The following is a 144,179-nucleotide window of genomic DNA, read 5'->3' on the forward strand; positions in this document are numbered from 1 at the left end:
ATAATGTGAAAAACAACAAAATACCACGCTAAAAAGAGTGTAAACTAGCTGGCAACTCACAATTTTATTCTGTGCTGCTAGTTAACTCTGATTAAAAGTCAACCGACATGTTTCATCACTATTGCTTTTTAGTGATTTCTTCAGGGTTTAGTTGATGGGTCAGCGTTTTGCATGCACCTTTCACGTCTTCCCTTATTGTACCTGTAGTTCACGGTGCGACATGACAGACATACACACACATATTAAAAGTTTCAGCGTATGACACTCAGCCCAGTACTCACTTACAAATGGCAAATCTCAGCTGTATCAATTTACCAGGTGGCCTGTCGAGATGAGCCTACCCGGCCCCCGTGGAAGATTGCGTCACGAGTGTAGTCCCAGTCTACGTACTGGTGATGTCTAGACCGCCAGATGGTCGGTATCTGTTATGAGAGAGTAAGCCCAATGAGAAGTACTGTGTCCACTAGGGCCCGTCTCCGTCGACTCACGGGAACCCAGGGTCCTGTGGAGTCCCTCAGCTCTTACCGATAATGCCCCGCTCCCGCTGGTTAAACCATTGTACCTCCTTACCGCATTGGTGTGCAGCGCCCGTCTATGGCTCACCCTCGTGTGTTGTGAAGACGCCGGCCGGCTGTTTACCAAGCCGGTTTCCGGGTCACGTGGGTTGACGCGACGTGCCGCGTCACGCGTCTTTGGGCGCCATCTTAGACTGGGATCTTTTCCCACGGAGTGCGTTGTGTTGAATGCATTGCCATTTGTTTATAAATCAAGGAGTAGCTACCAAATCAAGCACACTTCATGTGCTATTGTATACCATCCCCTATTTATGTATTTTGGTGTGTATAAACAGCGGAGAATTACGGAAAATTACTGAGGGACACTTTGAAGGCAGGAAACCTTGTGAAAAAAATTTTGTGAAAAAAATTTTGTGAAAAAATTTTTTTGTATTAAAGAAAACTATTTCATTGAGAAAATTTTTCTTTAGGGGGAACATGTTTTGAAGACAGCCAGCTATGGAACAACAAAACTGGGCCCCTATGTGGATAGATATAACAATCCTATATCCGGTGTGGTGATAACCTTGTCTGGGGGATGTTAGTCCGCCTATGGTGTTGCACGGACCCCAGTTACAGTGTTATGCTCATACTGATGTGATGGTGTTTGTATTCCCTGTTACTCTAACACCATAATACCCACTGGGTGCCACTACTCGCGGAGTGATGCAGTTGTACTAAGGTGGAAAAGTACTCTAGGTCGTAGAGACCTTATTCCACTCAATAACATCGTTAAGTCCTTGATCAGCTGTTTGTTCTTCATAAATCCAGCGTGCTTCTTTCTTCGCTAGTCTGTTGCTCATACTATGAATCTCCCCATATACTCTTTCCAATACAGTCCAGCGCAGATCTCTGGGTTGGTGTTGCTGACTGGTAAAATGTTGTACCAGTTTAGTCGAGAGTTTTGCTGCTTTTAGGGTGCTGAGGTGTTCTTGGATCCTCACTTTGATTTTTCTGGTAGTTAGCCCGATGTAGTATAGGCCACAGGGACAGCTTAGTCTGTATATTACGTTGCACGTATTACAGTTACTGAAACTGTTTAGATACCACGTTCTTCCGTTGGTCCTAGTGATGGAGTTGGTTTTCACTGTCAAAGGGCAGACGGTGCATTCCCCACACGGGTAGTGACCTGGTGGGAGGTTAGAATTGGGCTGTCTGACTTGTGGTCTTGTATGGACCAGCCGGTCCTTTAGGCTGGAGGATCGCTTGAAGGCGAACCTGGGTGGAGGCATCTGCATCGAGTTGGTACTGAGAATGTCCCAGTGTTTTCTGACAATTTGCCGGATCTTGGCAGAGTGGGGTCCATAAGTAGTGATAACTGGGATACAATCTGTTTTCACTTTTAGTTGACGTTCAAGTAGAGCTTCTCGTGGTGTGTTAAGGGCTCGTTTCTTGGCCTGATTGATTGTTCTGCGCGGGTATGCTCTGGCCACAAGTTTGTCGGCCAGTTCTTCTGATTGTTCTTTATAGCAATTGGTAGTGGAGCAGTTTCTGCGGTATCTCATGAATTGTCCCACCGGGAGATTGTCCCGTAGGGCCCTGGGGTGGAATGATTTATAATGTAGCAATGAATTTTTATCTGTAGGTTTTTGATGTACAGATGTAACAAGCTTGTTGTTTATAGCATTGATGTCCAGGTCTAGATATGTGGCTTTATACCGATCTATATTCCAGGTGAACCTGAGGCAACCATCCAATGTGTTTAACCACGTGAGAAAGCTATCTAGATCTTCAGATGTGCCCCTCCAGATACATAGGATGTCATCTATGTATCTCTTCCAGAGGACAATGTTCCTCTGGAAGAGATTGGTGGCATGGTAGATATTGTTAGCTTCAAATAGACCGACGTAGATGCACGCCAAACTGGGGGCAAAAGTAGCCCCCATTGAAGTCCCAGACGTCTGCAAGTACAGTTGGTCTTTATATGTAAAGAAATTGCGGGTCAGTGCTAATTCAATACATTGTAGGATTAGGGTCTGTGCTGTGTCATAGAACCACTCCAGCTCCCCCAAGGAGCGGGCTGCTGCCACCAGCGTCGCCTCCTGGGGTATGCTGGTATAAAGGGACTCGATGTCAATCGTCACCATCAGGTTTTCCTCAGGGTTGTATGTGACTGATTGGAGTTGTCTCAGGATATCGGTGGTATCTTGTATGTATGAAGGTTGAGTAATCACACATTCACGTAAAAAGAAATCCGCAAATTGAGAGAGCGGCTCGAGTACAGAGTTAATGCCCGAGACAATGGGCCTGCCAGGTGGTGGGCGTTGTGGCTTATGAATTTTGGGCACGATGTAGAATGCAGGTATTCTGGGGGATGGATTAATCAGAAAATCTGCCTCTTTTGCTGTAATCCATTTCTTTTCTCGAGCATCCGCCACCATTGTGTGAATCATCTTTTGCAAGTCTGGGGTAGGGTCTCTAGCTAGAGGTTGGTAATGTTCCTTGACTCCGAGGAGTCTGCTGCACTCAGCTTCATAATCAGACGTATTCATTACCACCACTGCTCCCCCCTTATCAGCCGGTTTAATGGTGATAAGGTCATTGTTTTGTAATGATTTAACCGCCAGCCAGTCCGCCTTTGACATATTGCTTGGTTTGTTGGGGTGTGATTGTTTTTCTAGGTCCATGATGTCCTGTAGGACTTTCTGTTCAAAAACTGTAACTTCCGGGCCCCCTTGATGATTAAGGGGTGTGAAGTTCGAGGGGCGTCTTAAATCTGTGGAGAAGTTCGCGTTGGTCGTGGTGCTTTCTCTCCCTTCAAAAAATTTGCATAGTTTAATTTTCCTTATGACTCCATTGAGTTCGCCTCTTAACTGGAAACTATCGTGCTTAGGAGTAGGGACGAACCCGAGCCCTTTGTTGAGCACTGTGTTCTCATCCGATGTTAAGTGATAATCCGACAGATTGACCACTATATTATCTTGGGGAGTTATATTGGTGTACGGCCTCTGCTGCGGGTGATCCTCGGGGAGTAGGTTTGTTGGTTTGTGTTGGCCATGTGCCGGGCCCTTCCTCTGCCTCGGCCTCTCGTATTGGTCCCTCTCTGGTTCGACTGGTGCTGTCCTAAAAAAGCTCTGAATAGGGCCCCTAGGTCCTGGTCGGATGTGCCCTGGGGTTGGAACCTCACTCGGGTATTGCCCTGGGGAGGTTGCATTTCCTGGTCATCTTCCTCGCTACTTGTATTGTCGAAAGCCCAGTTCTGTGGTGTTCTCCTTGCTTGTGGTCTGCCTCCCCTCCCTCGTTGAGGTGCTGCGGCTTGGGCTTTGGGTTGTTGATAGTACTCATCCTCTACATATGGGAAAGCCCATTCATGACTGAACCTCTCCAGATTCCGTTTAAGGCCTTTGATCTTTTGGTTCACCATATAAGTTTGGTATTCCCCCAGGTCAGTTTGTATTTTGGCTAGTTGTTCTTTGGCATCAACTATGGTGGTATCGTTTTTTATAGTGGTTTCCATTTCCAAAATTTCCGTGAGTAGCTCCTCGCTGAGGCGTTTCGCTGTATTAATGATTAGAATCAACCAGTCCCGGGTACACTTATTCGCTATGTAGCTCCAGTCTACCCGGAACTGTTTATCCTCGAGGAAGATTTTGGGTTCCAATCTTACTAGTAAACTAGCCGGGGCTGCCCCGGCTCGGAGATACTCAGTCATGAGTGCCCCATGTAGCGCTATTCTTATTTGGCGTTTCCTCAGTGTTGATAATTTTTCCCACTCATCCCTGGCGGTGTTAGTACTACCCAGTGGAGTGTCTGGTAATAGGGATGGTCCCTCGAGGATGTTGGCTATATGGTCCTCGGTAAATGCCAGACAGAATTTTGCCATAATGCTCACGGAACCAGGCGTGAAGTGAAGGCTGAAACAATAAATATTAAAATGCACCCATACAAAGTCCAGGGAACTATTGCCTCGAGACAATGTATTACCTTTATGTGTGCGAGTTTATATTTGTAGGCTCTCACGGCTAGACTGCCGTACTCAACACGCTTACAACAACAGGAGCCAAGGGGGAAACAGAGACAGGCCGCCCCCCACTCAAAAGTCACTATTACAAAAGTGGCCTGCTCCTAAATTGCTCAAAGGCTTAAACAAGTTAAAGAGTTTTATGTAATAGAGCACTTTTTTAGCTTCTATTCATAGGGCTACACTTCGTTGTAGTATTCACTCTGGCACAAGAGCCAGTTTGTGTGTGTGTATGTCAGTGTCACCACTGCGCTTACAGATATGCCCTCCCTTCCCTGTGTGTAAAAAAAGGGGAGGGGAGGTTGACAGTGTCTCACGGAAGCAACACCAAGGGGAGGATTGTATCAGACTGGTACTCGCCTGATTCCTCACTTCTCATCATTGACTACTGTCAACCTTTTAAAAAAATGGGAGAAAAACCAACATAAAGAAAGTGCATATAGGTCCAACAACCCCGTGGTGTTGTGAGTGCTAGAAACCCAATGTGATATCACTGTGCCCCATAATGTGAAAAACAACAAAATACCACGCTAAAAAGAGTGTAAACTAGCTGGCAACTCACAATTTTATTCTGTGCTGCTAGTTAACTCTGATTAAAAGTCAACCGACATGTTTCATCACTATTGCTTTTTAGTGATTTCTTCAGGGTTTAGTTGATGGGTCAGCGTTTTGCATGCACCTTTCACGTCTTCCCTTATTGTACCTGTAGTTCACGGTGCGACATGACAGACATACACACACATATTAAAAGTTTCAGCGTATGACACTCAGCCCAGTACTCACTTACAAATGGCAAATCTCAGCTGTATCAATTTACCAGGTGGCCTGTCGAGATGAGCCTACCCGGCCCCCGTGGAAGATTGCGTCACGAGTGTAGTCCCAGTCTACGTACTGGTGATGTCTAGACCGCCAGATGGTCGGTATCTGTTATGAGAGAGTAAGCCCAATGAGAAGTACTGTGTCCACTAGGGCCCGTCTCCGTCGACTCACGGGAACCCAGGGTCCTGTGGAGTCCCTCAGCTCTTACCGATAATGCCCCGCTCCCGCTGGTTAAACCATTGTACCTCCTTACCGCATTGGTGTGCAGCGCCCGTCTATGGCTCACCCTCGTGTGTTGTGAAGACGCCGGCCGGCTGTTTACCAAGCCGGTTTCCGGGTCACGTGGGTTGACGCGACGTGCCGCGTCACGCGTCTTTGGGCGCCATCTTAGACTGGGATCTTTTCCCACGGAGTGCGTTGTGTTGAATGCATTGCCATTTGTTTATAAATCAAGGAGTAGCTACCAAATCAAGCACACTTCATGTGCTATTGTATACCATCCCCTATTTATGTATTTTGGTGTGTATAAACAGCGGAGAATTACGGAAAATTACTGAGGGACACTTTGAAGGCAGGAAACCTTGTGAAAAAAATTTTGTGAAAAAAATTTTGTGAAAATTTTTTTTTGTATTAAAGAAAACTATTTCATTGAGAACATTTTTCTTTAGGGGGAACATGTTTTGAAGACAGCCAGCTATGGAACAACAAAACTGGGCCCCTATGTGGATAGATATAACAATCCTATATCCGGTGTGGTGATAACCTTGTCTGGGGGATGTTAGTCCGCCTATGGTGTTGCACGGACCCCAGTTACAGTGTTATGCTCATACTGATGTGATGGTGTTTGTATTCCCTGTTACTCTAACACCATAATACCCACTGGGTGCCACTACTCGCGGAGTGATGCAGTTGTACTAAGGTGGAAAAGTACTCTAGGTCGTAGAGACCTTATTCCACTCAATAACATCGTTAAGTCCTTGATCAGCTGTTTGTTCTTCATAAATCCAGCGTGCTTCTTTCTTCGCTAGTCTGTTGCTCATACTATGAATCTCCCCATATACTCTTTCCAATACAGTCCAACAGTAAACAGCCGGCCGGCGTCTTCACAACACACGAGGGTGAGCCATAGACGGGCGCTGCACACCAATGCGGTAAGGAGGTACAATGGTTTAACCAGCGGGAGCGGGGCATTATCGGTAAGAGCTGAGGGACTCCACAGGACCCTGGGTTCCCGTGAGTCGACGGAGACGGGCCCTAGTGGACACAGTACTTCTCATTGGGCTTACTCTCTCATAACAGATACCGACCATCTGGCGGTCTAGACATCACCAGTACGTAGACTGGGACTACACTCGTGACGCAATCTTCCACGGGGGCCGGGTAGGCTCATCTCGACAGGCCACCTGGTAAATTGATACAGCTGAGATTTGCCATTTGTAAGTGAGTACTGGGCTGAGTGTCATACGCTGAAACTTTTAATATGTGTGTGTATGTCTGTCATGTCGCACCGTGAACTACAGGTACAATAAGGGAAGACGTGAAAGGTGCATGCAAAACGCTGACCCATCAACTAAACCCTGAAGAAATCACTAAAAAGCAATAGTGATGAAACATGTCGGTTGACTTTTAATCAGAGTTAACTAGCAGCACAGAATAAAATTGTGAGTTGCCAGCTAGTTTACACTCTTTTTAGCGTGGTATTTTGTTGTTTTTCACATTATGGGGCACAGTGATATCACATTGGGTTTCTAGCACTCACAACACCACGGGGTTGTTGGACCTATATGCACTTTCTTTATGTTGGTTTTTCTCCCATTTTTTTAAAAGGTTGACAGTAGTCAATGATGAGAAGTGAGGAATCAGGCGAGTACCAGTCTGATACAATCCTCCCCTTGGTGTTGCTTCCGTGAGACACTGTCAACCTCCCCTCCCCTTTTTTTACACACAGGGAAGGGAGGGCATATCTGTAAGCGCAGTGGTGACACTGACATACACACACACAAACTGGCTCTTGTGCCAGAGTGAATACTACAACGAAGTGTAGCCCTATGAATAGAAGCTAAAAAAGTGCTCTATTACATAAAACTCTTTAACTTGTTTAAGCCTTTGAGCAATTTAGGAGCAGGCCACTTTTGTAATAGTGACTTTTGAGTGGGGGGCGGCCTGTCTCTGTTTCCCCCTTGGCTCCTGTTGTTGTAAGCGTGTTGAGTACGGCAGTCTAGCCGTGAGAGCCTACAAATATAAACTCGCACACATAAAGGTAATACATTGTCTCGAGGCAATAGTTCCCTGGACTTTGTATGGGTGCATTTTAATATTTATTGTTTCAGCCTTCACTTCACGCCTGGTTCCGTGAGCATTATGGCAAAATTCTGTCTGGCATTTACCGAGGACCATATAGCCAACATCCTCGAGGGACCATCCCTATTACCAGACACTCCACTGGGTAGTACTAACACCGCCAGGGATGAGTGGGAAAAATTATCAACACTGAGGAAACGCCAAATAAGAATAGCGCTACATGGGGCACTCATGACTGAGTATCTCCGAGCCGGGGCAGCCCCGGCTAGTTTACTAGTAAGATTGGAACCCAAAATCTTCCTCGAGGATAAACAGTTCCGGGTAGACTGGAGCTACATAGCGAATAAGTGTACCCGGGACTGGTTGATTCTAATCATTAATACAGCGAAACGCCTCAGCGAGGAGCTACTCACGGAAATTTTGGAAATGGAAACCACTATAAAAAACGATACCACCATAGTTGATGCCAAAGAACAACTAGCCAAAATACAAACTGACCTGGGGGAATACCAAACTTATATGGTGAACCAAAAGATCAAAGGCCTTAAACGGAATCTGGAGAGGTTCAGTCATGAATGGGCTTTCCCATATGTAGAGGATGAGTACTATCAACAACCCAAAGCCCAAGCCGCAGCACCTCAACGAGGGAGGGGAGGCAGACCACAAGCAAGGAGAACACCACAGAACTGGGCTTTCGACAATACAAGTAGCGAGGAAGATGACCAGGAAATGCAACCTCCCCAGGGCAATACCCGAGTGAGGTTCCAACCCCAGGGCACATCCGACCAGGACCTAGGGGCCCTATTCAGAGCTTTTTTAGGACAGCACCAGTCGAACCAGAGAGGGACCAATACGAGAGGCCGAGGCAGAGGAAGGGCCCGGCACATGGCCAACACAAACCAACAAACCTACTCCCCGAGGATCACCCGCAGCAGAGGCCGTACACCAATATAACTCCCCAAGATAATATAGTGGTCAATCTGTCGGATTATCACTTAACATCGGATGAGAACACAGTGCTCAACAAAGGGCTCGGGTTCGTCCCTACTCCTAAGCACGATAGTTTCCAGTTAAGAGGCGAACTCAATGGAGTCATAAGGAAAATTAAACTATGCAAATTTTTTGAAGGGAGAGAAAGCACCACGACCAACGCGAACTTCTCCACAGATTTAAGACGCCCCTCGAACTTCACACCCCTTAATCATCAAGTGGGCCCGGAAGTTACAGTTTTTGAACAGAAAGTCCTACAGGACATCATGGACCTAGAAAAACAATCACACCCCAACAAACCAAGCAATATGTCAAAGGCGGACTGGCTGGCGGTTAAATCATTACAAAACAATGACCTTATCACCATTAAACCGGCTGATAAGGGGGGAGCAGTGGTGGTAATGAATACGTCTGATTATGAAGCTGAGTGCAGCAGACTCCTCGGAGTCAAGGAACATTACCAACCTCTAGCTAGAGACCCTACCCCAGACTTGCAAAAGATGATTCACACAATGGTGGCGGATGCTCGAGAAAAGAAATGGATTACAGCAAAAGAGGCAGATTTTCTGATTAATCCATCCCCCAGAATACCTGCATTCTACATCGTGCCCAAAATTCATAAGCCACAACGCCCACCACCTGGCAGGCCCATTGTCTCGGGCATTAACTCTGTACTCGAGCCGCTCTCTCAATTTGCGGATTTCTTTTTACGTGAATGTGTGATTACTCAACCTTCATACATACAAGATACCACCGATATCCTGAGACAACTCCAATCAGTCACATACAACCCTGAGGAAAACCTGATGGTGACGATTGACATCGAGTCCCTTTATACCAGCATACCCCAGGAGGCGACGCTGGTGGCAGCAGCCCGCTCCTTGGGGGAGCTGGAGTGGTTCTATGACACAGCACAGACCCTAATCCTACAATGTATTGAATTAGCACTGACCCGCAATTTCTTTACATATAAAGACCAACTGTACTTGCAGACGTCTGGGACTTCAATGGGGGCTACTTTTGCCCCCAGTTTGGCGTGCATCTACGTCGGTCTATTTGAAGCTAACAATATCTACCATGCCACCAATCTCTTCCAGAGGAACATTGTCCTCTGGAAGAGATACATAGATGACATCCTATGTATCTGGAGGGGCACATCTGAAGATCTAGATAGCTTTCTCACGTGGTTAAACACATTGGATGGTTGCCTCAGGTTCACCTGGAATATAGATCGGTATAAAGCCACATATCTAGACCTGGACATCAATGCTATAAACAACAAGCTTGTTACATCTGTACATCAAAAACCTACAGATAAAAATTCATTGCTACATTATAAATCATTCCACCCCAGGGCCCTACGGGACAATCTCCCGGTGGGACAATTCATGAGATACCGCAGAAACTGCTCCACTACCAATTGCTATAAAGAACAATCAGAAGAACTGGCCGACAAACTTGTGGCCAGAGCATACCCGCGCAGAACAATCAATCAGGCCAAGAAACGAGCCCTTAACACACCACGAGAAGCTCTACTTGAACGTCAACTAAAAGTGAAAACAGATTGTATCCCAGTTATCACTACTTATGGACCCCACTCTGCCAAGATCCGGCAAATTGTCAGAAAACACTGGGACATTCTCAGTACCAACTCGATGCAGATGCCTCCACCCAGGTTCGCCTTCAAGCGATCCTCCAGCCTAAAGGACCGGCTGGTCCATACAAGACCACAAGTCAGACAGCCCAATTCTAACCTCCCACCAGGTCACTACCCGTGTGGGGAATGCACCGTCTGCCCTTTGACAGTGAAAACCAACTCCATCACTAGGACCAACGGAAGAACGTGGTATCTAAACAGTTTCAGTAACTGTAATACGTGCAACGTAATATACAGACTAAGCTGTCCCTGTGGCCTATACTACATCGGGCTAACTACCAGAAAAATCAAAGTGAGGATCCAAGAACACCTCAGCACCCTAAAAGCAGCAAAACTCTCGACTAAACTGGTACAACATTTTACCAGTCAGCAACACCAACCCAGAGATCTGCGCTGGACTGTATTGGAAAGAGTATATGGGGAGATTCATAGTATGAGCAACAGACTAGCGAAGAAAGAAGCACGCTGGATTTATGAAGAACAAACAGCTGATCAAGGACTTAACGATGTTATTGAGTGGAATAAGGTCTCTACGACCTAGAGTACTTTTCCACCTTAGTACAACTGCATCACTCCGCGAGTAGTGGCACCCAGTGGGTATTATGGTGTTAGAGTAACAGGGAATACAAACACCATCACATCAGTATGAGCATAACACTGTAACTGGGGTCCGTGCAACACCATAGGCGGACTAACATCCCCCAGACAAGGTTATCACCACACCGGATATAGGATTGTTATATCTATCCACATAGGGGCCCAGTTTTGTTGTTCCATAGCTGGCTGTCTTCAAAACATGTTCCCCCTAAAGAAAAATTTTCTCAATGAAATAGTTTTCTTTAATACAAAAATTTTTTTTCACAAAATTTTTTTCACAAAATTTTTTTCACAAGGTTTCCTGCCTTCAAAGTGTCCCTCAGTAATTTTCCGTAATTCTCCGCTGTTTATACACACCAAAATACATAAATAGGGGATGGTATACAATAGCACATGAAGTGTGCTTGATTTGGTAGCTACTCCTTGATTTATAAACAAATGGCAATGCATTCAACACAACGCACTCCGTGGGAAAAGATCCCAGTCTAAGATGGCGCCCAAAGACGCGTGACGCGGCACGTCGCGTCAACCCACGTGACCCGGAAACCGGCTTGGTAAACAGCCGGCCGGCGTCTTCACAACACACGAGGGTGAGCCATAGACGGGCGCTGCACACCAATGCGGTAAGGAGGTACAATGGTTTAACCAGCGGGAGCGGGGCATTATCGGTAAGAGCTGAGGGACTCCACAGGACCCTGGGTTCCCGTGAGTCGACGGAGACGGGCCCTAGTGGACACAGTACTTCTCATTGGGCTTACTCTCTCATAACAGATACCGACCATCTGGCGGTCTAGACATCACCAGTACGTAGACTGGGACTACACTCGTGACGCAATCTTCCACGGGGGCCGGGTAGGCTCATCTCGACAGGCCACCTGGTAAATTGATACAGCTGAGATTTGCCATTTGTAAGTGAGTACTGGGCTGAGTGTCATACGCTGAAACTTTTAATATGTGTGTGTATGTCTGTCATGTCGCACCGTGAACTACAGGTACAATAAGGGAAGACGTGAAAGGTGCATGCAAAACGCTGACCCATCAACTAAACCCTGAAGAAATCACTAAAAAGCAATAGTGATGAAACATGTCGGTTGACTTTTAATCAGAGTTAACTAGCAGCACAGAATAAAATTGTGAGTTGCCAGCTAGTTTACACTCTTTTTAGCGTGGTATTTTGTTGTTTTTCACATTATGGGGCACAGTGATATCACATTGGGTTTCTAGCACTCACAACACCACGGGGTTGTTGGACCTATATGCACTTTCTTTATGTTGGTTTTTCTCCCATTTTTTTAAAAGGTTGACAGTAGTCAATGATGAGAAGTGAGGAATCAGGCGAGTACCAGTCTGATACAATCCTCCCCTTGGTGTTGCTTCCGTGAGACACTGTCAACCTCCCCTCCCCTTTTTTTACACACAGGGAAGGGAGGGCATATCTGTAAGCGCAGTGGTGACACTGACATACACACACACAAACTGGCTCTTGTGCCAGAGTGAATACTACAACGAAGTGTAGCCCTATGAATAGAAGCTAAAAAAGTGCTCTATTACATAAAACTCTTTAACTTGTTTAAGCCTTTGAGCAATTTAGGAGCAGGCCACTTTTGTAATAGTGACTTTTGAGTGGGGGGCGGCCTGTCTCTGTTTCCCCCTTGGCTCCTGTTGTTGTAAGCGCGTCTACACACGGGCCTGCAGAACCCAATGCTCCCTTTTCCAAAGTGTTCGCGATCCTGCGAAACTACACACTAGTTCAACTACCTAGTGCTCTCATTTACTCAAGCCACAATCCTGTGGGTATCGGCACTGGTCTCCCACCCAGTGTTCTCATTAACGCCGCATATCAACGACGACCACATTCCTATGAACACCTATACATATATATATATATATTGGGATATTATCTCAGCTGTCTACTCGGGATGAAACTACAATAATGACTTTGAATATAGTTCCAGATTATATAGTGTACTCCCTGCTCTTGACATCAAAGGTCCACTCACTCCCTATTTATGTGATCACCACTTACCTGATTGGGATTACTCATCCATTCACATACCTAGTACTCACCTAGGAGATACATTTACCTTCAGTGAACAAGAATAGGGGCTACACACCAGTTTGTTATAAACTGGGGGTTGTTTTATTATAACAATATAAACATTTACACATATCTAACAAAGACTATAGGTAGAACACACCGCTTGAAAGAGAAGGATTACACATAACAGGAACACTCCGCTGAAAGGGAAAAGATTAGACATAAAGTGTAAGTGTAGCTAATGTGATGAAAACAATATCACTTGATTAGTGTGAAGTCTTGTTCTAGCTGTCATCTGGGTTCCTCTCTCGTCTGTGCCTTGGCTCATCTCAGACTCTCTCTCTCTCCTGCACTCTTGGGTACACCTCTGCGCTGATCACTCTGTCTCTGGACTCCTCTCCCCCACACGAACTGTCTCTCCACCTTCCGTCTTCAATCTTAATGGTTCCTGCCGCTCTGATCACCGTTCATTCCACTAGCTTATTCACTCTGTCTCTGCGCCAATGTCCAATTAACTCCATCTGCTCCCATAGGTTAGTCCACGAGCTCTCCTCTATCTCTTTTAAAAGGCATTACTTCAGACTCCAGCTATTCACACCTCCTCCTGATAAGCAACTGCTTCTGACTGCTTCCTTCAGTTCCAGCTCACTATTCAACTCAGCTCTTCTCCAGATTGAACCCTCTGTCTCTCTCTGCCAATCCACTCCACTGCTCGCCTCTCTGCTGGACTGACCCTCTGCTTGACTCTCTCCTCGACTCCCTCTCTCCTCGACTGACTAACTCCGCCTCTGCACTTCACAAATATAGAATGCTGTTTCCTCATGGAAAGTTCCAGCCAGCAGCTTCCTCCCACCAATCCCATGCACCAGGCTCCTTGCGCTAGACGCTCCCACAGTGACCAGTCTGCTTGTTTCGTCTAGAGACCTGAGCCCGGGAACAATTCCTGATTAGATTCAGCTCTGGCCGGTTCTCTCCGGTCCGCTTAGGGCGAACAACAGTTATAACTATAAACATTGCTTTTGCCCTGAAAAGCCTCCCTGCTTCCATCAAGATGGAGTCTCTCTAGCTTTAGGCCTGTAGGCCTGAAAGGGGTGAAATGCTCCTTAGCTCTGTCAGAATACCTACATAAACCATACCAAAGTGTCTAATATGTCAAAGCCAATAGGCAATAGACAGGTTAAAGTCAAGAATAAAGGCATATTAAGCAGCTATCCTCTTCTAGGTCTGGAAAAAGGGCTTAAAAGGGCCAACACAGGCTAAGAATACCTATACTAGATGCGAGCAAGACTAATGATCTATATCACTGCTAAATAAAGCCAAAAACTCTGCCATTACATTGCACCCTAGATCCTTATCTTGCGAGCATCTTATAAACAACAACAACCATCTAAACAAACATCAACATAATCTATCCAACATAGGCTAAGAATACCTATCCTAGATGTGAGCAAGATTAAGATCTATATCACTGCTAAATATCTCTGCCATCCACCCTTAGATCCTTATCTTGCGAACATCTTACAAACAATAACATCTAGATAAACAAACATCAACACAATCTATCAACAAATCAAAACCTAAAAAACTCCCTAAAAACAATGACAACTTAAGAAAATTCCACCTGAAACTCAATTGTAGGAAATAGAAACCTAAAAACGAATCAAAGCACCCTTGACTTGAATGCTGAAACATATCTGAGATTGGATCTAATAACAACAGAAACTAACCAAAGCATCCTCAAACTAAATGTGCCTCAACTTCTAATGATAACTGGTGAAATCTAGTGATGTAGGGACTTATGTGTTGAATGAAAACAGCAAGGGGCCTAAATGGGGCCTACTTCGGACAACTTAAGGCTAAATGAGGCCTACCTACTATTGTCAACTTAAGAACTAAATGTGTTTCAACTCCTAATGAGAGAACAAGAAAGGGCCTAAATGAGCCTTACCTACTATAAGCAACTTAAGCTAATGATGACTCATGAAACTATTGGTGTAGGGGCTAATATGTGAGATGAAAATAACAATAGGCCTGAATGAGGCCTACCTGCTGACATTTGTCAATTTAAAGTGAAATCTGAGAAATAAACATGATAAACTGTGTCAAAATTTGGGCAAACATTAATACATAATCATACTAAAAGACACACCACCCAGAACAATCCAAATTTTAAGGTAACCACCCTTTGATCAATCAAGGTGAAAATGTAAGAACAGTAAAAAACTACAACAACAACCCCATTTAAGAACACATGTGGGCACCGCCATTCAAAAAAGTCCTTCATTGAAATCACGCAAAAACTGTTTTGAAGAAAACAGAAAAACTATAATAGGTGACATATTTTTTGCTTTAAAAGTGGGACCTGCTTGTCCAAGGGATCATGCATCACATTCTTTTATAATACTGTTACAAATAAAACATTTTTAATTATTTTTGTTCTTTAAAAGTGGGGCCTGCTCGTAGTGATGTCAAGAGAAAATTGCAGGCCAAGGAATTAAATAACTTAGTCATTGGCAAAAACTGTTTTGAAGAAAACAGAAAAACTATAATAGGTGACATATTGTTTGCTTTAAAAGTGGGGCCTGATTGTCCAAGGGATTATTCAATGTCCAAATTCTTCAGTGTAGGCCACCACCCTGCATCCTCGGTATCCGGACACTTCCTCCAATGCGGCCATCCATTATCCGGTCTGGTCTGGTCTGGTCTGGTCTTGTTCCATCATCCAAAAACAATAAACTAAAATAAAAACATGAAAGTAAAAAGCTAAAACAATAAAAGGAGTGGGAGGGGGGTGGGCAGACGCACGCACGCACCACATCCCAGCAACCTAGGAACAAGAGAACAAGTATCATTATTCTTGTAAAATAAAATTTTCCATTTAAAAAGCACCCCGGGTGCCTTTCATTATTGAAAAGAAAATATCCTAATTAATTAAAAACATTCAAAATTTAACTTTTAATAACATTAGTAGGGCCTAACATACCCTAATCCTTACTAAGCCAGTCCCACCCTTCAGGGCAGGAGCCATGCTACAGTGGGAAGCTACTTTAAACACTGCAATATGATGAGCCTCTCTAAACCAACCCCTCCCTTCAGAGCAGGAGCCAGGCTACAGTGTGAAAAAAAAATTTGGATTACCGCCACATGATGAGCTCACAGCATCAGCAGGGCACTGCAAGCCTCCCAGTTTCCCTGGTCAGAGAAGCCCGCCCAGGCCCGTCACGACTAACTAACTCCAAGGGAAGAGCCAGGTCACCCCGCCCTTAAATAAACAAGCCGTTCGCGGAAGAAAATTGAACTGTAGCCAATCATAACAAACTGGGACGTGATCGAAACTTGCAGAATGAAAAAACTCGTCTGCACAGACCAGCTGGTCTGCCAAGGTCGAAAAACAGATTTCTCATGCCTTATTTTCTAACTAACGGAAGCTAGAATTTAACAAAAAAGAATTCTGTTACAGTGTACTGCCAATTAAAAAAAGCTCCAGTTTTGAAAAAGACTTTTGTCCAACTAATTCAGCTAAAGGCAAGACACTTAAAATATGGGCACTTATTTAAAAAGGGGCAACTACCTTTGGCACACAATATTATACATTCTGCATTTGAGAAAAAAAACGAAGTAACATGGTCCATTTGTCAAAGAGAAATAATTTGTAAAACAACATAAAATGCAGATACATTTCAACATTGCATTTAATTTAACGTTTTGGTGACACATTTATAAAAGCATACATTTTAATTCACATTTGGGAAAATAATAATGTTACATTTTAACATTTTTGTTTGTCTTTCAAAGGCACATGGTTGCATTCCACTAATTAAAAGCACATGTTACCATGCACTGTCGGGCAAGATTCATTATTCTGAATTTATGATCATTGCAACCAGCACATTCCTGTCTAGATGGAAACCCCTCACAGAAATAATTAATGAAAACAGCTCGTAGCATGCATTCTAACGGGCTATCTTTTTAATATTTCACTCATTTTAAAAGAACACAGCTTTCTCCGTAAGCAGACTGGTTGATTTATAACCACATCAGTTCCAAGGTGAACCCACACAAATACGTAGACGCATTTCAAAAGGAATGTGAAATGAACAGAACCCTTCTCAAAACACAAGATGTTACCTTCCCGTCAAGAAACTGACAAAGCACATGGGCAGACCAAGAAATCAAAAAAAGTCAAAATCAAACCATCAAATAATCCACTGACTTTTATAGTCAGGTCAGATAACCATGCATGTTGACAGCATGTAAAAAATAAAGACTGCCATCTCAACTCAAGATATTAACCCTTTGGCAGCTCAAGCAGAATCATTTCCCAACGTCCATGGATACATGGGAAAATCATTAGCACATTTCTTCACGTTTACAAATGACACGTACACATATTTTCAAAACGTTATCCCCAAGCACCCGAGAGAGATCCAGCTCTCTCCTGCCAAACGTAATGATAACATGCCCTGTCCAAGCCATGACCACATGGCGCTATTCACAAGCCATATTTACAAGACAAGCCTTTCACAAACAACATTTCCAAGGCGCAATGCACAAGGAACACAATAGATCAACATGAGAACATGCACCTCACAAGCCACATTAATATGGCGCTATTCACAAGTCATATTTACAAGGAGCTATATTCAAAGAACTCCACAGATCATATTACAATGAACATATTTCACATTGCACAGCATAAGCAGATGCAGCAAGCAATTGAATGGGCAATTTAAAAGCATTTTTTACACACATTTATACAAATGGACCATCACATAGATGTAACTGGCTTCCTCATGTAATGCCATCCTTCAACTCTGACAGTTTAAACACCAAGATGAAAACCATTCCTTCCACCCTGAATAAACCAAATGCCATGATGTAATTTAATCTCCTCACGCTGCAACTGTTCAAGCCAATAGGTCTAACAGGCTACATAAACTGCAACATTACGCCAGATGGAACCGGCGTTCAGGGCACTCCCTCAGAACACATGGGAAACTCTCTAAGCACATGGCCAGGCACACAGGTTTCGTAAACTGTTCGACTACGCCAGATGTTATGGCTGGATTTTCTGAGTAGGTGGGATCAGCCCCCAGGGGCCCCTCCAACCCAGCCAGAACGTACTCACCTTCCCTCCTCAGGACTCCTCTATATCCAGGCACCTGGTACCTACCTGAGGATGGGGAACTCGCAATATACAAGCTCATATTATTGAGAACACCACTAAATCTATAGGGATACTAAGAATACTCACTGATTACTAGGGATATCCATACCCTACACCACACTTATTCACATCAGTTGGTCTCGCGGCCACCCTGACCCAGACCGTTCTACCCTAGGGCAGATATTGCGCACAATCCGGTGCGTCTACACACGGGCCTGCAGAACCCAATGCTCCCTTTTCCAAAGTGTTCGCGATCCTGCGAAACTACACACTAGTTCAACTACCTAGTGCTCTCATTTACTCAAGCCACAATCCTGTGGGTATCGGCACTGGTCTCCCACCCAGTGTTCTCATTAACGCCGCATATCAACGACGACCACATTCCTATGAACACCTATACATATATATATATATATTGGGATATTATCTCAGCTGTCTACTCGGGATGAAACTACAATAATGACTTTGAATATAGTTCCAGATTATATAGTGTACTCCCTGCTCTTGACATCAAAGGTCCACTCACTCCCTATTTATGTGATCACCACTTACCTGATTGGGATTACTCATCCATTCACATACCTAGTACTCACCTAGGAGATACATTTACCTTCAGTGAACAAGAATAGGGGCTACACACCAGTTTGTTATAAACTGGGGGTTGTTTTATTATAACAATATAAACATTTACACATATCTAACAAAGACTATAGGTAGAACACACCGCTTGAAATAGAAGGATTACACATAACAGGAACACTCCGCTGAAAGGGAAAAGATTAGACATAAAGTGTAAGTGTAGCTAATGTGATGAAAACAATATCACCTGATTAGTGTGAAGTCTTGTTCTAGCTGTCATCTGGGTACCTCTCTCGTCTGTGCCTTGGCTCATCTCAGACTCTCTCTCTCTCCTGCACTCTTGGGTACACCTCTGCGCTGATCACTCTGTCTCTGGACTCCTCTCCCCCACACGAACTGTCTCTCCACCTTCCGTCTTCAATCTTAATGGTTCCTGCCGCTCTGATCACCGTTCATTCCACTAGCTTATTCACTCTGTCTCTGCGCCAATGTCCAATTAACTCCATCTGCTCCCATAGGTTAGTCCACGAGCTCTCCTCTATCTCTTTTAAAAGGCATTACTTCAGACTCCAGCTATTCACACCTCCTCCTGATAAGCAACTGCTTCTGACTGCTTCCTTCAGTTCCAGCTCACTATTCAACTCAGCTCTTCTCCAGATTGAACCCTCTGTCTCTCTCTGCCAATCCACTCCACTGCTCGCCTCTCTGCTGGACTGACCCTCTGCTTGACTCTCTCCTCGACTCCCTCTCTCCTCGACTGACTAACTCCGCCTCTGCACTTCACAAATATAGAATGCTGTTTCCTCATGGAAAGTTCCAGCCAGCAGCTTCCTCCCACCAATCCCATGCACCAGGCTCCTTGCGCTAGACGCTCCCACAGTGACCAGTCTGCTTGTTTCGTCTAGAGACCTGAGCCCGGGAACAATTCCTGATTAGATTCAGCTCTGGCCGGTTCTCTCCGGTCCGCTTAGGGCGAACAACAGTTATAACTATAAACATTGCTTTTGCCCTGAAAAGCCTCCCTGCTTCCATCAAGATGGAGTCTCTCTAGCTTTAGGCCTGTAGGCCTGAAAGGGGTGAAATGCTCCTTAGCTCTGTCAGAATACCTACATAAACCATACCAAAGTGTCTAATATGTCAAAGCCAATAGGCAATAGACAGGTTAAAGTCAAGAATAAAGGCATATTAAGCAGCTATCCTCTTCTAGGTCTGGAAAAAGGGCTTAAAAGGGCCAACACAGGCTAAGAATACCTATACTAGATGCGAGCAAGACTAATGATCTATATCACTGCTAAATAAAGCCAAAAACTCTGCCATTACAGGGGGTCAGCATGGTGGGAAGTGTTGCCGCTGTGGAAAGGATAGTGCAGACATTGTGCACGTGTTTTTTGCATGTGCGGTATTGAACACTCTGATAGAATCTATAGAGAGGTTTTTGTCAGAAATAACCGGGGACTGTGTTAAAATTTCTCAGTCTATGATGTTGCTTGGTATTGGGGAAGATTTCCACCAGGGGCAACTACTATATGAACACTGTTATCCTATTATTATGGCCACGGTGTTTGCTCAGTTGCCAATTGCCTCACTTTGGCTACAGCAAGAGGCTCCGCCCTTTGAGATGTAGCAGGCCAAGTTTCTCAATGAGTACCACATGGAATACAGTTTATATCCTGTTAAAGGATATAGAAAAAGGAGATAGGGTTAATGATTTGGGGTGGTGAGGGAGTATATGACGGGGTAATTAGGTCTATTCTGTATCATATAGTTTGTACCTCATGTTACCTTGTTGTCGAGGGCATTGGTTAGGATTGGGGCTTAAAATGGGCAATGAAGGAAATTTTGATGTATGTGTTCGGTTATGTATTATTTATTTTGCTGCTATGGAATTCTAATAAAATTAAAACATAGTCGATCATTCATTTTGACATAAATATCATGTTCTAAATCTGGCAATAATGTTTATGAACAATGTTTAGTACAGAGTATTATATCGTTCAATATTATGGCCATGCTATTCAGGTACAACACCTTCAATAGAATTTGACAAAGGATGACAGATTTATTAAAATAAGTTCTGTTAGCAGGAAAATCAGTAGCGCTCAGACAGGCTGATGTACCGTATGAAAATCCAGTATGTATAGCCACATGTTGACCTTGCACTTGGGGCCGTTCATTGAAGGCAGAGCAGAAAAACTCTATGTACAGTACTGCATTGACACCACCTGCAACTGTGTCATAACATTATGTCAGATGGACCTATATGATAGATTAGGTGCTAGTTCAGCTGTGTCTGCAGCAAGAAGTTATATTTGATTTCACAGAGTTTGAAATTCAGCCATAGCATAGTATTTCTATTTCAATTAAACTGCAAACACTTAACGTAACACTGTATCCATACACATTATTTTTACAATGGCCTTATTAACTAAGTAATTTTAAGTAAGTCAGTTTTATTTGTAAAGTGCATAGTTAATTAAAACCATTGCCCAGATAAAAAAGTAATGAACTATAAAATATGGCATGTTCCGAGCTGTTTTGTTATGTACACACCGGTTTCTCATGTATTTCCATTAAGAATTCTTTAGGAAGGAGTAAAATGCAATGTGCTGATCTTTTTAACTACCATCTCTGATACTATTGTGGGTGCAATATTCAATTATTCCCTTTTAAAAGTTTTAGTAAGGAGTTTCTCTGCTGTTAGCACTCAAAAGACAACAGTTAATGTTTTGTTATCTAGTGTTTGAATGTTATGTTTTTATCATTCCAGGTCCTTTAGTTTGGTGTAGTAGTACTTTAGAGTTGATTGTGATGAATTATTTTATTGATATTAGGGTGTGTCCTGAGGGAGAAAGAAATAGTGTGCCTTAAATGGTCTGCCTGTAGAAAATGAGTGTACTAAACATCATTATGCAATGCACATTAGGGTAAGCATGACACTCTCATACTTTTGTAGGGAAATCTGACACCACCAGCTAAACTATAACCTGCATCTACACTGCACTTCCATACCACACCTTCACTACCTACATCGTACATGAAACCTACATCCCAATGTTTGCTGTTCTACACTCCTGCATCACAAAATACATCAGTTACAACTAGCTATCATATACTTCTTTCCCCATCACATGCAGCCTAGAGTTCAATTAGCACTCTTTAAATCAGGAGTCTCAAACCTTTCCTGAGCTACTGTCTAATATAGGAATTTTATAAATGCACACAGAGACCAAATAACTTAAACACTGCCCCTAGAGTACCCTTAAGTTCTTTATTCCAGATACAGGGAGCATAAAGTATTAATAGAACAGGAGCTGTAACGCAAAGGTTTACAATCGGGTCCCAGAGGATCAGTGTTGTCCCTTTGCTCTTGAAACACCTAAAGAGAGAGAAAGAGAGACGAGTATAAGAGAGGAAGATAAATAAAACAAAAAGAAAGAATGACAAAATAAAGAAAGAAATCAGGAAAGAAAAAGAAAGAAAGGAAGAAAGAAAGAAAGAAAGAAAGAAAGAAAGAAAGAAAGAAAGAAAGAAAGAAAGAAAGAGAAATATAGGAAAAGTAATAACAAAATAAAGGAAAAAAACAACAAGGACAAAATACCCAGAGAAAAGAGTCAAATGCAGGAAATGAAGGAAGAAAGCCATTAAGAGGACATGAAAGACGAAGAAACAAACTAGGAAAGGAATGAATGAAAATACAGGAAGAAAGAAGGCATGGTAAAAAAGAAGTAGGCGAAAGAATGAAGAGCACAACAGAGAAAGAATAAAGGAAGAAGGTGAGAGAAAGAAAAAGACAGCGAGAAAACAATGGAAGGAAAGAAAGAAAAAAATAAGAGAAAAAAAGTAGAAGAAAAAAGAAGGGAGAAGATCAGGTCAGAGGTGGAATTAAGAAAAGATCCTTCTGGATGAAGAAAGGAGAAAAAGAAAGAAACAGAACAATAAGTAATAACACCAAAAGGAGAAATACAGAAAAAGAATAACAGAGGAGGGAAGATGAAGGCAGAGAAAACAGATAAGACTGAAAAAAAGAAGGGAGAGAAGGAAACAATCAGAGAAAGAAAAACATTGAGAAAGATGGAGATAGGACAAAAGAAAAGAAGGATAGAAGGAGGAAAACTAAGTAAGAGTAGAAGAAAGAATAATAAACGAAGAAAAGAGAAAAACAGAAATTGGAGAAAAAAGAAAAAATGAAAGAAGAAAGGAAAGAATTACTGAGAGACACAAGATTGAAAAAGAGAAGAAAGAAATAGTAAGAAAGATAAAATTGAAAATAAAGGTTGAAATGAGAAAAAAAAATATCAAGAAGATTATTAAGCCAATAAGAAAAAAAGAAAGAGAACTGAAAAAGAATGCACAACAAAGGAGGGAAGGAAAGAGATAGTGTAAACAAATAGGGGAAAGTGGGAAAGAAGGAAAAATAAAGAAAGAGGACAGCAAGAAAGAGAGAATAAAATACATTGAGAAATGAAATAGAGACATAAAAGCAAGAAAACAGTAAAGACATGTAAAAAGAGGCTAGAAAGATGTAGAAAAAGAAGAAATTATTTTCAGAAAAGGGTAGTCTGCATCCTCAAGCACTGTCAGCGTTGAGTAAATCATAGGAACGGGAGCTGTATTTTAAATAGCTGTGTTATCAGGTGGGCACCTGTATATTCTCAAGCTTGTTGACAGGCAATTATATGCGAGCTACTCAATGGCAGTCTGCGAGCTACTAGTAACATGTGATTGATTAGTTGGAGACCATTGCTTTTAATCTACCAATAGGAAACATGCCACTGCCTACTCTTTAAGTCTCTCTTACTTCTGTACCTACATTCCTCCTCCTTCGGTGCCCTACACTAACACCTGCACCAGACATCCTATAATTTTTTATTTTTTTTTAAAACATATTTTATTAGGTTTTCATGCAATGCACTAACAATTCACCGATACATGCAACTTCATTACCTTAGTCTCGCAACACTTGACCAATAATTGTATCCCCATCCAGATTTTGCCTCGCCCCGCCAAGTCTGTGTTAGTCCATTCATTTGTTCACATATAGAGTGAGGCCTTTATAATAGCAAGAGTTATATCCCAGTGAACCCGAGACACAGTTCTACAGGGCTAAATTGTGTTGCTCTTAGCCTATTCAGGCACTGTCATCCTCTATGTTTCAGCACGGATAATAATGAACCAAATCCCCACTTCAACTCAAACTCCCCGCCCTCTAACCACCCCCGAAACCTACCACCCACTTCCCCTCAGACATGTTGCTTTCCCTAGCCGCGCATGTAATGCTCATAATGTGTTCTGCATACTCCACCCTAGTCCTATGTCAATAGCCCACATCTCCGCCGGAGGGACACTGCCACTTCCACGCTCGCTTCTCCCATTCTCTCAACTCACTACCTGTTGTTGCAGTCTCATATAATAAAGAGGGCACCCATAGCCGGCGAGGTCAGTCATCATCCTCAGTCGGATTCTTGAGCAAATCCACCAACGCCACCCAGGCTCTCGCCGAGTCCCAGAATTTGTCGTTGTCAGTCCTCCGAGCTAATTGGAGGCGGAGCGTCCCCTCGCAATCCGCCCACTTGGTAAAGTCACGTAGCCAGCGCGCAATGCTAGGGGCTGTGGCCGCCTTCCAATGGCTAGTGATTTCACGCTTGGCTAGAACTAACCCCAGGTCTAGGAACTTACTGATGGTTTTGTTGCGAGAAGTGTGGGGAAACCAGTGCAACAGGCACAACCCTGGAGTATTCTGCAGGTCCCTCTCCGTCACCTCCATCAGTTTGGCCAGTACCTCTCCCCAGAATACCCGAAGCAGCGGACAATCCCAGAACATGTGTATGCATACCGCACCCTCCAGTCTGCATCGTGGGCAGGTAGTGTGGGAGCCAAAACTTTTGTGAGGCATAAGATACGCCCGATGAAACACATAAAATTGAATAAGTTGGAATCTCCATTTTGGGAACATTTCCAGGCCCGTTCCATTAACAATTCCCAAGGTTTCTCCTCTATAGGCGTTCCCAGGTCAGTTTCCCACTTAATACACTGTCCCTCCAGAGGTGTCCTCAAGCCCTGCGTCAACCTCCGATACAAGCACATCACCGCCTTGATCCTACCTACAGAGGTGACCACATACTGGCAGGGAAGGAAGACCCGTGGTTCCTCTAACCCTTTTTTCCAGTGCTTGCGCACAGCAGCTGTTATGCCCGCGTGCAAGAGAAAGTCCTGAGCAGGAAGTTCGTGCCTCTGCATGAGGTCTTGAAATGGTAAAAGTGCACATCTTCATACAGATCTCCAATGGAGGAGATCCCCGATTCCTCCCAGTCATGTAGCCGCTGTCAATCTCCTCCATGGGGGAGCTCCTCACAGTACCACACCGGGATCTCAGGGGCATATGCCGGGCTCCCTTTATTGCGTCGTATAGCCCAATACCAACATTGCCTCAGGACCCATAGATCCCTGGATACCTCACGTTCCCGCATCGGGAGCTGTAGCAAAATCTGACTCAAGTGACGAAGCTCTAGGTCCCTTCTTCTCTGGTTTGTCTCCATTCCCAGCTTCCCTGCCAGCCGTTGTGTGAACCATTGGAACTGGGCCGCATTGTAGTAAGCCTCAAAATCCGGCACTGCAAAGCCTCCCTCCCGACTCGGGCACATCATGGTCGGCAGAGACACTCTTCTTTGTCCCGTTCCCCACAGAAAGCTCGAAACCATGGAGTTGAATTGGGCAAAGCACTTTACAGGTATCCAAATCGGCAGGGTAACAAAGTAATAAAGTAAACGGGGGAGGGTTATCATTTTTAATAATGCCACATGCCCCGCAACCGACAAAGGCAGGGAGGCCCAGAAGTCAAGGTTACTCCTGGTTGAGCGCATAGCCCTTCCGATGTTACCCTCAAATAAATCAACTGCCTCGTGCTAAATTCTAACCCCCAGATCAGACATCCTATAATTTATACCTACATACTGACCAACAACTCCTGCACCACCACTGTCACTCTCAATACCCGCCAAATCTTAAGTCTCACAAACTTTACTCTATACAGCTTATCTAAAACATAAACACAATATCCCACACCGATACCCATAAAAATGCAACAATAAAACCGTCTGCTTTATCTCTGATTCTATTGCAAAATAATGGTATACTTGGTTGTGATTTTTGTAACTATTAGATACATTTTTTGCATATTGTGTTTAGAGGTTTTGAATTATGAATACATCTAACACACCTTATACATTAGAAAAACATTAATCTGGTCAAACGGAAAAAGTCATAAAATCTCAAATGTTATCCACTCTATTTTTGCTGCACATTGACAGTAAAAGAAAGAGAGGTTTATTTCACAACTAACGGCAAAAGAAAGCTATTAATACATAGATCAATTAAAAAGTAAATGAGAATTCATCAAAGTAAATATTTCTTTGTAACAATATGATGCTCAATATATCTCTACGAGAGAATCCGGTGGATTTCAACGTAGGTCTATGATTGTTTCACCTCTTTATATATTTTGCAGAGCCTTTAATAAGACTATAACAAACATTAGGCCCCTGATTTAGAGGTTGGCGTACAGGTTATACCGTTGCAAATATGAGGGAGTACCCTGCCCTCCAAGCTTTTGTCCACCTGCCTTATTTACAGGTGTATATTTACAAAAAGGGGTGGTGAGGGACAGAGTCTCTGAATTAAACAGAATACTCTCACCCAGTCAAGAGATCAGGGCTAGATCCAACACCGTTTTTTAGCTCACTGCACCATCCCAGTTTCAGAACCTGGCTGTATGCAAATTAGTCTGTTCCTGTCCCAGTGTATGATGGGAACAGGGCAAACCAAACTACAAAAGCCAATTCTTACACTGGGAAGGAAACAAGCTACCGGGGACCGGTTTCTGGCATTTCAGCCTCTTCGGCCCGGCTTGCTTGAATCCTGATGGTGCAATGAGCAAGGGACTCACATCTGAGTATACCCTTCCACGCTTAGGGTGGACAAAAATATTTACAAAAAGGGGTGGTGAGGGACAGAGTCTCTGAATTAAACAGAATACTCTCACCCAGTCAAGAGATCAGGGCTAGATCCAACACCGTTTTTTAGCTCACTGCACCATCCCAGTTTCAGAACCTGGCTGTATGCAAATTAGTCTGTTCCTGTCCCAGTGTATGATGGGAACAGGGCAAACCAAACTACAAAAGCCAATTCTTACACTGGGAAGGAAACAAGCTACCGGGGACCGGTTTCTGGCATTTACAGGTGGGCAGACTACAACTTTTCAATCAGTGGATTTCTTGATGGCTCAGTCGACCAAAGCCTAAAATCATTTTCTTTTGCCCATCACTGCAAAAAAACTTGCCTGTGAGGGACAGGAATAAACAATAATGATCTCCGCACCTTGTCAGAAAACTCCCAGAGGGTGGAGGTAATGAATCTTTTGTTTTTCAGAAAACTGCCGCTTCATGGGTTTCTGAAAAAAAAAGTGAAATAGTTGGTGAACGGCTGTCAAACTCAGGATGGCCATCCACCAAACCTTTTGTACCTCAATGGAAACCGCTGTGACAGTGGTTCCTTTCAAAGTACAGAGATGATCGCTGGGCAAGAGGTCACCTTGAAACATAACAACTCAAATACCATTGGGGTGGCAGATGCAATGTCCTCTGACAACCTGGAGGACACTGCTTTGCCTGTCAAATACAAAATCAGGCCCCAAATTCCATATTTTCACTCCTAAAGAACTTCTGAAATATCTTAACAAAGGTAGCAATATTGTAACACCGAGACTCGGATTCTTCTTTACATACCACAGGTAGGCAAGGGCTGAGAACACAAAATAGAGTCAATCTGTATATAACAAACTAATAGATTCAAAGGTAAAGCTCTCTCATAGATCTTGATTTGTATTTTGTAGAATGAATTGCCTATTTTAGTACCTCATTTGCACACAGAAATGTGTGTGCATGTCTGTACTGGTTTGTGTGTGTAGTTGTTTATGCTTGTGAGAAACTGAGAGAAGAGAGAGTAAGAAAGGGGATGAGAGTTCGGGGCTGCACTGATTTAAAATCATGGACTAGATTGGCAAAAACCACAGGAGGTAGGTGGTGTTTGTTTTGCAGCAGATTCTGCCAAGGCATGTGCTGGGCCTTTTGTAACACGCATTGTACTTCCACCCATTTCACCCCCACACTGTGTCAAGATGCATTACACCATTTGCTAGGAGGCTTGGGCCCATACAAATGAGGGAACACTTTTGTCCAGGTCTTTCTGTTAAATTACTAATCACTGGCAAAGGCAAACTGGATCGCAGAAGATGTCTAACTCTAAGGGAAGCGGTGCAAAGGTAGCACACCTACCGAGGCACACTTTGGGAGGTGCAACGGAGAGTCTCAGAAACCTAGTCATCCCCATGAAGATGAAGTTAAGTAATATACCCACCTCCAAATGTGTTCCGATATGCTGGCAGTACCAAACAGAACAGTAGCTTGGAAGTGCCACACATCTTTCACTGTTGCACCCTCTCTGGCCTCTGAGACTTCAGGACTTCACTAGTAAGGTCATGTTTTTATCAAGATATACAAGGAGACGAAACAACTTCGACCTATTTCGTAACACACCACATTGTTATTAGCATGTAGTTCATGTATTATACCATTACAGTACTGTTGATTTATTGACATTGTGCTTTATCATGTATTTCCATGTATTTTTATCTAAGACAGTCCGTCCTAATTAGAGTAGTTAAAATACATTTGTGTTAGTCTTAAAATAGGTAAAATATTTGTAAATATAATCATTCAGTGTTTTTAAAGTCAGTTTACCTTTTGTTCCGCTCAAAAAGATATTGCAGTCTCTAAGGCCAGTATTGTGTTGAAAAGAGGTTAAATATTTCACAAACTCATACCACTAGTACAGATATTTTATAAGTAGAAAACACTAAGGTAATCCAGGTCTAGAGAATAGCCAAATAGAATTAATTATATCTGATGATATATGACCCATGCCAATACAGAAATCCACAAGGTCGAATAGCTCGCACCTCTCAGCCTGTACCAAGCAATACATTTGGTGCACATCCTAAATGGTATCAGTCACTTTTGGATACCTCTGCAGTGCAGAAAGACATGCATTTATAGAAAAGAAAAGCCTTTTTGATGTGAAATTAAGAAAATACAAGAATTTCTGATATTTTGATGGACTTATTTATTCATTCATTGGGGGTACCAATATATTTATATTTATTATGACCCATTTTTATCCTGTAAACTTTCTTGCTGCTAGGGGTCAAGAAATCTCAGGCTACAGCCTTATTTTCAATCTGTTTTGGCAACTGCTGGTTCTACTTGGTCTATTTCAAGGAGTGATTACGTTGTTGTTATTTGCTCTGCTTCTATCTTATTGATAATTGAGTCTTAGGGCCTGATTAGGAGTTTGGAGGACAGGTTCACTCCATAACAAACGTGAGGGATATCCGGACCTCCGTATTACAATTCTATTATATCCTACGGATGGAACATGTAATATGGCGGACGGGATATCCGTCACGTTTGCGACGGCGTATCCCATCCGCCAAACTCATAATCAAGCCGTTATTGATTTGTTCAGGCATCTCCTGTTTCACAATATTCCCTCTATACCTGATCCATGGTACTTAATACTTGTTTTGGATTTGTTTTTCTCCTCTTGTTCGTCACAAAATTTTCAAATTACCAATATTTCCTATTTTTGCATATTTAGGAGAATGTGCCTGAACTTGAAAGGATGGCTTTAATGTGTCAAATTACACTTACCAAGTGGATACCACAGTCAATATCATCTAAGATTGTAAATCTGTTTACGGTGCCTTCTATTCGAGAGGAGATGGTGTTTTGGGCCATTCATCAAATGGCAATTTAATACGGTAATTTGAAAAAATGCTATGTTGTTGTCAAACACTGTGCTCTGTGGCAGTCTACCGGATTCTACATTCATTTTAGGTCTGTCTGCAAATAGTTTTATCTGTCTATGGCTCATGTCAGCACAACACTCAAATACACAGAGTGGGCTCTGAAGCATGCGGCAACATGTTCTTTCAGTTCCCTTACTCCATTGCTTGTTTAAAGTATTTCTACATTTTCTACAAAACCCATGACAGTATGGTGAATTTATGCATTTTACAGTGGTGATTGAGAATGGATCAATCACTAGCATTGCATATACAATGCAAATTGAAAGTGGAAAGAAGCCACAGGGTATATTTAAGTTATTTTCTACATATATTTCAAACTGATTGTGGCATTCAGAATAGAGTCCCATGCCCATGCTTTTGCCATTTCAGCCCACATAGTTAAAACAATGAATTTTTTAGGGAAGTGACAATTAATTGGAAGGAAATACAACAGCACCACTATGTGTTGCAACCCCATGTCATAATGGTAATTCAAATAAGCTCTAAAATGATTACTTTCTGTACAGTGCTAATTAAAGAAACAAGCATTTCCGTGCTTATGCCATCAGAAGGCTTCAAAATATGGAACTCCAACAAGAGGCCTTAGAAGTGAATGGTTGCATCTTAAATACAGGTCCACTGACAGCCACTTTTGAAAGATGCAAATGTATTGCTGCTATTTTGGTTATTATGTTCAAATGATACATATTGTTTTAGATTTGTTGAAATGTAGTAATTTCACATTGTAGATTCACATTTTAGCACCACATACCAGCACCAGATGTCCCTTACAGGTTTTGTTTCATTATGTCTCTTGAGGAAAAACTGTTAAAAACTGAAACAGCTCTACACCAACTAGCTACTTAACTATTAAGCCTTTATTTGTACAAGGATTTAGAATTTCTGTAAATGCAGCAACTTTGCTGTAATGCCGAACTACTTCATCACGTCATAAAAAGGTGCGAGTGAATCCTGGGAAAAGACAATGTGAAACGTTCTTTAATGCTTATTGCATTACGTTTTATGTTCTGCTGGGTGGAAAATATACAAAGCTATGCATCAAGATTTTTTTACAATATGTTTCATGACCAACACCACCTTTGCAGCACACTCATCATCTTAAGTTGGTATTAGTCTTTAGTTTAATTAATATTGTTTATCCTATTTTCTCTCACAGGACCAGAAATGGAACCATATCTAGATCTGATGCTCAGAACGTTCGTTCCTGTAATGAAGACGGCTTCTACAATCAACCAGAAATATTGGTTTAGCCTTGGTGTGCACCTGCGCTGGTGGAGCGGTCGGGTTCGGTTTGATGGTTGGGAGAGTGTGGGGAGAGGACACCTTTATTAAGTTCTCTTTTGTGACATTTCCTGAGAGCACCCTTCATGCAAAGAGATGCAATTTCTTATGTCTGATTGGTGCAGAGAATAACAGTCCCTATTCATCCCATTGTTTTCAACAACTGATTACTTATCTGCATTAAACTTCCATTTGTGGCACACATCAGAACTCAACTGCAACATTGGTCTGCATAATGTGTAACTCTACTACTTTAAAGTATATTTGCCAATTGAACTGGCATGCCGAGCTGCTGTGTCAAGTTTGCCATGTAATGACTGGAACACATCTCTAGTCTGTATAGTGCACCTCCGGGAAACACCCTATTCTTTTCAGTAATAAAAAACTAAGGGCGTGATTTAGAGTTTGGTGGACAAGTTGTATCCTATTGTATGTGTAATAAGAGGGACGGATCCCATCACGTTTGTGACGGGATACCCATCTGCCACAGCCTGAATCAGGCCTTATGTTGTGAACTTACCTCCCTAGGAAGTGGAGCATTAAAATCTGTAGAAATTGTACATCATTTCCCAGAGGTAATTGTTCACTTCAATGGCACAGACATCTTGTTGCAACCTAGACCTCACACAATTGCAAACTAGTCACCGTATTAAGTAAAGAAGACTGGTGCAAATCATGGAGTAAATATATTTTTACCATTTTTGCCTCTTGAAAAATAGAGAATGCAGGAAGCAAGATTTGCTCCCAACTAAACATTTTCAATATTAGGACAGAAAAAGGGGCAATGTGATTTCACACGTTTTGCTATGCTTAATATAGGAAATTGAATGAATCAGTGTTTACTAGATGTGAGATTAAAACCAGTGTAGTGTCTTCCTGCCTGATTAGCAGAATAGTGCAAAATCATGACACCACTTTTTTACTCTGGTGATATCTGAACCAGCACTTCTTTGTTAACCACATAAAATGATTCACAAAATTACTGATAAAGAATGCTCGGATGCATCATCTTTTATATTTTTACATACTTTTTTTTATTTTGCCAAGAGAGCAAATATCATCACACAGTAATAACTTGTGCAAAATCTGATTTCTCCACTTTTATTTCATAAACAACAAAACTGTACAAACTAAATTGCTTTGTTGTTAATTGAATGTAAAAAGTACTCTGGTGACACATATTCTGCCTTCCCTTCATTTTAGTTCAATGCAATGAGTTGCAGTAATGTGGAATTATCATATATTGTCTAGAATGCTTCAAAAGTGCAATAGGATGCATGATCGAAATGGATACCATTACAGTATCTATGAGAGTCAGAGAATACCTATGTGAATTGAGTCTAATACCTGCTAAAAATCATTTCCTATCAGCAGACGCATTGCACTGTTTTTGCTCAGTATGTCCTATGCATTACCAGACAAGGTGGTACATATGTAGATTAATGCAACACTTAAGCCTTTGAACTTAACTGTATTTTTTTTGTTTTTGTGCAGTCATTGAGATGTTATCAGGCCAGTTTGCTTCCAGTGTAGACACTCCTCTAGTCACACTTTTCTTTGAAGCCTACTCAACCTGTAAGGTATTTCTTCTTGAAACCATCCCCAGTGTCCAGGAGGTGAGTTGGTAAAGTGGGGAAAGAACAGAGTACAGTGGATGAAGGTTTAGAGCTGTTATGTTTTGTGAGATAACTGATGCATACACATTTACTGCCCCTTCCTCTGCCTTTGCATATATACTTCATTTGATGAAATACAAAAAAATATGAAATTCATTCCCTTGACCCAGACTTGTGATCTCTATTTATGTAGCTGAATAAAGTGTGTAAAAACTTTTATTGAACCCGACCAAGTATAAAATTCCTATCAGGTCAGATATATAAAGAAAATCTAAGCTAAACCATGCTATAATACTTAAGTATTAGGGAACAGTAAGTGTAATAAGTATTTTTGAAAAAGAAAGTGACAGAATAAGATTCTAGGGCAATTTAATAAAATCGCAGCTGCAGTAGTGTATTTTCTATGTCTTCCACAACCTGTCCATGAATAGGAGGCAGGGGAAATATATTTTTTAAAAAGAGCTGGGGAGAGGGAGAAAATAGAGAGAGTGGGTGGGGAACCCTCATCCAAATAAGACAAGAGCGAAACAAATTCATGGATAACATTTCTATTTTAGAGAATCCGTTTTGTCTATTGGAATATTCTGCCAGTGAAACATACCACTGCCTTTGCATGACAGAATCACTTCCTAGTGAACAGATGTCAAGTGCAGCTGCCTCTCCAGGGAACCCTCTACTTCCACATGTGGCTCATCTTGGTGTAATTTATCTTAACAGGTCTGGGGGCAGGTCATCACCACTCTGGGACATTTGGCCTCTGTTCTGCCAGAGGAGCAACTAGATAAGGAGCTTCCTTGGTTGGTCAATGAAGTTGAAAGGCTCCAGTCCCAGCTGCCTGCTGATATGGCATTTTGTTTGCTCACGGTGAGTGTGACCTTTATTTGCTGTCTATGCTTGCCACTTCAACCAATCCCAAATGATCCACTCATAATGAACACTGTATCCCATAATGAGAGATTAGCTGCAATGAAACACTACATTATTGAGAAATGAGGGTTGAATACATAACTACAGTATTACATTGGTGAGTTAGTTACACCACAGGTGGAGTTGTGAGATGGTTCAGGACTCCATCATGTGTACATTGGGCCAACATATTGGCATTCCGCTCCCGACAGTAGCAATGTTGTGGGTATCAGAAATTTTGGGATGTAGGAAAAATGTATGATTCCAAGTTTGCCCCTTGGGTACCCCTGAGAAATAGAACCACCGCACCAATTCGGACAGTAATTCCCCGCTATTTGACACATTCATGCCTGGTAATTATTTCAGTTTTGAGCTGGTGTATTGTTTTGAGAGATGAAGGGATTACAGGGAATATAGTTTTCCAACATTAATTCCAAATACTGAACCAGCTCAATTGTGATTAGCACACAATCCATGAAGGCAGCGAGAGAAGCAAAATGCACATTTGTATTTGTTACATATGAAATCGGGATAAATAAAGGGGAAATGTGTACCAAAGCAATTGTGCTAGAATTTAAATAAACATCAACAGTGCTGAAATTTGCTTCACCTGTTGTTGTGATACTGGGTAAGTAAAATTGGTAATGGAAGTGAAATTGAGCATTCTGACGCTCCATCTTGATGCGTTAATCATAACAAAACAGCAGATCTTCAGTCACTAGAGCCCTGACATAGGTACCAAGCAGTAATTGGGCTTACTAAAGCCCTAATGACCTCTTATAACAAACAGTGTGCCGTTTCATTTTCTCTAGTCGGAGAGGCTGCTTACACCCTGTGAAATACAAGTAAATTTACAAATGACCTTCACTAAGGAGCCCCATGTCTTTACATTGCACTCCTGGTGACCGAACATACAGGTACAACAGTGAAGTCTTAAGAGGAGCACTGGAAATGTATCATTTTGGTAATCAATAATGTGCTGGAATTATAGAATACTACTTTTAGTTGCTATAAAAACAAATATTAGCAAAGGAAAGAGTCCGTAGTTAGAGACGTGCGAACTGTATTAGCTGAAAAAGCAAGAGTGACGTAGACCGTGGTGGACACACTATTAGAATCATTACGTCTCCAATCTGCCAATTTTCATTTCCACAGAACATTGTTTTTGAGGCTTGAGAATTGTAGATTAATGTTGAGGATCTAAGTGGAACAGTTTCTGCTAGGTCTGAGCACTTACAGTTAAAAGGACAGGATGTTCAAATTTCCTTACAAGTCCTTCTTTTGACAGCCTCCACTTGTAATAAAAATTTGAATACCAGCTACAAACATAAAAACATGACAGAATTTTGTTGTATGGCATATTGACCATATACATAATTTGAGGTTGTTCCCCCAATGAGTCTTCCAAGCCTTCATTGCAGGTGATCATTCTCCGCATTAGCATCTGTGTAGCTAAATGTGTTCCTAAAACTGCTTTTAGTCGTCACCCATCTTCTGTGTTGCAGCTCCTGCCTCCACGTTGCCTTTGATTCTCATAAGCAAACACTATCCTTTTAGCTCCTCTGTACTCCCATGGTTCACAGTGTGCAGGGGTGCAAGAGGGACATTGAGCAATCCTGGTCCACAACTGTTAATAGTGAAACAGATGTAGCGGCACATACATGGATCCAGGTTTTAGAGGAGCACCCCAATTATGTCTGTATTTTACTATCTAACAGGAAAAAAAAGGGGAAAATGTATTTCCAATAGTGTTCATCCACCCATGCTACATCTAAGTGTGCCCTTTGGCTTGAGGGTGTATTTTGCTGACTTGGGATGAGACTACATTAGTGGAGTGTGGATCACTTGGAGAAGCAGGCAGATAACTAGAGGACCTGTAGGATGAACAGGGAGAAACAGGAGGGTGAAAGGGAGGTCAAACAGAGGAGGGGGACAAGGGAACAAGACTCTCCAAAAAGTTCAGTACAACTGAATGGAGGAGGAGGAGGAGGAGGACCAAGATCACTAGCAGGATTAGGAACACACGGAACTGGATTTCCAAGATAATGAAGAGAAAGCAATATCAGGAGGACCATGGGAAAAACCTGGAGGATCAGGCTGCCAAAAAGCATAGTCGACCAGGATGACTGAGACCCCACGGACATAAGGCCCAGCATGCCTAAGACAAAGAGGAGGATCAGCAAAACCAGGAGAATAAGTAGAATGAAGTAGACCAGAAGGACCAGAACCAGGAGGCCAAAGAGGAGAAGAAGTACAAGTAGCCACTTTATTAAGCGCCATAGAAGCTAGAAACTAGCTGACTCCAAACCCTTTCGGTGGTATAACAATGAATGTATGCAAGCAAGAATTGCCCTTGGCAATGCTATCAGGGTTGGGGAAATGGGTACTGTTTGTACTGCAAGATATGAATACAAAAAAGCTATCCATAAAGCCAAGTGCCCATGGGATGAGCTTAGATGGCAGGACCTAAAAGAAGCTAGTTTGCAGAATAATACCAAATTATTCTGGAATATCATTAAGTGAGGCGGAGGGGGTCAACCTGATCAGCCCCTAAGTCATGTCTCTCATGAAGGATGGGTTAATGACTTTAGGCCCCAATATGCGCGTAACCCTTTAGATGATCAAATGGAAGAAGTTAGTTATGTTTTTTTATACTGATGAGGCTTTTAATGACAAAGAAGTTTTAGCAGCTCTTAGTGCAGTTGCTGGAGGTAGAGCGCCAGGACTCGATGGTGTCCCTGCGGATGTGTTCCTCTTCGACAAAATACGATGGGGTAGATACATCTTGTTGATGGCAAATGCAACAGCCCTGGGTGCCCGATCCCGGTTTCCTGGAAAGGGGACGTGATAATTCCAGTATATAAAAAAAAGCACGGGGTTATGAGGTGAACGGGATGTCAAAGGGAAGAAACTCGATCAGGCAAGTGGATGCGTAGACACAAAGGTCGGCAGAGGGGAGTCGATAGCCAGACTCCATCACAGAGGCCAGCGGCCTGCTTGCTCTAAAAGGAGGAGGGGGGTGGGGGCAGGGGGAGGGGGAAAAATAACAAAAAAATCATCACATCAAGATTATGCAAGACAAAGGGAAGCTCAGAAGCAACAAAATTTGAGAGGAGGGAAGGAAATTGAAAAACAGAGGAAGGATTGGAGGTTAAAACAAGATTGTCAATGCGGATAGGCACACTAAATATTTGTGGATTGAACAACGCGAGTAAGCGAAGAGCGGTGAGGGAGTATTTAAAAGCAATTCATGTTGATTTGTTATGCCTGCAAGAGACCCATATAGAGATTGCTCAAAAAGGATTATTGGGGCAGCTAGGTTTTCAAATACTTGATTGCACGACACAAGGGACCAGGACGACAGGGGTGGCCATATTAGCACGGCATGGGTGTGTGATAGTCAAAAGGCAGAAGGCAGATACATATGGGCGCTGGGTGCTGATGGAATGTCAGGTGCAGGGACTCAACTTTACTTTGTGCTCATTGTATGCTCCGTCTGTAGATGACCCTGAAGTCATTATTGCTATGAATGTACAGCTATCTAATTGGCCACAACCCTTGGTGTTATGTGGAGACCTGAATATTAATGGTCTGAATGGTTTATGGAAGCATGATCCCCAAAAAATTTTGGGTAGGAAAAAGAGAAGCCACATGGCCCTGATTAGGCTAATTCAAGACAATGGCCTAGTAGATATATGGGAGCAGCAGCATAATATAGGGGGGGCAGTATGTATTTTTCGGCACCACATAAAGCCCTAGCAAGACTAGATTATTTTTTGGTCTCCCCTATAATATCATCAATAGGTAAAGTTAGCCGGCTGCCACGGGTCATGTCGGATCACAACCAATTGATTTTAGATCTGACAATTCCTATGCAACATAAACAGATTTCGAATTGGACATTTGAGAGAGCCCTGCTCCATGATGTAACATATGTTGAATACATGAAAGACTGGTTAAAAGGGTTCCTTGAGATAAACAGAGGTACAACCCCTCCTGCTATAGTCTGGGACACAATGAAAGCGGGCATAAGAGGAGAGACAATTAGCTTCTCTGCTAGAAAAAATAAGGCTGAGAGGGAGGAGGTGTCAGGGAGAGTAGGGATGGTGGCTCACATAGAAGAAGAACTTGGTGTCGCAATAAGGTCGAAACAGGATATTACGGTCATCTTACAGAGGCTAACATTGGCAAAAGCAGCAGTGGGAGATATTTGCATCGAAGGCAGCGGGGAAATATCTGGCGTGGAGAAAAGAGCAATATGAATACAGCGAGCCGATTGGTCACATACTAGCCATTAGAACAAGACAGGCGGCAACAAAGGGGGACATTGCGGAGATTATGCTGCATGATGGAGGCATAGCTACAGCACCCAGGGATATATGTGTAAGGTTCAAGGAATTCTACCAGGCACTATGTAGCCCGGAACAAGGGGCCGAGACAAGCGATATTGAGGGGTTTCTGGGAGGATCAAATCTGGAAAAATTGGATGTGGAGGATAAGGGGGCCTTGGAAAAAATATTTAGTCGGGGGAAATGCACAGAGCAATCCTAGATCTTCCGGCGGGAAAAGCGGTAGGTCCGGATGCCATCCCATTAGAATTTTATAAAACTTTTTTTCCTGAAATAGAGGAGGATTTTTTTGATCTAATAACCAATATCCAAAATGGTGCACCCCCCAGAATCTTGGAGCGAGGCAGTTATGATCGTATTTATCAAAAATAATAAGCCTCCAACCAATCCTGGGTCATACAGACCTATTAGCTTAATGAATAGCGATGTAAAAATCTATTCGAAAATCTTGGCAAATAGATTAGGGAGTATTATAGGTAAGATTGTATCCCCCAGACAGCACGGGTTCATCCCTGGGAGGGGTACGCAGAACACATAAGAAGGGTATTGACCTTATTTGATGGAACGGCAGCCTCACGAGACCCTATGTCATTAATATTATTAGATGCAGAAAAAGCATTCGACAGGGTCTCGTGGGAATTCCTCTGGGCAGTGTTAGAGAATGTAAATATAGGAAATGTGTTCATAAAGGCTGTAAAGGCACTATACATCAACCCCAGAATAAGACTAAGGATCATGGGAGAAAAGAGCGAGGCAATAATGATCGGGCGGGGAACCAGACACGTGTGTCCGTGCTCTCCACTCTTATTTGCTTTGTATATAGATGCATTTATAAGGAGAATAGAGCAGAACAGAAACATCCAGCCAATAGTCCTTAATGGATATGAAACAAAAATCCTGGGTTATGCGGATGATTTGGCGATCACCTCTAGCGATCCTGAAACGGCACTACGGGAAATAGAAGAAGAGGCAGCCGTGTATGGAATGCTCTCAGGTTATAAGCTAAACACAGGCAAAACGCAGGTTGTAATAAACCAAAAGATAGCATGGACAGACCAAGGAATTACTGAAACAGCGGTATATTTGGGGGTTACTATCTCAGCAGAGATCTCGACAGTCGTGGCAAAAAATCTAGATCCAATAATAAGAAAGGCCAAGGTTGATTTTAACAGGCTGAATAATTTACATCTGACTACAATAGGCCGGTGTAATGTGATAAAAATGACATTCCTACCCAAAGTTTTATATCTCTTTAGGACTATCCCCCTCATCTTTGATAACAAATGGTTTAGAGAACTTGAAGGGGTCACCAATAGATTCATTTGGGCTGGAGGAAAATCGCTATCCCGAGAGCGCGGCGAGCTGGCTCTTCCCGATTTCAAGACCTATTACTGGGCTACAGTCTTGCTGTATATAAGAGGAATGTTGGGGGGAGATATAACGGATAAATGGAGAGGAAGGGATGGGATTCCAGACGTATATGAACTTCTGGTCAAGGATTCAGATAAATGGCTACTTAAGTACGATGAAAAAAGCTTCTACAAGAAAGTACGCTTTAAGACCCTAGGTGCAGCAACAACAGTATGGTCAACAATCAAGAAAAAGATAAACTTGGGGAGGATAAACTATTATACACCACTATATGGGAACCCATCACTGCCAGGAATATTTTATGATACTGTAATGAAAGGCTGGGATAGACAAGGAGTAAAAAGTATAGGAGATCTTATGGGGGTGGCAGGGATTATAACGTATGAGAATGCGCAACGGCTATGCAATCTAAGGCACAGGGATTTTTACAAATACTTACAAGTTAGGTCGGTCTTATCAAAGAAATGCGGGGAGCGATATGCAAAAAATAGATTTAATTGAAGCTATAAGAAATGAGACAGGATGTAGCATATCACAACTATATGACGAAATGTGTAAATATAAAGAGGATGATTCTGAAAAAATGTATGAGAAATGGAGATCTAAACTAGGGCTGACAGGGAACGAGGCCGAGAAATCGTTAAGATTGTTAAACTCTGTGCTGAGGGCAACAAATGTACAAACACAGCAATACAAAACACTGTTTGAACTATATCATACCCCCCATGGAGTGGCACAATGGGGTGGAACCAATGGTGTAACTTGTCCAAGATGCCATTCTACCCAAGCTGATACCATCCACATGTTTGCATCTTGCCCGGCTTTAGACAAGTATAAAGAAGACTTGGAGCAATTCTTTAAGAATTCGCTGGGAATGAATATAACATTACTAGACGAAGTGATGGTTTTGGGGGTAACAAAGGTTAGCGTGGAAGTACCTCACTTCGAGTTTCTGTATATAGCCATGGCATTAAGCAGATTATGTATAGCTTCACTTTGGAAAGATCCAAACCCACCAACACTACAACAATTAATCTCTAGGGTATTGGCCATATACACGCTGGAGTGGGCTCTAGTGGAAAAAAGGGGAAGGGTGAGAAGAGAGGTTGCAAAACGGATATGGGCCCCAATAACAGAATGGAAGCTAAGATTGGGGAGTCAGTAACCAGATATACAATGACCCAAATGATCTTGATTCTGAAAGAATAAGTACAGCAAACACGTTAAGGGCAAAATGCTTCATATGTATTAATTGGTTGAAGGAAAAAAAAGTACTATGTTATGATAGTTCCTTCTTTTTTTTTTTTTTCCTCTATCTGTTACTATGCATTCTCTTGTGCAATAGGCAATGAAAATGTATTCTTGATGATGATGAATAATAAATACATTTTAAAAAAAAGGAGATAAAACTCAACCGAGGAATTACAGACCTATCAGCTTGATAGATACAATTCAGAAGGTAGTTGGGAGGTTGATCCTGAACAATATCTTAAACTGGATTGAAGAGAATAGTGTATTGTCCCCTTTCCAAGAGGGTTTCCGTAAATACACTAGCACCATTGATCAAGGCATTAATTTTATTCTTTTATAGTGGAAGACTGTGACATTGGGCAAGGGCAGTCATTATGCTGCCTTTGTTGATCTACGTTCAGCTTTTGACCTTGCCCCCGTTCCCGGTTATGGGTGACGTTGAGGGAATTAGGCCTTTCGGACGACATCCTAACCTTCGTAATGAGGCCACACCAGAGCAATCATGCTAGAATCCGCTGGGGAGGGCAGGGTAGGGTCACCACCCAGTTTCCGGTTGAACGAGTGGTACGGCAAGGCTGTGTCATGGCACCAACGTTATTCTCTTTGTATATTAATGGAATAGTGGACCGTTTGTTGCCAGTGAATACAGATGCCCCTTCTCTAGCAGGTGTACAAATTCCGATTTTAATGTTTGCAGATGACACATTAATTATTTCCAAGACTCCTAAAGGCCTCCAGTGAGCTCTATCAATTTTTGAAGATTTTTGTGCTGCTCGAGGCATGGAAGTTAATGTGTCAAAAATGAAATTAATGGCTTTTAATCCGCATTGAAGTTTTAAGGGGAGGGTTTTTATGAATAAACAACCACTTGAACTGGTCAGGGCTTTTACCTATTTGGGTATACAGTTAGAGAAGAACCTTAAGTGGGACTGCCATATAGATTTAGCAGCCCTGAAACATCGACAAGTTACGGGAGCTTTAAGTCTGGAGCATAAAAGGTCTCTAACAAAACCAATTAGACTAGTCCTCCAAGTTCATGAATATTAAGCTGTTAGCTCCGCGCTTTATGGCGCCGAATTATGGGGGTTTGAGAAAGCAGCTCCTTTAACTCTTTCTGAAAATAAGTTCCTCCGTAGCATTACCAATCTCCCACAAAGCACCCCTCTTAAGCCACTTAGATATGATTTGGGTAGAAAAGCTAATATTGATGTCGCCAAGTTGCGTCCGATTTTATATTGGCGTAGGTTGTGAACGATACCTGAACTCTCATCATATGCCTCAGGTTTTCTGGATGTAATAAAATCTGATGCCTTCCACAAAATCGGTTGGTTAAGAGGTGTTAGGAATAGCCTGATTGGCCTGGGAATGAGAATGCTATGGGAGAACCCATTAGAGGCTTCTTTTCCCTCTGAAAACATCCTAAAAGAGAAGTATTGGGAGTGGGCTGCTTTTAATGCTTGGAGTAACTCTGACTCATCTTCTATGGTGGGAATCTTCTTAGTAACAAAACTCACACCCGGATTAGAATCCTATTGGGATAATATCACCAGGCCGAGAGATAGGAAGCTTTACTTCCAACTCAGGGCAGGCTCCTTACCTTTAAAGTCCCTTATGTCCAGGTGGAGTCCCACAGGTGATAACATCTGTCTTGCCTGTGGGAGTCATAGCGAAACAGTTGCCCACCTGCTTTTTGCCTGTTCCGCCTATGCATTCCCTAGGCGAGTTTGGCTGGCTCCAGTGTGCAAACTACTTTGCACATTTAGGAGCGCCGAAGCGGAAAGGCTTACGCGCATCAGCACTTTATAATTTATCACAATAGCGGTAGCCAAATACCTAGGATGGGCGTGGGCTATAAGGCTTAAACCTAAATCTGGGTCATTCTTTGGTGAGCATTAATTTGAACTTCCCTAGCATGGCCACTGAACGTGATTGATTATTTTAACTGGGTGTAACTTTTATCTCGTCCATTTGCTCTGAGATCTAAGTTTTATCAAACATTTTTAACTATCCAGCCAAGGCATTTTTAACTATTTCTAAATGTTGTTTGTTTTGTGCTTTTATGAGTATACTTCGAATAAAGCTACTTTGGAATGGAATGGAATGGAATGGAGAAGAAGGATGTGCAAGTGGAAAGGGAGGGTCATCAGGAGGACAAGTGCCACCAGAACAAGAAGGAAGAAGATGGGCAGGTCAACATGGAGAACCTACACCACTGTGTAGACCCTACACAGAATGAGGAGGAGGAAGATGGCCATGAGGATGAGTAGAATGGGAGGTGAGGGTCCAGGACAGCCAAGAAGTTTAGAAACTCCAGGACCACTAGAAGGATTTGGAAAACTTGAACCAACAGGGGACCAATACCATGTCCAAGAACTAGGAAAACCAAGAGGATCAAGACCAGGAAGAATAGGAAAAGGATTTCTAAGAGGACTAGGAAAATAAGGAGGAAAACCAGGAGGAGGGAGACCACTAAGAGGAAGAAGACCATGAAGAGAAAGCGGAGGCTAGGAGGTCCAGAACAGCAGCCACCACCATGACCACCATGAAAAACCTGAAGGCCAACACCAGGATTGCTAGGAGTAACAGCACCAGAGGATCCAGAGACCCTTGGAAGAGGATGACCAAGATTACCATGAACATAAGGACAATGAAGATCATGAGGACCAGCAGGACTGGGACCAGAAGAATGAAAAGATTGAAGAACACCAGGGCAAGAGAACCAGAAGAACAACTAGGAGGGACACAGCAATAAGCACATTGGTAAAGATAATCCTTTAAACAGAAGTAGAATCTCAGGAGGATAAGGGCTTCTTATGGCCAATGACCAATACCTAGAAGACCAGGACCAAGAATATGTAGATGAAGACCAGGAGGATGATTTTGAGGAAAATATGAGTTGATAGAAGGGAAAGAAGAATAAGAGGATGATCAGGAGGAAGAGACCTAGAAAAAGGAGAACATGAAAATCAATACGAAGATTAGGAGAACTATGAAAAGGAAGACCTGGTAAACCAGAAGCATGAAGAGGAAAACCTATAGGTGGAAGACCAGGAAGAGGAAAATGACCAAGAGGAGTAGAGGGACCAGGGCAACCAGGAAGTCTAGGAGCACTAGGATTACCAGGTCCACCAAGAGTACACAACTATCAAGGGAATCACAACGGGACACGCATCAGGAGAGCTAGGGACAGGAAAAGCAAAGGCAGAATGATGATTTGAAAAGGAAAGAGAGATCAACAAAACGGGGAACATCCTTTACGACGCGGATGTTACCCCGCAGTACCGTTACAACGCATATTTTAGAAGGCAAGTCGTAACAACGACTTGCGCTGGAGGGCGCTAAAGCACAAGGAATAGTAGATTTACTATTCCAACACATGCCTACTGTGGATCACTGAAATAATATAGACTGCCAAAATATCGACCTGCAAAAATATCGTTGCCAAAATATCGACAGACAAAATATCGACTTTCTATCTACAAACAGGTAAGTACAAAAATATCGAGTACAAAATATCGTTAACAATAATATAGATGTAAAAAATATCGACTTTATTAAAAACAGTGTTAAATTAAATTAATATTAAATTTTAATTACTAACATATACTTAAAAATACTTAAATTAAATTATAATAATTAAATAATAAATGAAAGTAATAAAAATAATTTTTTACAATCTTATTTGTTGACCCTGAACCCTAAAATATACCCCTTTACCCAAAAACCCAAAACTGACCCTGAACCCTAAAAATACCCCTTTACCCAAAAACTAAAAACTGACCCTGAACCCTAAAAATGCCCCTTTACCCAAAAACTAAAAACTGACCCTGAACCCTAAAAATGCCCCTTTACCCAAAAACTGAAAACTGACCCTGAACCCTAAAAATGCCCCTTTACCCAAAAACTGAAAACTGACCTTGAACCCTAAAAATGCCCCTTTACCCAAAAAACTGAAAACTGACCCTGAACCCTAAAAATGCCCCTTTACCCAAAAACTGAAAACTGACCCTGAACCCTAAAAATGCCCCTTTACTCAAAAACTGAAAACTGACCCTGAACCCTGAACCCTAAAAATGCCCCTTTACCCAAAAACTGAAAACTGACCCTGAACCCTAAAAATGCCCCTTTACCCAAAAACTGAAAACTGACCCTGAACCCTAAAAATGCCCCTTTACCCAAAAACTGAAAACTGACCCTGAACCCTAAAAATGCCCCTTTACCCAAAAACTGAAAACTGACCCTGAACCCTAAAAATACTCCTTTACCCAAAATGTATCAATATTATTTAATTACCAAATAATTATTAATTAACAATAAAGTAAATATATTAGCACATTAGCTGTAATTATTTTAATAATTAATATTATTTTTTCCCAATTAATTACTAAACAATAACACAAAATATATATATTTAAATGTACTCTAATTAATGTAATTAACTAATTACAATTAATCAATTACCAATTAATTACTAATTCAAAATATGTACAAAATTATATGAATTAATTAACTAATTATTATTAATTATCAATAATTATTAATTATAAATATTTACAAACATATATTAATTAATTAATTATTATTAAATTACTTCCCACCCTATTCCCCTATAAACCCACAACCCGCTACAGAATTACATAACGCAATTATTAAAAAAACAAAATACATTTAATAAAATATTTTATAACATTAATACACACTTTTCACACATATTATTACATAAAAATACACTATAAAATATTATATATTATTAAAAATTCGATATTTTTGCTATCTATATTTTATACAGTCGATATTACTTCACTTACCTGAAAAACGATATTTTTGTAGTCGATATTATGTCCAGTCGATATTTTGTCCAGTCTATATTTAAAACTCGATATTATGTCCAGTCGATATTTTGGAGTCGATATTTTGTCTGTTCACCGCCTACTGTACGCAGGCTGGTGTTGGAATAGTAAATTAAACTATTACTAAGTCCGCACCCCTACAGCGCAAGTCGTGGTAACGACTTGTGTTGTAAAATACGCGTTGTAATGGTACGCGTGGTAATACCACGCGTCGTAACAACGTACATCCCAACAAAACTGATGGGTACCATTAAGACCAAGACCAGCAGGAAGACCAGGAGCAGGAAGACCGAGGCCATGAAGGAAGGGACTAAGATGGCATGAGGATCTAGACAGTGCCATAAGAAGAAGGAGTAGGAGACAACCAAGAGAACTAGAACCACCAGAGAACTAGGACAACCAAGGCAAGGGCCATCATCAACAGTGGCTAAGAATACAGGGCCTACGATGACAAGTGAGTCTAGGCTACATGTGTTAGGGCATGCCCCTGTTAAATGCTGAACATGTTCTCTTCTGGTTCCTTGATGGACTAAAATCCAACATCTGACTCCAACGGACAACCTCTACAGAAATCACTATGTGGATCTGAGAGATCTTAAGGCACTGTGAGTCAAGAAAACAGAGCAACCAGGAAAGAAAAAAATGGACATAAGCACGGTCATCTGTCAAAATCTACTTGTGGTCATATGTGTTTAGAAATAGTACACAAGAGAGCTCATTCACACACCAACTCACTCTTGCATTCAGACAGAATTTACACTTTGAAGTTTGTAATTCACCACTGACCATCATCATTTGCACAAACTGCCCTTTGGCCTCATCTCAATTTTCTTATCTCCTTGCAGACCCTTGAGTTATGCATCCAGGCAGCTGTTACTAAGAGTTGCAGAGCGCTGAATGGAACTGTGCCAACCGTGCTTGCCGTCCTGCATCACCTGGTAAGTATATACATGAGGACAAACAAAGTATTTCAGTGGGAGGCGCCAGGCATTTCCTGTGTAACATATTGTAACAAATAAAGTTTCTACCTTAATCCAATTTATAGTAGGAGTGTTTTTAAAGGGCAACATTTTGGAACTCTCTTGCATAAAATATTAAATTATAATCCATAAAAATCCTGTATGAACCAATTTGCTTCTAGGATGCAAAGAAAGAAGACAATGGGTGTAAATCTGTCAGTGTTGAGAGCTCCTGTGCCAGAACCACCCTAACTCTGCCTTCCGGCAGCTCTGGCTCTGATAATAGGTAACAGAGGAACAGAGTGACAGGGAAAGGGAAGGGACCCAGGGGGAACACCAAGGATGGAGACCTGAAAGAAAAAAACTGTACCCAATAACAATAGTTTACAACAGAGACATAATACTAACAAAGCTTATCTCGGAGGTTCAATTGTCCAGTTAGACTTTACTATATAACATATACTGGACTCTTCATGACATTCCCAACAACAGTACACCCAATCTTAAATCTATATATTTAATAATAATAAGCTATATCATATACATTTGAATAATGCCATTAATCAAAGGAAATTCAGTATTTATCCCACTAAGGTTCCTAAAGTCAATATGTGCAGAAACTACCCCGCAATTTAGTTAAAATAATCCAAAAACACAACATTTCTGGAATATCCTTACAATCTAAACTTGAAGCATTCAAGACCCCAGTCCACATATAAGAAGGCCCTCTGAAAACAGGTGCATAACTTGATGTCCATAAGCATGAAATTCCGAATAGCAATGCTGGCACGTGGAATCTGGAATGAATGGGAAACAAAAGACAAGCATCTCTGATGAGGACCACAGTGCGAGAACTGAATGCCGGTAAAGAAAGAACAAGCATTTACAATGCAATGGTTTTGCCTTTGTTAAAGTTAGAGCTATTGGCATTGCTCTTGACATTATTTTTATTTATGTTTTTTTTAACATAAATAAATGGCATTGTCATTTACAATGCCACTAGCTTTATCTCTCGCAAATGACACACACAAACACACAGAGCCCCCCCCACACACACACAGAGCCCCACACACACACAGACAGCTTCCCACATACTATCACTATAAATGCAACACTCGCCGCACACTTTCACAACAAATGCAACACTCTGCTAACAACTACCTCCTCAACCGGGTACTGTCCGAAAATACTCCTCAGCGCCCCACAACTACGTATAAAGGGCTCTATAAATACTTCAAAAGGACTAAATTAATAGCGGTTACTGTGCTACTCGCAAATACAAGCAGGGTGAATATCACCACAAGAACATGGTCGGAGAGTATGGCGAAGCCGAAGCATACTTGCTCTTGCAATGATGCAGTGCTGTTCTACATGACGCCGCGTATTAACACACATTACGTGCAGTAGCAGTGGGAAGGAGCGATTTAGGGAAAGTTCAGGGGCTGGCAGTGAACGACGGGTGTCACAGCGGGGCGGTATGGGGCACAACTAAGGGGGGCAGAGCCGAGGGTGCGCAGGGTGGTAAAGGGGGTACAACTAAGCGTGGTAAAGCCGGGTGTGCGCAGGGCGGTCGAGGCAGAGCTGCCGGGCGGTTCGGTATGCCATGCCTGAGGAGCTCATACCTGCTGTCCGCAGCCCCTCTGGTCGGTCCCCGCCGGGCTGCCCGTCCAGCCCCACAGAAGCTCCCCGGCAGCTCTCTCGCATGCTTCCCGGGGCCGCGGCGGTGCAGTGACTCCAGAGGGACCTTCCCCGGTCCTGCGAGCCTCGGACCCTCTCCCTCGGAGCGACACTTGGCCTCTTTGTGCCGGAGTCCCCGTCGTCCCCCTCTCCTCATGGTCACTGGTCGCTCCAGCCTCTTCCAGGACCGGCTCAGTCTTGTCATGAGGGAGCTGCGGGCGGCGTCGGGCAGAGGGCGCTACGCCCCCACGCCCCAATGGACGAACCGCGCCTGCCAGTATTAAGTGCTAACAAGTGCTGGAAAAGTATAGTATTCATCAATTTTAGCATAGATACAGGTGACTGTATTACCATCTATAGTTCCCATCTCGACAAAACATTATAACGGTTGTTAAATAGGACCTGCTGGAAACAGTGGAGGGGCGCGTTCAGAGGACTTTTCACAAGAATCTAAACATACACAGTGATATAATAAAAAGCAAAAAAAGGAAGTGTGTGCAGACTTTACAAGCAACCAAAACACTCAATATGCTCTTTCTACCAGCAACATATAGTGCAAGGCTTAACAAACCAGGGGGTCCCATTCAGTCGTTATGGCCCTTAACGGAGTCTGTTTATGAGCATTCTTAATGTTTACAGATAAACTAACGGAATAAGGAGATTGTGAGGCCGAAGATGCGATTTAATGCCAATTCAACAATCAAGATACTTCCAGTGCACACTTGACTCACTAAAGGTAGCAATAGCAAGCAGAGCAGGCTTACCCAAGGGTGCGGTACATGGATAGCGACTAAAACACAGTCTAGCAAGGTATTGTTCAATCTGTGTCTCTTCCATAGACAAGGGGCACAATTTAGAGAGCAATATGGAATGGAATGAAATCCTCAAAATAACTCCATTCCATTTACATGCTTCGCTCCACCAACGCCCACCATACAGACACCAACCCTGCGGGCATCAATGCGGCCCTAAGCCACATCATAGACCATATACTTTTGACCCCTGGGAAAATGTTTGCAAGTAGTAGAGAGTATATCACAACTAAACAAATAGTGGCACAGTCAATAGGCACAAAAGACGAGGCTTATTGGGTTTGACAATGCTCGTTTATATACCGGTTCGTATCACATATGATGTGTTTAAGCACTGCAAGTAACGACTAGCTATTACATCATACAATTGTAATTAGATGTAATGGTCACTCGATGTCATCGCTTCCAGCCCTGTGCTTTCGTGTGACAACCTAATGCATTCTGGGTATAGTAGTCTTGTTTGCTCCAATTGACCCAACTGCTTTAATGCAGTTGACGTTGCCACCCTGCTTACAGTGGCATGATTCACTGGACTTCCCCTTGATGAGTTGCCCTTGGCAACTTGCAATAGAAGTGGCTGTAGGGGCCCTGGCGAGGGGCTCCAGCGCACGTCAGAGCTTCTTAACACCACAGCCTCGCGAGCGGACTGTTCTTCCAGTGATGTCAGGCCTGTTCGGCAGGAAACTCCCTCCTCGGTTTACAGAGCTCAAGGGGGAGCCCGGTGTGCAGATGTGCACTGAGCAGGGAAGAGAAACCCAGCACTGAAATCGGAGACACACGCGCCGTCCCAGACACGATCCCTTCTGGGGCAGGCGCTCCCCATTGGGCCCCGGGAGGACACAAACGGCCGGCCATGAGGCCCCAAACTAGAGCAAAAGTGCAACTCCGGGGGATAGGACCGTAAAGTGGGACAGAGGGCATTCCCCACTGATTGCAGCGCTTAGAAAAACACTTCAAGGAGCAAGACGTTTTTCGCCAGAGATCGGAAAGTAGTACATTTAGAACCGTGTTGCGTGCTGGTTTAGAGCCTCGTTTCAGCACACATCTGCTATGCCGTAGTTATCTGTTAATTTCTCGTTCACAAAAAGTAAAAAACCTAAAAAGCGGGGTGGGGTGTATGTCCTTGCGGAATGCTTCTAAAAAGAAGCCAAACCTAAAAATCATCGCTTGAAAGGAGAGGCTGACCAGAAAAGAGTGTCCTGTGTGGAGACAGGCTCTCCAGAGTAAAGCACAGCTGGCAGGCAGTGGAGGGACCCCCGGAGGCAAGCGGGGCTCCCCGACGAGATGTGGGCGGACCCCGCAGCACAGACGGGAGGGGGGGGGATGCACGCCAGAAGGAGTTTGGCCAGGGGCTCCCCGGGACGCGGCACAGCTGAGGCGATGACGCAAGCAGCACATCTGCTTAGGGGTGGACCTGCATCCACCCAGTACAGTAGTGTCACGGCCGGACACGCCACTGAGCAGCACATCTGGGCCAGGCGGGACTTCACTCACAGGCATATAGGGGAGCCGGCTAATAACGCGCGCAGAGGGGTGTTAAGCATAGCTGGGGGAGCACTATTAATGCGCACATCGGGGCACCCATCACTCTTGTGAGAAGCGCATCTCGGAGGGGCAAGATCCCGAATGACAGCTGGGGTCGGGTGGAGGGGCCGAAGCACAGCTGGGGATGGGTGGAGGTGCTCCTGAGGGGAACACAGCTGGAGGGGGCGGTGCTGGTGATACGCACAGCTGGATATGGGTGGAGGTGCTCCGATGAGCAGTAAATGAATGTGTCCTCATGTATCGTAACTGGTGCTGGGTAAAGCGCTCTGATACCCGATTCGGGTCAAGTTCGCGCTATATAAAACGCTGCAAAAAAAAAATCAGAGGGTGGAGGTGGGCGAGAATCACGCTGGGGTTGATGGGGGCATAGCGAGGTGAGAGGTGGTGATGCTGCAAGCGAGGAGTGCTCAGTACACAAATCACCTCATGTGCTGCGACGTTTGTAGCCTCCGGGGTCAGTGGGAAAGAAAACACTACAGGCCGGCAGAAGCGCTGTCCGGGCGCAGAGCAGCAGCCACAAGTACTGGCACCGCCGAGACGATGCGGTTGGGGCGGGTAGAGTAGAGAGGGTGGTGCACTGCCAGGACTTTGTCCTAATATCTGAGTGCACGCACCTTTTATAATCCATAACATACGACCTCGTCTATACTGAAGGTGTCCTGTCTAGACTACCAGGTGTAGTAAAAATGTGAACCCATGATTCACGTGATATTTTTCCCTACTTCGCACGTTTATCTGCAGCCTACTTTTGCAGTAAAACTTGGAAGATTTGAGATGTGCGAGACTGTTCTTAATCAGGTTCCAAAAAAGAATTGAATTACTAAACTTCAGTAACCAGCAACATACATCAAGCATTTCACACCAAGGTAACACTACATCTCTCATTTGTAATGCTCCGTGAAGACACCAATGGTACCAAAAACGCAGAATTGCCATCCGGATTTGCACACTTGGCTGTTGATATAGTTTTAACTTAACTTGCTTGCAAAGGCGTACGAAGTGCGGCTGCAGAGTTCAATATCATACTGACGGCTTCGTAGGCACTTCAATTATCAACAGGCATTACAACTGATAATTACTGAAACCGCAGGCGTAAATGCTGTAATGCAGCGGGAGGGGGGGCGGGAACGGCCACACACTGACAGCGGAGGGGGGGGGGGGGGTAGAGGGAACAGACACACACGGACACACTGACAGCGGAGGGGGGGGGGCAGTTTCATGTGGAATAAAAATTTAAAATTATAAGAATGTAAGTGTGTGCGCTTAAGCATAAAGACAAAGTCGGTGTAATTTTGGTAGCTCACAGGCCTCTTTACTAATAAATAAACTAGCATGAGGGTTGAAAATAGAAAAATCTCATCCGCACTCCCTACGGCTGGACACTATCTCCATATATGGTACATAACTTACCAAAATAGAAATGTGCAGATATGCAGCAGATGGTCTAGAAAACAGGGGTGATGAGGATAACTGGCTCTGCAGAACACATCTAATGGTAATCGACGAGGCTCCACCAAATAACGTAAAGGCTCAATATATAATAGCTGACAAAATGTTTGCTTTAACTGCGAATAAACTGCGGGGGCGGGGGTTTACAGGGCCGCTTCGAACCACTCTGGATTTTCTTTTCTCGCCTTTAGGGGTAGGATTTAAAGTGCACTGCCAGTGGTAGGCCTTCTGACTTGGCCTCCACTTCTGTCACAAACACTCAACAACCACAGCCGCCACCCCCCCCCCCTTCCCCGCTGAGGCCGCCGCATCAGGGCAAGTCAGGGGGCAAGCAAGGCGCTGCACGTTAAGAGCATTAAGGAAACGGTGGGCTTTGGAGGGGTGGGCCTTTAATCTTGGCACGTCACAAACAGGACTCCCTATACCGCTGTTTCTCAGGTAACCAAGTCATCAATAGTAACCCATTAACAGGATCTTCAGAAGGAGCGGCCCAATAGCACACAACCCATTTAAACTGCGGGGGGCGGGGGTTTACAGGGCCGCTTCGAACCACTCTGGATTATCTTTTCTCGCCTTTAGGGGTAGGATTTAAAGTGCACTGCCAGTGGTAGGCCTTCTTACTTGGCCTCCACTTCTGTCACAAACACTCAACAACCACAGCGTAAAAACAGTCAACAGCAAAATAAATGGCAGCAGTAATAAAGGGAGGGGCGCTGGAAAAAAAGTGCACTCAAGACCAATTTAACAGCACCAAAAAGGGCGGCTTACAGAGCGTCATCGCAAACTGAACTACTCTAGCATTTGTTGCACGAGGTTGGACGGGGGGAGGGGGGAGGGGGGGGAAGTGCGGTAAGGAACGGGAACACGGACATTATGGAGCTGGGGGGCCAGGGTCGAGTCTCGGCGTCGACAACATGAAAAGCATCGTACTTTCACCCGTGTCAGCGGGAGAGGGGGTGCGGGGGCGGGAACGGACACACGGAGCGGGAGGGGGGCGGGAACGGCCACACACTGACAGCGGAGGGGGGGGGAGCGGGAACAGACACACACGGACATAAGGCACAAAACCTAAAATACAAAGCACTCACGCAAGCAGGAAGGCGGGTGCCGGCTCAATGCCGGACCAGATTCGGGGGCGTTCTCGACGTCGCGTGACGTCGGCAAAAGCCAAAGAATCTCGGGAACGCCCCCGTGTCTACTCCGGCATTGACGGACAGGCCCCTCGTGCAATGGCTAGGCTCCATTTATGGAGCCAGCCAATGAATGACGAGGGCCGTTCCTGTCTCCCTTATAGATCTCAAGAGGTTTTTGCCTGCGCAAAAAAGATGCGCAGAGCGCATCTTTTCGCGAGGCAAAACCTAAAAATGAAGTGGTACAGCAGAAACAGCGAGTGGCGGTGAGAACAGAAAAAGGCCCTAATGAAGCCACCGACAGAAACACTCGCTCCCCACTCTGCTGACTAGAGAACTGGGACGCAAAATAGACAAAAAGTGAAGAAAAAAGGCCTGCTCTGAAAAGCATGCCACCCACTATGCTGGCCAGACACCGTAGGATGCAAAATGGGAACAGCTTTACCGTCCCCAGAGATAAACCAAGATGAAGTGTAACAACAGCCTTCGTCTTGATTACGTTGGATAGCCGCCACTAGTGCCAGCTTTGTTAAAAGCATTAAGTACCACTACCTTCTGCAATCTTGCCAGACTTCTGAGTCTACAAAATATCCAAAAACCATAAGAAATTAAGGCATCCATCTTAGAGTGGTAACTGAGAATTTGCACTTCCACCAATATCGGGCACCCTGAATATGCTATATTCCACACAATTAATTTTTCTGTCGTGTGGTATGGATCTTGGCCCCATAAGTCCTGACAAACTCCTATGCTGTCATTCCCCCACTGGAAGTTATTTGCTGTCTGGATGTATGGGATTGGCTTTCAGATAGCCTAGCTTCCATTATTATTTATTATGGCTTTGTTATTGGCAGATCTGCACACCCTCAAGTGGGGTTTCCGATGAAACAGAAGAGCCACTCAAGTTGTCCACGGCTATTATCCTGTCACTGGGTGAGTTGGTCATAAATGTATGTATGTATGTATGTATATATTTGTGATACTGCAAGTATATATTGGCCTTTACTAGGGATCAGGTCCTCTGTAACATTAATTTCTGTACACTGCCCTGCACGTAACTTGATCGTCTTAAAAGCTACTATTAATTCAGTATTTATCTCCCCCCCCAGTACATTGGTTGGCTTGCTACTGGAATATGGTGCCCAGGTTACTATATACAGCTATAGTAGTCACGTGAGTACCATGTGCTCGTAAGATCATCATTAAATGTTGCAGACCATTGATAACATACCTCCTGGACATGTGTTGAAGAATTGCCTTGATGGCCTGCTCCCCAGCGTTGAGTTCCTTCTTGCATACTTTTATGTTGTGTTATTTTTCAATTATGTCTATTTTTTCTTTTCACTTTACTCTTGCAGCCCGTTCTCACTCTAGTGAGGTCCTTAAATATTTTGAAAGTAGCTTGATGCAGATAGGTGCAGAGTCCCGTGCCACAACATTACAGCTGCTCTGCAAGCTCCTTTCGGAAACTGGTAAGACTGTCAGTGGGTGGGTGGCAGTGTATGATTTAGGCAGGGAAAATAGTTAAAAGGATATAATGCTTGTCATAGAATCCGGAGCCCTAAGTTGTATTCCCAACTTACTCCCTTACTTGTCCAACATGGTGCAGCTATAAGCAAAATACTTCAATTTTATATTCTTCAGCTACATTAACTGCCAACTTTTCCTGGTAGAGCACTGCAATTTACGAATAAAGTCTTGCTTACATCAACTTCAATTATGTGAATTATGGTGAAGAAATATAGGAGTGCCACTGTTTTCTTTTCGGTTAATTGTTCCCATTGTGAGCCATTAATGGGACAGGGACACTGTGAAAACCGATCCTGACATAGACACTGGACAGGAACAAAAAGGGAAATAAAATATGGAGCAGGTCGACACAGACAGGCTCAGTGGTACATGATGACACAGACATGCACAGCGAAACAGGAAGGCATTGATAGCCCCATGGGGCTCACAGTCACAGACCCACAAACCAAAACTGAAAGACAGGACCCTCAGGGTGGTAATCGCAGTTGATAGAGGAAACTTCACTACTTATGTATTAATCTTGATCTTACTAGACAAAGTCAATATCTATGTGTTATGAACATTTGGTGTATGGCTTTATTTAATAGATTCAGAAGGTGCCTTTTATCTGGATGCTGTCCGTCACGTGCTTGAGGATGACAATCGCAAGGTACCATCAAGCTATTATACGTGTGTTAAAGCACTTTCATAATTAGCAACTCAATCTAATTAAAGTTATGCAGTTTTTGCATAGTGCAGTAGTCCTACTTACATGGACTCAGAGCTGTGGTTTGCACACCACAATCTGTTTACTTTCTCCAAGGCAAGTCTTCAGTGGAGGTGTTGGGTCATGCAACCTCCAGCCATTTCTGTCAGTTCAGTGTGTCTTGTGTTCCATTGTCTCCCTATCCAAGTGGACATATCCCAGTTTTCCTGCCTTAGTCTGTGCCAATGCATTATTTTCAGACCCAATCCCAGAGGTTGCTGATCCCTAATTGTTTAATAAATGTGTGTTAAAAGAAAGTTTGTGTATGCTATTAACATATTTGGTCTATATTTCACATTGATTTGATCTGTAATACCCCTCACTGAGGAGGAGAATGTTGATGATCAAATAAGGGGTTTTGAAGTTCAGAATATTAATATCTCCTCAAATCTTTAACAACCATGGTGTAAGGTATTTCAAATGTCTCTACCAAGAATAATATTTGGGCTATGTCTCAGCGAAATCTCACCAAACGTGGATCGATAATACAGGATAATATTCAATGTGCATGTTTGAAAAGTCTGATTGTGATATAAAAGATGTATTTTATGTAGAAATTGGAATATATGTGACTTTCTTGATGCCATGTATGTCCACAAGGTGCCTGACTTCAGTGCCATGGAGAAAGCAAGTAACTCAGTATCAGAATCACCATGTTCAGCATGTTAGCAAGCACAGGACATAGGCCCAAAGGAAAATCAACAAAGCTGTTTTCTTTGATAACGAACAAAAGGCTGTATTGCCATAACTTTGTCTTTATTGGATTCTCTTTGAGAGGTGTATTGGGTTTGTCATTTTTAACCTCAGGGCACGATATAAACCAAGTTATCCTTAGATATTTTTCAGATTAAACCAGGAACATCAGAGACAGGACTCTGCTAGGAATGTGAGAATCTCAGAAATCAAGCATGGATGTATTCTTTGGCAGTTGAAGCCATAGTGGCCAGATTGTGCAAATATACAGCGTACAGAACCATGTTAGGGTTGTCAATTTTAACTCAATACTGGATACAGGAGACTGTGACTATTTACGGTCTTGAGCCAAAACGACTTCTTGAAAGTGATATGGATCAACCAAACAACAAGGTGTGGGACAATGAACTCTAAGTACTGCAACCCATTTGTTATCTGCTGTCAGTGTTGGGATGTCTGCTCAATCTTACAGGTGGAGTTAGACAGCAGCCATCATTCTTCCCACAGACGATTCTAGTTTTTTTTTTTATTCCCTCAGCACTGGAATCCACAGCCTATTGAATTCATATTTGCATTTTTGTAATCAATATCAGGCCCTGAGAGCTTTTTTGTTGGTTGTAACCTACCTAGGCATATTTTGCAATGTTTTTTTTAAATCTTTTATCAAATCTCAGGCACCTATAGAAGGTGTAGCCCACCTGGAATATTTGAATATTCCCTCAATCACACTTCAGTCAGACACACTGTAAAAACAGTTTAATTAAATTGACTCTAGTTTCATTCTCAGATTGTCATAATAGCCCTTTTTGCAACATACTTTAAAAGGTTGTATCCAGGTACTAGCTTTCCACACATAAAAATGTATATCTGTCTACTCTGTGGACAAAAGGAAGGAGAGAATGCATGGTTTTCTCACACTCCCTTGCTACTTTCTCACTGGAATGTGTGATTTTCTCCTATTCATACACCAAAAGGGTTTCTCACTAACCATGCTTACCTTTTTTCTCAATTACAGGTTATTCTTGCCACTTTAAGTTTAATGTCCAGTTTAACAGCCAAAGGTTTTTATGATGTGAACGGAAGAGCTGTGATGGATTATGTGCTTAAAAAAACCAGCCTCCTTATCAAAGAGCAGGTAAGTGGCAGATGTACATATTTGGGTAGGTGACTGTGTTAGGGAACAGCAACAGTAGTCAGCACACAAGAAATAAGTGGACCTTTTAGCCCCCTTGTGTCCCAATGTAGTTACTTTGCCATATAATATACATCGGCAGTGTCACATATTTGCCCCTGGTAGTGGAATATAGACTGGATGTCCCTCTCGTTAGTTCCCATAGTTTCACCTTGAAATTCTATGTTCTTCATTTGAGCTTGATGTTCCTTACTTCCACTCCAGTGCGTCTTTCTCCCTCCGTCACTTTTATGGGTGTCCCTTATCCATTTGTCTGCTTACATTTGCACCTGAAATTCAGCAGCTGCCCATCAGTGCCAACACTGTACATGAATTTTCTTCATGTCTTGTTATTCCAGGGTGCCCATGATGTGAACCAAACCACTCAAGTGAATTTACTTATAGCTTTCACTTCAAGAGTCATTCTTCCAGTACACCCAATCTATGTTTTTTCCATTATTGTGAAAAGTTTAACCTAGTGTACCCTTACTATTGTGGGGTCCGAGTTAGTGATGTCGACTGCAAGTGGAGTCGTTGTCCCGAAGTTCAACTATTGCAGCTGGTTTGATTCATACTGTGGCACTTCTGGCAATTTTATAACTTTTATCCTGCTCTTATGTTGTGCACAATCGTCCAGTGTTGTGAGCAACGAGTTTCAGAAAGTGGTCTGATAATATCCTTTAGTTAGTCTCTTTCTCCTTCATTGCCCTCCTCTTCCACAGGCCTCATGTATGATTTTGTATTGGGCACTTCTTCTGTTTCTTCTCTTTTCTTGGACCATCTCAAGTCCTTTGGGCACTTACACTTTGATCCTATCTCTAGTAGTTGGAGGAAACACCTGTCATCTGACTAGGGGCCAGAAATGGGTGTTGGATCAGTGCCCTTCACTGGTGCTTGTGGGGCTGCAGGTGATATGTGGCAGCATGGGCAATGGCAGGTGGCATGGTGTCTGAAAACTGCAGTATTCTTGGCTTTGTCAGTGTCTCTGGGAGAGTAGGCCACAGTGGTTTATGGTCTCACCAATTCCTCCATAACAGCAGAGGTGCCATGACCTTCTTCATCACTGTGAACCAGGTAGTACTTCCTCAAGCTTGGCCAATGCATCCAAGTTACAGAGTAGTTGTACCAAGATGCACAACTCAAGCCCATGCTCAGTAATATGTGTGGGGATTGGGCACCACTGATGACGTCTAGTATCCATCTCCTTGGGGCCTGACCATAATCCAGAGTGTCTGCAGTCCATGCTTAGTCTTACTCTTGGGTTCCCATTAAGCTCAACTAATAGATGAGCCAGACACTGTCCATAGTTTTTTTTTTACCACAGGCCAGAGGCAGCATGCCAGGAACAATTCAGATGCCTGTCCTTATGCTGCATCGCATTGTAACAATGGTGCTTGAATACCTAGATCCCATTTTAGTAACCAGATGCACATGTTGACTGGCATGAGTGCAAAGAAATAAGATGCTCAGACACTGTGAGAATGGGACTCGCTCCATACACGTCTCAGCAGCAGTACTCCCATGCAGTACATAGGCCTACCACACAATCCAGCCTATGTGAGACAACTGGCCATTAGACTTTGCCAGGGCTAACTCGGAAATTTCTTGGGTGATTGGGCAAGGCACATGGGCATTCAGCGAATGCACTGATCACTGTGTTTTTCACTGATAATACATTATCTAGTGGGCTCCTTTCTGTTACATACCCGCTTTATCGTTGAAATGCCTAACAGGGCAAACTACCAAATCCTACACAAAGTAGCACAAACATACTTCAAATCAGTATTTCATATCAACACTGCCTCCCAAAAATGCAGTTCCCGGTTTGGTCTTTTTGAGTGTAAGAAGTACCATAATGTAGCACATACTTCCCCATCAAGCAGCAAGGGGAGGGCTCATGGGGCATCACAATCTTTGTAGTGAGCAAGAGAGACTACCTTGTGGTGCCAGAGGTGCATATACTTTTATTCTCTGTAGAGCGGAGCATGGGTGCATAACCTCATTTATACATTTTTATTTACATGTTTGCGGCTAGTGGTTTTAATTTCACATTTGAATTTAAGCCAAGAGGTTCTCTCTGTGCTTACAACCTTGATTTGAAAATTGTGATGTTTTCACTCTCAAATCTCTTGACCCTCCATGAGGAGAGAAAACACAGTGAAAATGATGTGAAAATACATGTTGCTTTACTTGTCTTGCTTTTCCACATTTTCCAGGGCACTAGTCACATGGATCCTGAATCTGATGTTGAAGAAGAGACCATCCACATCCAAATCTCTCAGCTCCTCAATAAAATTGCATTACGCCATAAAAATACTGACGAGGTAAGTGAGAAGGATGTGAAATAAGGTGGGTTAATAAACTAGAAGTGTATAAAATATAAATTGCAGAATGTCCAAAGACTCCTCAATTCCCAGGTTATCTTCATTATCCTCTAACTCACATAATAGCATGTTTTAGTAAAGCTCTCTCTGCTGCTGGTTTGTATGTGGGAAATATGCACATAGTGATCCGAACCATGAATGCATGTTTAAAATGCATTCCTTTTCCACCCTCTTTCCTTGCCTTATCATTTATTTTTGTCTCCTCCTCATCTTGTTGTAAAGCGCTCCAATACCCTCGGGTCTGGCCAGCGCTATAGAAAACTTCCAAAATAAAAATAAATAAAAAATACCATGATTTGTCTTCGAGAAAGCACTGGACTTTGGAATAGTATTTACTATTTCGGAGTGTCACAGACATGATGAAGAAGACGACAGTGGGTGCAGAATATGGCAGCTTGGCTGCTATTTCATCTGCCTAGACACTCACCATCAGCCCCAGCTCTACCAATGCTGCTCTGGCTTCCCTGAAGGCATTGGGAATATTTCAAAGCTGTTAGACCTGTCTGACTTTTTGCGTAGTCCCTCCAATTTATTATTTATTTTGTCCCCTTTTTGCCCCTCATGCCTTTATTTATTTTTGTGTCCACTAGCTTTTTCAAGGTGTTGGTCTAGGGGATAGGTGCTTTTTCACCCTCATAGTTTTTCACCTCAGGCCTAGAGGCCTTTCCTGACAGGAATTCCCTTGGAGTCACAAAATGGTGGCTACCAACTGTCCCAACTGCCATACCTGGAACCTGTCCCATAGGCTAGAGTAGGGCATTCCAGAACCTTCTGGTCCCTTCTGGACCTCTGAGGGTCAGCCTATAAAAGGCGGAATGCTGGTCAGCCATTTTGTCTACCAGAGAGAGTCAGCTGGAGGACAGGCTGTAGCAGAAGGTGGGGGGAGGTTAGTCAGAGGGTTGACCTCCTAGACTAGGACGCAGCCTTATCGATCCACCACTCTACCCCCCCCCCCCCCTTGGGTTACTTGTCTTGTCCCCGCTGTTTAGGATTACTGGAGACCCTGGGCGCCTGACCAACCCATAGACTGGAAGTATGGGGATGTGAAAAGGAGAAGGAGACTGCAGCACTGTGGAGTGCAGTCCTCTGCCCAGTGGAAAGACTTTAGAGAGACTATTTCTGAGAGTTGCTCAAACGGAGAGGGGTTAATCTTTGTGCCCCCCCCCCTTGTTCAGCTCTTCAATTGAATTCTGCCCCCGGGTGCCGGAATTTCCCCCTGGTGACAAAACCCCATAGCGTCCCTCCTCCTACCTGTTGTGGCGATTGCTGGCTGAGGATAGTGGCGAGCACTGAGGGAGCGGAGACAGAGAGAAGACGAGCTGGTCTGCTCCTGAGTTGGCGCATGGTGAGCAGCGCAGATTCGGAGCCGTGACCGCCGGTCCTGAGGTGAGGAGCGGTCCTGGTGGTGTCCTCATTGATTTCGGAGTGGGCGGAGTGACAGGGAAGCGTCGGCAGAGGAGCGCGGGCTCCAGCGGGAAGACACTTTTCCCCCGCGCATGCCCCGTTAAGCCGCCCGGCTCTGGGAGGCGGAGTCAGCTAGCGAAGAGAAGCGGAAGCGGCGCTCGTTAGCGTCCGTCAGACCTGCTAGCGCCAGCCCTGGGGTTGTGTGGCCAGTAGCGGAGGAAACCAGCAGCGACTCCGGTTTACCTGCGAGACATTCCCCGGTCCTCCCCGCGCCTGCCTTGAGATCAGCTCGCTGGGCGGGTGGAAACCGCCTCAACAGTTGCTGATTGGGACCTCGGCCGAACCGCTTGACAGTGCAGATCCTATGGCACAGTAAGGAGAGTGTGGGGAGAAGGGGGAGGACTGAGTCCTGAGGATTAATCGCCCTGAGAGACAGAGGAGTGGGGTTCTGAAAGAGGACTCCCTGTGTAGAGGAGAATTAATACTAGTGCATGACAAAGAGGTCTAGATTCACTAATCGTTTTTCCCTCTACTGTGTCCTAGAAGGTGGGGGTGAAACTTGATGATACAAACCACATTGCTTACAGGTCTGAGAAAAGACAGCTACTAAACTAGAATCTGGGATTAGCGCCACTGCCAATGTTGTGCTGAGAGTACCTGCTGATTAAGTAGGAGTATAGGTTCCTCATGGAGGCTGCTGGCGCATATGTAAAAGTCTTGTATAACTGAAACCTCTCATTAGATGTGTACCTTTTTGGTGGTTAGAGGTGCTAAGGAGGAAAAGTATAGAGTCTCATAGAAGTCAAATCTAACCAATTTTGGAGTCTAATGTAATGTACTGTTGATGCTGATTAATGATATACGTTAGCACTTCTAAAAGTATTATTATTAATTTCATGACAAACTGTATGTACTAAGCTGTGATTTCTAAAGACAAAAGAGCATAGAATATTTTTATAAACAAGCTCGTATTTTTCCAAACATTGGTGTAGTGTCATTTTTGGGGTGATATTGCGTTGATTTACTGCTGGGTGGTTTGCAACCTTTACACATGTGCCTCCAGTGATTGTGTCTTACCCTAGGCCAGGCTACCCTAGGTGACCTGACATACTTAGGTTCCAACAAGTTGGTGTCTAGCAGTGGGATCCTGACTGTGGTTGCAGCTACTCAGTAGTAATTGAACGTAATTCACTAGCCTACACCAGGAGTTTTCTCCTACCGGCCCTCCTAATTTTACTTTTGTTTTTCCAAATTTGTTCCTGGTGGTGGGGTGGAGGTGGCTTCAGGTTGCCCTTGCAACTCTAATTTCCTTGTGTGTATAATTTGGTATTGCCTATTTCAAAATGGAGTTTGCACTAGAAAAACTAGACACCTATTCTGTGGCTCAGCTGAAAGATTTCTGCCAACAAATGGGGGTATTTTTTAAGCATGGTGCCAGGAAGCGGGAGCTCCAAACCAGTCTAAGGGCTTGGGTGGAGGCACACAAAGAAGGGAAGGAGGAGGATGAAGGGACAGACCGGGAAACGGTTGTGGAGATAGAAGGCTTATTCCACTCAGAGGGGGAAAACCTACTCCCAGGACCAGTGTCCTACTCCCGGAGGGGCAGTAGTGTCTCCGGGGGAAGCCTGACTGAAGCCGAGCTCACTGACCGGAGGGAAATGAGACAATTAAAATGGGAGTTGGCTAAGCTGGAGCAGGAGAAGGAGGAGCGGAGGATGGCCCAAGAGTTCAGGTTGAAAGAATTAGAACTCAAGACCCTGCAACGGGGGTCCTCTCCTGTAATGAATGGTGGCAGCGAAACAAAAGAGACAGCCAGGGAGTCCAGACCCTATTTGCCAAAAGACCTTATAGCTAGCTTTAGTCAAGGGGATGACATAGCCAAGTGGTTGGCTGCCTATGAGGTCTCCCTAAGAGCCCATGGGGTGCAGGAGAAGCACTGGGGGTGGTTTGTATAAGTACCTGCCTCCTGCTGGTCGGGACACCTTGCTGGCCCTGGAACCAGAGGAGCAACCCAACTACCCCCCATGAAGCTAGCATTGGTAAGGAAGTTTGGGCTTACCCCTGAGAAATATTGCGAGAAGTTCAGGGGGAGCCACAAGTTAAGCACCCAGAACTGGGTGGACTTCCTTGATTACGCGAGAAAGGCCTTGGAGGGCTGGGTCAAGGGCAGTGAGGTGAAGGATTATGAGGGGTTGTATGATCTATTTTTGAAAGAGCACCTCCTCGAGAAATGCTTTCCCGAGCTGCGCCAACACCTGGTGGACAGCAAGCTGACCAATCCCCGGAAGCTTGCAGAGGAGGCGGACATCTGGGCAAGTACCCGGGTGTCCTCAAAGGGGACTGGAGGGGATTCCCAAAAGTCTGGACAGGGCACCCCCCAGAAGAAGGAGGGGGGAGAAAAAAAGAGGGAGTTCTCTAAAGGTCCCAAAAACAATTTCCAAGGAAAGAGAACAGGTTTCACCCCTAAGGCAAACCCGCCCAGAAACCCTAATCCTGGCCAAAGCCAGCAGCCAAGGGTTCTCCACTGTTTTGAGTGTGGTGGTGTTGGACATTATAAGGGAGATGTCAGATGCCCAAAGTGACCACCCCCTCCCACCGGAGGAAAACCACTGGGAGTAGCTAGTGTAGCGCTCGGGGAGGAGTTGCCCTTAGATAAGGGGGGTGAGTGGGCGGGTGTCACCTTAGTGTCCCTGGGAGAGCGGGAGATGGTTCCTAAGATCCAGGTGCCCCCAAATACTGCAAAGTATGGGCAATGGGTCACCATCAATGGCCAGAGAGGGGAGGCTCTGAGAGATACAGGAGCCAGTATGACTATGGTGAGAAGTCAACTGGTGTCTCCAAAGCAGGTGGTTCCCCATGTACTCCACCCCGCCGCGATGGCTGACGGCAGAATGGGCCACTATCCAGTGGCTGAGGTTCCCTTTGAGTGGGAAGGGGTTGCAGGTTCACTTCGAGTTGCCGTAAGCCCTGCCGTGCCAGTTGATTGTCTGCTGGGGAATGACATGGAGCACAACGCTTAGAGAGAGGTGGAATACCGGACGCACACTGCGATGCTGGGTACACCTGACTGGGCCTGTGTGAGCACACGGATTGGTGTCACTACAACGCAGGCTATTACAACGCCTGCTGTTACAACGCGGTTTTTACATCGCATACTACTACAACGCATAGTGCTTTTAAGCGCTGGATAGTGATTTATTTAATTTACTATTCCAACTCCAGTCCCCGTGGATAGTAGGGAAGGTGTTGGATAGTAAATTAAATATATTCCCTATCCTAGAGCGCCCCCCAGCGCAATGCGTTGTAATGGTTTGCGTTGTAATGGTTGCGTTGTAATGGTTTGCGTTGTAATGGTTGCGTTGTAATGGTAGTGCGTTGTAATAAATGCGTTGTAAGTGATGTTCCCCGAGCACACGGTCTGCGACTGCCCGGAGAGGGAGTTCACCTGGGTTGGAGCCTGGAACAATGGCCCAACCCGCTGCCAAAAAGGGACAGACCCGAAGACAGGAAGAGCCTGCTTCGGCTTCCACACCCCATGTGACAGATCGGCCACCTGCGGTGGTGGACCAGGAGTCTGTGGAGGGGGAAGTAGACTCTCTGGAGGATTTACCCATCCCTGCTGAGTGGCATGTGGAGGGAGGACCTACCAGAGAGGAATTCTGTAAGGGGCAGAGGGAGTGTCCTACCCTTGAGGGACTGAGGTGACAGGCTGAAGCCCAGGCAGCAGGTGATGTTACGGGACACTACCATATTTACTGGGAGGATGGACTCCTCTACAGTGAACCCAAGGTACCCTTACCTGGTTCATCAAGGGCCTTGGTAGTCCCGCAACAATACCGAGCCTTTCTGCTGGAATTGGCTCATGCTATACCCTTGGCAGGACACTTAGGTCAGGACAAGACCTTTGCTCGGCTTGTCCTCCATTTTTACTGGCCTCAGATGAAAGTGGCGTCCAACACTCACTGTCGGACATGTGTATCCTGCCAGGCCAGTGGGAAAACAGGGGTAAAGCTGAAGGCTCCCTGGAACCACTTCCAGTCGTTAGCACCCCCTTTGAAAGGGTGGGCATCGACATTGTAGGGCCTTTAGATCTACCAGCAACAGCTGGTCACAGGTTCATCCTGGTTCTGGTGGATCATGCCACACGGTACCCAGAGGCAATTCCTCTGAAGACAGTCACTGCACCTGTGGTGGCTAGAGCCCTAATGGGGATCTTTACCCGAGTGGGTTTCCCCAAAGAAGTTGTGTCTGACAGGGGGACCAACTTTATGTCAGCTTACATGCGGGCAATGTGGAAGGAGTGTGGAGTGACCTACCGGTTCATCACTCCTTATCACCCCCAGTCGAATGGACTGGTTGAGAGGTTCAACAAGACCTTGAAGGGCATGATCAGAAGTCTGCCCGAGAGCCTGCGGAGGAAATGGGACGTCCTCCTACCCTGTTTGCTATTCTCCTACAGGGAAGTGCCACAGAAGGGAGTGGGCTTCAGCCCCTTTGAACTTCTGTATGGGCACCCTGTACGCGGTCCTCTCAGCCTGGTGAAGAATAGCTGGGAAAAGTCTCCCAGGAAACCCCCCCAGGACGTGGTGAGCTACATGCTGGCCTTCCGGAGCCAAATGGCGAGGTTGTGGAAGCAAGCTTCTGACAACTTGGAGGCCAGCCAGGCAGTCATGAAAGAGTGGTATGACCACAATGCTCACCAGGTGAAATTGGAGCCTGGCCAGAAAGTGTGGGTGATGGAACCTGGAGAGCTTAGTGCCCTCCAGGATCGCTGGACAGGCCCCTTTGAAGTGTTGGAAAAGAAGGGTAAGGCCACATACCTGGTGGACATTAAGACCCCTCGACAGCCCCTACGGGTGCTGCATGCCAACCGACTCAAACCCCACCATGAGAGGCCCGAGGTCATTTTAATGATGGTGACTGATGGGGAAGAGGAAGCGGAAAGCGAACCTCTCCCAGACTTGTTCTCGTCTCAGGAGAAGGATGGGTCAGTGGAGGGGGTGATTCTCTCTCCCACTCTAACTCCTGAACAGCGGGAGGACTGCCGCCAGATACTGGAGCAGTACTCTACGTTGTTCTCCCTTGTCCCGGGAAGGACTCACCTGTGTACCCATGATGTGGACACAGGGGACAGCCCACCAGTGAAGTCAAAGACCTACCGGCTGTCCGACAAGGTGAAGGCTAGCATCCATGGAGAGGTTGCCAAGATGCTAGAGCTGGGAGTTATAGAACCTTCCAACAGCCCTTGGTCCAGTCCGGTGGTGCTAGTGCCAAAAGCCGCTCCACCAGGCACCACACCAGAACTGAGGTTCTGTGTGGATTACCGGGGACTGAACTCAGTTACAAAGACTGATGCTCATCCGATCCCTAGGGCGGATGAATTAATTGACCGGCTAGGAGCTGCCCAATATCTAAGTACCTTTGACCTCACTTCAGGGTACTGGCAGATCTCCTTGACAGATGGAGCAAAGGAAAGGTCAGCCTTCTCCACGCCTGAGGGACACTTCCAATTTTGTGTGATGCCCTTTGGGCTCAAAAATGCCCCCACCACATTTCAGCGGCTGGTGAATCAGGTCCTCTCTGGAATGGAGAGTTTCTCTGCTGCTTACCTGGATGACATTGCTGTCTTCAGTAGCAGTTGGGAGGACCATTTGCAACATTTGCAAGCAGTTCTCCAGGCCCTGAAACAAGCTGGATTGACAATCAAGGCCAGCAAATGCCAGATTGGGCAGGGGTCGGTTGTGTACCTTGGACACTTGGTGGGTAGGGGGACAGTGCAGCCCCTGCAGGCAAAGATTGAGGCAATCATGGCCTGGGAACCCCCAAGACACAGACTGAGGTCCGAGCTTTCCTGGGCCTCACAGGCTACTACCGTCGCTTTGTGAAGGGGTATGGCACTATTGTAGCGCCTCTCACAGAGCTCACCTCTAAGAAACAACCTCGACGGGTAGTTTGGACGAACGCTTGTCAGCAAGCTTTTGAGAAACTGAAGCAGGCAATGAGTGCAGCACCGGTCCTGAGGGCCCCAGACTTCTCCAAGGAGTTCATTGTCCAGACAGATGCATCAGAACATGGCATTGGGGCAGTGTTATCGCAACTGAATGAAGAGGGCCTGGATCAGCCTGTGGTCTTCTTATCCATGAGACTGCTTCCCCGGGAACAGAAGTGGAGTGCAATTGAGAGGGAAGCTTTCACGGTGGTGTGGGCTCTGAAGAAGCTGCGGCCATACCTGTTTGGCTCGCACTTCCTGGTTCAGACTGACCACCAACCCCTTCGTTGGCTAATGCAGATGAAGGGGGAGAATCCCAAGCTGTTGAGGTGGTCCATCTCCCTACAGGGAATGGACTTCTGGGTGGAACATCGACCTGGAGTTGACCACGCCAATGCAGACGGTCTCTCTAGGTATTTCCGCCTTAGTGATGAGGACTCCCAAGGGGTTGGGTAGTTCTCCCCACTTTCAGCTGGGGGGGACGCGTGTTAGACCTGTCTGACTTTTTGCGTAGTCCCTCCAATTTATTATTTATTTTGTCCCCTTTTTGCCCCTCATGCCTTTATTTATTTTTGTGTCCACTAGCTTTTTCAAGGTGTTGGTCTAGGGGATAGGTGCTTTTTCACCCTCATAGTTTTTCACCTCAGGCCTAGAGGCCTTTCCTGACAGGAATTCCCTTGGAGTCACAAAATGATGGCTACCAACTGTCCCAACTGCCATACCTGGAACCTGTCCCATAGGATAGAGTAGGGCATTCCAGAACCTTCTGGTCCCTTCTGGACCTCTGAGGTTCAGCCTATAAAAGGCGGAATGCTGGTCAGCCATTTTGTCTACCAGAGACCAGAGAGAGTCAGCTGGAGGACAGGCTGTAGCAGAAGGTGGGGGGAGGTTAGTCAAAGGATTGACCTCCTAGACTAGGACGCTGCCTTATCGATCCACCCTCTACCCCCCCCCCCCCTTGGGTTACTTGTCTTGTCCCCGCTGTTTAGGATTACTGGAGACCCTGGGCGCCTGACCAACCCCTAGACTGGAAGTATGGGGATGTGAAAAGGAGAAGGAGACTGCAGCACTGTGGAGTGTAGTCCTCTGCCCAGTGGAAAGACTTTAGAGAGACTATTGCTGAGAGTTGCTCAAACGGAGAGGGGTTAATCTTTGTGGTCCCCCCCCTTGTTCAGCTCTTCAATTGAATTCTGCCCCCGGTTGCCGGAATTTCCCCCTGGTGACAAAACCCCATAGCGTCCCTCCTCCTACCTGTCGTGGCGATTGCTGGCTGAGGAGAGTGGCGAGCACTGAGGGAGCGGAGACAGAGAGAAGACGAGCTGGTCTGCTCCTGAGTTGGCGCGTGGTGAGCAGCGCAGATTCGGAGCCATGACCGCCGGTCCTGAGGTGAGGAGCGGTCCTGGTGGTGTCCTCATTGATTTCGGAGTGGGCGGAGTGACAGGGAAGCGTCAGCGGAGGAGCGCGGGCTCCAGCGGGAAGACACTTTTCCCCTGCGCATGCCCCGTTAAGCCGCCTGGCTCTGGGAGGCGGAGTCAGCTAGCGAAGAGAAGCGGAAGCGGCACTCGTTAGCATCCGTCAGACCTGCTAGCGCCAGCCCTGGGGTTGTGTGGCCAGTAGCGGAGGAAACCAGCAGCGACTCCGGTTTACCTGCGAGACATTCCCCGGTCCTCCCCGCGCCTGCCTTGAGATCAGCTCGCTGGGCGGGTGGAAACCGCCTCAACAGTTGCTGATTGGGACCTCGGCCGAACCGCTTGACAGTGCAGATCCTATGGCACAGTAAGGAGAGTGTGGGGAGAAGGGGGAGGACTGAGTCCTGAGGATTAATCGCCCTGAGAGACAGAGGGGTGGGGTTCTGAAAGAGGACTCCCTGTGTAGAGGAGAATTAATACTAGTGCATGACAAAGAGGTCTAGATTCACTAATCGTTTTTCCCTCTACTGTGTCCTAGAAGGTGGGGGTGAAACTTGATGATACAAACCACATTGCTTACAGGTCTGAGAAAAGACAGCTACTGAACTAGAATCTGGGATTAGCGCCACTGCCAATGTTGTGCTGAGAGTACCTGCTGATTAAGTAGGAGTATAGGTTCCTCATGGAGGCTGCTGGCGCATATGTAAAAGTCTTGTATAACTGAAACCTCTCATTAGATGTGTACCTTTTTGGTGGTTAGAGGTGCTAAGGGGGAAAAGTATAGAGTCTCATAGAAGTCAAATCTAACCAATTTTGGAGTCTAATGTAATGTACTGTTGATGCTGATTAATGATATAAGTTAGCACTTCTAAAAGTATTATTATTAATTTCATGACAAACTGTATGTACTAAGCTGTGATTTCTAAAGACAAAAGAGCATAGAATATTTTTATAAACAAGCTCGTATTTTTCCAAACATTGGTGTAGTGTCATTTTTGGGGTGATATTGCGTTGATTTACTGCTGGGTGGTTTGCAACCTTTACACATGTGCCTCCAGTGATTGTGTCTTACCCTAGGCCAGGCTACCCTAGGTGACCTGACATACTTAGGTTCCAACAAAAGCCATGTGCTATTGTCACAAGATTCTCAATCATAAAGGCCCTAAATATCTTCACCTCTGATCACACCTTATCTTCCTAAAAGAAATCTGAGATCAGCTGATGCCTCTCTTGCATCTATCCCCAGAATCAAAAGTGCTCACATTGGAGGCCATTCCTTCAACTACTTGGCAGGCGAGATGTTGAACTCCCTACCACTTTGACTTAGGCAAGAAAAATCTGAAATAAGATATCGCAAGAATTTAAAAACATGTTTTTTCACGCTAACTTAGATTAGGGGAATTCATATTCTTACTCTGTATAATAGTACTGATACCCCAGTGCTGGGACACGCAGCTGACGCAGCTATGAGCTTTATAAATCTCATTATTATTATTATTATTATCAGTGGTTTGGACCATGTTGTTAAGGCACACCGTGATTTGAGACGCGATGTAAAGTCTGTTTCCTCTGCTGCAGGGATAGAGGTCTGCTGTCCCATGCAGTGCTCATTCCCAGCATTTCCGGCATTCATAGAAGATTGTCGAATCCTACCTCATTTTTTTTTAATGAGGCAGGAGGTTCTCCAAATTATTCTAAATAGCAAAACATAGCTACTCAATCTCCATCTCCTATTTGCTACTTGCCAGATGATACATCAAACACCAATATTTCATATCAACAGGGTCGTTCATTCCCAGCCATAGCTTTACACGCTCTGGCACATTTATAAATATAGTTCTGTTTTGTGATTGTTATGAGGATAACAGCAGATAATGAGATAATATACAAAGCAGCTCACTCACAGGGTTTTTGGAGAATAAATGTTTCACTCTTTCTCTGCAAATAATTGCTCGGATATAGAATCACGGATTGTAGCATTGAACAGGGTCGGAGCTACATAAGTGTAATACCAGCAATCTGTCTTGGACCCCATCAGCAAGGAATGGTATCAGGAAGGGGCTAATACAAATGTAGCCCCATCTCCAGAAGACCCACCAGAAACCCTCCCACCGGCTATGACTGTTTATCTGTGGGAATGCAGCCTTATTAAATGCTAATGATACTAATAACACATTCACTGCTCTTTCTTGCAGGGATTTTGGAAAGAGATTTTGAGCTACATGCTGGAAGATGACTATACTTCATCCGTGCCAGCACTGTGCCAGATGCTACTTGTTGTAGATAAGAAAGCAAGCATCAACTTTCATGAATGTGGTGAGTCTTAAGCATCCTACTCATTGACACAGTGGGATCCACCATTGAAGGTGGTTAATGCTTCCTCCTCCACTCCCCAGATCCCCTCTTACTTTGTCATGATCAGGCATGAGTTGAAGAACCAGTCCATTATCTCAGGATGTTATGGTTGAGTTACCATAGAATGTGGGTGTCAATATTTCAAATACCATTTATTGCTCTCCTTTTAGAGATATATGTGTCTGTGCTGATGTTGCTGCTCGCTGTGAGCCTTATTCACAAGGAATTAACTAATTGCTGTGTCTCAAGCCCTTTGGCTGTGCCACGCTGTGTTAATTCTGAACCACCGGGATGCTTCATATCTACAATGATATAATGGATCCCTTTGCTCTCCCAGTGCTGGTGCATAATTAGCTGCCATGCACCTATGAAGCGGTACAAAAGGGAGTGGTGATGGACGGAGCATCTGAATCAATCAAACACTCACACCCAGTCAAAAGATCTGGGTTTAATCCATCACCATTCTTTAGCCCACTCTGCCACCCCAGTTCAGACATGGCTATATGCAAATCAGTCTGACCCTGTGCCTCATGGGAACAGTCCAGCCCGAACTGCCAAGCCATGTCTTGCCTGGACCGGAAACAAGCTTCCGAGGACCGGTTTCTGGCATTCCAGCCGTCTTCAGCCCGGCTTGCTTGAATCCAGTGGCAAAGTGAGCAAGGGACTCACGTCGGAGCATACCCTGCCGCACTTATGGGGGCCAAAAGCGGTACAAAAGGGGGTGGTGATGGCACCCTTGTACCATGGTGCAAGGGTGGCTGCGTCACAGGGATGATTGTTTTTGTGCAGTAAGGCATATCTTTGTTTTTATGCAGTTAGGCATACCTTTGTGCACAAAAACAATCACAATAGGTAATTTCCTCTTCCTAAATATGCTGCAGTATGCAGTACGCGTAGAAAGAGGTAAACAACGAGGAGAAATAAAAATATGTGTTCTTGTTGCACCTCCCTATACCTCCCCCTGGGGAGGTGTAGCATTCTGACACATTTCCAGGTGTACTATTTCTTGTAACTCTGGAAATGCGGCAGAATCCTTGGGTGTTGCGCAGGAAATCTCACAGCAAAACCCATGGCACAACTGTTCCACACAAAGTGTTGCGTGTAAAGGGGTCATATTTACAAGGGCATTAAAAGCCACGCAGGGTGGCTTTACCTGTCCTTGTAAATATGGAGCAGCAGGTTGCACTGCTGGTGTGTCTCAAAAAGAGATGCACAGGTGGCACAAGGGGCTTGTAAATAGTCCCTATATACTTTTTGTAGTTTGCCAGACATAAAGTGACTTTCCTGTTTGTTTCAGCTCTTAGTCTGGTTAATGCTCCTACCCCCTAAATGCAATGTACTAACTGTCCCAGGTTTCCACACACCATGAGGCTACTCAGGGCTCTAATGCTCCTCTTCAAACCTTGGAGTATTCTTGCTCTCCATGATATTACTTCTGTCTAGTATGTTGATCATGCCCTGTTGGGTATGGTACCTATTTATGTGTTGTTACTTTTGCCGACCACAACAGGGATGTATTTTATTTCTCCATGGAGTTACTTTTAGTTAGGATATTTGTCTCTGCAATGTTTCTGGTTCAACATTTTGGACTTCAGCTCCATACTAAAATACTAGTTATTGGCCCTCACTTATAAGCAGGGATGCATGCTCAATGATGGTAATGAAAATAAATAATTTGACTGACTCCAAGGTTACGAAGGAGATTCGCATCTGATGGTGAATACCTGTAATTGCTATAATTCCAGGGATCCAATTAGCTCTCCCCGCTCAACTTTCCAGTGTATGTGTTGATAAAGTGCAAGTGACCTGGGCAGATGGTATCATAGTATATTATTTGTCACTCATGTTAGGAGTCCTGAGCAGAATCGAACAGGCAAAATATGTGCTTGTTCTTGCTTGCCCCAGGTCGTTAACCTTATTAGAAAATAGATATGCAAGAACATGTTCTGGAGTCCTCTTTTCCTCTGGGGTATCCGCTGTCAGAAAATGGCTCCCATTTTTCCAAGGTCCTTCAGGATGTAAAGCACGTCCACGGCTCATGACGCATCCTCTCTTATCCCACTGGAGTCTTCTATCCCTCAATGAAAGCTGTAGCAGGAACCTGTGCATGGCAGCTTAGGTAGCTCCTCCTCCAGCTTTCATTCCTTGATTATAGGCTGTCACGGTACTGTACACCCATGACCGCTAGAGGCTCATTGAAATGCCACCCATCACCCATCATCTTCTTTACAGGTACTACTGGGTGTCTTAAGTGTGTGTGTCAGCCATATGTCTTCCTTCGGCAAGTATTGCTCAGTAATTTATGGATTGAGTATGACATGTCTTCGTTCTTTTGTACCTAAACAGCTAAAGAAATTCCAATACACAGACTCTTCATAAGATTGCTGGTGAGTATCATATTCCACCCCCATCATATTCCACCAGATCCCTCTTCCCAAGTTGTTTGCTGCCATTTCTATGCAACCTACTAATAGAGATCTTAAATTCAACTCAGCTTTTGAATTTGATGGTTTTATTTCCAGTAAATTGGCTATCAGTACGACATGCTACTTACATTGTACAGAAACAGCCAACATGTGGTTGGTACTAAGTACTGTGTAGAGAACAAGGTAGTATTTCCAGAAGTTTTAAAGGCTAGAGAATAGGAACTCATGAAAGAATCAATTTCTGAATTCTTTGTTGTGGGTTTTCAGGTAATTTCTTCATATCCTTGCTGGGATGTCAAAAGGGGAACTTCAGTCTTGGCTCTTCTTGAGCGCCTGATTCCTGCAAATTACCCATTTCTAGCAAAACTCCTCAGAATGAAGATCCCCCCGCTGATAACATATTTAGAAGGTGAGACCCCAAAGCATGAACCAGTGAGCACACAATTTAAACAAGTATTAATGGCATTTCAAACAACCATTGACCAATGACAAAGCCATTAAGTCTGGTGTTGGCTGCTAGCTTTTAGACCTTGTCCACTCATGTTTTTTTCACGGTTTTCATAAACTTGTATTGTGGGAGGTGATGCCAGGTACATACCAAGATAAAAAATAGTGTTTTGGTCGCAAAAGGTCACATTCTTATTGTTGTCCCTGGAACTAAATGAAAATAATTTGTGTGTGGATGTGCTTCTTGTGAAAAAGCAGAACGCAATTGTTCACAGTGAAGTTAGTCAACGGCAGAATTGGCCCATGATGTATGCTGCGGAGGACAAAAGAGAATGTGAATGATAGGACACGTTAGACCAGCAGATGAGGAGGTCTGGCTGAAGGCTTGTATAAATAAGCAAAAAAAGGAAATAGTCACAGTCTTTCTTTGTAGCTGGCCGATGCCATACTCCAAACCGAACGATGCCATACTCCAAACCGAATGAGGCAATAACAGAAACGGAGTCAGGTATCTTCTTGCAAGTTCTGGGTTACTTGAGCATATAACAGAAAGGCAGTTGACACATTGGTTTGCCGAAAAAATCAGATTAATACAAAGCTTCTGCCATGAAGCGCTTCATCTGTCAGACGCAGCCTTGATCACATAAGAATGCGGCATCTTGATTCAGTGTTTTAAAGTACATATGTTCCAAAAAATTCCATAAACATAGAAAAAAATATTTCTTCAGTATATCCAAGGTCAACATTATTTTAGAGCACTACCTGTTTTGGTACCTTTTCTTTTATTTCAATTGTGACTTATTGTAACAACTCAGTAGCACCAACTCTTCCAATGACTAAACTTGAAACAAAGACCCCTGGTAGCCTCAATACAGAAGAGATTTTGCACACACATTTATAAACACCAAATGCTCTCTCTGCGTTTGTATTAGAAGTAGGTATTAATCAGGGAACATGGTAGGTTAGATTAGTCTACTCGGGAATAACATTGTTTGTGTGATGACTAAGGATGAACAGGGTATTTCACAGGAATTAATATGAAAGAAAATGTTAGAACTCTGGTACAACCATATGTTGCAGTTAAAAGTAATGTTTTAAATGTTGCATAATTGAATCCTACTATGTGAGAAGTTCACATGGAGGAACATTTAGAAAAGTTGGTGATATTATGTTGTTAATAAATTGATTGATACACATTTCTGTAAGGTTAGACACCCTTGTTTTCTGAAAAACAAGATTTATATTTCAGCCTGTGTAGCAGATATCATGCGGAAATGTTTTATTGTGTTTTTAAGGTAGAATTAATTGCAAATTATAATGTCACTTATGTGAATTAGTCGGGTAGTTCCTACAAATCTATAAAGGATCTCCACGTTTTAGACAACATAAACTAAGGGATTGGTGTCCAGACTGATTCCAGACACCCCCAAAGGATATGTTAGTATGTAGACCAGCTATCTCACAGTGCCACTATTAGCCCCACAACCTTACCAAGGAGAAAATAGTTTCTGGCAACTATCGAACATGAGAACCCTGGCCCCTCAGGGATCATGGAAACAGTACAATACTTTTTGCTTGGTCACTTGTGCTCACTTTATCTCAGAGAGATACACAGACTAAATGGTGGGGGCGTTTTCAATAAGTATTTATTGAACCAGAGTCATTCTAGCATAAAATACATGTGCTGCAACAACCACGAGACAGAAAAAGATATAGACGATTATAAGCACCAATAGAGTAAATAAAAAGTAGAATTCTACCATGGTGCTAAAATAGTGAATATATGCAGACATATAAATACATGAAGTTAATAGTGCGGACTCCTATGATGCAAACCCTAACTAGATGTACCTAAGTGTACCTAGCATGTATGTTGGTGTATAGCCAAGAACCTCCTAGGAAAGAGCAAACCCCAATACCTGATGAGAAAGCAAAGGACCCCATCTTGGTCTCGAGTGGACAACCCACAAGTAATGTCAGACGACTGCTAACTGGAGTGTCTGCATGCAGGGACTTCAGCGTCTTGTGTCAGCATGTCAGCATAGAATCTTTTTCTCCTCCGGCTTGCCCAGCAAAGATGTTCTACTTATATACCTGATAGGTACCATCAGGGGTTCTACCTAGATGTGCCATGGTACTGTAGGCATGTCAGCCAAGGATGATGATAGTGGTGACCCTTATACAGAGTTATTATGCACAAGATTATAATCCTGCTGTGATACTAAGAATCCTCATGCATAATAAATTAGGCTAGTTTTTTGAGAAAACTACACAACATTTATGTAGCACCTAACTAGGTAAAAGGTCAGGGCCAGAACTGTTATGTAGAGCAAGGTAGGACAAATGTCGGTAAAAGCTTGTGCGACTACCTAGGACTATATTGGGGTACATTGGGTAGTATAGCAAATTAACAAGTGTTACAAAATATTTTGGTCTTTGATATAATAAAGGAGTAATTTTCTATGTGTAATTTTAGAGCACATATGCACTTTTTTACTCTGAACCACAACGGCAATCCCCTATGTGATCAAGGCTTCATCTGACAGCTGAAATGCTTATTGGCAGTAGCTCTGTAATAAACTGATTTTCTGCAAACAAGTGGTGTGGTGACCTTCCTGTTATATAAGAAAGGAAACCAGAATATATAAACCTAAAATTACAACCAGATATAAGCAGCTAAGAGTGACATCAAGGGCACATGAACAACTAATGACCTTGAACTCAATTCCCAGGACAGGCTGAGCCAACAAACCCATTTTGCACACTTTGAATTGTGTGAATCTACTTCTGCTAGTGCTTGGTATGTAAGCACATTGCCTTTGAAATGTTGCTTGCTATTCACTTTTACTTACATATATTTCTTTTTTACCAACTACTATTTCAGCTTCCACGGAAAGAACCTTTGACTTGGCAAAGTGGAAATGCACGCTTGTTTCAGTAAGGATGAATTGCTAATGAATGTCACACATGACGCTTGTCTCTTTGTTTTCCATAGCCACTCATTCAGCGTGAATATATGCAGACATTAAATTCACCCCATCATAGTGCTGTTCTGCTATGAGGTTGCAATATTCTCACCATATCCCTATTATTTATATAAATTATGATTGTTACTATGATGTTGATTATGATTGGGCACAGAGGGGGAGCAGCTGTACTCTGTACATAACATTTCCCTAATATGCAATATTTACCAGAAGCATTAAAAACCTAATTGGCCCAAGTTGACATTCATAAAACTGGAAATTTCATGCTTACGACACCTAGTCCTACATGTATCAGAGTTTATCTGCATGTTTTACCCAGAGAAATTACAGGTTCTACAGTGATCATTGCATTACACATAAATCTGACTGTTGTTGCACAGGGCTACAAATGTAGCCCCTTACTGGTAATTGTTTCCTCCAACTCTTTTTTATCCCCCAGGTTAGTCATACTAGCACAACGTTTTTCTTTCTCTGGATTGTCACACTATCACTCTTCCCACTGCATTCCACATTATCAGTAAGTTCATATTCTGCAATCGGATTGGCACATGATCCATGCTCCCTATCTTCATTTGAATTGTCACTCTGTCACTGTATGTTTTGCCAGGCCATCACACTCCACTGAGCTTCTATTGTGCTCCTGAGATGCAATTTTATGTTCCTTGTGTTCAGTCTTCACCCTTGTTAACACGAAATTTACATTCTGCCCCCTTGCTGGATACCCAAAATGTTTTTGCATTCTGCTTCTAAGTATGCGATATTGTTGCATAGTCCCAATGTGTTTTCTGTCTGGATGGCTGCACTGTTGCTCTTTTCACAATAATTTGTGGGCAGCATGGTTTTGTTGCATGTGTTTCTGTGTAAATCACGGCCACTGTCAAGGCCTCCTGTTTCTTCTGAGCACTGATATCACACCACACTATTTAAGCATTGCTGAATGTGTTCTCTGGTTCTTCTCTCCAAATATAATTTCGTCATTACAGAGGTTGTTAGCAGAAGTTTGTTTACCCTTATCTTCTCAAAATCACTGCAGACGTCAGCCGTGGATACTGCATTTACGTTTCTATTACTGCATTAAAGTCTCTCACTGTTTTCCTTGCAGTTCCTGGGGACTATCCTAAAACAAGCCCCATACAGAGAATGGCATGTCTCTTTTATGGAAGAACTCACCGAACAGATTGACAGTTTTGCCCATCATGTGAATGAGGAGGTTAGTGCTCTCAAGGGTCAGTACTGAACCATTGGGGAAGACAATTTAACACAAAGTCGGAAAAGGGTAGAACTGTGTATTCCATTAGTAAAGGTAATTTTTATAATATGGGTACACATCATTGGGCTTAGCCTGTTGGGAAAATCAGGTATGGTTCTCCCACTCCCTGGAAGGACTGACATACTAAGAAGCAGATGGAGATGAACTCTCTGAGGTAATCCTCTCCACTTGAATCAATAAAAGCCACAACATTTCAGGGCTATACTAATTTCCCTAATTGATCTCCTTTAGCCAAAAGGTAGTCTTCATGTTAGAGCCAATCTCCATTCAGGGGATGTGAGGCCATATTCATGCCATAAGCAGTGGAGATATTGTTCTTATCAAAAAGCAAAGAAGAAAGGAAGGCGGGCAAAGAAGGGGGAATCTTAAGGATTATTTCTTGGTGCCCTCACACATCACTGAGGATATAATGCTTTATAGTGGGCTTGCTTCTCATAGGTCCAGCCCTATAATGCCCTACTGGCCCCACGAAGGGTCACTTTAGGGGAGATCTTTTCATTTTTGCTGTCTGATGAGAAGTGCTTGTGTAAGGGCATTTTGAATGTGAGGGGTGGAGTAAATGTGAACAGTGAAGTAAAGGGAGACTAAAACTATCTAAGAGATACCGAACTGAACTGTAATGTGATGGTTCCCTTGGTAGGATTAAAAAAATATAATTTGTTTGGGGCTAAGACAGGGGCGTGATGTACCCAAGTAGACTAAATCTGTGAGTGTGGTCAGGTTTCGATGGCCTAAAAAGGTTCCACAATGATTCGTCAGGACCAAAAATATGGGGGATAGTCCGACTCCACACCTAAGACATGATATGTTGCTAAGGTATTCCTTTAGAAGAAAATACCTGGTTCAAAATGTTTAGAATTGATCATCTAACCTAGAAAATAAATGAAAAAATAAAGAAAACACTTAGTAAACAAATGTTTTGTATGTTTGGTTCAATGTGTCACCAGAATCGATTATCCAACTCACTGTATCATAGTGTCTCTAAAGGTAGACATGTGCATGCTATTTTTGGTGCTGACCAGTCACCACAACGTGAAAGAAGTGAAAAACACACAAGTACATATAATATAACAGAATAAGCAAGTGAACATACATGGAACAGACAAAATAAACCAATCTATGTTCGTGTTACTCAGCGTATCATAAGTGATTGGTTTTCCTCCATTGTGAGTGACAGGTCTTACCCTTTGGATCAATTAATTATGCCCTATAGGTCAAAAGCAGAGGGTAGTGCTCAGCTGCTGACAGTGGAAAGAGCTATGATGGTCAGTAAAAAGAAACAGTAAATCAAGGGGACCCAAATGACTTAGTGTTAAAAGAAAAAGAAAAGGTTTTCAAGAGAAGCAACCATACTCGCATGGTTTCTGCACGGAGAGCACAAGAGACCTACCTTCCTCTGCTCGCCTGGCTCGAGACTGAGCAGAGGAGAAAACCTGTCATTGAAGGTACAGGCAATTGGAGCGATTGTCCTCAGGTGTGGTGTGGGCAGCAGCTGGAAGGAGTGATGACCTAGTGGACAATGAGGAGAGGAGAGGAGGGGAGGGGCGAGCTTGAGCCAAAAGGAGTGAGCTTCTCACGTGCTGATGTAACAGAGGTATCATGCCTCCGTGGTGCCTATCTCAGTGTGTGCAGTGGTTAAAAGCTGGGCATCCCAAAGTCATCCATGGTTTTTGTAAGGTGGCCTCTAAGTAGTAAACTAAGACAGTTGAATGTTTTGTTAATCAAGGGTAATGGTAAGAGAAAAGTATAGTAAACCTAAGCACTCATGCATATACAGTGATGGAGAGCAAATCAGGTGCACATAACTCCTAGAGATCCCTCATGGTGGAATCTAGGCATATTGGCATTTGTGCTCATGTTGGAAATCTAGGCCACCTCATGTAATAAGTAACACGAGGCGGCCAAGTGGTCTATTCCCAATGGATTAGGATGCTTGGTGAGCACTATTGGGAAATGTCAAATGAAGAGAAGAGGAAAGAGAAGAGGTAGGCTGGAGCCAATAGGAGCAAGCCCCTCATGTGCTTGTGTAGCAAAAGTATCATCCCTCCGTGGTGGACATCTTTGAGTTTGTAGCGGTCAAATGCAGGCCGACCAAAGTTGTCAATGGTATTAGTAAGGCGGCTTCTGATGGATACAACTGCCAGTGGATTCCTCACCTTGTGAATATCCACCTGCGTCAGCAATGTTCGGAAAATTCTTTGTAGCTCACCGGCGTGGACGACGTTACAGGAACGCACGACATCGCGCCCAGCTCCGCTGACGTCACCGACTCCATAATAGACCTGCGCCGGCGTGATGACATCAGTTCCCTTTTTTCCACGTCGTCGACGCTAACCGTTTCGGGGAACCTCTGTAGCTGTTAGTAGCTTTGTTACTGTTTTTCTCTGTTTGGTGTCTTCTTGCTTCTTTGTTTCTGGCTGAAGATGTCATCTAAGAAGACCAGGTTCAAGCCATGTGGGGAGTGCGGCAAGATGATGTCGATTACGGACCCGTGCGAGGATTGTATCTGGTGCCTGAGTTCGTACCACAATGTCAAAGGCTGTTCTTCGTGTTGATGAACCCGAAGGCTCTTCGAGAGAGGGAACCAAAACTTCTGGTGGCGAAGTTCAATCAATCAATCAATCAAAGCATTTATATGGCGCACTACTCACCCGGAGGGTCTCAAGGCGCTAGGTGAGGGGGGGGGGCGCTACTGCTCGAACAGCCAGGTCTTGAGCTGCTTCCTGAAGGCGAGGTGGTCCTGGGTCAGGCAGAGGTGGGTCGGGAGGGAGTTCCAAGTCTTGGCGGGGAGGTAGGAGAAGGACCTTCCCCCTGTGGTGGCTCTTCGGATGCGGGGGACGGCGGCGAGGGCGAGTCCGGTCAATCGAAGCTGGCGTTTGGGAGCGTAGAAGTTGAGGCGGCTGTTGAGGTATCCTGGGCCTTGGTCGTGCAGGGCTTTGTGTGCGTGGGTGAGGAGACGGAAGGTGATTCTCTTGTTGACCGGGAGCCAGTGCAGGTCTCTCAGGTGTCCGGAGATGTGGTTGCGGCGGGAAATGTCCAGGATGAGTCGTGCTGAGGTGTTCTGGACCCGCTGGAGTCTTTTCTGGATTTTGGCGGTGGTTCCGGCGTAGAGGGAGTTGCCGTAGTCCAGACGGCTGGTGACGAGGGCCTGGGTGACCATCTTCCTGGTCTCGCTGGGGATCCACCGAAAGATCTTCCGTAGCATGCGCAGGATATTGAAGCACGACGAGGAGACGGCGTTGACTTGTCTGGTCATGGAGAGGGAGGAGTCCAGGATGAAGCCCAGGTTGCGTGCGTGATCTGTCGGTTTGGGTGCGGTGCCCAGGGCGGGGGGCCACCAGGAGTCGTCCCAGGCGAAGGGCGAGGAGCCCAGGATGAAGACTTCCATCTTGTCTGAGTTCAGTTTCAGGTGGCTGTTCTTCATCCATTCGGCTACCTCTTGCATCCCATCGTGTAGGTTGGCTCTGGCAGTGGCGGGGTCGTTGGTGAGGGAGAGGATCAGCTGGGTGTCGTCGGCGTAGGTGATGATGTTGAGGTTGTGCTGGCGTGCGATGGCTGCGAGGGGGCTCATGTAGACGTTGAAGAGGGTTGGGCTGAGCGAGGAGCCTTGAGGAACGCCGCAGATGACTTCGGTGGCTTCTGATCTGAACGGGGGGAGGCGGACTCTCTGCGTTCTTCCGGCGAGGAAGGAGATGATCCACTCCAGTGCCTTCTCCTGGATTCCGACGTTGCTGAGAGGCTGCACTAGGGTACCGTGGCAGACAGTGTCGAAGGCCGAGGAGAGGTCCAGGAGGATGAGGGCCGCTGTTTCTCCGTTGTCGAGCAGGGCTCGAATGTCATCGGTTGCTGCGATCAGGGCGGTCTCGGTGCTGTGGTTGGCCCGGAAGCCAGACTGCGAGAGGTCGAGGGATCCGTTTGTCTTGAGGAAGGCGGCCAGCTGTTTGTTGACGGTCTTCTCGATGACTTTTGCAGGAAACGGGAGCAGCGAGAAGGGGGCGGTAGTTCTTGCGGTCGTATAGTTAATCCTATCACACCAACTTTAAATATTTACAAACACTGTCACAATTTAACTTCACAAAGTAAATACAGATCAAGATATTATATATGGTTTGTTTAATCCATAAGGCTTTCTCCAAGTCCAGCCAACACGTGTTTCGTCGAATGGGCAGGTACCCACGACTTCATCAGGGCTGATATTCAATATCGTTATATTTTGAGCCTTCTGGCTGGTTGTAATTCCGGCCCAGCCTCACGTGGCTGGGTAAAATGCAAACTTTCTTATCACAGATTTTTTGTCTCCGTATGTCAGCGCTTAAAAGATGAGTCAATACTGTATTTCAGATATAATCAGGGTAATTAGTATTTGGATCCCATTTATTTAGAGCGATCAAACTTTCTCATCTTTACGTCGGTTATTAGTCTTCCTCTACATCCCAGCTTCCTATATTCGAAGTCACGGGGAAAGTCTAGGTTTCTCTAGAGCCGGTTCTCCCCAATACGGGAGAACCGGCTCGAGAGAAACCTAGACTATATTCGAAGTCACGGGGAAAGTCTAGGTTTCTCTAGAGCCGGTTCTCCCCAATACGGGAGAACCGGCTCGAGAGAAACCTAGACTTTCCCCCGTGACTTCGAATATAGGAAGCTGGGATGTAGAGGAAGACTAATAACCGACATAAAGATGAGAAAGTTTGATCGCTCTAAATAAATGGGATCCAAATACTAATTACCCTGATTAAATCTGAAATACAGTATTGACTCATCTTTTAAGCGCTGACATACGGAGACAAAAAATCTGTGATAAGAAAGTTTGCATTTTACCCAGCCACGTGAGGCTGGGCCGGAATTACAACCAGCCAGAAGGCTCAAAATATAACGATATTGAATATCAGCCCTGATGAAGTCGTGGGTACCTGCCCATTCGACGAAACACGTGTTGGCTGGACTTGGAGAAAGCCTTATGGATTAAACAAACCATATATAATATCTTGATCTGTATTTACTTTGTGAAATTAAATTGTGACAGTGTTTGTAAATATTTAAAGTTGGTGTGATAGGATTAACTATACAATTTGGATCTGTGGATCATTTGTGGGCAAGGATGATGACCCATACCTAGGCACCCAACAGCTAAAAATTAGTGACCTAAGTCTTGCCTATATTTGTAAGCGCCACTACCACTCAGAACCCTCATCCCCTTATCTTCTCTAGTTCTTGAGGTTGGTGGGGTCGGCCGATGGCTTCTTTAGTAGAGCGCTGAGTTCGGCGTGCTTCCAGCTCTCCGGTAAGGTGGCGGTGTCGAAGGAGGTGCTGATGATGTCCCGTAGGTGGGGTGCGATGACCGCGTCGGCCTTGTTGAAGACGTGGTGAGGGCAGGGGTCGGTCGGAGATCCGGAGTGGATGGAGTTCATTGTGCGGACGGTGTCTTCGGTGCTGATCGGGGTCCAGGCGTGGAGGGTGGGGGTGGTTCGGTCGTGGCGTGCGTCGGTTGAGTGCTGAAGCTGTTGTGTATATCCGCGATCTTGTTGTGGAAGTAGGAGGCGAGGGAGTTGCAGAGGTCTTGCGAAGGGGTGATGTCGTTGTTTCCGGCGTTGGGGCTGGAGAGCTCTTTGACGATGTTGAAGAGTTCCTTGCAGTTGTGTGCGTTGTTGTCCAGTCGATCCTTGAATGCAGTTTTCTTGGTGGCGTGGATCAGTTGGTGGTGTTTCCGGGTGGCGAGCTTGAGGGCAGTCATGTTGTCCGATGTTGGGTCTCTGCGCCAGGCTTTCTCGAGGGCTCTGCAGTTCTTCTTGGAGCTCTTGAGTTCGTCGGTAAACCATGGGGCTTACTTGCTGCCGGGTCTGCTTGGCGGGGTCTTCAGAGGGGCGAGGTCGTCTGCGCAGTCGCTGATCCACTTCGTGAGGTTGGTGGCCGCTTGGCTGGGGTTCTTTGCGCTGGTGGGTGGGTTCTTGCTCAGGGAAGTTGCGAGCTGGTCGGCTGTGATCTTGTTCCAGCTTCTGCGTGCAACCTGTTGCTGGTGGTGGTGGATCGTGGTCCTTCTGAAGCTGAAGTGGATGCAGCTGTGGTCATTCCAATGGAGTCCGGTGGCGTGGCTGAAGGCGATATCCTTGCTGGATGAGAAGACGGGGTCGAGTGTGTGTCCGGCGTAGTGGGTGGGGGTGGTTACCAGTTGCTTGAGTCCGAGGTTGGCGAGGTTGTCCAGCAGGGTGGTGGTGTTGCGGTCGTTGTTGTTCTCCAGGTGGAAGTTGAGGTCCCCGAGGAGGATGTAGTCAGCGGAGGGGAGGGCGTGCGGGCTGATGAAGTCGGCGATGTCTTCGCTGAATTGTGAGCGTGGTCCCGGGGGTCTGTAGACGAGGGTGCCTCTGAGGGTCGTCTTGGGGTTGATGTGGATCTGGAAGTGCAGGTGTTCGGCGGATGCGAGGGTGTCGTCGGTGTTGGTCGTGATGCGGATGGAGTTCCTGTGGATGATGGCGATGGCTCCTCCTGTCTGGTTGACGCGGTCCCTCCGGATGATCTTGTAGCCGTCCGGGATGGCGATGGCGATGTCGGGCGCTGAGGAGGCGTTCATCCAGGTTTCCGTGAGGAAGGCGACGTCTGGGGACGTTGAAAGGTAGAAAGGAGAAGAAGACTTCGAGATCGCGTTCGATTAGGGCGAGGTCGAGGTCGAGGTCCCGCACGGCGTCGCCTTCAAGGTCATCATCTGGTCATGCTTCGAGGTCAACGAAGAAGAAGCATAAGAAGCGAAGGCATGGATCTCGACATCACTCCGGTAAGGACTCGGAGTCGAGACCGAAGTCGCCTAAGAGGAGGCATAGAAAAGATGAGGTGTCTCCTTTACCTGGTGTTCCAGAAGGTGAGGCTTTGCCCTTGGAGTCGCCGGTGCGTACTCCGGCTCCGGTATCGGATCCCTCTCCACGCCATCTCCGGCTCGAGTGGAAGAAGAAGCTCCATTACCTGAGGGCTCGATGACTCCAGTCCATCCACCTGTGGAAGAGGAGGCGAATCTGGAACCTCCGAGAGAGCATCCTGTGGGTCCTTACCCGCCCTTCCCAGCTCCAGGTCAAGACCCTAATTCGTTTTTAAACACAATGAATGGAGTCTACTCGAGAGCTTTGTACCCCTCTGGTGCACCTTCGGGTCCCATGGGTCCATTGGCATATAATTTAGTAGTTCCCCACTCCTATGCTCCAGCTCCTTTTATGCCATTTATGCCGGTGCCGGCTCCGCCTTGGCATTTCTCGGCGCCTCCGAGGTCGTTGACGCCGATTCCATCGTCGCCGGCTCCGGCTTGTACTCGTGAGCAGCGACCTGGGCTTCCAGATCCGATCTCAACGCCGGCACCGGCTCCATCGGAGTCGGTCACGGATCCGACGGCGCGGCTCTTGAAGGAGAGATCGAGGTGAGAAGCTCAGCGCCTTATAGAGGATCAAAGATTTAGAGAGGCTGAGGCTGAGGTGGAAGAAGGTGAGCTTTAGGAGGACTATTTTGATGATTTGAGGGATGCTAGTGGTTTGGTGCTTTCCCCTGAATGGGAGCTGTCCTCTGTATCTGATGCCCCTTCAAAGGACGTTGCACCATACCATGTGGTCATTAAAAAAGCTGCGGATCTTTTAAATTTGAATTTGCCTACAGCTGAATACAAGTCTAATCTTTTGACTTAGGTCCTCCATTCCCCATCTTCAGTTGTGGAACCATTGCTTCCTTTTAATGAGGCTTTGACTGAGCCTATATTGGAGGTTTGGAACAGGCCTCTTACAGCTCCTGCAGTGGCTAAGGGTGTTTCAAGGAGGTATAGGGTAGCACCTGGTGATCCTGAGTTTCTATCCTCGCATCCTTTGCCTGAAAGTCTGGTTATACAGGCAGCCTGTTCGAAGAAGACTGTTGGTGCTTTCCCTCAAGTGCCTGGGGATAAGGAGTCCAAGAAACAGGATCAGACTATGAAGAAGATTTTCTCTTCGGCAGGTATGGCTCTAAAATCGACCAATGCCACATGTCTCTTGGGGCGATATATACATGCCCTGATGGACTCTGTACGGCAATTGGCTCCTAAAATTCCTGAGGACAGCAGGAAGGATTTTAATGAGGTGTTGGCCGATACACAGGCGGCTGCACGTCAAGTGATTCAAAGTGGTCTTGACACTGCTGATCCAGTTGCTCGCATTATGGGAACTTCTGTTGCCTCTAGAAGGGCTGCCTGGCTGAAGTCATCTGACTTTTCTGCGGACGTTCATGCAGCCTTGTTGGATTTGCCATTTGATGGAGCTGGACTATTTGGCAAAAAATCTGATGCAGCTTTGGAAAGATTTAAGGACAGTAGGGCTACTGCCAGATCTTTGGGGCTGCAGTCCAGAGGCTCTGCGACTAAGAGGTATAGAGGTTTTGGGCGTTCGTCCTTCCATCCCTACCGTCAAACTCAACAGCAGCAGCAACAGCAAAATCCACTATATAAATCCTACAGGGGCAAACACAGAGCTCGTCCTCGAGTACGTCAAGCCTCCTCCTCCTCTGCCCAACCCCCTTCACCATCAACAAAGCAGCCCTAGATCTGCCATTCCGGATCATGCGGGTCCTGTAGGGGGTCGGCTTACCCATTTTCTACGGGATTGGGAATCGGTTACATCAGATCTTTGGGTTCTCAATCTTGTAGAGAATGGGTATGCTCTTCCCTTTCGGGAATTTCCTACAGATTACCCTCCTTGCCAAGGATTTTGCTCAGAGGACCACCTACTTCTCCTGCAGGAGGAAGTCCTGTCACTGTTATGAAAGGGTACGATAGAGGTGGTTCCGGAGAAGGAAAGGGGTCAGGGATGCTACTCCCGGTATTTTCTGATTCCCAAGAAGGGTGGCAGACTTCATCCAATCTTGGATCTTAGGATCGTGAACCTTTACCTGAAACAGGAGAAGTTCAAGATGCTCACCCTTGCTCAGGTTCTTCAGGCGCTGCTGGAAGAGGACTGAATGGTGTTGATCGACTTGCAGGATGCTAATTTCCATATTCCTATCCTGAAGTCGCACAGAAAGTATCTCCGTTTCACGGTGGGATCGCAACATTACCAGTTTGCGATCCTTCCGTTTGGTCTTACTACTGTACCTCGAGATTTTGCCAAGGTCATGGCTGTGGTGGAAGCACATCTCAGAAGGTCGGGGATACCTGTATTCCCGTATCTGGACGATTGGTTGATCAAAGCAGAATCTCCAGAGACAGTGCTCATCATCTGCAAGTCACAACTCAGTTGTTGTACAGGTTGGGTTTTTTCAATAAATGTACCCAAATCTCACCTGGTGCCCTCCCAGCGCAACCTGTTCATAGGTGCGGTACTGGACACAACTGTATGTCGAGCATTCCCTCCACCTCAAATGATTCTCGACATACAGGGAATGATTCATTTTTTTTCACAATGGAGCGGTTGTTCCAGTCCTGAAGGTCCTTCGCCTCCTTCGCCTGCTCGGTCTAATGCCTTCCTGCATTCTGTTGGTCAACCATGCACGCTGGCAAATGAGGGCACTCCAGTTGTGTCTCCGCAGGCAGTGGTATCAACACAACGGAGCTCTCAGGGAGTCTGGAGGATCTCTAGAGAAGCTGCAGCGGATGTATCTTGGTGGAGCGTGGAAGGCAATCTGTCTCAAGGAAAGCCTTTCCTTCTACCTCCATCGGTTGCCACAGTAATAACGGTGGGGTGCTCATCTGAGGGATCTGGAGATCAAGGGTCTTTGGTCTCCAGAGGAAAGGTTGCTTCACATCAACCTTCTAGAGTTGCGGGCGATACGTCTAGCACTCAAGGCCTTTCTCCCTTCCCTTCGCGGGTGGTCGGTTCAAGTCGTGACAGACAACACCACCGCGATGTGGTATGTCAACAAACAGGGAGGAGTCGGGTCGCAGTGTCTCTGCAGAGAGGTTCTGCATCTCTGGTCCTGGGTTCAGGACCATCAGATTTGTTTGATGGCAAATCATCTGGCCGGAGTTCTGAACGTGCGTGCAGACAGTCTCAGTCGGCAATTCTCGGCCGACCAGGAGTGGAGGCTTCATCCAGAGGTAGTTTGTCACGTCTTTCGGAAGTGGGGAACTCCTCAGGTGGACCTGTTCGCCACTCACGAGAATGCTCACTGCCCGTCACTCTGCAGTCTCCAGTATCCGATGCACGGAGCTTTGCGTGACACGTTTCAGTTGAGTTGGGGCTCATAACTCCTTTACACGTTTCCTCCCATACCTTTGATTCCTCGGGTTCTGAGAAAGATTCCTCAAGACCGAGCCCAAGTCATATTGATCGCCCCGAATAGGCCAAGAAGAGTGTGGTACACAGATCTTCTCCACCTCTCCTCGTGCCCGCCGCTCCGTCTCCCTCTCAGGGCAGATCTCCTCTCTCAGATGGAGGGGCAGGTTCTACACCCCCACCTCCAGACCTTACACCTTCATGCCTGGAGATTGAACGGGGCAACCTGAATTCCTTTTCTCTCCCACATGATGAGGTGGATGTCATTCTATCGGCCAGACGTGACTCCACCAAGTCTATCTATTCTTATAAGTGGTCTCGGTTTGTTTCCTGGTGTGGGGAGAAATCCATCGATCCTTTGAGGGCTCGTTTATCAGCTATACTTCAATTTGCTCTTTCTTTAGCGCAGCAAGGGTTTGCTGTTGCTACAGTCAAAGGTTATCTTTCGGCTTTGTCGGCATTTCGCTGCCTGCTGGATCAGCCGTCCTTATTTAAGTCTCCTGTTGTTTTAAGATTTCTAAAGGGCCTTACGAATAAATTTCCTCCTACTCCCTTTATTGTACCTCAATGGGACTTGAATTTGGTGCTTACTGGGTTCTCCTTTCGAACCTTTGCAAAAGTATCCCTTGAGACTTTTGTCTTTTAAGACGGTCTTCCTGGTTGCTATTACCTCAGCAAGGAGGGTAAGTGAGCTTCAAGCTCTTAGTTCGAAGCCCCCATTCTTGACCATTCATGCTGAACGAATGGTTCTTAGGACCAGGGTTGCTTTTCTGCCTAAGGTGGTAACTCCCTTCCATCCAGTACAGTCTATTACCCTTCCTACCTTCTATCCTCCCCCTCACCCTTCCAAGGAGGAGGAACGGCTTCCCTGTCTGGACCCTAAGTGGGCGGTGAGCTTTTATCTTGATAAGACAAAGGACTATCGAGTGGATGACCAGTTGTTTGTTGGATTTGCTGGCTGTAGAAAAGGAAGAGCTGTGCACAAGCGCACACTTTCGAGATGGATTATTCTATGCATCAAGATCTGCTACGCCCTGGCTGGTAAGGAACCTCCAGAGGGTATAAGGGCTCACTCTCCTAGAGCAAAGTCATCAACATCTGCTTTGTCTAGGGGTGTTCCTGTAGAGGACATTTGTAGAGAGGCAACTTGGGTCTCCCTCCACACTTTCACGAGGCATTACTGCTTGGACACTGAAGTGAGGAGGGACGGCCACTTTGCGCGTTCTGTCCTCCAGGACTTTCTGGTATAGAGGAGTGGACACCCTCCTCCAGGAGTGGGGACTGCTGTGGGAATCTATTCACAAGGTGAGGAATCCACTGGCAGATGTATCCATCAGAAGAACAAGTTACTTACCTTCGGTAACGCTTTTTCTGGTGGATACAGTATCTGCCTGTGGATTCCTCACATGCCCACCCGCCTCCCGTTGTCCACTCTTCTATACCTGAATTTCTGGTTATGTTTTTCTAATGTATACATGTTATCCTCAAAGGAAGTGTGTTCTTGTACATGATTTACGATGTTATATTCACACTATGTGTGTTAACTTGACTAGTTTGTACTGTGTATACTGTGTATATATCTATTGCTGTTGGTCCGTCCGTGTGCCTCGAAGGCACGGAAAAAAGGGCGGAACTGATGTCATCACGCCGGCGTAGGCCTATTATGGAGTCGGTGACGTCAGCGGAGCCGCGCGCGATGTCATGCGTTTCTGTGACGTCGTCTACGCCGGCGAGCTACAAAGAATTTTCCGAACGTTGCTGACGCAGGGGGATATTTACAAGGTGAGGAATCCACAGGCAGATACTGTATCCACCAGAAAAAGCGTTACCGAAGGTAAGTAACTTGTTATTCTCAAACAGTAGACCAAGACAGTTAAATGGTTTCTTATTGGAGTTTACCACCTCATTGGTATCAACAGAATCATTTGTGTTACTGAAGAAGAGACCAATGCCAAGTCGCAAAATGCTTATCATAAGCACTGCTTAGTGTGGTGTCTGGGACTCCATAGCCGGGCATTCCATATGTGACATGGTGTCAATGGTGATATGGTATATCAGGTCCCATGTATGAAGAAAATGTCAATCCAGCCATAGAAAGAGAGTATCTGATTTCACAGGGGACTGAATTACACCTCGCACTAGAGGATTTCATCTTTCAAACCTTTGCTGTTGGTGGAGAGGCATAAAATCCACCCTTGTTCCATTCTGAAAAGGTTTAAAGGGCTCCATGAATTAATAGCTTCCAAAATTATCTGCCGGAGGTTATCTGGAGAGTGGTTGGAGTTGGAAAAGTGATGGCACGTTTTTGTAGTGCTGTGTCTGCAGCATATGTTGCTCCAGTGCTCCATTATTCTTGGTTCGATAGCGCTCGTGGTCATTCCCGCGTAATGAAGGCCACAAAGGCAGGTGATCAGGTAAACACAGTTTTTTGTACTGCAGTTACTGTGACTTTTCTGTTTCCAGGCGAATTGGGGACCCAACCTGACCTCTTAGGAATGTTTAGTCAGTGGGCATACCCCGTAGGACCCACAGGGATAATGCCCTGTGACAGGTGGCAAGGCCCACAAGGTGTTCGGCATGTGGGACTGTTGAATAAGAGGTCTGGTGTTCACCAGGAGGTCCTTCAGTTTCTGGGTACACTTAAAAGCGAATCATGGCTCTGGAATCTCAAGGGGCCCAGTGCCTCATCACTCCTTCTCACGGTCGCATGCACCCCACCCAAGGACAATCACTACAATTACCTGCACCTTAAAAGACGGGTCTTCTCCCCTGCTCAGTCTCAATCCAGATGAACAGAGGATGGTAGGTCTCCTGCGCTCTCTGTACAGAAACCACATGAGTATGGTTGCATCTCTTGAAAACTCTCTGTTTTTCTTTTTTTTCTCACCCCAAGGCAATTTGGGTCCCCTTGACTTGCTGTTTCTTTATGTTGACTATCATTGTTCTTTCCACAGTTAGCAGCTGAGTGCTACACTCTGCTTTTGACCTATGGGTCACTGATCCAAAGGGTAAGACCCTTCACTCACTCCTGAGGACAACTTGTGATACACTGTGTAACATCAACACAGATTGGTTTTATGTTGTCTGTTACCTGTATGTCCACTTGCCTGTTCTGTTATATTGCATGTACTAGTGTGTTTTTTACTTCCTTCACATTGTGCCGACTGATCAGACATAACAATAGCATGCACATACAGTGTCCCGGAAAAGCGATCCTGGGGACACATTGGCCCATACATGCAAAACATTTGTTTACTGTGTGTTTTCTTCATTTTCTCATTTTTTGAACAAAGGTATTTTCTTTTAGGGGATTACCTACACTTTATATCACATCTTAGATGTGGGGTAGGGTTAGCTCTCCCTTTTTTAGGTCCTGAAGAAGTGGTACAGATACTTTTTGGGCCAACAGGCAAGAAACACGTTGACCTGATCACATTCACAGATTTAGGCTACTTGGATACATTACCTCCCTGTAGTCGCCCGTACCAAATTATGTTTTTTTTAAACCTGCCAAGGAAACCATCAGTTTAAAGTCCAGCTGAATACCTCTTTTTAGTCTCTCTTCATTTCACTATACACATTCACTCAACCTCACACATTCAAAACGCCCTCACACTGGCACTTTCATCAGATGGCAAAAATAAAAAGATCTCGCCAAAAGCGACCCTTCGTGGGGCCCATAGGGCATTGCATTGCCAGCCCTATGAAGAACACCCTTGATGATGAGACATGCTCATGGATTTGTGAAGGCACCAAGAAAAATCCTTAGGATTCCCCTTTCTTTGTCCGCCTTTCTTTCTACTTTGCTTTCTGAAAGGAGCAGTATTTCCACTGGTTTCTGCATTGGCACTTTCAGAGCCTAGGTACTGGACCTTCATTGGCTCACATTACCCCTCACTTCCTTGTTTTGAGTCATATTCAGGGCCATATACAAATCTCTACAATGTCCAGAAAATATAACTATACTATACGTAAGAAAACAAACATTTCACTCAACTTATTAAGTGCTATTTGAAAGTGGGAGACAGATATGTGTGTAGAGTGAATCAAAGATGAATACTCCAATATAAGTAAGACTTTCATAGAGTGAGCAGGAGATGCTGTATATTCTTAACTCAGACTGTCTTTAATTCACTCCCATATTAGGGTTTTATTTTCCAATGCCTTGGTAAGTGCATGGCCAGCTGTGATGATACTGCACTGATCTTACACTTCCTTCGAAGCATGTTCGAATCTACTAGGTTCATCGCTACGCCTTACCATGCAGTAAGTATCAAGTGCATTTCTTACAATTATCACAGATTTATTTCCCTAGGGTATTTCACCCTGTACGACCACAACAAAAACAAGTTGAGAAGGTAGTCATATGGGGCTGTGGAGCATCTGGATGTACATTGTGTAGATTTGTAACTTCATTCATAGAGCTTGATGGTAAATTATTGATGACCGGTGAAACATTCCTCACTCAGTACTTCCTCTCACCCAAAAGTGTGATTTTGTACTCTGTGCATAGGCAAATTATAGTAGAGTGAAACCCCTCTACAGAGTAGATGTGGACTAAGTTAGCAGAAACTGAATGTAGAGCTCCTTTTTTCAGGTGACTAATAATGCATTTCATCAGGTATAGTTAGGAGCCCCTTTAGGTGATCTTTCTTGATAGAAGCCAGTGTTTGAACAAGATAAATCAAGTTTAATCAATGTAGCAGATAAAGCGGTGAAAGACATAAAGCTATGTGATGGCTTTGAAATGACTCTCTCAGAAAGGCCTTCAAAATAGACAACAGTAGACATGAGGAAGAAAGGATAAGCACCACTTCTAAAGAAATCGCACTCCTTTGTTGTAAAGAAGGCTTGTGTATTGAACTGTCCTTGCAGTTCCTTTATGTGAAACACCAGAGAGAACAAAGTGACAGAATACAAATAGTGACAAAACTCTCATCTTATTGTCCAAAGATGCTTTTTAAGTAGCATGGTAATGGCCCTCCAGCATAGCTGTATAAAGGTATCCTTAAATAATGCTTTCAGGCCGCTGACTATATTTGCTTTACTAGTTGACAATCATTCACCAATACCAGCTGTAAACACTGAATGTGAAATCAAGAACCAGCTTTAACCTTTCTTTCTAATATGAAATCTCTTGTACTAAATGTCTGTGTTTGGTTAATGTCTATTGTCTCGCTGAGGCTGTGAGTTGTCTTTCCCTATTTGCAGGGCATAGTAATTGGTTTCCAAACATGTGCCAAGGTTCATCCTTTCGCATGCCGGCAGGTACTTGAAGCGTACAAGGGTTGTCTTTCTGATTTTGAGCTGGTAAGAACCATGCATCTCTTTCTGTATCATATTTCAAACTTTCCTCAGCAGCGGCGGTTCACATTTATTAAATGTATTTTACAATTAGAGAAAAGTTTACGAGAAAGAAAAGCTAAAATATGTCTAAAGACGTAGGCAGTCTACAATTCCGAAAACAAAACTGTATCAAATAAATGGCCAGTGCAGCTTCCATTCCTCATGCGTATATAACATTTGTTGAAGAAATGTAGAAATTTGTTTAGAAAATTTATTTTGAAGGGGCTTATGATACCAAATTCAACAATCTCTTAAATTTACCATAAAAACAAGTCATTCAACCTTTACTTTCTCCTTTGATTTACTCATGACTTCAGAAGTAATAGAGCACCAACGGAAATGCCACCCTCCAAAACAACTTACATTTAGGAATGTGTGTGTTCAGTACAAGACCGGGTCTAAGACCAGGCCCTGGACTCAAGGGGGATTGGTACTCGATATCAAACAACAGGCCTGGGTAAAGGCTGGGCTCTGTATCTACAGAATACAGTTACATTGAGGAAAGGTATACGGCTGAGTCCATATTCTATAGCACACAGCTTACTGTGTTCTAAACTCCTACTGAAATGGTGACTGGCCCGGGCCAGGAGGCAACCGGCACCAGCACTGGTGTGTTGTGTTACAGGACTACCTCTCCTGTCTGAGGATGGGCCTTCATGAGGACAATGCGAACAACCCACCCTGACACATGGGTAAGGCAGTGTGATAGCGTTGTAGGGGCAGAGAACCACACATATCCCCTATTTCTAGGACAAGGCCAGGGAGGATCATTGTATTTGGGGGCTGGGTGACACTGAGGCCAGGGTTGATTTAGGCAGCCGGGTAAGGCAATATTCACTGGATCATTGGTTTTGAAGGGCATTTTCTTTGTGGCCTTCCTGCCGCCTTTGAGGTTGTGTGTGTGTGTGTGTATGTGTAAATAAGAGTTAGGGTAAGGGTAATGGTACACATTAAAGTTAGGTGTAGAGTTAATGTAAGCATTAAGGATAGAGATTGACTTCAGGTTGCGTATATTGTGCCAGTTACGGAACAGTTCTTGTTTAATGTTAGTCTTAGGGATAACTTTATGGCTAGAGATGAAGTATGGGCATGATACAGGGTTAGGGTAAAGAATTTTGTTCAGCATACTTTGCTGGAATTAACTAGGTTAAGGTCTTTGAAAAGTGGTGGGTGTATTATCCTCCTAGTGTTAGGGGGTTTGGGTTTCGGTTATAGTACATAATAGTAATGGGCAAGTGAGAGTGATAGCATTATGGTTAGGCATAGGAGTTTGGATTTGTGTACCTTACAACAAGAATAAAATCCTATAAATTCATTTTCAGATACTTATACAGCATTAACATTTGAAATATCAGTTTCTCACTTTTCTTTTTTTTTTCTCAATATTTAATTTCTAAATTTTAACCTAAATACTACCGGCAGGGGACAAGTGTCTTTTGAGCAGACAGGTGCATGAGGTAGTGCTGCCCAAAAGTTCTTTGACACCATAATTCAACTTTGAGTGAATAATTTATGTTGCCTGCGCCACCACAATTGTCTAGCACAGAAAAAGAATTGTGTTTAAACTTTATCATAACCAACAGCCATTACACATCCCTCACTTATTTCACAGTACATTGCGTACCAGGGCAAGTGGAAGCTGCACTCCAATGAATGCGCCAAAATCTATGACAAAAAATGTGTTTGTTAAGGCATGAAACCTATGAGCTGCACCCTTTAAATGAAATAAAAATAAGCTGTATAAGTTTATAAATGATATTAAGTGTGATGGATCGATATCTGAAATTTAGGTTTTCGTTTGAAGTTTAGCAGTGCCCAGAAGCTGCATGAAGCGTCACTAGATGGATGAAATTACTTTTTCCGACAGGTTAAAGATCCGCTTTCTGGCAAAGCTCTTAACTTACAAAAGTGGTTACTTCATAGGTGTTTGCTCTAGACAGCGCATGTGCACTGCTCTAACCAGCCTGCCCATAGGCTTCCCTTTAGCTGCCCCAATCGTCACTCCATTCGTCCGTGGCATGAATACATCATGCCTCTTCCTGTATTGAACCCCCCTGAAAGCACCAGCCAATTACTTATGTGTTAACACAGTGGCCATTTTAGGTACTCATTTTGGGAATACTTTTTCCATTGGTTAGAACTACTGTGCACGGTGGGTACAGACGCACTCTCTTGTTGATCTTGGAAATGCTTCTTTTTTATTGTTATCTTGTGCTTTTATCTCAACACATTATTGGCTCAGGTTTGTTTTCCGTTTGTGGTGTTTCCGTTGTTCAGCAGGTGCCCCTTTATGGCCGCTGCTTCATTGATCTAAGGGGTATCGCAAAGAAATTGGAATTTCAACAGCACAATGCCTGTCGTGTAAAAAGCTGTTTTTCTGTAGTGAGAGCATAATTCTGACAATGCCCAATGCTGTGTTGGCTAAAACACCGCTTCTAAGTTGTGAAAATCAAATAGGAGCACTCAGTCAGATCACATTGGAAGCAAGCCTGCCTGTAGGACCTGGCAGTAAGATCATAGATGGGACCAAGCAAGATGTGAAAACATGGGGTACACGCTGCATAGGGCTGCAGTCTTCTCTGCAGGTTTCGTTCTCACCCAGCAGAAAGATTCAGTTTACTCGTATACTTTCTTTCTGCTCTCCTCCTTCTGACTTTGCGCACATGTTCATGTTTAACAGCCTGAACACAGTAATAATAATAATGTATGTTTTCATTTATAGCTCATATAACTGCATTTTTGTAGTTTCATAGCATTGCCTCACGTCTTGCAGATAATCTTTTTAACAACCCAGGCACAAATAGATATCACATAGGCTGAGGGCTTTAAGTGGGCTGGGTCTTGCTGGTGCACCAGCAGTTCTAAAAAGCAAGTGCTGGGACGGGTCCTTAACGGGGTCTCCATTTTTGCCCGCACCCTCCAGGCAGACACCTCCGTTTTGTCTGATTCCTCTTTTTTGCTGTCATGTCTGCTCTGATCCCGCTGCTTAGGGGAAGTTCCTTGCTACAGGGAAGCATGGGTCTTTTACCATTGCAACATACTCTGCAGAACAGCAATATAATGCAGAGTACATTATTACAGTGTTCACTACAAATGACATTAACTGTCATTGTCCTCTACTAGGGAAGGTTTCTGCCCTTCATGTGCTTGTATACTTCTGCAATTAAGGCAACGATTATGCTTACATGCTGTTGTTGCACAAAAGGACATATGACTTGTCAGGCCACACCAAGGTCATGTAATGCTTTTTTCTTTCTTTTTTTTCTGGCAGTTTAAATAGTGTAAACTTGGCCCTAGGGCACTAAAGGGCTTTACATGTAAACCATATATTTTTACATGACAACTGTTCTACAGGAAGAAATGCTTTGAGTGTGTAATCGAGGTATTGAAGCATATATTTTGTTAAACACCAAGGTTGTTTAAAATAAGTTGTGCAGGAAAAAAAGTTTGGAGAGAAAGGCAAGGGCTTTACTTGGATATCCTGCATTAAACCCAGGAAAAACAGAAGATGGCCTATTTAAACTAACCTTTTCAAATCCTCCCTTTGATAACCAGCCCCCATTGAGAGAGAAAAGACTTAAAAGGAAACAAATTATTTGAAAAGGGCATGGAAATGTTCCCCGTCAGATATAGCCAATATTGACAAAGCTGACAACCTGGGCTTGTTGTATCAGCCATGTAACTTGCTGTATTATATATCTGGGTGCAATGACAGCAGCTCCAAAATACTAGTGGGGAGGCACACTATACAGAAGCACATATTTTTAGCTTACATGTTTTAAGCCACATCCGTAATCTTCTTGCCACGCCCCTTTGAGGGACCCACCAGTTTTTTCATACCACTTGAAGCCCTGCATAGGCCTTTCGTCGTAGGCCAGAGTTTAATTAATGAAGCATGCTACCAACAGTAACTTGCTAAATTATTTTTTTTCTTTCTGAGCATGATGAGCTGCCAACTGTGGTAGATTTTTATGTTTATGGTAATTCAGCATTAGTCGTATCATGTTGGAAATGTGTATAACACGCCCTGGCAGCCGGGGCTGCCGCAAATTGCTGGAATCTTTGTTTCAATTCTTTTGAGGCTAGTCTTGTTCATTATTCTATGATTCTAACTCCTCTGGCCTTGCACCCCTCACACTGCAGTGGAATTGAAAGTGTGAGCATTTAATTGTCCCTTTCCACCGCCCACCTGGGCTCTGCAGGTAGGGCCTTTTCCTGCAAAGTGTAGCCTGCACTGAAGTGGCCTCCCACTCCGTGCACTGCCTGGTCAATAAAACATGAACATTGCCTATTTTTCTCAGAAAGTAAATGTAGGTCATATGGTTAGTATGTGTATGGAAATGAGTGGCAAACTGTAAGGTACTATACAATAAACAGTTTGGTAACTGTCAAAGTCATTTTACACTCATTATCTGATCCAATGAAACCTGTTACATATGTTTCTGTTATTATATTGATTATACCGTAATTGCATGTACATGTGATTTTTCTATGATTACCTTCGTGGGCATTCTTCCAAGGGCAGGATGACATATTGAACATTTAGTGACACCCATATTTTCTGCATCTACAAATCTGTCAACTGCCCCCACACCGTGGTCAAAACACACAGCCATTTTGTTTGTCGGGAATGCTGCTACCACCAATTCATAAACTACAATGTCTGCTTGCTCATTCAATCTTGCTCTCTGTCTCACTCTGAGAACACGGAAGAGAACACATATGCCCTTGTACAGGCAAAGCATTGCAGCGCTATTTGGTATCTCTCTGATGGTAAACCACGCAGCTGGATAAAGTCATGTTTTTTAGGCCTCAGCTCTAGACGGAGCATATGGGCTGTCTCAAACCGAGACATGCTGCATCTACTGGATGGGCTTTAGCCTGCCCATAGGCTTCCCATTTGCTGCCACCATCATCACTCTTCAGTTATATCCACATATTCCAGAGCACACCATGCCACATATTTCCTCTACACAGCTTCACACCATGCCATACAATTCCACAACAAACAATTCCAATCTAACACATCACTCACTCCCTTGCACTATCATCAACCCTGTCATCACTTCCCTACACACCCACTGCCTCTCTCATCTCTCCCTCAAACTCCCAGTACCCCCTCTCATCTTATAATACCACTGGTCTCTCCCATCCCTCCCTCACGCTCCCTGTCTTCTCTCTATACTGCCTGCTCACATCCGCTACCTTCCTGTACCTCCTCACGCTCTTCACTGGTCCACCTCTCGCCTCTCCCCCTATTATTGGTGCCCCTTCCACTTGTACCTCTATCTCTCTCTCTCTTACTCTCTCTCACTGCTCTCTCTCGCTCTATCATGCACTCTTCCCACCTCTCTCATACGGTTCACTTGAGTTCTCAAGCACAGTTTCCATACCATGCCTTTTCACAAATTTCTGTCACTCAAACCCACACTCTCCTCTTATTTGTTAAGTGTTTTACTTTCCTGTATACATATGTGCCCCCACTTTATGCATCTATGGCCTCCTCTCCCCTTCTTTCTCATATACACTTTCTGCTCCTCTATCTCAAATTTCTGTCTCTCAAACCCACACTCTCCTCTTATTCTTCAGGTGTTTTCCGCATACACATGTGCTCCCTTTTATGCATATGTGGCCTGCTCTCCCCTTCTTTCTCACATACTCTTTCTACTCTTCTATCTCACATTCAATCACCATTTCCTGCACAAACTACCTATCCCTCTCTATCATCCATTTCTATCTATTTTGTGCAGCTCTAACCCCTATCTATTCACAATGCACCTCAGTTCCACTACACAAATACACCACACACTTCCACCCCACACAATTTCAAAACTAACAACTTGAATACAACCAACATAATTCCACTAAACACCACATACATCCACTACACTCCAAACCAAAAAACATAAGTAAAAGACATTGTCATTTTTGTCTATAGCTCTAACCCATGCAATTCGAGACCTATTGTAAAATCATGCAAGCTAATATATGTGAAGGTCTCTGCTCAATGGCTGGGGGTATGACAATGGTGATTAAGATGATCAGTGGCTCACAAAAGCAAGACAATGAAAGGCTCAGATTAGATGAATAGTTTAGAGAAATGCAACAGCACCAAAAAAGGGGGAAGAAAGGTGTCTTAGAATATGTCAGTCACAACAGCAGTCCCAGCTCTAGCTAGTTACTCTAACACTTTACACTGGTATTGCATGTATGTTTGCATAGATATTTGTATAATCTGAACTTCAGAAATATTGGAGTGTTGATAGATGGGCCAGCCCATCAAATAATGAACTCTATTTGGGCTGGGCAGTGGAAGCATGTACTCCACTTACCTGGTAGCCATACAGCTCACCGTATTGAGGGACTGACAGCCTGACAATCCCATGATAGGTTGTAGGACTTCAGTCAATAATATTAAAAGTTGGGGGAAAATCCAGCTGGCACAACTGCAGGGTCAGCGTTGACAGCGAAGTGAACAGATTGGTTGAGTTTCATTGCTGCAATTTCACACTGGTTCTAGATCAGTTATTGCTCAAGAGGACATTCTTGTTGAGTTTGCCTGTAGCTGGATAGTAATTTCTTTATTTTTTGGAAATTCTTTTTATTGAGTTTTCAACACATTTAAGATCACACTACTGTATCACTGCATATCACTCCATCCCATGCCCCCCCTTGTACAACATCCCATTTAGTTCTGGAATACCATGAAGTAGACGTCAGTTAAGCCTGCTGCTACCAATCCGGTTCACTATAGATGGATATGTGCCATTGGCAACTGTGCACATTCCACCAAGAACTTCCTATGGGTGGCCAGCTCTGGGTGTTTTGTGCTGTACTTTCCACTGTCCCCAGATTCTATCATACTTTTGCGGTTACCCTCTGGATCTGTACACTGCTTCCGCAGCTAAAGAGCAGTTATACCATCCCTCTTGGCTACTTTGAGATTGTGGGGGGCCTGCATCTCCAATGGCCTGCTTTGTGATGTTTAGCAAAAACACAACCGATCCCAATCATCAGTTTTTGTCCCCTTACCCATCCCATCCCAGAAATACTTCCATGATAGCCAACGTGGGATTGTGTTCTATCAGAAATCGGCATACCCTTTGTAGGTTAGGGTATAGCAGGATCCAATACACCTGAATCACCTGGCATTTCCATACCACATGCATGAAGGAGCTTCTGGCCTGTCCACCATAACGAAAATATTCAGGGCAGCTGTCCCTCCCCATCTTTCATGTCCTCTCAGGGGTTTAATATATTCTTTAACCTGGTCTAATCTCAGGTGAGGCAATATTACCCATTTTCGGCTGCCATTGTTTACCTTAATCCATTTGTCATCATCCAAGGGCTGCAGGTCTGACTCATATCTTTCCTGCAATTTGTTTAGCCGGTCTGGGACATTTAGCACCAGAATTCTGCATAAGCAAGATCTGCCTTTCCTACCAATAGCTAACATCATGAGTCAGATTTCTAATGGACTGTACTCTTGTGAGAGCTGTTATGTGGACCGTGTGCCTAACCAGTGCATGTCCGCACAGTAGGTAAATAAACAACTGGGATCTCTGTAAATCCTCTTTAGCTTCAAGTTGGTCGTAGAACATCATATGGTATGTCTGCCAGATGTTTCCCTATTTACAGATCCCAAATTTATCTCAGTGCCCTGCAGCCCTACCGTTTCCGTTGGGCATGTACCAAAGCACAACAGCTTATTCCTAGTAGGCAACCTCCAGTTAATCAATGGAATGGCTGGAACGGCTAAAATGGCTGGAATAGTGGGCAGGAAAAACTCCCCATACAGCCTAACCCTGGTGCTTATCCGGTAAAGGGAGTCTGCTTACGTTTCGTGGCTGGGTACCCCCGGTCCCCAAAGATCCAGTCATTAACCGCCAGCAGCTGAGCTGAGCTGAGCTGCCCAGTATTATAGTCTGATGTCTACTGCCCCTAGTCCGCCATCACAAAGGATTGAATGCACTGCTTATGAGAGATTCATGTCACCGGTCCTCCCTACTTGTAGCTATTGATGTTGAACTGTAGGGTTTCAAACCAATGGGCAAGGATTTTCTAGAGGTAGTGTGGCAAAACATACAACAGCTGTGGCAATGCCACCATTTTGAAGAGGGCTATACAACCTCATCATGGAAGGAAGCAACAGTGGTCTCAATCTTTAAAGAAAGGTGCAAAATGTGACCTGGCATGCCAAAGGCCCATTTAGTTGATAGATGCCCCAGATAAGGTTTTGGGCAGAGTCCTCCTTGCACGCTTGAAAGATTGGGCATCAGAAAATTGGATTCTGTCCAATACTCAATATGGTTTTAGGAGAGGGCAGGGTACAACTGAACAATATCTTAATTCATCTTTAATCATTAATAAGCACAGAAGGTCCTTGAAGAGTTCTATCCATCTGGCCTTCATGGACCTATCTGGTAGCTTTTGACACTGTCAACCGAGATAAATTATGGGCTATGTTGGAAGGTATGGGTGTGGAAAAAGCGTTGGTATAGGGAATTGTTGGCTTCCTTTTAACTTCACTGGCACTTTTTTCTTTAGGCACATTCACTATGCCTTCTCTGACCGGACAGAACCCAATGATGAAACCAATCGCCAACTTTGTTGGTAGATGAGGGTTCTTTTCTGTGTCATAGTCTTTTCCACCACCATTTCGCACTAATTATTTGGGATATGAGGATTTAATACCTTTTGTCTGTCTCTGTTATGCAGCTTTCATTGTTGCTCTTTTGTTGTTGAAAATGATTATCCCAGGGGTATAAGAGTAACGTCCTGACCGTGTCTCTCTTGTTGATTAGATATATTGAATTTTAATCATTTTAATTTGTAAATCTTTTCATGGTTCTCTGAGCTGAAATAAAGTTATTCTTGACTTGACTGGCTCTATACTCCATCATGATCGGGGGGAGATCTATCCCACCATATTTCCCTTAATTTTGCATGTCAACGGGTCATATTCCTGTCCCAGCTTTCCTATTGGTCTCATGTGTTAGAAATTGGGTGTCTGGTTGGCAAAAGAATGCAGCCGGTCCAAGCAGAAGCAGTAATCCTAGTCAGGGTAAGCTAGATCCACACTAAAAGATAACCTGTGTTCACCCTCTGGTAGCTTGGCACAGAGCAGTGAGGCTTATATAAAGAGGCAACACACAGCAACAGAAAGAATACCCCACAAAAAGACTCCATACAGGTTTAGAAATACTAACACTATTATAAACAAAACAAGACCAGAATGACAAAAATCCAATGTATAGATGTTGAGATATTAAATGTTAAAGGAATACATGCGTGAAGCGCTTAGAAGCAAGTAGCATTAAAAAAGTTACTTTACATCGTGCTGGACCGGGTCAAAGTCAACGTTCAGGCTGACCGCGTGGAAGGGCAGGCCAGCTACAGGACCCATGCAGGGCCAAGTGATCAAAGTACCTTTCCTGGTCACAAACAGTGAGATGGGTCGATCTGTTCCACGTAGTGATGGCGATGTGTCAGTTCGGAAGATGGGTGCTTGAGTCGAGAGGTGTTGAGTGATGTGCCTCACCAGATTCTGCCACACAGTCGAGGGGATGCCTCGATCTCACCAAGCTGCAGTGGCGGAGATGCGCTGTCCGATGCATTAATCTTTAGAGGAAAAGTGCTGGTTCAAATGTGATGTGGCAATTAAACTCCAGCAACAGTGTTGATCGCCGGTTCTATTACACACAGACAGGAGATGCACCAAATTCCATGTTGCAAGTATCTGGGCCACTTCCAATAAGCTTCAAACAACGAAAGAGTATAAATCAATAAATGCATAGAAGCACAAAAGGAGAGAAGATGGGTATGCAAGTCTTATTAGATTTGTATAGGAAGCCCTCACTCACCACCCTGGTTGGTGACATGCTTCATCATCGGGCCCACCGGGAGAAGCCGAATTCCTCCCCGGTGTGCTACAACGCCAGGATTACTGCGGAGCTGGTTAGTTGGGAAGATTATGTAAATGTGAAAAGGGTTTAAAAATGTCCAGATTGTGTCTCACATGAAAACTTTATTCTGTGGCCAATCTGACATATTAAAAGCTATGCATTTAGGAAACTACCAAGTTAATTGTTTGTCTATTTCCACTTAAAGTAGGGTCAACATGTTTCTGCCCTTGATGTGTGATTTACTGGGCATTCGTTAGGACCATGGGGAGTGTACCTCAGCGGTATGGGCACGCTAAGGCCCACCCTGACCAGAGGACGTGAAAGGTAAAAATCAGTGTAAAAAAAGGTGCAAAATGAACAAACCAACAAGTTGTGGGATAATTACCTCATAGTCAGAGGAACCTGTATAGTTTGAAAAATAAAAGATCCACTAGGTCTTGGGAGGCGAAAATGGCACACTGCCCGCAACGCCTGTCACCCGTTCGATACCTGCGTGTAGCCTCTAACCGGACCACTTCCAGTAAGTTCAGGCACAGGAGCAGGGGTAAGGACTTTGATATCCCTGAGTTTCAAGCAACATGAGACAAGCCACAAGCACCTGGAGATCACTTGGCGGTAAGGCAGAGTCAAGCTCTCCTTCAGCAGAGTCCGAGAGCAGCAGACAGCAGGGCAACGCAAGATAGAAGCAGGCCTTTCAAGCTTACAACACAACAGTCCTTCTGATAGATTCAGTTCAAGATCTAGAAGTGTCTAATTTTCAGGGTGGGGGTCAAAGACCCAGTACTTATACCCAAAAGTACCTTTGATGTGAGGGTGTGACTTCAAAGCAGCCCTCTGAAGTGCATAGGTTCTCCTTTCAACTCAGTCCTGTCCATCAGGGAGAATCTGTCCTTTTTGTGAGGACAGGACATTGCCTATTCAAGTGACGTGTTAGACCCTCCCTTCCACCCCTCCCAAGCAAGGCCATCAGAATGCAGATATATTTAGATGGGTACTCAGATCCATCTATCCTTTATGTGTTGTGGCGGTCTTGCTTGAATGCACAAAGTGTAGCTGTCACCCACCCCAGACGTATATTAGAGACGGGCTGTCACGCACAAAAAGCAGTAAGTGCAATGTCTACTTTCTAATAGTGCTGTAAATAAATAGAGCCTAAAAAGAGCCGTTTGACTAGGGCCTGTGCAATGTGTCTTACATGAGACGTAGTATTGTGACCTAACTCAACCCTAAAGTACCCAACTTTTCCCCCAACAACCCGCTAATCAACACTTCTAAAGAGGAAGCATCTGTCGCCCCAAAAACAAGGGTATGTAACACTTACAACGCAACTTTTACGTCGTAATGCTGTTACAACGCAGCTATTACAACGCAGGATCCATTACATCGGATGCCATTACAATGCATGGCATTACATAGCAGATGCTATTACAACGCATACCATTACATCGTAAGTATTGGTAAGTATATAATTTTTTTTAATTTTATTTAATATTATATAATTGATTTAATTATTATTAATTATAAATAAAAATATTTATTTATGTTTTTAAATATTATAAATTAAATATATTAATTTAAGTAATTTTTTAAATAAGTATGAGTATAGGAGTATATGTTTTGGGGTACTGAGGTATATGTTTTGGGGTGTTTGGGTATTTTTAGGTTTTAGGGCAGGGTTTGGGTTTTGGGGTATAGGGCAGGGTTTGGGTTTTGGGGTATAGGGGTGTTTTTAGGTTTTAGGGCAGGGTTTTGGGTTTTGGGGTACAGGGGTGTTTTTAGGTTTTAGGGCAGGGTTTTGGGTTTTGGGGTACAGGGGTGTTTTTAGGTTTTAGGGCAGGGTTTGGGTTTTGGGGTACAGGGGTGTTTTTAGGTTTTAGGGCTGGGTTTGGGTTTTGGGGTACAGGGGTGTTTTTAGGTTTTAGGGCAGGGTTTGGGTTTTGGGGTACAGGGGTGTTTTTAGGTTTTAGGGCAGGGTTTGGGTTTTGGGGTACAGGGGTGTTTTTAGGTTTTAGGGCAGGGTTTGGGTTTTGGGGTACAGGGGTGTTTTTAGGTTTTAGGGCAGGGTTTGGGTTTTGGGGTACAGGGGTGTTTTTAGGTTTTAGGGCAGGGTTTTGGGTTTTGGGGTACAGGGGTGTTTTTAGGTTTTAGGGCAGGGTTTAGGGTTTTGGGGTACAGGGGTGTTTTTAGGTTTTAGGGCAGGGTTTTGGGTTTTGGGGTACAGGGGTGTTTTTAGGTTTTAGGGCAGGGTTTTGGGTTTTGGGGTACAGGGGTGTTTTTAGGTTTTAGGGCAGGGTTTGGGTTTTGGGGTACAGGGGTATTGTAGGGTTCAGGGGTAGGTTTGTGTTTAGGGATAATTAAATTATATTTACCATTTTTAAATTAATTATAATATATTTAATAAATTAAATTAATTTTATTACATTAATTACATTTTTAAATTAAATTAATTGAATTAAATAAATTATTTCAATTAATTTAATTTAATTTCAATTATAAAAATATGTACATTAAATTAATTTCATTATTTTAATTAAATTAAATTATTACCATTTTTTATTAAAATTACATTTATTAAATAGATATTATTTTATAAAATTAAATTAATGGCTATTTTAAAATGTATTTTAATTAAATTAATTAAATTAAATTAATTAAATTAACTTAATAACACTTTTTAAAAAAAGGTATACTTACCTATACTTACGATGTAATGCCATGCGTTGTAATAGCATCTGCTATGTAATGCCATGCGTTGTAATGGCATCCGATGTAATGGATCCTGCGTTGTAAAAATTCCGTTGTAACGGAATGCGTTGTAAAAATCCGCGTTGTACTGACACCAATCCAAAACAAGCAACCTGAATAGGAACAACATACAATACAACATAGTACTCTATCAAAATAAAGTAATCACCATAGTCTTGTGTAGCAGGGAGTGATTTGCCCCAAGACAGCCCCTCTTTACAGATGCAATGTGTCTCTTCTTTGTCAGTGAATGAGAATAAACTTGTAGCTCTAAATGGAAGAAAGGAAGGAAAGGGGCCAAACTTTATACCACTGAATAACATCTCACCATCCACTGGTAGCGTCCCCTCCCCCATGATCACCAGAGCTCTCTGAGGAGGATGCCCTATGTCTGTCCTCCAGTTGTGACCACAGTTGGCCTCCTATCAGTCTGCTGAGTTTCCTCCTAGAGTGGGATGGTTGACCCCCTTCGGCCTCCCAAATTGTCATTGGCTCCTTAGTTGATATGGGCAGTTATTTCCTCTCCGCCGCTCAGTCCCAGAGCTCTTCCGGACTCTTAAACAAAATGGTTCTCCACTGATACATTACTTTCAGTTTGGCAGGGTACATCAGCATATATTGAATGTCCTTAGCCCTAACTTTTCACTTAACCTCTAAGAAAGATGTAAGAAGGGGCTGCACTTTACCTGCGTAATCGGGGGAGAGCGTAATCATAGAGTTGGTGCAATGGACGTTGTTGTGCCTGCCGCAGGATATAGTCTGTCCATAAGGTACAGTATACTGATGGTAATGCCTCTAGGCGGTCTCCCTAGCTGTGGCCTTAGGGCCAGTGCCCTGTGCGCCCTTTCCAGAATGAAGTAGGAGGATAGCTCACAATCCATGATGCAGGTTCTGAAGTATTCTGTGGGGAATTTCTCTCATGTTGCCCACCCCCTCTTTTCTACTCTGGGCCACCAAATCAGCTGGACTGTCACAAGCCCATGGGGGTGCTTAAAATGAAAGGTGGTCCCTACCACTCCCCTCCCATGTGGCTGTATCCTCTTCCTTGCGAGTCAAGAGTCAATGCAGAGGTAGAGGTAAGTCGCTGCAGTGAGATTGCAGCTCCAGGTGTGTCTGTTGGCGGAATGTCCATCTCCCGGCAGGTCGTTGTTTGCCTCATAAGTTTCTCTCATCCCCGACTCCCTACATAGGCTTAGGTTGGCCAAAGGGGACAAGTGTAGCGGGCACCACATGGATGTTTGCATCCAAGAAAAGTTTGCCCCATAGTTGGCTCAACCAGGCTGCAGTTTCAGTCCTAGCCACGTCTGGTGACAAGTCCATTTCCTCCACTCTAAGGTGCCTGTTACATTGTTACGGGCCACCACCTGGAAGTGAAAGCATCAATGTGCCACACCCCAGCCATGCGCCTGTCTTCTCTCCCTCTCACGCTCCAGGAGTCGATGCAGAGAGGGTTTGCCCCTGTGGGTTCACAGCTACAGGAGGTGTTTGCCTCTGGCAGGCCCATCTACAGGTAGGCCGTATGCACACCCAGGCCGTCGATTGCAGAAATTGGCTCTCTCATCCAGGGCTCCCTGGATAGGTTAGGGTGGGTGAAAGGGGGTGATTATAGGGCCACTGCACTGGTGCCTGCAACTGCAAATAGGTCACCTAAGGTTCGGATTCAGCAAGGTTCTAGGAGCTGGCATGTAGCTCGCTCAAAATGCGGCTACCATCTTAGGCTGCTTGGCCACGCCCCCAGTAATTTGTTTCTTGATTTCTTTACAATGTAGTGGAGGTGAGTGATCTGTCAATGGTAGGCGAGCCCTTTGGGAGCCAGGATGGTATTTATCAGATAAGGTAGAAACTGTATTGTTTAGAAAGAGCCATACAAGATTTCTTAGGTAAAGAGCAGAGTGAGCACTTATGGTAGCAGCACACGTATACACTGCCAAATCACTATTATTCACTGTTACTGCATCTTTGATCCATTACTCACAAAAGCAATATTTCACTCGCACATATGTTCTGCTTTTAGGTGATGACTGATGAGTACAAGGTGCTAAGGATGTGAAATGCCAAAATAGGAGTGAACATAGTATGCTGTTTCTTGTACATATGTTTTTTATTTGCTTGAGGTGTGCAGCCTTTCATGATTTTCATCTTCAAGACTCATGACAGTCTACATTTGTTTACAACGGTCTTGGTAATGCTGATCTTTTTTATTATATTTTCAGGATCCAGACAATCTGCTTGAAGAAGTACCACCACCAGAATACAGGGATGACTTCCACATCCCCAACTTTTCACCTGAGAAACATGTGAGTTTTCTTTAAAATACAATACCATCATGTTCATGTGCCTTCTCTCTCAAATTCTGTTTCTTCCATACCATCTTCACAAACAAAGTACATCCACATGATATCACACAAATAACTTTCCATGGAAACTATACTCCATTCTCAGAAATCAAGGAATTCTTTACGTTATTAACAAGGAGTGAATGGTGTAGCAACTCAATCCGTCTCTCATCCACTGGTACCCTTAGAGAGCTAGAGCTGATTTCTTAACTTCAAAGCTGGTTTTAGTGCACAGTGTAAATGTACAAAGGTGGAATTTATCTCCTGAAGGAAAAAGAGATTATTTAAAACAATCACCCTTCTGACTACTAGACTAACCTCTTCTGCGAAACAAAATACACTGGGGTTGATCCAATTTTTGGGCGAGCAAGGATCTATGGGCTAAAAATTCCCTTTCACAATAGGAGCAAATTTAGCTTTTTCTATCCTCACTTCTAGACCAGACAAAGAATTTGTCTGGCCTTGGCTTTAATCAATGGAGAAAAAAGCTCCTATTCCTTGGGGTCAACCATTTACTGGCAATGCCCACAATTTGCGTTTTTTGAGAAAAATAAGTCAACTGTTATACATGTTGTCATGTCTAAATAGCCTTCTTGTTTCCATTCTCTCTATCTACCAGCTTGAGGACATGATCAAAATGATGAAAAGCACTCTCAGGTTGTGCGAGTTCATACTTTCTAAGTAGGGTGAGGTAAGGCTTTGATCCTTTTTTCTGTCAATGTGAGTGAGAGTGTGAGTACTATCAGACTAAAAGGATCACACAACAAACCATCACTTATTGATGGGGGTCACTGGAATGTAATGTAAATGTAGGGTGGTTTTGTAGAGAGCTGCTTGTCACCCCTGAGGGTCTCCAGGCACTTCTTCCATACAATAATGGGTTTACTATGCTTACCAAACAATCCACCCTATGCTACATAGTTTACAGTTTTTTACAAATAGTTATATGATTTTACAACGCATTCCGTTGCAACGCATGCCTTTTCCACGCATGCGTTACAACGGAATGCCATTACCACGCATATGGTTTACCACGAAAATGTCTTTACCACTCATAGTTTAACAACGTTTTTCCTTGTTTAACTATGCATGATATTGGCATTTTCATGTTAAACCAACTGCATGATTGATTATCTAGTTCAAATCTATATATGTTTTTTTTTTAATTATGCCTAACCTAATAAATTATTATAATTAAAAAATATACTTACATTTTCTTTCGACGGCATTCTCCTTCTTCTAACTCTTTAAGTGGTCCTTTCTCTATTTCTGATGCAGTACATAGACGCACGTACGTAATCACGTCTGTTAGGGAGGTTCTTTCCATGAAGGACAGAGGTACAGAAGAGCGTGTTTTAGGTAAGTTTTCTTTTTTTTGTTTCAAACCCTCTCGTTTTTTGGGGGGGAGACCCCCCCAGCCCCCCCTTTTTTTCGACCTTTAACTCACATTCCTTTACTACGTATTTCGTAGTAAAGGAATGCGTGGTAAAGGTTATAGTGGTAACCACGCATGCGTTGTAAAGCATGCGTTGTAAAGCATGCGTGGTTAGTGCATTCGTGGAAACGGCTTCGTTGTAGTGGCTGTTTCCCTTTACAAATAAATGTTTTGCTAGTTTAGAAGAATCATATTACACATGGTGTTGCTCTATGGCAAACGTTAACTACTCACCTGAATTATCACCCATGTGTTATACTGGTACTAGAGAGGCAAAACATTTTGCGAGAACAACATTAATATTTGATAAAACAGCAAAATAGTATTGTCACAGAATGTACTACATTATGCTGCATAATTTGCATTGTGTTCCATAATTTGGCCTTCCTATGTGTCTCATGAATAACAATATTGTGGGACACTAATATCATTGATAAAAAAATCAACAGACAAAATATCAAAAGGTAAGTTTGTAACGATTTTCTGTACCTAATTCAACTTACGTGTACCAAAATACATATACATATATCTTTATTTATTTGGAGTTAAGAATGGCAAATGCATATGTCCCTTTGTGCTTTTACCTTTTAATATTTTGTCCCTCGATATTTTGTCCACAGTATTACTGTGCCACAATATTCTTGTACTAGACGTTCAAGAGTACAATCGGCCCTTCTTAGTCTCATAATTCCAGAGCCACTTATAATATAAGGCCTTTGGTTACTGTTTTAAATTACATTACAGTTATGAGGGTTGAAAAGGAATGAAATACATAGGTTTTCAAGAGCCTAGGGAAATATGTAACCAACAATGGAACTAGCGAGACTGAGCGATCACATCCTATTGGTGCTGGAGGAGGAGAGATTTCGGAATAGGTTGTCCAAAGCACTCATCATCATAAAAGAAACACCTCTATTTTGGGGAAGACTGGGTGTAAAACCTTTTAGAAGAGAACTACTTTACCAATTCAGAGATTCATCATGTGAGAATAGAGCCACCAAGAGCGTGGCTGTAATTCCTCTATGGATGCTTTGTGATTGCACAGAAGAGCAAAATAATTCTGCAAATGTGGTACAGATGCAAAGGGGGGAGCCATGAGTAAGCATCGTTATCTGCCCCCTTGAGTCCGCCCAACACTGTCATGGAAACATGGACCGACTGACCTCTAGTTGGCAGTCCCGTCCGCCTAATTATGATGCAACCACACATGGTGCGGTCACATACTTACATTTCCCGATGAGAGCATGTGTTGTGGCTATAAATCAGCTGTTGCACAAGCTCCCATAGAGAAATGGGAGGCCGTGTTCCTCCCGGCACCTTGTGGCAGGCACCTCAAGGTGCCTGCCACACAGTGCTGGGATCAACGTGCCCCATTGGACCCCAACCGGAGGCCGCAACAGAAGGGGCCCAGCTAGAGGCCCCCAAACACGCTTTCCAACAGGCTTTCCATCTCGGTAGCCGGCATGGAAAGTATGCCCCGGAAATCGTGCATCATAATTAGGTCTCATGGTTTTATGGTATTTATTATTTGAACATTTCCGTCTGTATTTGTCCATATTTATTTTTTGGCCAGCTGATTGGTATTTATCCATATTTAATTTGTGTTGTTTAAATAGATGAGGTGATAACTCGTGTATTTCTGAATTTATTTAACAGATAAATGTGGCCTCATACTTAAATGCCTGTCAGGTTCTAGCACATTACACAGTAAAAAATATAAACATAATAAACCCACATTAAAGAAATAGTGTAATAACACATATACATGTTGAGATATGCAGTAATTTAAGGACATATCATTGAGTTTTGTAGCTCCCCTTGCTGTCATTATGTACAGCTACTGACCTGAAAGTGATTAATCTCAGCATGATGAATCACTCAAAAGAAGCTAAATTATCTGTATTTTTCCACTTTCAAAAATAAATACAGACAGGGGAGACAGTGTTTTCTGTCTGTGTTTATCTGTAAAAATCAGACAAAGCGGAAATCAGGGAACCCTAATCATAATATGGACAGTATAAAAATGCATCCATATGAGTTACGGGCCAGACTCCGACAGGCCGACGGGCTCCTTGAGCCTGTTGGAAGCCAGCTGGAATGACTGGCCAGTTTCATTTCCGACAACCAAAATTGTATTTAGGGGGTCAATAGTGAAACCAACCATCTCGGTCGGAAAGCTTCCGTTTCGACCGAGATCGTAATCGACCCCTAGGACTGACATTTATCAGGCCTGTTTCACATTGTTAAAAATAATCTGTATGATTCCAAAACAACAGGGTGTGACACTGGAGAAGCAAGAGGCACCTGCTGGAGTACAATATTGTATGGCAGCACATTTTTATAAACTGCCTTACCTCTTGTCGTGTTTGAAGAGTCACAATCTCTTCAGTGCTGACTCCCCCATCACCTTGGTTAACGTTATTCAAATTCTTTGCAAGCCAAAGTTGAACACAGAGCAAAATATATTTTATGAGCTCCTGGTGCCTCCATTGCTTGCTGGACTGTGAGGATGGGCAATTGCCTACTTGACCTATCTGACCTTGTTCTATTCAACTTTCAGGTTTCAACCTACTTACCATTTCTTTGGCCTTTGATTCGACCACTGCGACTGATACCACTGACCAAATGTATTGAGGATCCCTAACCATCTCCCTTTCTCATAAACATTCATTGCTGAAACACAATATCCCACCAGAGGACATCCAGAGAACCATTAGAAATCATTGAACAGTAAAGCTACACCAGCCATAGAGAAACATGAAGATTTGACTTTTGTGATTTGGCGAAGGACGACAACTGCATCTCAGGAGTATGGCTGAGGATCACTTCGAATAATAACAAAGTACTACTTTCCCCTGGTCTGGTGCTCCTACATCAAATCATTCACCAATATCATCCATGACATGTTAGTTCATAATAACTTGAGCAATATTAAGCAGTTGTTCAATAGTCACTGTACAGCCATGGTGAATTTTAAATCGCTTACTATTTGTAATGTAAATCTTACTGTTTAACATGTTTGTATTGCAAATGCTCTTGTGCAAACTCTCGGAATGTGAACAGGCGTGAGAGCCCAGCGGCGACCCTTGAGGCGTGAGAGCCCTGCGGCGACTGAAACGATCAGGAATCTGCCACAGGGGCGAAGCGGCTTACCGGAACTCAGCAAGAAGCAACTGATGCGGAGACATAGGTCCAGCGATGAGATTACCGAGTTGGGGGTTCGAGGTGCGGAGGAGCGGAGGAACGACGTGGAGCCGGACCAGCTTCGCGATACGGAGTGAGGCGGGAGAGCGCGCCAACTTGGAACCGTGGAACGGTGGACACGAGGCGGCTGGAGAGGCTGCAAAGTAGGAACCGGAACGGAATGAAGTCCGCAGCTCAGCGCGGAGGCGTAGGGCGATGATGGAAATAGAGGAGAGACTGCAGTGAGCAGAGGTGAGGGATCGCGGCGATATCAAGAGGCATCCATCAGAAGTGGCCAGAGACAAGATCCATGATGTGCCTTCAAGATACATGATGCATTGGAGAATCACCGAGGAATTGTTGCTTCGCTGTAGATGAGGTGAAACCACGAAGTGGCGTGCCTGACCTTAAGATGGCGGCCGCAACAGACACTCAGTCGAAATACATAAGCATAGTGCAGTTCCTTCTGTCTAGTACGACCAGGGACTAAAAATAATTGAAAATAGATCCCAAAATGGCGGAAAACAACTCATAGATAACGAAAGTGGGCATATAAAGAGTGTAAACCATCTACAACAGGAGAAAGTAAAAGAGGACTCCTAACAGGGGCAAGGAGAAAGGAGCAAATCCCATGGTCCAAACAAAGCTATGGAAAGTGAAAAGGACCAAAACTACAAAAACAAAGAAAAGAGCTTATCCCTTGGTCTAAACCAAGCCATGGGAAGTGAAAGAGGACTAAAACTACAGAAACAGAGGAAGGCATCAGCACAAAAGTGATACAATCACGGCGGACATCTTGAAAAGTCCTCACAATTAAATATAAAGCACAACAAAAGAAGAAAAGGCATTTAATTAACCACAAATATGGAGGAAAACTACCTGGAACTAATAAGTGGGAACGCCTACATCATAAAATACCCAACCTATTTTTCTAAAAATGCAGCCAAAACATTTAAGCATAACATCATGAGGAAAAACCCTGACACATTAATATGTGACACTTCTGTGTGCATGGCCAAAGGAGTCATCACGAAAGATATGATATTCTTCATCAGAAAAAGGGCGAAAATGGCGCATTGCCTTTACAATGTTGCTCTATATAAAATCCACAACTAACATCCCTCATGGTACAAAATATATGACAAAAGCATCACCCAACCTGAGAGCGGACCTCTGCATTACTATCTTCAAGACTGCGATAGTGATGATCCAAGCATCTAACAACAACCTGGAAAAATTCGACAACTTTTGTGCATCCTTAAGAAGAAACATAGAGGCCACGAAGCCACTAATACACCGGAGAAACACAGAAGTCAACCTGGTCACACCCAACTACACCAATATAATAAGCACTGCAACTTGGGTCGACCAGGAACCTGTTCAATTCACGCAATCAAGAGTCAATAGGACTTTACAACTCCAGAGTCCATCAGAAAACATCACAGTCTCATCCGACGCTATCTCCACAATTAGTACCCCTACCAGGGACCAACAGGAACCTGAACAAATCAGCACTCCATCTAGAGACCTCCAGGAACAGACCAAATCAACCAGAAGCTTTATGCGGAACAGAAATTACGCTGGCCAGGAATGAAGACGAAAGAACGCGAAATACAAACAACTTCAACAACAGTGGATCGCCAAGCCTAGACAGAACGTCCAACTCAGCAATTAAGGTCCGAGGAGAAAACAGACCAAAGGAGAGAAATAAGAAGAAAATGAGACATGGGTCCGAACGGAAACTCAGGAACAGAAAACGTGAAGATCGAATCATACGGAGGAATAATCACACTCAGTCACCTAAGGTCATGAGAAAAATTCTGGAGATTCAAACACAAATCAGTATCATGTCGCAGGAATTATCAAACACCTTGAAAGGTATAGAAAGACTACGTGATATTACAGAAAACACTGTGTATCAAAAAAGGGGGAAAGGGCGGATCACGTCAAGATCCTAGGGCTCAGTTTACCATTCAGGAAACCTCAGAATGGAAGGTCCAGCCACAGTCGGAGCCCAAAGGGACAATGTAAGGCAAAGACAGACTAGGCTGTTCCTATAGACTAGAGAGTTATAGGAAGTAAAGATACGGTCACAAGGGGAGAGAAGGTAGTGCTCAGTGGAGGGCTACCCTGGGTATCCAATATGTTGGTATTAATGGCCTCACACACCCTTGCGAGTGTCATGCTTCATCATTGGCGGTTGCTCCTCGTGGGGCAGGCGGTGCAATGCCCCACGGGCTCACCTCAAAGAGGGGCTCTTTTGCAGAGATCTTTTTACCAACTGCCTCGGGTGAAGTGCGGGTGAGGGGCCAGAAAGGAACGGAGAGTGTAAGTATGTGAGTTAAAATGTGACATGAGGTACCTGAGATCAATTTATTCTGGTGGTCCCCTGTCACAGTTAAAAACAGTGGGTAGCCTATGATCGCTGGAAATTAGGATTCCACGTGACGATCCAGGGCTACAGATTTTATCGTGAGGTCAACATGTTTCTCGCTTTAGCCCTCTGGCTGCGATTCTTCAGGACCTAGTGGTTTACATCTATCCTCAAACAAACATGACCTAGTTAAGTGTCAGTTTAAAGGTTGTACTACCTGTATGGGACAGCTCTTGCCTATGGAGACAAAAGAGATCATTACCATGGTTACGTTACAACAAACGCCTTGTGGTGACCGTGAACACGCAGTGCTGTGATGGGTGCAGTGACATAAAGGTAGTGACATACCAGTGAAACATTGGTGACCAGTATGCATTTGACTATATATCACATGGCTACTTTGCACCGCACTACTAACTGAAAACAAAAGGTAACGTTTAAAAACAGCAGCAATTAAAGAAAATCTTCCGTCTAAAACCTGTGGACAGGGTAACATGTTTTCTCACCTAATAGTCAAAGTGTCTAGGTGTCAACAGTACCCGGTAGGTTTTACTTCAAGGGGAAAGAACCATAGGTGTTTAAGGCTAAAAAGGAGGAACAAGCACAACAGCAAACTGTATGAATCATTTCCAGTAGTCATCTTATCACACAGTCGCCTAATGGTGTCAGAGGTGTGGGGAAAATTAAGTAGGTCGGCTATGACTCCAGCCCTACTATAGCCCATAGTAACAAATGGTATAAGCTCTGGTTAAACTTGCATAGGTTACAGTCAGATCTTAGCAGCCCCATGTTAAAGAGGGTTCATTATATGGCTACCTCTCTCTGCCCATTGTGTTTGGCTGTCTTTGTGTCTCTTCGACCACTTAGTAGTGATCATACTAACAACAGTAACTTAAACAGAGGACATGGGTCAATTAAACTTCCTCCTCATTGTGCCCGTATTAGAGTGTTATCAAATCCTTTTATAATGCCCACATACCGTGAACTAGATCGTACATGTTAACGATTTGAAGGAAATAAAATGAGGGGGCTCGAGGAATGTCCTCGTTATTTAATAGCGCGTTGCGGGGTTGGACACATTGCCCAGTTAAACGCTTTCCCATAGCAATCCCCGGACGGCATGGAAGGCGTTCAAATGCCGACGTGTTGGAAGCTCTGCCAAAGTGTTCTGTGGTGGTTTGCCGGGTGTAATATCACACGCCGGTCTTAGCTCGATGCTTTTGTAGTTATCAAGTGTTGTTGGTAATGCGGACGCATTGCCATGTTATTGTTATGTGAAATGGCCAGCTACGGGGCGCAATATCATAGGGCTAGGGAGTTAAGCACGGTGTAGGACCTATGTGAAAGGTTAAGCGAGTAGCAAAACGGACATATTTAAGCTCCGGGGCACAATGTTACAGCGCTAGGGAGCTAAGCGCAGTATAAATTGCCGCATCGGCGCGGGGGTAGAAGCGGCTAAAGGGGGAGTCACTTACTTCCTGCTGCCTTGGTCAGCGCCGTCTGCCTACCCATCCTACCGGGATCCGGATATCTCCGAGACAACGGGCAGGCACCTTAATGAGTTATTTGTTGGGGGCGTGGTCAATTCACCTAGGAGGTCATGTGTGAATGGGAGTTACCAAGGGGGCCATCTTGGAAGGGACCCAATTTCGATGAGCACAATGCAGTTACATGGAGGGTGGGTTTATGGATAGATCCTTTGTTGAATAAAACAATTCACAAGAGTAACAACTAATGTATAATCAATGTTACATATATCTTATACCATAAACGGCCAAGGGGGCAAGTCACAAAGGTTAGTGTTATGTTTATATAGCATGTTGATATAGTAGTCGTTGTTACAGTGCACTCCACGGAATGTCCTCATTGAGACCCCACCTGACAGAAGAAAGCCTGTGAATCCACCTCTGTTCCTTCTGGAACAGGTTCTGTTTGGATTTGTTACTTGGTGTCTCTAAGATAAGCCATCTCAGTGAGTCAGCAGTGTGATTAAGGTCTACAAAGTGCTTGCACATCTTTGTGTTGGTTTTCTTGCAGTGGAAGTTGCTTCTGTGTTCCGCGATGCGGATCTTGATAGGGCGCGTGGTCATGCCCACGTATTGGAAGTCACAGGGGCATCTAAGTAAGTAGATGCAATTGGGGGTATTGCAATTAGTGTGACATCGAAGGTCCCACAGGAATGTCTCAGTTAGTTGAATGGATTTAGTGATACTGGTAAAAGGACATACACTACAAGACCCGCAGGGGTAGTGACCTTTCACTGGTGGAAGTTGCCAGAGTGTGTTTTGTCTGTGGGTATCTGCTTGTTTTGACCTGGTGTGGACCAAGATGTCTTTAACATTTTTGGACCTTTTGAAGGCAAACCTAGGGGTTGCAAGGTTGAGGTCTCACGTGTTGAGGATCTGCCAGTGTCTCTTTATTATTTTCTTGATTTCTGTAGAGGCTGGAGAGAAATTTGAAACACAGGTCAGCAGATCCTTGTCTTGTGGAGTAGGGGTATTGATCTCCAAGAGGGCCCCTCTGTGGTTGTTCTGTGCTCGTTTTTGTGCTTTATAGACCTCTCTAGCTGGGTAACCTCTCTCTCTCAGGTTACGAGATAGGATTTTGGACTCGTTTTTGTAATCTCTGAGATGGGTGCAATTGCGCCTAACTCGCAGAAATTGACCAAAGGGAAGGTTAAGCCTGAGGGCTCTGGGGTGGTGGCTAGTGAACAGGAGTAGGCTGTTTCGGTCCGTAGGTTTACGATACATAGTAGTATCAATTTTACCCCCCTCTAGTCTGATAGTCAAGTCCAGGAACGCTATCTTGGAGTTAGAAGCAGTGATGGTAAAGGTGAGGTAGTTGTTCAAGGTATTCAACCAATTAAAGAACTCTAGATAGAGGTCCTCGGTCCCTTTCCAGAGTATGAGGATGTCATCAATGAACCGCCTCCAAAGTTGGATGTTGGAATGGTAGGGGTTCATAGGGCCATTGATGTGTTTATCCTCGAAGTCAGCCATGTAGAGGCAGGCCACCGAGGGGGCAAAAGTACTGCCCATAGAAGTTCCCTGGGTCTGATGGTAATGTTGCCCTTTGAATTCGAAGAAATTTTCTGTTAGGGCAAGGTTAGCGCACTCCATAATGAAGGAGGGCGGTGTGGGCAAGGTCCATTCCTCATTGTTGAGTATTTCCTCAATCACCCCGAGTGTGGCCCTCTGTGGGATGTTGGTGTAGAGGGCCTCCACATCGAGGGTGATCAAGAAGTCAATTTGGACATTGTCTTGCAGATTATCAAGGAGGCAGAGAACATCCTTAGTATCTTGGACGTAGGACGGGATTCTCTTCACCAGTGGTTGTAGGAAGTGATCACAAAATTGCGAGAGGGGCTCTAGCACAGAGCCTATGCCTGACACAATAGGGCGTCCAGGCACTGGGGTGGTCCCCTTGTGAATTTTAGGCAGAGTGTAGAAGTAGGGCACTCTCGTATCTTTTTGCACAAGGAACTCAGCCTCTTTCTTCGAGATCCATTCCTGGCATTCTGCGGATTCAACAATTCCAGTGATTGCGGTTTTGAGTCGTTCATTTGGGTTAGATGGAATAGGGGTGTAGTATTGTCTATCTCCTAGTTGCCTTAGACACTCTGTTTTGTAATCTGTGGTGTCCATTATCACTGTAGCCCCACCCTTGTCTGCCTGTTTAATGGTGATGGTTCCATCATTAGCCAGGGAGTTCAACAGCTGCATTTCTGTTTTGGACAGGTTCTGATGTCTCTGGACAGGTCTTAATGTTCCAATGTCCTTCAGTACTGCCTGCTCAAACGTCAGGATTTCATTTGGAACCATCCCGCTGTGTGGCGTGAAGGTAGAGGGGTTGTGGAGACCTGAGTCAGTAGGGGTCTCAATTGGTCTGCCGTCAAAGAACGATCTCAATCTGATCTTTCTGAAAAATTTTTGAATTTCGCAGTTTAGTTCGAAATTGTCTACTTCGGGAGTTGGGACAAAGCCCAGCCCTTTCTGTAGGACTTTTTCCTCAGGTGCTGTAAGTTGGCGTGATGAAAGGTTCACTACCAAACTTACTTTCGTCCTGTCTTGCTCCTGGTTTCCATCCCTTGGGCCTGTGCATCCTCCCACTGCACCCTCTTTTCTGGAGCGTTTCCTCGCCTGCGCCCGCACCCTCTGCCCCAGCCTCTGTCTAAAAAATGTTGCTGATTGATGCCATGTGGGGCAAAATGAGGGGGGTATTGGGGTACGAACAGTGTCATGGGGTGTTGGAAATGTGGATATTGCCACATTGGCGGCCCCTGATATGGGGGATGTGGGTAGAGGGGTTGGCCCCGTCTAGGACCTCTGTTCCCCTTGCGGGGTCCTGGTTGCCACTCATCACCACTCGAATTGCTTTCACTGTTAGAGCCTCGTCTATAGGAGGTGGTGCTAGAGTCAGAGAGGTATCCTGTTCCTGTGCCTGGGGGAACGTAATCGTCCTTAAGATAGGGATAGACCTTCTCTTTGGAGAAGCGATCGATGTCCTTCTGCAATTTGGCAACTTTTTGTTTCATTAAGTAGTCTTTGTGTTCAGAAATTTCCTTATTAAGCTCTGCCAGTTTGGTCTTAAATCCGGGGTTTTGACCCGTATTTTTAAGGGCGCTCTCTGCTGCCTGGATTTTGCTGAGAAGTTCGTCGACCAAACGCTTGGCCGTGTTCACCAGGAGAATTAGGAGGTCTTGTGTGCACTTCCAAGAAATTTGCGACCATTCAATCTTGAATTGGCCGTCCTCCCAGAAAATTCTAGGGAAGTTCTTTACAATCAAGCCGTTCGGTGCTATTTTGGCTTTCAAATACTCTGCCATGAGAGCTCCGTGCAGGGTCATTCTCACCCACTCTCTCTTCATGTCAGAGAGTGCTTTCCAGTCTGCGGAGTTGTTTGCTGTAGAGGTGTCTATATCAATGCCCAAGATGGACGGAAGTCTAAAAATGGCTGCTGCGTCATCATCCCCAAAGCTGAGTCCTGGCCCCTCCATGGTGAGGTGGCAAGGTAACAGTGGGGAGAAGAAAGGGTAGGTGGGGGATAGAACAAATCTTACCCACCTACGAAGTAAATCCCCCACGGACTTCGAAGGTGGGTAAGATTTGTTCTATCCCCCACAATATTCAGTTCCTGGCTACTACCCCAAGAACTAGGTGGATACTTCCCTTCTTCCACAAGTATCAACAACCCTCTCTATTTTCACCTACCCTTTCTTCTCCCCACTGTACGCTGTTCTTACGGCGCTGACCAAGGCAGCAGGAAGTAAGTGACTCCCCCTTTAGCCGCTTCTACCCCCGCGCCGATGCGACAATTTACACCGCGCTTAGCTCCCTAGCGGCGTAACATTGTGCCCCGGAGCTTAAATATGTCCGTTTTGCTACTCGCTTAACCTTTCACATAGGTCCTACACCGTGCTTAACTCCCTAGCCCTATGATATTGCGCCCCGTAGCTGGCCATTTCACATAACAATAATATGGCAATGCATCCGCATTACCAACAACACTTGATAACTACAAAAGCATCGAGCTAAGACCGGCGTGTGATATTACACCCGGCAAACCACCACAGAACACTTTGGCAGAGCTTCCAACTCGTCGGTAGCCATATAATGAACCCTCTTTAACATGGGGCTGCTAAGATCTGACTGTAACCTATGCAAGTTTAACCAGAGCTTATACCATTTGTTACTATGGGCTATAGTAGGGCTGGAGTCATAGCCGACCTACTTAATTTTCCCCACACCTCTGACACCATTAGGCAACTGTGTGATAAGATGACTACTGGAAATGATTCATACAGTTTGCTGTTGTGCTTGTTCCTCCTTTTTAGCCTTAAACCCCTATGGTTCTTTCCCCTTGAAGTAAAACCTACCGGGTACTGTTGACACCTAGACACTTTGACTATTAGGTGAGTAAATATGTTACCCTGTCCACAGGTTTTAGACGGAAGATTTTCTTTAATTGCTGCTGTTTTTAAACGTTACCTTTTGTTTTTAGTTAGTAGTGCGGTGCACAGTAGCCATCTGATATATAGTCAAATGCATACTGGTCACCAATGTTTCACTGGTATGTCACTACCTTTATGTCACTGCACCCATCACAGCACTGCGTGTTCACGGTCACCACAAGGCGTTTGTTGTAACGTAACCATGCTAATGATCTCTTTTGTCTCCATAGGCAAGAGCTGTCCCATACAGGTAGTACAACCTTTAAACTGACACTTAACTAGGTCATGTTTGTTTGAGGATAGATGTAAACCACTAGGTCCTGAAGAATCGCAGCCAGAGGGCTAAAGCGAGAAACATGTTGACCTCACGATAAAATCTGTAGCCCTGGATCGTCACGTGGAATCCTAATTTCCAGCGATCATAGGCTACCCACTGTTTTTAACTGTGACAGGGGACCACCAGAATAAATTGATCTCAGGTACCTCATGTCACATTTTAACTCACATACTTACACTTTCCGTTCCTTTCTGGCCCCTCACCCACACTTCACCTGAGGCAGTTGGTAAAAAGATCTCCGCTAAAGAGCCCCTCTTTGAGGTGAGCCCGTGGGGCATTGCACCGCCTGCCCGACGAGGAGCAACCGCCAATGATGAAGCATGACACTCGCAAGGGTGTGCGAGGCCATTAATACCAACATATTGGATACCCAGGGTAGCCCTCCACTGAGCACTACCTTCTCTCCCCTTGTGACCGTATCTTTACTTCCTATAACTCTCTAGTCTATAGGAACAGCCTGGTCTGTCTTTGCCTTACATTACAGAAAACACTCACACGGAAGTAGAACACATCAAACAGCTATTAAATACAACCAAAGACAAAAACAAGAAGAGAGCAATGCCATTGTCAGACAGACAAAACAGACCAAATAGGAATCAAAATTCTTTGTCGGAAGTAGAGATACTAGCACTACTCATGGAGTACGAGCAATCGGCCCCCACCAGAGTTCAGGAAATCAAAAGAGTATCGATAGACGCAAACAGAACATCCACGGGAAATGGAAGAAACCCAATCTCAACAACTTACAACAAATCCAACTAACCACCGACTCGTCAAACAGGATCACAGATAGAACAGAAAAATCATTAAAATGCCTTTTGCTCAACTGCCGATCGGCAGCGAAACATGCTTCGGACATAGCCGGTATCATTATCAATCAGGAAATAGACGTAACAATCCTTACCGAAACATGGCTGTCTGAATCCTCGTCCCCAGTCTTAGACTTGTTGGTGCCCCCGCACTATAACATAATGAGACTTGACAGACGAAAAAAGACAGAAGGTGGTATTGCCTGTATCCACAGATCAAACTTAGAAATTGGCCATTTTCAATCAGACCCTCTCGAATCATGCGAATACCTTGGGCTCCACATAAGATCAGCTAACAAACAAATTTTGCAACCTATCTGCCTTATATCACCCTCAGGGAAATAACATGAACTTCATTGACCAACTAATGGAGATCATCACTGCCAACTACAGCAATGAAAGTAAGAATATATTTCTAGGTGATTTTAATCTACACTGGGATGACAACAACGACAAACAGGTCAACGCCTTTAAAGACTTTCTGACTGAGCTAAATTGATCACAAGCTTGTCTACAACCTACTCACAAGAAAGGAGCAACTTTAGTCTGGATTATCTCTAAGAATAATGACATCTGAATCCTCTCAATAGAACCATGCGACTGGTCAGATCACCACACCATAACCTTCCTAATATCATCACAGGAGAAGATAAAACCATTCAATCTAGCTAAATGAAAAGATGGATACGAGAAACCAGAGACTCGAATATAGATCTTCTATTGGAAAGCTGCAAAAGAGATCTAATCCCACCTGACATCACGCAGAATGTGACGGATCTAACGAACCATTACACGAACACAATATCGCAAATAGTCAACTCCACCTTACCACTCAAATTAAAAAGAGTCACGGAAAAGATTAAAAACCCTTGGTTTAATGGAATGTTAAATGAAGATAGATGAAATTTGAGACGTGCTGAAAGAAAATGGAGACAACACCCGTCATCCCCTGATCTGAAATCCCTCAGAAAGATCAGAAAGGAATATAACAAAAAGATCATCAACTTGAAAAAGGAATTTATCAGATCTGAACTGGACAACGCTAAAAACAGACCACGGAAACTGTTTGAGATTATAAAATTACAATCTAATAAACTGGCAAAATCTGCCCAAGAAGTTACTAAAACACAACCAAGTTGCGAAGAAGTTTCAACCTTTTTCAACAACAAAGCCAACGATCTGGAAAAAGAACTCAGGATCGCTGCAGATAACCCCAACTACAATACACCTGCATCACAATCTGCAACGAACTATGCAAACAATGCAACAAAAAACAAGGCACACTGGGACACTTTCAAACTTTTAGACCAGATTGAGATCACTAAAACGCTTGCTGCCACTAAACCAAAAATCACTTTAACGACCCGCTACCATCAAAATGCCTGAAAGAAATCAGCCATATTATGATTCCAATATGGACTGAAATTATAAACGCCTCACTTTCCAAGGGGGTCCTCCCAGAATGCCTCAAGACAGGTCAAGTAGTCCCGATCCTCAAAAAACCCACAGCAGACCCGGCAGATCCAAATAACTATCGCCCAGTGACCAACATCCCTCTTCTTGCCAAATTAATAGAGAGATGTGTACAAAATCAGTTAAGCCGACACATCGACAACTTCTCTCTACTGGATGATTGTCAATCGGGATTCAGAACTGGCCACAGCACGGAAACAGCAATCCTCCACATAGTCGATGATGCACTTCAAGCTTTATATCACAACCAATCTTGTCTACTCATCCTCCTAGACTTGTCATCAGCGTTTGATACAGTTAACCACGAAAAACTTCTAAACAGGCTGCACTACAGGATGGGAATTTCCGGCACTGTATTGGATTGGTTCAAATCATTCTTACAGAATAGAACTCAGAGATTTCTAGTAAACCAATCTCGTTCTCCTTCTTGCCCAAACTCAATTGGAGTACCCCAAGGATCGACTCTATCTCCTTCACTGTTTAACTTATATATCGAACCCCTTACAGAAATTCTGCAAGATTCTAAAATATCTTACCATACGTATGCAGACGACACGCAACTTTACATCAAGATTGTATCAATGGAAGACACAACCATTATGAATGAGGCCCTCAAAATGACGCTAAAATGGCTAACTAGCAATCATCTCAAGCTGAACGCAAGTAAAACTGAATTCTTTCTCATCGCACCACAAAAGAATCAAGCAGTAGCGAAGGAATGGTCCAAAATGATCACGGCACTAAACTGCACCCTGACTCTAGTTGAGTCAGCGAAGTCTCTAGGAATCACACTGGATGAACACCTTGATATGAAAACCCACATTAAAGTAATGGCAAAAAACGCACGCTTCCAACTGAACTACTTAAGAAAAATGAAGTCATTTTTATCGGAGAATGACCTAACACTAGCTGTGCAATCACTGGTTATCTCAAGAATTGAATATGGGTGCACAACACTAGCAGGTCTTCCAAAAACTTCCATAGCTCCTCTAAAAGCATGCCTCAATGCAGCGGCAAGACTCATCACAGGATCGAGGAAATTTGACCACATATCCCCTCATTTGAAAGCTCTAAACTGGCTACCCTACAAAGCTAGAATACAGCTGAAATTGGCATGCATCACCCATAAAGCGATCCATCACAACACACCCAGATATCTTGCCCAGAAAATAGAAATATCAGGAGGAAACAGACCTGCCCGGAGTGCCAATTTTCTGCTGCTGAGACCACCTATTTTCAGGAAGAAAAAAACCTATGAGAGAGCGTTCTCTGGTGCAGCCCCTAGAATCTTCAATTCTCTCCCTGCGAACATCAGAAACATTTCGAACACTGCATCATTTAGGAAAGAAACTAAGATCTTTCTCATGAGCAAATTCCTCCCATAGGTAGGCAAGTTGCCTTTTGTAACTATACAGTGGGGGTCTATTAGATAACAAATCGGGATATTTATAGAAAATGTCACACGACAAGAGGACACTGGACGGAAGGCAAGAGACAATCCAGGAGAGGAGAGAAATCAATCAACTACTACCTCAGAACAGTATTATTCATGTCTTGGACTTTAATAGCAGTCTTGTATCTTTTCTTCTATTATCTAACTACATTGCTGTTTTTTACTATGCCATGTGATGTTAAGCGCTCTGATACCCAAGGGTCTAGTTCGCTCTATAGAAAACTGTTTATAAATAAATAAATTGTACATTATTTTATGTAATTTAATTTAATTTAAGGCCCCTTGGCAGTATATAAAAATGTTTTAAAAATGAAATCACTCTTTTCTTTAATGATGACTCTCATATATTCTTGGCTACATGACTGGCATAATCCTTCAATACAGAGTTTCAAAACGAAGTAGGTGTGGGGCATGTTGCATCAAAATGCGTCACTATCACTCTCAGCAATGTTTTTCTAAGCAGAATTTAGGATTTGGATGGAACATGCTTCTTCAATCACATTCAAAAGTTTGAAACACAGAGACTCACTGGTCTTTGTCTATTAGTTCGCTTGGCTCAGATCTGTGCAAGGGAAGCAATATGAAAAAAACAATTCTGTTCATTAGACTAATTTGTAGGCCTGGGCGGTAAACTCTGCTACCCTTGAGGAGTTTGTGGACTTTTTCTAACTCTGCACTCCGCATGGACCGCAGAGCTTCTAAAAACTCAGCATATTGGTGTGAAGCAGATTCTTTCTTCTCTCATGGCTCGCCAATATTGAGTTAGCAAGAGCGAGCTAGGAAAATCCAATGCTAGACTATCTCCCGGCGAGATTTCTCATTGCGAGGGGTCGTGGTAGGTCATTACCGCTCATGTTGAGAAACCTGCCACTTGCATTGAGGAAGCTGCCACTCGAGTAGACATCTCAAGTGGCAGAAGGATGCACCCTTATGAGCTAAAAATCAGCAGTGCAACTTACCTCACTCCATCGCTTGCGGAACTCCATGGAGAGTTTTTTGGTCACTCCGCAAACTCTGGCCATGCCTCCTACTTTGTCCCTTGTTTACGAAAACGCTTATGCCAGCCATTAAGAATCTAGGAAACCTCCTTTACACAAACCACTATAAAAATAAATTCCATGTTGATCACATTTAGGAATCTTCTTTGGCTATTCTCAACGATCATCGTAATTTGGGGTGTTCAACGGACAAAAAGAATCTTACTGTTTAAACATACGTCTTTCTTAAAGAAATAAATAAAGGACAAAACTAAAAAAAGTGAATCTGTGCACAAGCCCCTAACTTGCATGAGAACTTTACCCCAAATTATTTTCTCTACTCCTGACTCATTCTAAGAAGGAAGATATATACCTCAGGGTCACATGACTTCTCTGTCACAGGTCAGAGACGAGATAATTAGAAAACAAACCCCTGCCACTGTGTGTCTCAAAATGTCCTTTGTGAGAGAGAATTTGCTTGTTGTTTAGCAAAAGTGGGAGGGATGGGATCAGATAAGCAGGATGAGGGTTTGGTGCTTTTTATGGCAGGCTTAATACTGCAATCTCTGGAGGGATTTCTCTCCTCATGATGCCCCTTATTACTTCGTCTTTACTTGATACATGAAAACTCATGTCATATGGTAGAGTGCCTCACTAAAGGCCTTTACTAACTGACTCTTGGGGTAGAAGTCTTGAAGGCCTAAGGAGATTTGATTGTGTGAAAATTGTCATAACAATATGATAGTGCTACTTTTATTCACTTAATCTCCCTGTGCCTTAAAAAATTAATGTGTCCCTCTGTAATGCAACTGGTGTTCATATGAGGAGCTCTGATATCTTTGGGTCAAGTGTGCCCTATATACAACTGAAAAGAAAGTGCTTCACCCAACAACAGGTTGTCAGGCTCACTCACCAAACAATGGGTTTGCATGCCGTTCGAATAGGAAACAGCCATAACCAGGCGAAAGTACAATATAACCCTTTCTCTCCTAAGGAGAGGGAGAAAGGCTTTCTAGAGAACTGGGAGTAGTACTTGTTCAAAGGACATCCCATCTGATGAGGTAGAGGCCATTCTTGGGTCGTAAAAAGGAGTGCAGGTGGTTTTACATAGCTTTACTGATCTGACAACAACGGTAGGCTTGAATTCACTAACAAAATATAATATTTAGTATTTTTGTTCTTTTATCCCAAATTTATTGTGACATTGTTAGTACTGATCTTGTTGAGATGACTGTTGTAATACTTAGATAATACTAAAGGATAGGATTTAATAAAAATCCATTATATTAATTATCTATTGCCTGTATAATGAATTGAGTAGACACAATTGGGGTAGGCACATCATGGTTCCTCCAACTACTCTGTTAGGTGTGCTCACAAATGGGCTTTCTTCTAATGTGTATGGTCCTCGGGGACAGGTATGAGATGACTGTGTGCTTTCCCTTACCTGCAATAACGCACACATATTCCTACAGCTCTGGGAACTAGCAAAACCTAGCCAGGTGTGCCTTTAGAAAGGAGTGATATGAACCAGTGGTACCCTATATTGGCCAGTTCACTGGTTGCTTCAAATTTCAAATTTGAGTGACATACTAATGTGTTTGGAAGACCCATGTGTACTTATAAATCTTCCATAGAATCAAGTCCCCTTATCCCTTAGGGCTTTTTAAGTGTAACAGATACAAAAGAAACCTGAGATAAGAACCAGTACCTGAATGTTACAAAATTGTGGCTGATGAAGTAAATATTCCACAGAAAATGCATCCTGTGGTTACTATCTACTTGACAGGGAATAGAGATCCTGCTGACAGAAGAAGAGGTCTCATTCATTATAGGGACATCTTCACTCGTTAAATCTATCATTAATGAGTAGCTGTATCTGCAGCTGACAGTAACACCTGATGAAAAAAAATCACTTTCTATTACACCTGCCCAAAACCATCCTTACTAATGCAAAGAGCTTCTCTTAGCATATTCAGAGCTCACAAAGTAATACCAGGGAGGGTTACCACATATCTTGGAGCCAGGGTGGGTGAGTCTATTAATACTAGCAGTCAGCAATGACCAGCTTTAGTGAAATACACCTCTCACCTAGCAAGAGACCAACAGTAATTAGTGGTCAGCAAGAACATTCTACAAGAGGTTATAAATGTTTACTGACAGCTGAGACCATATGTATTCATGAACTAAGACTGCAGCAGGCCTACTTACTTGTTACTCCTACCCCGATTAATTCATTGACAATAACAGTTACAGGGTACAATGAGATTTTCAGGAGTCACAAATTCAATTACAAAGAGTACCTGGGGCATCGGCATGCACCAGTTTACAGCTGCACTGCATACCGACAATCAATCGTCTCAGTAAAAAATCCAGTAATCTTATGAGCAATCCTTTTCATCTATTTTTATCTGTGTTCAATTTAAAGTTCAGACAGAGAGAATGGGATTTAAAATCTTTCAATGCTCCAAGAATGCCTGTCTGGGCTTTGTCCAACAGCTCCGTGTATCACATTTCAATTTGAGTAACCAGATTTATAGTCCACCCAATGCATTTTGGGCTACAGACCCTTCGTCAGGGGTAACTGGAAATTTAGAACAACCCATCAGGAACCAAGTATAGATTGTTAGACTCTTCAAAATTAATGTAAAATGTTATGCATATTGTACTCAAACATATATTTTATCAAAATATGTGTGCCTATTATCAATTACCTAAAATTGAAAATTAGTGAAAAATTACCCATGCTGTTCATATATGCATATGTGCCTTTACACCGCAAAATGAATAAAGCACCAAAAAGTGAATGAAACAAAAAGTGAATAAACCCTGTGTTAAAATCAAACACTATTTATAAAAAACCTAACCCAAACACCCAGCTCAAGAATTCTATGAACGTTGTTTTTAGTCATCTCTGACTCAGCCTTACAACCTTCAGTGGAGCCGCTTGTTAAATAGTACATGCCTGTAACGCATTGAAAGAATAACCTTTGGGCCACAAGCGCAGAACGGACCACAGTCAACTCTCAAGCTGTGTGAAAAAGGCTGCTTTATTGAAAACAGGTGCATCTTACAAAAAACATAACCTTGGCCTTTGCCTCCCAAAACTAAACCTCTCTATACATGCTTCATCTACGTATCCCCCTCGACCACCTCTAAGGTTTCCACTCCCTTCTCCTGTCTTTGCAACTATTTAGCAACCCCAACTCAGTCAATCACGGTTGTCCCTTTAAACCCTGTAACCTCTTCTCTACCTGTCAAAAGATCTACCTAACTAAGTATCTCCTATCCTACTCTTATTACCTGCTCCTGGAGTAACTTGTTCCCAACTATAAAGTGAACTGTAAAATTGAACAGAACTAGCTTCCAGACGCCATGAACCTGCTTCAAGTGACAACCGATTACAATGCATTTTTACTCCCCCGATGCACCTGTACCCAACAAATTCCGCCATCCATCCCATAATAACCCATCTTACCTTCTAAAGGGTCGGTAGGAGGGGATCGGAAACTGTCCCTAACTGCCGGCTGCCATGTCACCTTACAATATGGTAACGCCGCCTCTAAAATTTCCAGCTAAAACACCCAAGCACATAGCCCAAGTGCAACCCATAGAGAGACCAATTTGTCGCAGGCTGCACCAATGGACCAAAAACCCTGGGGGTGCGAGCCTCCCCAAAGCCCCATAGGGCCACATGCCCAGAATGGACCACAATCAAATCTCAAGATGTGTGAAAAAGGACACTTTATTGAAAACAGGGGCATCTTACCAAAAACATAAACTTGTCTTATGCCTCACAAGCCTAAACCCCGCTATAAATCTTTCATCTACATATCCTCCACCCCCACCCCTAAAGTTTCCCCGCCCTTCTCCTTTCTTTGCAACTATTTAACAACCCCAACTCAGTCAATAACTGGTGACCCTTTAAATCCTGTAACATCTTCTCTACCTGTCTAAATATCTACCTAAGTATCTCCTATCCTACCCTTATTATCTGCTCCTGGAGTAACCTGTTCCCAACCATAAAGTGAACAGGAAAACTGTACAGAACCAGCTACCAGACGCCACTCAGAAACAGTCCCTATAACGTTCCTGCCAACCCCCCCCCATCACCTAGGCTATTCTTGGGTATCTTCGTATGAATAGTGCTTTGTCTAAAACTTCCTTTATTTGTATATCAGGTAAATCTCCATTAGGTAGTGAGACAACTGAACTCCATCAACCCTGAAAAAGTACACTGCAGCATATCTTAGTTCTGGTTGTTCCACTCTACTGAAACCTGACTCACCACAAAAGACCCTCATGTCCCTGTTTATCTTCCTCCTGGCTTTATCAATGGCGGCACCCTCCATTGTCTTCCAGGGATGAATTCAGTCCAAACGACAAAGCATCCCGACCACTGCTGCCTAATCGCCTTCAAGTCCCTTTTCATTTGCTTTAGTAGGGCCAAACCCTTGCAAACCACTAAATCATTCTCCCCGAAATTAATTATTAGAACATTCGGGCATCAATTTATTCAAACTGGGATTGAGCTTGTGCCAGCGCAAACCCCCTTGCCCATGCCAACTTTTTTTAAACAAGGCAGGTTCCAATCCTAAGTTAACACCTTTCCCTTTTTGAAGCTAGTGTCTCTCTGCCAACTTGACAAATGAATGCCCGACTATGCAAATGGCTAGCGCCTCCGACTCTGGCCCTGCTACTGCACCTGAAAAGACACATGTCCATGTTTGTAATACGCACCCCCATCGAACGGGACATATCAAAGCCTCTTCATTGGCCCCTAGTAATACTGTCTTCTACACACCCCTTTGGTCCGTCTTCGAGTGCGTGAGGAGGATCATGACCGCTTCACACCGTGTACTTCCCTCAATGAAGGCCTGCAATCCATTTCCTCCCCAACAACTCGGATACTCTGAATGCTCTGAAATACAGCCATTACATTAAGGCAGCAAATAAATCTGCTTCCTGTAAGCTAATGCATATCCTGGGTAGCTCCTCTATCATCCTGCCTAATAATGCTTTTGACACCCGCATCCTGGCCCGCTGTCCTTTCCCTGCTTGCCTGGCCCAACCTTCCATCATACACTTTCCCAATTCACCTGCCGAAGGGGCATATCCCCACCACAACTTGTCCATGAGTGCTATCCCCGCTAGCTTGGCAGCGACAGTGAACTTCACCAAACCCCTATCAGAGACATAATGAACTGTATGACATCCTCCTCTCCGGCCCAAGTCCCTGTCCTCCTCCTTGCCCCTACTGTTATAAAGGCCTGCCAGATCCTGGCCATATGCCCGTCTCATAGAAACTCCTAATGACCCTACCACCAGTTGCAGCATCCTTTGTCTCCTTCGGACCACATCCCCGCAGGCACCAGCGTCTTCTGAAACTCCTTCTCCGTGGCCAGTCCATGGAACCTCCCCCACTGCGAACGAGACAAAGCATCTGCAATGTCATTGTCCACTCCCGGTATGTGCTTCGGCCGCAACTGTATATCACACTTTAGACAACTTAGAATGAATACTCTCAACAACTTCAGGACCTGCTCATCTCTTGCTGACTGCTTGTTGACCACCTGCACCACTGCCATGTTAACCACCCCGAAAATGACCTTTCTATGCGCTAGGCTCTGCATCCACACTGTGACCGCTATAACTAAAGGAAACATCTCCAAGAAAGCAATACTCCTGCCCCCATTCCTCCATTGTTGTGGGCGTACCTCTGGGCACCACCTGCCCTGCCAGTACATCCCAAACCGGCATGCTCTTACAGCGTCGGAAAATATCTGCACGTCCCATTCGCACTCCTCTGGTGCGGACATGGGAATCCCATTGAATTCTTCTAAGAAGTTGCCTCACATGTGTAAATCCTCTTTCGTCCCTGCGGACAGTCACATGTGATGGTGTTGCAACATGAGTCCCGCTAATGACCTGCTCAATTACCTGAAAATGCCTTTCCTGACCTAACTGCCCTGCATGCAAAGTTCAGATGCCCTAGCAGCACCTGTACCATCCTCACCATTTCTTTTGTCTTGGCCAACATGTCATCAATAAACAATCTCACATGCATTTTCTTATACGCCGGCAACCTCGCTTCCATGGCCACCGAATCCAACTCAATACCTAGAAATGACAACACCGTGCTTGGACCCTGCGTCTTCTCTGGTGCCAGGAGCACACCTAGTGCCCCATTGAGCTCTTGGAAATATGCCAACTGTTACCGACAGTCCAACGAACCAGGCCATCCCACCAGGAAGAAGTCATCAAGGTAGTGTGTCACCGTCTCTTTGCCCGTTTCCAAGGGGAGACCCATTGCAAGAAGGAACTAAACTTCTTGAACAAGGCACATGATATTGAACAGCACATGAGAAACTCCTTATCCACAAAGATGTTCCCATCCACTTGGATGCCCAGCAGCTGAACATCCTCTTGGTATACTGGCATCAGATGGAAGGCAGCCTTAATGTCACATTTTGCCTTCTCGGCACCCCTGCCAACGTGTTCCACTAGGTCCCTCGATTTGTCCCCTGATGAATAGGAAACTAATGCCAGGTCCTCGATATGAAATCATTCACTAACCCTCCCTGTGACCATGACAATTTCTGAATAAACCAATACTAGCCTGGTTCTTTCTTTGGCACCACTACGACCGGAGAAATAATCAAATCCGTTATCGGGTTAACAGTGAATTAGCCCTCCATGCGCCCTGCTTCAACTTCCTTTTTCAATTTTCCCCAAACCACTGATGTATGAGCCACCACTGACTTCAAATTCGCTGCCCATCTTGCTGTCCGAGGGGCCTCATACCCCAATTTAAAACCTTCCCTGAAACCCTTACTCAGTAACTATGCATCCTGCTCCCGTGGGTAGAATGTCAGCCAGGCATCCACACAGTCATTCTTAATGGATGTATGAGCATTTGCCCATGTAACCCTGCGCCCCTCTTCCTCCCCTGCCTCTCAGCCCCCTGTTGTCCCTGCTGTCCACTATAAGCATTCTGTTGTTGGAAACCTTACCCCCCTTGCTGTCCCCTTCCTGCATATCCTGCCCGAAGCATTGCACCAATGGGTGCCTTCCTGCGCATTTTGAGCATTCATGACGAAATCTATAATATACCCGCGTACAGGTTCCTTTATTGTAATCCCAACATACCCCCGGACCCCCCCCCCACCTCCTTCGGTGTGTATCCTACCCCTCCCCTGGTGGGGCGATTTTGAAAAGGGCGGTAAACTAAATGTAGCCCACTGTCCGTATACGTTGTCTTCCCAAAGTTGACTGCCCCCATCATCTGGTGATACAATACCTTCCCAATTTGCCTCGGGATCCCAAACTAGTCTGGCTCGGAACTCTTTGTAGTAGTGCGACCATGCATAACCCAGTATGTCAACTGTGCCCTCCTAACCACGTCCATGTATTTAAACAAGGACACACACCTGTCTGGGTATTTCTCGAAATATACACTAGTGAAAATCAGAAAAGCTGCTGTCCAGTTTTCTATGGTCCTCTTTCGATCTCTCTTTGGGCCGCAATTCCATATGCAGGAGCTTCAACATATCCACACCACATATTCTCCCTTCCAAATATTTTCTTTTGTGGCTAACATGATGTATGCTCCCAAACGTTTAGTTGGTTTCATTGGTTTAGTTGATTTTAGGCAATCAGACCTCTTTGCTCTCTTTGGCCCCCAACGCTTGGCTTTTTCCTCCATCTGTTTTGCCATCTCCTGTGTCATCCATCTCTGTCACTGCTGTCTGAGCTTTCCTGTCTACCTTCCTTGTGTTTCCACTAGACCCTGTCTCCCCCTCTGTCTTCCGCCCTTCTGTACCTACCCCTGTGTCCTGTACACATTGTCCTTTGTGCAGATTGATCTCCCCGTCCTCCCCTCATGCATCAGTTTCCGTGGACACCTTCCACCTTGGACTAACTGCCCAGCCTTTTCCCCACTTTCTTAACAGGCTTCAAGGTTGTCATCCTCACTGGATCCCGCTGCCTAACCAGTCCTGCAGAGGGTTGAGTTGCATGAGGCTTGGCCGGGACAACCGCTTCTTGCTCTGTGTCCTGCAACATACTAGGCACAAAATTACTTGTCCCCTCCTTTCTTCATCTACTATCTCCCCCTCCTCTATGCTATCTTCTTCATAGTCCAATAGTATTTCTTCCCATAGCCCCCATCTTGCTCTATTTGCTCCCCCAAATATGCCTCTGCACACTGTCGCATACGCTGAACAATTCCTCCAAATTGTGCTCCACGTGTGGCGGGAGCTTTCGCTGCCGTTCTGCCACCTCTTGCTGTCCCTGCATTGACCATGTCACTGCGGGGCTAGAGGCCGCATCGGCTCAACCGGGCTGTCACCCCAATGTGACCATATCAAACCTCCACTTATCACTGAGTCCGTAGTCCCTGGCCGTGGTCCGACTGGCCTTCCAAGACCCTGCCATCGCATCCACTTGGTACTGCAGAGCAGCATCTGGCTCACCCGAGGTGTGTGCCTCTCGCACCCATTGATCCTACAAGGAAATGGAAAGGTCCGGCGGGCAGGGTTTAGTATCCCTAACCGTCCCTGTCTCCCATTGGGCCGGGCACAACTGCTAATACCCCCTGGACCTGTACTGCTCTTCAGGTAACTGTCAGTGCCCCCTCACACCCCTGCCCCCCCAAACCGTCTGCCTAAAACCTCCTCTACTCGTTCCCGCAGAGTACCCCTCCTGTTTGCCTGGGGCCCCTACCTTTGACCCATACGCTCATATAACCTTACCAGAAACTCTTGATTTCACTCTGCCTCACCACTACCATAAACCTAAACGGTAGATCTCAACGTTTGGAAACTGTGATCGAAAACTGTCCTTAACTGCGGGCTGCAGTGTCAGCTTACAAAATGGTAACACAGCCCCTAATATGTCTGGCCTAAAACCCAAGCCCGAAGCTCAAATGCAGCCCAAAGAGAGCAAAATTGGGCCTGGGCTGCACCCATGGCAAACAAAAACAAGGGTGTGAGCCTCCCTACTGGACAGCCACCCCCCCCAAAGCCCCATTGTGAACACCGCACGTGCAACCTTTCCAAACCTGCCGTGCAACTATCCTAACGTGTGAGAACCATGTGACTTAAGTAATCATTCTTAAACTAACTTAGAAAAAATAGATCGTTTAATGAAAAAAAATGAAAATAAATCATGCTGTTTAGACCAACAAAGAAGTAATGCAAATCAAGCAATAAACCAAAACAAATTTGTGATAAACACATCAAGGAATAAACCGAAACAATTTTGTGAAAAACACATTTTTGTTTTTCAATAAAACACAATGTTTGTTATCTTAATATGGCTGCTTGGTTATCTCAAATAGCCTCTGAGAGGGTGCTTTTTCCTTTAAAACATATGGGGTGAAAACATTGTTCATAGGTGAAAGGTGAGAGGTGGATCCTCTGGGTTCTTTTTGTGAAGAAGGAGATGATCCATCCGAGCGCATCCCCTTAGATGCCGATATGTTAGATCCTTTCGATCAGAGAGTGGTGGGATACAGTGTAGAAGGCTGCTGAGAGGTCGAGGAGGATCAAAGCAGCTGTTTCTCCATAGTTGAGGAGGGTTCGTATGTCATCAGTGCTTGCAATTGTACTGTGATTGCTGCGGAAGCCAGATTGGGAGGAGTCGAGTAGCAGGTGTGTCAAGAGTTGATTGTTGATAATCCTTTCCAGTACCTTCACTGGGAATGGGATGGGAGAGATTGTCCAGAGGTTTTTGAGTTTGCTGGGGTCAGTGAAGGTTTTTTTTGAGTAGTGGTCTGACATCTGCGTGTTTCCATGTGTCGGGAAATGTTGCGGAAGAGATAGTGGTATTGAGTAAGATGGTAAGTTCCTGGCTAAACCTTTGGTTTATGATGTTGAAGGTTTGGTGCAGGCATGGGTCTGTAGGAGCTCCTGAGTGGATGAATTTCATGGTGAAGGTGGTGTCATGGGTTGAGAGGATATTCCAGATGGTCAGTGTATGGTTTGTGTCAGTTACGGTGGTGTTGTATCTGTCAAGGAAGTCCGTAGGTGTGGGTTGGGGTTTGAAGTTCCTGTATAAGGTTGCGATCTTGTCAATGAAGAAGTGGTCGAGGTTGTTGCACAGCTCCTGTGATGGTGTGATGTTGTTTTTGCTGGCAGACAGGTAGGAGAATTCCTTAATAATGTTGAAAGATTCCTTGGTGTTGTTGATGCTGGTTTCCATGTGTGCGGCAAGAGCTGTCTCCTTTGATGCCCCCAGCAGGTGGTGGTAGAGGTTGAGGGAGGGCTTGAAGGCTGCCCTGTCCAAGGTGTCCTTGAACCATCTTCTCTCCAACTGTTTGCTGTCTCATTTCACTGTCCTGACTTCTTGGATGTACCATCTGGCCTTTTTGGAGGATTTTCTCTGGATGTTGCTCTTGAGAGGGATGATTCTGTCTGTGGAATTTGTGATCCATGCATTAAAGTATTTCACTCACTGTGCGAGGTTGGTGTCGGTAGTAAGCTTGGAGGAGTTGAGGGCATTTGCACAGCAGGTCTCAGAGATTTTGTTCTACCTCCAGTGGGTGGTGTTGGTCATCTTGGGGGTGATGGTGCGGGGGCTGGAGATGCTGAAGTGGATGATGGAGTGAGCGGTCCATGTGAATTCTATGACATGGCTGTATTTGATACGGTTGCTGAAGGTGGAAATTGGGTCCAGTGTGTGTCCAGCAGTGTGTGTAGGGTGGTGGACAATCTGGGTCAATCTGAGGCTGCTCATATTTCGGGGGGGGGGGGGTGCAGTGTTTTTGTCATTGGAGTCGTGGAAATGTAGGTCGCCAAAGAAGAGGGGTTCATTGTAGTCGGCGATGGTGCTGCAGAAACTGGAGGCAGGGCCATGGGTCAGAATGTGAGGGTACCTCTGATAGTTGTCTTGTCATCCATGTGGAGCATAAAATTGAGATGTTCCATGGGAGTGGTGGTGTTGTCGGTGGTGCTAGTACACTGTATGGTTTTGTTGTGGATAATGGATGCCCAGTGTGAGGGTGGCAATGAGGTCCCATATTTCAAAAGAATGCTTGCATAGTAAGCGTGGGTTGAGAAGGGCACATGCGAGTTGGTGTTTTGTACAGGTGGCGTCTGTGATGTGTTCGGGGTAGGGCTGGTTGGTGTGCTGGTCCTTGTGCCGTGGCTGGTAAAGTACCAGTGGGTGCACATGAAAAGTCCTAGTTCTAACATAGGAATCTAAACAGTTCATACAATTGAGAGCAAACAAATAATACAAAGTTATGAAAGCAATAATCGCTGTGTGCTGAGACTCGTGGAACTGATCTATGCCGCTCCTCTGAGAAAGGTATAACATTGTTCCAAAATGAAAGTTAGGGCATTACCTCTCATTGAATAAGTGGTGGGTACAATTCTTATTTGTACTCTTTTAAGTCCATCTATTTGTTCTCAAGTAACTGTGGTAAGGTGGATCGTGGATAGTACCCAATGAAATTCTCCCTGGGTGACATTACATTTCTATCTTTGTTGTTCCTCAGGCAGACCAAGGCTGTGAGTGCCAGTAGAACATGAGACCTTATTGAATGTTGTGTTTCCTACCAACCCAACAGATGAGATCACAGTTGCTCTGCCTCAGCCCAGTTGATGTTGCCTCAGACCAAGCCTTCTGCATGTGGTGCACCTGCCCCTTCCTGACGAGGACAGGCAGCACCACCATCAACGATGAGGAGTTTGCACTCTGCTCTCTGGTTGTGTTCCATTGAATTTTCACTGGGGCAATCTTTCTCGGACCCAAACACAACCCAGTCACCCAAACAACCAGCCCACCATATGTCACAGCCGTGACCAGAAGATAGAGACTGAGGCCACCACTGATTCTGGAGAGTGGTCTGACCTAGTGCTAAGCTGCCTAGGGCACTTTCAGATAAGGCTGTCAAATGTGATCACAATTTTTTCAGTCCAATTAATCACAGGCTCTATGTCTTCATGGGAGGGATACCACAAAATACATTTGTGGTATCCCTGGGCATGTCTCAGCTACAGGAGATACTTTCCTGGACACAAAGCAGTAATGCTGGGGTCTCGAACCCTCTCCACACAGCCTGAGGTGCAGATACTTCTGTGTTTAGCAGCACACAGCTCCAAGTTGTTCCACTCCCAGTTCCTCACAGTTCACTCCTTATAGGTATGATCTTCTTCAGGCAAGAGTACCTCTAGCACTCTTCCTCAGCAGTCAGCCAGCTGCATTCTTCAAGGCAGACTCCAGCATCTCTTTTCCTGACAGATCACAGAGCACCAATGTCCATATTTCCACACATGACAAAGGGTAGCTGGCATTCAGCAGCCCCAACCTTCAAGTAAAAAATAATTTTTGGGGCGCGGAAAAGATGTGCATACCCATGCGGCCTGGGTTTCAAGAAAGTGGTCAATCAGGCGTAAGACTTATGAGCTATCGAGTAATGTGTATAGTCTCTATCACTGGGGTGGTGGCTCCGCCATACGTCCCTGATCCCACAATCCTCCTACCACTCCCTGAAATAGATCCTGGCCCCCCAGTCCTCGGGTTAGAGCGGTCCATCCTTGAATCCATGACCAAATTTAAATTGCTACCCACCACAACCAAGGAGTCGGGCGTGTGGAGAACCTCGGACAGGGCCTCAGTCAGGAACTTCTCCTGATGTTCATTTGGGGAATAGATTGAGGCTTTTGTGAGGTTATAGGTGCAGATTTGTAGCCTCATCGCAAAGAGGTGCCCCTTAATCTCTGCTACTGAGTCCTTTATGGAACCTCTAAAGCGTTTGAAAAACAGGATGGCCTCCCCACCCTTCTTACTCTTCCCTGAAGACCAGAACTGCAAGCGTAACCCCCTGGATTGCATACGGTGTCTATCTTTGTGAAGCAGGTGGGTTTCTTGAAGTAAAAATATATCCTCCTCCGAATGCTCGAGTAAGAAGAGCACTGCCCTCCGCTTGGTAGGATTGATAAGGCCTCCGACATTATGGCTGACTACCTTAACTTCCATCAGGTTGTAAAGAACCATGGGGATATATGTCTTATGCTATGGAGCTGAGAAAGGGGGACAGGCCATGGAAGGGACCAGACAGACAGATGAGAGGACCCCCCATCCAATAAAAATATAAACAAACCAGAAAACAATAAACCACCAGCAAAGGCAAACACACAAAGCCCATCTCAACTTTCGCTGCCACTTGATGATCGGCAGGCTTTGGCAAACAGTTTTTCCTTGTGCTGGCAGGTCCTATATTCAGGGTTGCTATATTTACTGCAGAATATATTAGGTTGCTTAATAGGCATCTTGAGTAACACATCACTTTCTTTGCTCACTGATTAACCAGTTCTATTTTGATGGGTCAGTGGCTAGAGAGGCTACCATGTAAGCAGCACCCACCTCTGATAATTCACGAGAATGCTCTAGAGTGAGCATAGCCAGTAGTGCCATTTTCACTTGGTGTAGAATTCTCTCCTCAGTTTTTGCGATTAACAGACCTGGATTATTTCAGCTCAAATTTCTTCATCTGTGTGGACTAGCTCAGGTGTGCTGGCAGGATTGCACAGGCGAGCATAGAATGAGATTATAGTTTTGTCCAGACCTTGCTTAGTTTGACAATGAACCTCTCGCAGTCAGATGTTGACTGTGTGCTGTGCTGCCCATTTATGGCTACTATTGGGGCATTATAATTATTACCCCAGCGTTTGTTTGGAAGAGTGAAGAACAGTTGTGCATTTCTCCTCCACCAGGTGAAGTGGAATAGGCCTTTTGGTGGTAGAATAGACCTATTGGATAGATCTTTCTCTTTATTAGCCGACAGGTAATTTTTAAAATGAGCTATCGAGATGTTCCAGCAAGAGAGTATGTCAAAAGGCTGGATCATCATATCTGCACTGTTCAACATGATTTCAATTCTGGAGTGCCAATTGTTGGCTGAAGTACGTGAGAAGACAATAGAAATGCTCCCTCTTTGGTCTTGGGTGTCATGACTGAGACTCGTCCCTCGAGAATGTCTCTCAGTGCTTGTTTTACTAGCTTTGAGCAAGTCACGTCAGTCGTAAAAGAAGCAAAAACTCAAACAGTAGCAAGAAACACAGCCAAAAACAAGTATTAGATTCTCCATTTTTGCACCTGTTCCCAGTGTTACTTCCGGTTCTATGATCAGAGAACAATTGGCCCAGCTGCAGTCTCACCTAGGGAAAACAGATGTTCATCACATATCAGATAGTGAGATGAATAGAGGAGAAAAGCCAAGTGTAGCTGAGAATCACCGTGGCATCCAGTACCTCCTCTCCCCTTATAGGGAAAATCAGACATGACTGCAGGTTGTGCCTTGGCACTTCTGATGTGTTAGCCTCATCCCCTTTGCTTTGATTGCTGCTGTTATCATTCACCAATGGCGTTTTCCATCTTCACAGGAAAGCCCGGTCCAACCATGTAATTTGAGTGGGACTCCCAATCCAAGTACAAAAAATTAGCAAATGGTGGTGTTCTGCGCCTAGAATGAGCGAGCACCCACAAGGTCAATTTGGTATCCTTGTCAACAGCTTTGGGTTCTAATACTTTACCAAGGTCATGGGTTTCATAGGTTGACAGCATATCACAGCACAAGATCACACAGGTTCTTAGTCTCGGCTTGCACATGCAGAATTCCACACATGCCCATAATTTTTTTTTTAATATGTTGTTGCACAGAGACCATTTTGAGTGGGCTCTTAATGTGCCAGTATCTATGTAAGTAAGACCCCTCTCAACTGTAGACCTATGTACATAATAGTTGTCCAACAATGGGCAGACCTCTACAGACCTACGACAAACAGAAGAAGGTGGTACAAGCTCTCTTTTCTTTGGGAGGTATGCAGAGGGATGCCCATAGGGAAGTTGAGAAGGCAGACAAGATGTCAGGTAGTGGTTTAATAAATCTGATGGACCCCACATTTTGTTTAATAAACTGGAACTGAAAGAGGTCAGATGAGCTGATCCTCTCCCTTCCCTTGTAAGACTGCATTATCACTGCTAACCGCCACTGACAAGCTCTTACCATACTATGTATGTACACTTGCACGATCTTAAAAGAGATGTTTCTGATGCTCCATCACCGCAGGAGACTAGTATAAGAAGTGGATTATTATTTGAGGAAGGCCGCTGCCCATTTCAAGGAATAATGACAGTAACTGGCTAGGGTAAACCATAAAATCCCTAAATAAACCTGAACTCAACCCCCTGGTAGTTGTGGCACAGAGCAGGCAGGCATACCTTAGGGTAATGTGTAAAGTACTTATGCAGCGCCAAAACAGGAGAACCAGAAGAGGTCATGAAACCTCGCTGTGACCACAGCCATTCTAATGTCATACACACTCTAAACCCATAGTAACTGTCAGAGTAAATGGTGACTCGTGAACCTTCTGAATTTCAGCAAGCTCTTGTCAGGGCAATCAGTTTGGCTACTTGTGGAGAAGTTACATGGCACAGGTAGGACGCTTCCAAGACTCCACTCAGAGTACATACACCATAAGCGGCTCTTAAGATACCATGTCGGTCTCTTAGGCAGGACCCATCAACAAAAAGAGTGCGGTCAGATTCGGGAAGAGGTACATCTAGTTTGTCAGGTCTCGGTTTTGTGCAAAAACTTGGTAATGCTAGCACAGTTGTGATAAAAATTTGCCCTCATCATCTCCCTCTGGATTCGGCAAAAGATAAGATGGGTTTAGTGTGTTACATCTCTTGATGGAAAAATGTTCTGCTGCCAAAATGATTCTCTCATAGTGAGTTAAGTGGCAATTTGTCAAATGCTATGTGTGGGTCATGATGTTCTCGATCGGGGTTCACCGCTACAACCACTTTGAGACAACTGTTGTGGAAAATGTGAAATATGAAAACATAGCGAAACAACAAACACCAGCAGAAAGCATTGCACAGTCATATATAGTGAGAGAACAGTGTGGGCCAAAATGTCGTGCAGACAAGAGAGAGGCGAAGAGTTTGGGAAACAGCCATAACAACGCATGCCTTACATCCCTTTACAATGCGGTTGTTACAACAACCGTGTTGTTACAACGTGAACCATTACATCGCAAGTTGTTTCAACGACTTGCTGTAGGGGGCGCACTGGTGTTGGATTTAGAATCCAACACCTTCCCTGCTGTTGCACAAACTGAAGTAGGAATAGTAAATTATACTATTCCTAAGTCCAGCCCGCCCCCACAGCAAGTCGTTGAAATGACTAGTGATGTAATAGTTGGTGTTGTAACAACGCGGTTGTTGTAACGACCGCGTTGTAAAGGCATGCAATGTAACCCATGCGAAGTAAAAGAATATATTCAAAGAGTTCACTTGAGGACATAATATAATAAATAACTTGAAAGCGATGCAGTTAAAAGGCAACTCGTGTTTAACACGCTTAAAGAACTGTATGGCTTTAGCACATTGGTTTATTGGCACTTATTTTGTGTTTCCAAATAGATTGAAGCTTGACTAGACAGTAAGAGCAGGAGATAAAATTACTTTAAAAAAATATACTAAGGTCTAGGGGCACAATAATAAAGCACACATAGCACTAACATTGTATTTACCACAAATATACATGCATTCAAGAATGAAGACTTGTTTGTTTGTTAAGCATTGTTGGAAACTGCAATAAAGACTGGGTAGAGGATTAGTTTTGAGTTTGAGGTTACGGGGCCACGTGCATTTCAATGCTTTCTACTTTCAATCTGTAACTACTAAGTCAATTATTATTTGCTGGTCTGTAATAAAGTACTTTCTTATTTTGTATATAAGAAGCTGACTGTGAAACAGCAAATTGAGACCGGCTGCCTGCCTGTGTGAGGAGGGTCGATTTCCAGGTCCCAACAGTAAAAAGCTGTCTTTACATTGCAAAAGAGGAGTCTGTCTTTTTTAATTTTGTTAAGTTTTAAAGTCACCCTGCAACAGTTAGCAAGCCAGCCTGGAAGTCCCTCTTGCCCTCACCTGACTGCTAAAGCCGTAAGACCACCTACCCCTGCTGCATAGATTATTGCACACCTTTTAATAAGGAAAGCAGCCACTGTGTTCTCTGAATTTCTGGCTGTACATGGGGGACTGGTAGGATCCAGAGATTGCCATCTTTTTAAGGTGAGGGCAATGCAGACAATGGTCCTTGTTTTTGTATATATTGTATCAGTAGTTTCCCTTGGCAATAGTAAACACAGATGTAGATATACGAGATATAAGGTTATAAGAGACATAAGGGTATTGCATGCAAGATTGTGTACATGTGTTGCACAATGTCAGCAAAGGCGCTACATAACTGGTTACCTTGTTAGTCCCAATATAAAGTTGGAATTGGTCAATATGGAAAATTTGAAATTGGAAGGTGCCAATATGTGTTCCAATGTTTGACATACAGGGACAGATGCAAAGCTGATGTAGCCGCACTTTAACTCCAGGGATCTGAACACGCAAATTACTGCCCTGGACCTTATGTCCAGAAGTCATTCGAAAGAGATACATGGTTTGAAAAGATTATCCTCTCTGAGCGCAGAGGCAAATGACCGGTGTTTGCCAGGTGTATTTATCGTTTAGAGTACAATAATGCCGATTAACATTTAGAAGTAGTTGAAGTGTTCATATTTCTTATGCTGATGGTGAGTGCGTGTGTGTGTATATAAATAAAATGTGGCCTCAGTATGATGTTGTGTAATGTTGCATAATGTTATTTTCATGTGTATTGCACAATTGATAAAGGCCAAGTTGATGAATGTTCTTGTTTTAAAAAAACGTGTGTAAGTTTTAAAGTAAGAGTAATATTTGACAAGAAAGATAACAAAATTACATTGTATGAGAATTTGAAATACGAATAATCATGGAGACTCCCTTAGTGTATATAGAAAAGACATTTCCAAATGATCAGAGAAAATTGCAAAAATAATATTTAGAACGTTTTAAAGCCTCACAGAAACATACAAATCCTAGGCCAAAAGAAGGGAGACCTGACGACAAAATACTAGAGCATATTGGTACACATCTCAGAAGTAAATATGCAGGAGCCAAATTACAGAAGCGAGAAGCCACTTTAGCTTTATGGCAATATTTTTGTGAGAAGCCT

General features: G+C 44.3%; 1 protein-coding gene across 1 annotated transcript; it reads left to right on the forward strand.

The window, feature by feature from the left end:
• Positions 1-32,367: 32,367 nt before the first annotated feature.
• On the forward strand, positions 32,368-112,209 carry LOC147748356 (maestro heat-like repeat-containing protein family member 1). The gene is made up of 17 exons (XM_086936423.1): positions 32,368-32,481; positions 33,199-33,345; positions 46,054-46,146; positions 53,635-53,713; positions 54,139-54,252; positions 54,898-54,959; positions 56,764-56,883; positions 59,136-59,243; positions 70,301-70,421; positions 72,807-72,847; positions 73,154-73,295; positions 76,218-76,270; positions 77,423-77,530; positions 91,945-92,064; positions 93,010-93,108; positions 108,008-108,091; positions 112,126-112,209. The coding sequence occupies exons 1-17, from the start codon at positions 32,368-32,370 to the stop codon at positions 112,207-112,209; spliced, it is 1,689 nt and encodes a 562-aa protein (XP_086792549.1).
• Positions 112,210-144,179: the final 31,970 nt, after the last annotated feature.

The sequence above is a fragment of the Lissotriton vulgaris genome, chromosome 1_1 (genome assembly GCF_964263255.1).
Source record: "Lissotriton vulgaris chromosome 1_1, aLisVul1.2, whole genome shotgun sequence".
Taxonomy (NCBI): Eukaryota; Metazoa; Chordata; class Amphibia; order Caudata; family Salamandridae; genus Lissotriton; species Lissotriton vulgaris.

Bases quoted from the DNA above. Each gene is read 5' to 3' on its own strand.
- LOC147748356 (XM_086936423.1), top strand. From the start codon at position 32,368: ATGTTATCAGGCCAGTTTGCTTCCAGTGTAGACACTCCTCTAGTCACA. The intron at 54,253-54,897 runs GTAAGACTGTCA...TTTATTTAATAG, and splicing joins CAAGCTCCTTTCGGAAACTG to ATTCAGAAGGTGCCTTTTAT. The intron at 77,531-91,944 runs GTTAGTGCTCTC...CTCCCATATTAG, and splicing joins CCCATCATGTGAATGAGGAG to GGTTTTATTTTCCAATGCCT.